Here is a 144,179-nt window from a genome sequence, read left to right as displayed (position 1 = left end):
TGTTAGAATATAAATTGTTTTAACTATTGTTCCAGCATTTTACTTAATAAAAAAATAATTAAAACAATTCTAAAAATTGTGTCCCGGCGACAGCCCCATGTTCGCGTACGGCACCGTTGTTTACACATCACGGGGAGCCTGGTTCCGAAGGGTACAGTGTTTCAATCAAGGGAAAATGTGGATCTGCGGCCATTCTTGATCGTTAAAAGCGGATAAATTTAAGTCAACAGCTGAAGGTAAAAAGAAGAATTGGGTCATTTTCGTTGCTGGGAGGAGAATTTTTTTTTTTTAAAACCCTACCTACCTACCCTATTTTTGGGGGCCTGTTACGCCAACATAACATTTTTTTTATATGCCTTATCGCAAATACATGTGCACGTTAGGCATAGAATGAGGTGCATGCTGGTCTAGCTAGAGATCAAGTTTGATTACTACCCGTAGCCTAAGACCAGCATGCACCTCATTCAACAGTTAGCGCTTGTTCAAAGGTCTAAGTCCAAGGTGTCTAACTCCATTAGTAGTGCTCAAACGTAAACTCAATCCATGATAGTTTGGTTGGTAATGTTATACATCAGGAAATGTGACATTGGTAGCATGTGCCTGCTGCTGAGTAAACCTTAGATGATCCAACTGTAGTAATAAGCCAGGACAACCCAGGTCAAAATTCCAGTTGAACCTAGTTAACTGGGGTCAACTGGTTCAACTGGATAGCGATCAAACTCGTCCATTTTCCATATTAACCAACTGGTTTGGACTAGGTTTAACTGTGTTCAACTAGGTTGAACTTATAAACCAGTTGGTCTCTGTCCATTTTCCATATTAAACCAGCTGGTTTTAACTGTGTTTAACTAGTTTATCAACTGGTTTTCAACTAGTTCCAGTTAAACACAGTTTAACTAGGTTCGACTGGAATTTCGACCTGGGTAATATAAGCCAGGACAAGGCCCCTGGAAACCCTGCTAAGCTGCAATTAATGTTTATGGGTCAATAGGAAACTCAAACTCCTGACAAGGCCAGTTATACATGTACAGTACATCGGAATGAACAAGGGTCAATTTGTTTGCCTTCAGTGCGAGGACTTTTGCATTTAACTTGAAACTCTAACTGAACTGCCTCTAGCTACCGGGCAATCTCGGTGGTCTAGTCGGTAGACGCTGCTCTAGAACTGCAAAGGTCAGAGAATCGAATCCCACCTGAGTACTACATACATGTACATACATTGTATGTCTGTGATTTTTTTCACGGAGCTTGTGAAAGTACTGAGTATACATTGCTCACACACATTGTGTGTTATGGGTAAAACCCCAAATTAATATTGTTTATTTTTGATGCAAAGTTTTTGAATCCAACCTGAGTAAATTGCCTGTGATTTTTTGTACAGAGCTCTGGAAAGTTCTGAGAGGCTTGCTAAAACACATCAAAATTATAACCCTTAAATTGTTTTAATACTGTATCAAAACTAAGTAAACTCATAACCCTTCATAAAATTATACTCCAGAAAAAGGGCATGCCCCATCCCACCCCCCCCCCCCACATTTTGTACACTTATGGGGAAGGTGGCTTCTAAACCTGTTGTTTAGATACACTGAGGCTAAGATCAAGTCAATAGATTAATGCAGGAAATGAAAATAGGTTTGCCTCAAACACAAACATGCAATAGTACAAAGTTGTTGTTTTTTCTACGATCAATGCACGACAACTTTACACATTTGGGTTCCTCAGGAGCAACAGAACATTGTTATCAGAGAAAACACCTCTGAAAGAAGACTTCAACATAAACTGGTACATAACCCTGACATTCTAACAATGGGGAAGTTGAACCTGAAGGGAACAGGGACACCCATACAGCAATATTACACTCTATTTGAAGGTTATTAACACACTGTCTCCACTTGCTGAACGATTGTTCAAAAGGTGATTGAACCAAAACTTAAAGGCATTGGACACCTTTGGTAATTGTCAAAGACCAGTATTCTCACCCGGTGTATCTCAACGTAAGAGATAAAATAACAACAAGCCTGTGAAAATCTGGGCTCAATTGGTCATTGAAGTTTAAGAAAATGATGAAAGAAAAAACACCCTTGTTGTACAAATTTGTGTGCTTTCAGGTAGGAATAAAAAGACTCCCGCTGAAGTCTTTTAATATTTTAGTGAGAAATTACCCCTTTCTCAAAAACTACGTTACTTCAGAGAGAGCCATCTCTCACAATGTTTTTTACTATCAACAGCTCTCCATTGCTTGTTACCAAGTAAGTTTTTATGTTTACAACTACCTTGAGTAGTTACCAATAGTGTTCAGTGTATTTAAAGACACTGGACACCATTGGTAATTGTCAAAGACCAGTCTTCTTACTTGGTGTATCTCAACATACAAAGTATGCATAAAATAACAAACCTGTGAAAATCTGAGCTCAATTGGTCGTCGAAGTTGCGAGATAATAATGAAAGAAAAAAACACCCTTGTCACACGACGTTGTGCGCTTTCAGATGCTTGATTTCGAGACCTCAAATTCTAAATCTGAGGTCTCAAAATCAAATCCGTGGAAAATTACTTCTTTCTCGAAAACTACGTCACTTCAGAGGGAGCCGTTTCTCACAATGTTTTATACTATCAACCTCTCCCCATTACTCGTTACCAAGTAAGGTTTTAAAGCTAATAACTATTTGTGAGTAGTTACCAATAGTGTCCACTGCCTTTAAAGTATTGTTGTCTCCTTCTGACCGGGATGCCCCAGTAAGTTCAGTTAGGGCCAATGTCAACCAGTTTGGTTTATCATTCGGAAGTGAATCTGTCAGAACAAGATTACAGTCAACCATTATCGGATTTCCATTGATATTGTTTTGAATGCAGACAAATTCAATTAGTCTGCTTGTAAGGAAATTGAGTTGTAGAATGCCGACAATAACACATGCCTAATCTAATATGTATGCTGTCGATGTCATGTTCTGATCTTTTTCATTTTTGACATTTCAAGGTACTATATGTAAACTTGCGGGTACAACCATGTGTAAATCTCTTTTGTGGGAGTGTTGGCTCTGAGAAGAGCCGGTGTGGTCCCAACGTTTTTAACAATATACTCTGCTCATCTTCATTCTCCTGTATCTGTCTGATAGGACTGGACACATGACATGCACATTTATCTTCAAGTACGCGCTAATCCTCCAACCAGATTCGCAGAATGGAGTGGTGATAAAAACCTATATTGCACGGCTAAAATCACTACCTGCGTCTTGTTTGTTCTATGGTCACGCGCCAAGTTTGCTTGAAGATAAATACGTTATCACACACGCGCTCAAGGAAATACGGAAAATAGAGCGCTTCTGCGTCCCATATCTGACTCGGCCTTCGGCCTCGTTGGATATGGGACGCAGAGGCGCTATATTTTTCCGTACTCGCGCTTGTGTGATAACTTATAATAGTACCAATGTATATCTCACGGCAGTAGAATAAAGCAAGACAGTTCCCTAAGAACAACTCTACCTGGCAAGTAGATACACACATGGTGTTACCGCAAACCAAATATACATTGATACCTCACCATGCAATGCCTCAAATCCTATATAATAGTACCCTTCAATAAAGCCAAATGTGGTACCTTCCCTTCAATATGCCGAAAGGTTTATGGAACCAGGAAGGACATTTCTGCAACTTCATGTCCAAGGATATTAACATTATAAATGGATAAACCACATCCAGTGCGTGGGGGTCTTGGCTTTTTGATTATCCCATTTTGTTATATTTTTTGTTATATATGTTTGTAGAGCCTATTCATTTTTACTAGGGTTAGGAACCTTTTTTAGGCGGTGTCACTCATCATTTCCTTAGCTTGTTTAGTTTCAGATGTCCTGCAAAACAGTTTTCATTTACGTATGTTTGTCTTTTCTTTTTAAAGAAATTTGGGGATTCAACAAAGAAAAATTAACTGGAGCAGGATTTGCACCTGAGTACTCTTGTTTAACTTGGAAACCAAGTTGCTCAGCATGATGAGCAAGTACTTAGCAGGTCTACAATGTCTTACATTGTTGCAAAGTCCCAATTTCATAGCGCTGCTTAAGCGCAAAAAGTAGCTAAGCACGTTATATTTATGCTTACCAGAACGTGGTTACCAGCCAAAATACCATGTCACATGTACAATTTGTGACTGGTATCATGCTCATTTATGCTAAGCATAACATTGTTTAGCAATATTTCCTGCTTAAGCATGCTCTATGAAATTGGGCCCAGCTGCTTGCAGTTCAAATTGAGCCTCCTAGGGAAGCTCTACCAATTACTGTCAGAGGAAAATGTTTTATTCAAAGTGAAAAAAAAAACAAGAAACCCCTTCAGGGTTCAGAAACCAAAATGCAGTCAAGGAAACATTTCACCACAACCTTCCCCTTTGTAACTTGTGCCAAATTGAGATTTCAAATCCCAGGTGGTTTCTGGGCCTGGAGCAGTTTTAAAGAAGCCCCACTTTCCTGTTCTATTTTGGGACATAAGAACTTAAATCTTTTTACATAAACCACATTACTTTGGAGGGAATCGTGAAAAATGCTGTGTACTATCGAAAGCTGCCGTAGGCTTCTAATCAACCGTTTTTATTGCCAGTTATAAACACGACAGGCTTTTGAGGCACCAAGCATTTTCTTTTTTGGTAAAGGGCACCCTATGAGGAAATTGTAAATTTCTACTGGGGCATTTCAAGGGCACCAAGGCAATGACCAGGGGGTATGGAGGCAAACTCCTCCGTTGCCTCTGTGAAGTATCCGGGCCTGCAGTAGTTTTGTCAAAACTTGTCTTCCCTTTAAACATTCTTCTCAAAATAAAATGTTTCCCTTTGGGGAGTTTGTGGTTAAATTGAAAGAAGAGACTTAGTCTCCTTGACCCTAAAATGTCGGGCTTGCTAAGTGGTATCTTACCAAAGCCTATCATCATCCTCTCTTCACAAATTTCTCACATGGTGTATCCTAACATACATGTACATGTATGCATAAAATAACAAACCTGTGAAAATTTGGTCAGTTGGTCATCAAATTTGCAAGAGAATAAATTGATAAAAAAAACACAAGGACACAAGTGTCATGCCTGGTCTTCGAGCCCACAGCTCATCGTTTAAATCACCAGAACTTTAATTTGATGCTCGAAAACACTTGGCCCATGACACCTAATGTTTCCCTAAAACTGCTTTATTTATTTTGCAGCATTTGGTTAGCGGAAATTTGTTGGGAAATTGGAGTTAAACATACAGGAAGAGAAAAGGACGCATCCTTTTATTTCTGCAAAACAAAATTTCAAAATCAATTCTGCCAATTACATGTTTGTAGGCCCGAAGGTAATGCTAGGAAAGGAGCATCTCATATCCTATAAAATAACTTGAAACTAAACATGTATGAAAGATGAGCGTCACAACATCTCAAATTGATCTAATTCCTTGCCTCTATACGAAAGGAAGTAAATGTAAATTGTACATTGTCCATTTCTAGCCATAACTGTTAATATTTTTATATGGAGCTGGCAACTGATGTAATTGCCTTTAGAGGATGATTAAAAAAATTAATTTAATTGAATTGAATTGAATTGTCAACAAAAACCTAAACTGTCCTTTTTGTATTATCATTTTCAAAGTAATAAACCGCTTAGGGAAATTGACAAAAACCTAAATTTTCCATTTTTTATTTTATCATTTTTAAATTAATAAACCACACGGGAAGCAGACTGAATTCTTTTTAGTTTTAGGTTGAGCTAAACACTGGAGCGGGATTTGAACCTTGGACCTTGGGATTTGAATGCTGGCACTCTATTGTTGTCATATCTTTGTTCAGGTTGCCAATCACTATTAAAGTCAGTGGACACTATTGCTAATTGTCAAGGACTAGCCTTCACAGTTGGTGTATCTCAACATATGCATAAAATAACTAACCTGTGAAAATTTGAGCTCAATCGGTCATCAAAGTTGCGAGATAATAATGAAAGAAGAAAACACCCTTGTCACATTAAGTTGTGTGTGTTTAGATGGTTGATTTCGAGACCTCAAGTTCTAAATCTGAGGTCTCGAAATCAAATTCTTGGAAAATTACTTCTTTCTTGAAACTATGTCACTTCAGATGGAGCCGTTTCTCACAATGTTTTATACCATCTACCTCTCCCCATCACTCGTCCCCAAGAAAGGTTTTATGCTTATAAATATAGTGTCTACTGCCTTTAAGCTACACAATCTGTATGTAACTGCCATATAACCAGTTTCCAATTTCATAGAGCTGCTTATATAATTAAAAAATCCCTGCTATGTAATAATGAACAGGATACCAGTCACAAATTGTACGTGAAAAATCTTTCATTTTGCTATTTGTTGCTACTTTTGCAGGTGTAGAAGCATCAACTACCACGTTTCGGCGCTTCCATCAGTCAGTGTCATTATAGCATTTTACAACGAGGCCTGGTCGGCGCTCCTAAGGACCATCTACAGTGTTTACAACAGAAGCCCAACGTCCTTGCTCAAAGAAATAATCCTAGTGGACGATAGCAGCGATGACGGTAAGATCTCAACCAATGGGAGACTTTCTGGGACGATAGAGGGCAGCAGACTTACCGGGTAAATCCATTGTTCTCAGAATTATGCGCATGTTCAGAACTACGTAAACAATGGAAATTTACCCGGTATGTCTGCTGCCACCTAGCGTTGGAAAGTCTCCTATTAAATATCAGATGAATTTTATAGACCATCAGAGCCCGATATACTTTAACGAAGAGGGGTTTGCGGTAACACCATGGGAGTATCTCTTTTGAGTAGTGTTGGTTTTGAAAAGAACCGGCAGTAAAGAAATCAACGTTTCAATCAGTATGCCCTGATTGTCTTCAGGATAATGCTGGACTCTGTTGCTGATGAAGATCATCAGAGCATACTGATCGAAACGTTTGAAGTTCAAGATCTAGCTGCAATAACCTTCTATCAATCAATCATCATCACGCACAAAATAATTCCCCTCTATTTTTCTTGACACCCCTAGGAGATATAGTGGAACATATGAAAGCCATCCCCCGTCGGGTCCGCATCAAGGTGAAGCTGGTTCAGACCAAGCGCAGAGAAGGGGTGGCCAAGGCCCGACTCTTGGGGGCTGGAGAGGCCGTTGGGGAAGTCTTGGTGTTTCTGGATTCTCATAGTGAAGTCAACACACACTGGTATGGTATGCTGTTTTTCTCTATTGTAATAGGGTTTTCTTTTTTCATGGTGTCAGTGTCAAAAATCTCTTGTTTTGTCAAAAATCTTGTATCATGGCCTAGCGGTTGAGAGCACCGGATTCAATTTCTGGTGTTTCTGATCAGCAGGGTGTGGGTTTGAGTCGCAGTCGTGACGCCTGTGTCCTTAAGAAAGACACTTATCCGTGATGCGTCATCCTGCGGGTAGGACGTAAAACCGTTGGTCCTGTGTGTTGTGTAACGCACGTAAAAGAACCCAGTGCACTTATCAAAAAGAGAAGGGGTTCACTACAAACAGTGCTCCTGGTTCGATTGCCAGCATATTGCGCCAAAGCACCTTGTAAACCATTATGTAAAAGGTCTCATAATTTATTGCGCTTTAAATGTAGAGTATTTTCCCCGAATTCAATCTCTGCTGTTTGATAAGCAGAGTGTGTGTTCGAGTCCCGGTGGTGACACTTGCTACGTAGAATTGGGGAGATAGCTAGTGCTTTCTGCTCTACCAGCTAGGCTTTGGATTGATGATACCCAAGCCTACATCCATGCATATGGACTGTAAAGGGTGTAACCCTGTTTCAGCCCTAGGAGTAGGTGGCAACGGGCTCTGGAATTAAATAATTGTAGCCAACACCTTGAAATGGCCTTCAGGCCTTGTGTGTCTGGCGACTTGCATAACAAAAAATAAAAGGTATGTGGTACTACGTTTGAATTATGAGACCTATCATAACAGAATGTAATGGTGTACAAGGTGCTGTGGCGCAATATGCTGCCAATCAGACCAGGAACACTGGGACGAACCCCTTCTCTTTACGATAAGTGCACTGGGTTCTTTTACGTGTCTTGCACAACACACTGGACCAACGGCTTTACAGTGTGTAACGCAGTAACACTATAGGGCTAAGATTTCTTGCTCTATGGGCTAAATATACAATGGGATTCCATATTCATGGTCCTCAAAGGTCAGCTAAGGTGATGAGGCAGAAAGATATGACAAGAAACGGAAATTAAATTAACACACATGGATTGACGTCCGGTTGTCCTAATCTGGGTTGATACTAGCAAGGTGGTGATGCCATGACATGATGTCGACCCTTGCCAATGTGAAGGTTAAGCCTGGGTGACTATAAGTGAAATTTACTACTCGACTAGTCGCGCCTCAAAGAGTTGTGACTTTGACACTAGTCGCGACTGATTATTAATTTCCAAGATACATTGCAGCATAATGTTTGCCGCAGGCTCAATAAAATTCATGCTGAATGAAAGGATTGAAGTCAGTTATGTCTAGTTGTGATTCATAAGTTAATTATGTTATTGCACAATAGTCCTGAGCACCACTTTTGGTTCACCAAGCAGGTATTTGCGACTATTTTTCTAGTAGTTGTGGCGGCACGATTGACCGAATAGTTGAAAAACAGTAGTTGCGACTCGACATTGGGCTTCAATTAGGGGGGGGGGGACACAGGGGGACATGTCCCCCCCATTGTTTGGAGGGTGGGGGACACAATATCAAATGTCCCCCCCCCCCCATCTTTTTTACCCGCATGAAGCCCAAGTATTGCACTGTGTAAGACCAAACCCTGTGTCCCGCCATGGGCATTAATCCTGGGGGCAAAGGATGACACAACTTTTTGAAGGGTGGGGGGGCACAATATCAAATGCCCCCCCCCCCTCAAAATTGGCCCAAGATTGCACCACAGAGCTTCTAAAATGAAAAGTTTTGGGGGTGGGCGGGGTGTAGCTAGACTAATTTTAGGACCATGGCAATAAGATGAATGGTCGTTTGACTGTATTCTGTCTGTATGACATTGATATTCCTCATTATTAGCTGTGTCTAAGTAAGTTTTTAATGTTCATTATTTTTGGAGTGCATCTGCTTTCAAAGCGCTTCCAACATTATTACTGCGTACCCAGTTTACCCTTGATCTCATGTCAAGGGGTGTGGTCTCCGAGCACTGGATTCAATAGATGTTAGAATCACTGGATTCAAGCTATGGTGATTCTGTTCAGCAGAGTGTGGGTTCGAATCCCGGTCGTGACACGTGTCCCTGAGCAAGACACTTATAATTGCTTCTCTCCACCCAGGGGTAAATGGGTACCTGTGAGGGCAGAGATGGTTCTTGTGATTGATTTAGCCGAGTAGCTCATATTTGTTGCACAAGGCTGTGTACTCCCCAGGGAGCTGAGATGGTTTAAGGAATGATTTAAGGCCCAGTGACCAGGGGTAATAATGTTGGAGCGCCATGAGCGTCACCGGCGGCGTGACGGATCTGAGCCCTATATAAGAAGCCATTATCATATCTCAATAGTTCACCAATCAAAGTTGCATTCTTGTCTGTGTGCAGAGTGCGTATGCTCTGCTTCAATCACCAGTTTGAATTATTACCATCACAGCTGACTTCATTAGCCAGACGAAACACCGATAATCATCATGTCAGAATTTTTACGACTCGCATTTTTATTTGAAAATGAGGTCAAATGAGGTCACATTTCTTCAGTCTCCTGACGATGACTGGAGCAAGCTATTGTAGAAATGTTGGGACCAATTAAGAACTAACCCCGCAGCAGTGAAGTTAATAACGATCCTCTATAAGCTTAATTAGCAGTTGGCTGATTTTCTACTCTCCACCCAGGTAATAGTTTTCAGAACTGAGAAGTCTCCCGAATTTCCGAAAATCTGCTCCGTGTTAGTTAATACACAACATTTGTTGGTAATTATTTATCATGCATATGTCCATGCCCCTTTTGTTTGTTAGTGTACGTTTTTGTGTAAGTTGTCCTTGTCTTTAGGGAAGAGGGAAAAAAGCTTTTGCTTCTTCTTTATCCTACATGTTAACGTCAAGCTATTTTCTATTTATTGTTCATTAAATGGATTAAGTTTTCCTTAGTACAAGTTATTATACGTTTTCTGAACAATGTTATCACACCGTATTGATTGATGTTGACATGAAATAAATGTATGTAGAATCATGGCGGTATAATATAGGCCTAATATTAGCGTAGAGCAAAATCTACCATGGTGTAACTGCAAACCAAATATATTATTAGGTCAATGAGGCAATGAAGAGCTAATGATCTGACAAATTTGACAAAACAGACCCTGACCTTCTGTCTGGACATGAGCTTAGGTTGCCGTACGTCTATACTTCCTTAAAGGCTGTGCATGGACAGTGTTGGTAATTACTCAAAATAATTATTAGCACAAAACCTTACGTGGTAATGAGTAAATGGGGAGCTGTTGATAGTATAAAACATTGTGAGACACGGCTCCCTCTTAAGTAATGTAGTTTTCGAGAAAGAAGTAATTTTCCACGAATCTGATTTTGAGACCTCAGAATAAGATTTTGAGGTCTCAAAATCAAGGTTTTGAAAGCACACAACTTCGTGTGACAAGGTTGTTTTTTCTTTTATTATTATCTCGCAACTTTGACGACCAGTTGAGCTCAAATTTTCACAGGTTTGTCATTTTATGAATATGTTGAGATACACCAAGTGAGAAGACTGGTTTTTGACAATTACCAAAAGTGTCCAGTGTCTTTAACGGTTATTAACAGGACTTGCTAACTTCCAAGTAAAGGGTTTGAGTACTATTGTCCACAGAGTGGGGTGCACCGATCAGTCTTCCTCTCCACGGTCATAATATTTTTGTCCCTGGACTCCCTCCTGAGCTATTAGCTATTGAGATTTCCTCCCATTGTCAAACCATCAAACAGTACATTTGATTGAGACGATCGACCTCTTGTTATAAACAAGGTAATGCCAACTTCAGTCTCAGCTCAGACAGACTCTAAACACTGTTGGTGTACAATGGCCTCATCCAATTACTCACACAAGCCCTCTGGCTATTGACAATGGTAGGTTCACACCTCGAAACACAATCAGTCTGGCACAGGTGAAGGAGATGTATACTCATGGGTACCAAACTCTTCAGCAAAACGTTCTTATGGAATAACTGTCTGAACACGTTTCATTTCGCTGATTTCATTTTTGTTTTATTTCGTAGGTAAAAATGCAAAGTACAAAGTAAGAAAAAAAAAAAGAAGGAAAACACGGATTTTACCCATATACACCGATGTGTGATAAGCACAGTATACTCAGTACTTACCTGAGTTCTGTGGACAAAATCACATGCATATTACTCGGGTGGGATAAGAACCCACAACCTTTGCAATTCAAGAGCAGTGTCGTACCAACTCGACCACCGAGAGATTGCCCAGTTGGTAGAGGCAGTTCGAATCCTATATGATAACGAAAAACATACAATCACACAGGAGAAAAAACAAAAAAAGTAGTTCCCCTGATGGATTTCAAAAAAAGTAAACTAAATTATTATCAAGTTAATCTCCTGATGCCACAATTTAAGAAACACACAATATTAAAGGACATTATGGACAATAATAAAACACTGTGGGCTTGACCCCACCCTCCCCCACTCTCTAGCTCCCTCTCCCCCTTTTTTTCTCCCCAAATAGCACAGACACAACCAAACCAGTGGTGCGTTCCACTTTCGCAAACAACTCGCAACTGTTCGTGCAAATGTTTTTTATCTTTTGAACGATTGGTGCGTATACGCGAAGTCAATATGCCGGCGCCCTGAAATGAAGATGGTGCGCACCATACATAGTTTTTTTTTACACTTTGTTTTTGCTGCAATAGTCCCCTTTTTGACATCATTCATCAACTAACTAACTTTGTTATTCCAAATCTGCATTATCATCCACCGAAAATACAATGTAATTATGTTTGTGACAAAGAAATAATACCGTATGCTTGTCCGCCATTTATAAACCACTCGCCAACACCTCAGAAGTATGTTCACCTAAAGTTGCCAACGTTCGCCAAATTGTTGGCGAACGTGCGCAACTGTTGGCAACGTTTGCGCGAGTGGAACGCACCCCTGGTCTGAATTTCATAGAGCTGCTTTTAATAGGCACGCACAAAATTGCTAAGCGAAACCAAATGGTTACAAAAATTAGGTTTCGCTGTCTTTAAATGTTTGTCGCAAATAGCACAGACACAACCAAACCTGGGCTGAACTTCACAGAGATTCTTAGGCACACACAAAATTTCTAAGCAAAACAAAGTTATGCTTAGCAGAAAATGGTAACCAGAATATGGTTACCAGAATATGGTTTCAATGTCTGGTGTAAGCGAAATGGCTTTCCTTACAATTCTCGCGATACTGGTGGTGTTTTCGCGAGACTGCTGCTCTTAACTTGCAAAGCCAGCATAATCTCATAGAGAACAGTGCCAGCTGTGTAACAGTAGAATGCCTAGTACTCTACATGTAGTAACGTGGAGTACGCATGCGCACAAGCGGAAATTCCCTGCTAACCCGGGAAGTAGGCTTGACGTAAGCACAGAATTCCCTGCTTCCGCAAGCGCAGATTCCTTGCTCACGGTAAGCAGAGCCATAAAATTGGGCCAAAGCTGTTACACTGTAGCAAAGACTTGTTGGCAAGTCTATGTTGTTCAAGGATTTGGAATGGCATCTTTAAAGACATGTTGGCAAGTCTATGTTGTTCAAGTCATTGGGACGGCACCTTTAAAGACTTGTTGGCAAGAGCTGTTACACTATCGCCATGGTACCTTTTAAAGACTTGTTGGCAAGTCTATGTTGTTCAAGGATTTGGAATGGCATCTTTAAAGACTTGTTGGCAAGTCTATGTTGTTCAAGGCTTTGGGATGGCACCTTTAAAGACTTGTTGGCAAGTCTATATTGCTCAAAGCTTTGGGGTGGCACCTTTAAAGACTTGTTGGCAAGTGTATGTTCTTCAAGGCTTTGGGATGGCACCTTTAAAAGGAAAATGCACACATAACATCACCTAATTGAATCAGGGTCGCTTGACCTGAGAAGTAGTAGCTACTGGCCCCTTCACTCCAGACCAGACAGACCCAAATAAACACCTGTCATTCCCCCCCATGGGGTGCCAGCGGACCCATTGTATGGAGTACCCTTTCACATCCATTCAGACCCCTATTTTCACACCCTCTAATCACCCTCCAGTAAACAGTGTACATAACTTCAGATAACATGCCATTTATCTCAAGTGGTAAATTGCTTCTTGATGCGCAGGTGTTAATTTTATCAGGTAGCAATGTGATACTGAATCAGAGGTCTCAAAAGATTTACCTCTGATGTGTTGATGATAATGTGTAAAAAAATTCATAACTGATTGTCAATCTTTCAGCGCAGGGTTTGATATCATGCCTTCTTAAAACAAACTTCAAAGGCTTATTTATAAATCTACTTAAAGGCAGTGGACACTATTGGTAATTACTCAAAATATTTTTTGCATTAAACCTTTCTTGATTACGAGTAATGGGAAGAGGTTGATGGCATGAAACATTGTGAGAAACGGCTCCCTCTGAAGTGCCATAGTTTTCAAGAAAGAAGTAATTTTCCACGAATTTGATTTTGAGACCTCAAGTTTAGAATTTGAGGTCTCGTAATCAACCATCTAAACGCACACAACTTCGTGTGACAAGGGTGTTTTTTCCTTTCATTATTATCTCACAAGTTCGAAGACCGATTGAGCTCAAATTTTCACAGGTTTGTTATTTTATGCATATGTTGAGATACACCAACTGTGAAGGCTAGTTTTTGACAATTACCAATAGTGTCCACTGCCTTTAAAGGTATTGGCTATACAGGATTGGTAGAATATAATTTGTTTGTCAACCTTACAGGCATGATACTCTTCCCACTTAAAGGGAAGGTACACGTTTGGTAATCACTCAAAACAAATATTAACTTAAAAACTGACTTGGTAACAAGCATTGGGGAGCTGTTGGTAATATACATGTAAAACATTGTGGGAAACGACTCCCTCTGAAGTAACGTAGTATTTGAGAAAGAGGTAATTTCTCACTAAAAAAATAAAAGACTTCTAACTAGAAATCTTTTATTCCTATCTGAAAGCACACAAATTCGTCCAACAAGGGTGTTTTTTTCCAAACGTGTACCTTCCTTTTAAGTTATCAATGTTTTGCCCATGGTGAAAAAAAAATCTGTTTGATCTTGCCGAAGTGCGCATTTTAAGTGACGCTGCGTTTATACGTCAGCCTATTGACCACCAAAAATGGTGAGCGTGGCACAGTCGCCGCGTGTGGCGTGATAGTAAGGGGTCAATACACAATGTTAAAATGTAAGTCAGCCCTTCTCAATAAAATGTTCCTACTTTTATCATGCCTGTTTTAATAATGACTGCTCTAAATTCTGACACCCCTATTTCCAACAACCCTGTGTTAAAAAAGAAGCCTAGGGTAGCAAGACAAAAGCCAGTTTTAAATCGGGCAATGTGAAAGTAGAGCAGATATGAAAAATTTTGAAATCAACAAAAGATTGGAATGTCGTAGCTTTTGTCACAGATTGTAGCTTGAGAGTGTTAAATAGCCTATAGTGTGACTAGTAGTAGACCCAGGCCTAATACTTCAAGGGGGCAACGAAGGCGATTGCCTCTATGCCCCCTGGTTATTGCCTTGGTGCCCTTGAAATACTTCTGTAGAAATTTACAATTTCCTCATAGGGTGCCCTTTACCAAGGAGAAAATACCTTGGTGCCTTTGCCTTTTCAAAAACGAAGCATACAGGTCTGTAGACCACTGCCAAACCAACAACGAAGGCCAAGGTTGATCTAATGAGTAAGCCATCAAATCAATCGTACATTCTGATATAGAAAAATGTGATGTGACAAATCATCATAACCACAAAGCCAACTCCTTTCTTAGTCCATCTTTTAATTGGTCTTTTCCTGTTCCAGCCGTCGATTTCACAAAACTCTTCCTAACTTAAGAATTATCTTAGGACTTAGGACGAGTCCCAACCCTGCACTGTAGCATGCAGACCTTAAGATTAATCCTAAGTTAAGACGAGTTACTCGTCCTAACTCGAGATAAGACGAGTCCTAACTCTTTGTGCAATCGACGGCTGATGTAATAGTTTGTGAAGGTGCCATTTTGCAGTCAAGTTCTTGTTTGTTCTCTGTATCAGATGGAGTGAATGGCAGGTGCTTTGTCATCACCCACTGACCGCAATCTTTTGGGAAGGCAGCGTTCTCCTGGTTACTTTTTGTAACACAAAACATAATGTCCACAGATATACATTAAACTTAAGTTTGAAGATAAAGATAGTAGAAGGCTTCCCTTAAATTACTACTTGCTGAGGTGCTGTAGTTTTTTAGAAATGGGTAAAACAATGTCACGTTTTACATGCTAGAATAATTTTCGTGACTTGTTTTACTCATTTCTCAAAAACTACAGCACCTCGGCAAGTATTATTATGTTTTGTGTCCTACAAACAGTACCCAGACCCTTTAAGTCATCGGAGTGTGGGTTCGAATCCCGGTCAGGACACTTGTGTCCTTGAGCAAGATGCTTTACTATAATTGCTTCTCTTCACCCAGGGGTATAAATGGGTACCTGCGAGGGTAGAGGTTGATGTTGTGTATGAAACAGCCTTTGGAGCGCTATGATTGCCCAGGTTGTATACTCCCCAGGGACCTGAGGAAGATTAAATGGATGTTATTGGTCCACTGACCAGGGCACTATTGTAAAGCGCATTGAGACGGTTATTGTGAAATGCGCAATTTAAGAACTAGTTATTACTATTATTACTTGTGCTTTGGGCCCCTACTCAAGGTCGCTGTTCCCGAGGCAGACCACAAACCACCTATGTGGACACCTTGTGCCGGGACTCTGGACTGCGTCGGGAAGAGCTGCGTACAGCAATGGAGGACCAACGTGTTTGGAGGGCCATCATCCGATGCTCCGCATCGACTAAATGAATGAACTACTATTGTTATTATTATTAATTAAAATAACCTTTTACTCTTTCTGTACTTTTACCACTCAGGTTAGAGCCTCTGCTGGATGCAATCAACAGAGATCGCTCAACGGTGGCCGCACCAGTCACAGACGTCATAGATCATGAAACGCTAGAGTACGTAGAGTCTGGGATTTCTCGTTCAGTCTTCAGATGGGATCTCAGCATCAAACAGTCGCCGCTCTCTAAGGCTGATCTCGCTGATAGGCACAGCCCTGCTGAGCCTCTGAGGTGAGTTTTCCTGAGGGTCCAAGCATGGACCTATAGACCCAGCCTCGCTACCATGGGAAGCGCGCCGTAACGCTACCTTTCGTCACTATTGGATGTCAAGTGCGTGCGTACGTAGTTTTAAGATATTTGCATGTTGATCAGCCCGCGTTTTTTATGAAACGAACACATTTTTTTTTTTACAAAAAAACTCCTTAAGACGAAAGACATGCGTGCGCGCGTTAAAAAAAGATTTAATTTTGACCCAATTCACCTGACGTCATCATCAGAATAATCTTGGATGCGCCATATTGGTGGTGAATGTCAACGTGTGTTATTCAGAGAAGTGCGCATTTCAGGCGATGCGGCATTTACACGTAAACCTTGACCACCAACATGGTGAGCGTGGCATCAGGTGACGCGCGTGCAAGGGGTCAATATACGCTCATTTAGCTCATTTAAATGTGCTAGCATATAGCACATTTAAATTTGCCAATTCCAGGGGTTGTAATCGAGCAAGGCATGCTGGGAAAAATAGGCGCAGAGAGATCGATCACCCCTGGGAACGAGGTTGCTATAGACCTTTATCCAGTGTCACCATCTTGGTGATGTTCCCTGTTTCCAATAACAGTAATGAATGCTAACATTCATTACGCATGTCACCAGACTATTATTTTGTCCAGCCTCAGTTTGGTTACAATGAGTTGGAATGGCGTAAAATCAAGATGACCACACCGTGATAAAGGTCTATAATGATGAAACGCTTGACATCCTAGTTTCCTTTGCTCCCTCTGAAGTAATATAGTTTTTGAGAAAGGGGTAATTTCTCACTCAAATCATAAAATACTTCAGCTGAAGACTTTCATTATATGCAGGCCTTGCACTAACTTTTGTCCTTAACTAGCCCGATGGGCTCGTCAGCTGTACTTTGACTCAGTCCGCACAAATTTTTACTAGCCCTTGGTGGAGACTAAATGGCACTCTTAACTAGTGATCGCACGCCGGGCTAGTGTCTAAATCGAGCCCTGATATGCATCTGAAAGCACACAAAGTTGTGCAACAGTGGTGGTTTTTCTCTCATTATTCTCTTGCAACTTTGATGACCAGCTGAGACCTTCCACAGGTTTGTTATTCTATGCATATGTTGGGATACACTAAGTGAGAATTCTGGTCTTTGACAATTACCAGATGTGTCAAGTGCCTACTAGTAGGCCTATGTTATATTGATCGGTGGGCTTGCTACAATGCATTATGTATTCATGTCAAACATTATTCAAACTTTGAAATTGGATTTCAGTCTGGTTTTTCCATACTTCCTGTTGCGTACATTATACAAATGAAAACCATTTGATAAACTAGTTTAACAGAGTTAAAACCAGGTGGTTTAATATGGAATTTGGACAAAACCAGTTGGTTTAAATGACCCGAAATTGGATTTCAGTCTGGTTTTTCCATACTTCCTGTTGCGTGCATGATGAATGATATCAACAACCTGTCCCTCAGTGTAGTTCCTTGTATGTGCATTCTTATAGGCATATCCCAGGTAAAAATTCCAGTTGAACCTAGTTAAACTGGGTTTGACTGAATCCAGTTGAAAACCAGTTGATAAACTAATTAAACACCGTTAAAACAAGGTGGTATAATAATAACACATTCTTACAAAGCGCATTTCACAATAACTGTATCAATGCGCTTTACATTAGTGCCCTGGTCATAGGGACAATAACATCCAATTTTAAGTCTTTTTCAGCTCCCTTGGGAGTATACAGCCCTGAGCTGCCTGTAAGGCGCTTGTGGCTTTTTCATACACAATATCAACCTCTACCCTCGCAGGTACCCATTTATACCCCTGGGTGAAGAGAAGCAATTATAGTGAAGTATCTTGCTCAAGGACACAAGTGTCAGGACCCGGATTCGAACCCCCACCCTGGTGACTGCACCAAAACTTGAATTCGATGCTCTTAACCACTCGGCCATGGAACGGTTTGCGGTAACACCATGTAATGACTATCTCTAAATGAGTTGGTGTGGTTCTGAAATAAACCGTTTGGCCTGAAAAGAACCGTTAGGCCTATGCTCTGACCATCTCCAGCTTTCTCCAGAAGATGATCAGAACATACTGATCGAATCATCGAGTTTAAACCAAACGGTTCTTTTCAGAATCACCCCAACTCATTTAGAGATAGTCATTACATGGTGTTACCGCAAACCTTTCCATATCGTATTTCCACAGTGCAAAGTTTCAAATCTACTTAAAACAAGGTGGTTAAATATGAAATTTGGACAATCAGTTGGTTTATACAAATGAAAACCATTTGATAAACTAGTTTAACAGAGTTAAATCCAGGTGGTTTAATATGGAGTTTGGACAAAACCAGTTGGTTTAAAGTAACACGTTGCCTTGGATCGGACGAGTTGGTCTATAAAAAGCGTTTGCAACCGTTTGTTATAAAATGCATATGGTTGGAAAGATGTTTTAAAAGAAGAATACAATGATCCACACAAGTTTGCCTCAAAAATGCGTGGTTTTCCTATTACTGTGTGAACTAACACAGTCGGCCATTTCCAAAATTTGACTCCCATAAATGGCCGGCCGTGTTAGTCAACGAGGTAAAAGGAAAATCGTGCAATTTGGAGGCATGTTTGTGTGGATGATTGTATTCTACTTTTACAACATCTTTCTACCCATATGCATTTTATAACAAACAGTTAGAAACGCTTTTCAAAGACCAACTCGACCGATCCAAGGCAACGTGTTCCTTTAATACAATTGTTTTTTTTACAGTTGTACGGCTGTCTTGTGCAGACACTAGCCTGTGGTGTTTGCCGGTGTCTTTGACCAATACAACTATTAATTTGTAACAAGTTTACGGTCGTTTGCTTAATTTGCAGAACACCCGTTTTGGCAAATGGCATCTTCGCCGTTGACAGGAATAATTTTGAGAGGATCGGAGGGCTGGATAACCAAATGGAAGGATGGGGTGGAGAGACACTGGAGTTTTCCCTCAGGGTAAGACAAGTCAAGTCAACTTATAGTTCTAGGCCTTTAAAGGTGGGTCTATAGAATCCCGGCCATATCTCACTGGGCCCCCATAGCACAGCCCCATGCCCCCTTTCAATGTCGGCTCTCATTGCACGGTCTGCGCTCCTCTCAACATTCAGGGGGGGGGGGCGGGGGAGAGATTGTATTGGGGGAAGTGGAGAGAGAATGTTTATTTTGAACGTTGCGAATGGGTGGCCCAAGCATTTTGGCCGGGATTGTAGGCTGGGGTTCAGATGCATTTTTATCTTTTTTTCATCAATTTTTTTTTCTTGTTGGGGGGGGGGGGGTGGCGGGTTTGCGGGAAATAAATTTTGACGAAGGTATGACTTAAGATTACACAACCAGAATGAATAAACTGGAAATGGAATGAAAAATCTCATTGATCTATTAAATACAGGTATGGATGTGTGGTGGAAACGTTCAAATCATCCCATGCTCCAGAGTGGGTCATATCGACCGTAAGGAAACACCCTATGATTTCCCAGGCGGTGTAGAGTCTACATATCTCCACAATGTTGGACGCGTCGCTGAAATCTGGATGGACGACTTCAAAAAGGACTTTAATGCAGCATTACCAGAAGCACAAGTATGTTTTTTGGTTTTTTTTGTTTTTTTTGTTTTTTTGTTATGCAAGTCGCCAGACACACAAGGCCTGAAGGCCACTTCAAGGTGTGAGCTACAGTACACTGTTTTTCCAGGGGTCGTTGCCACCCTACTCCTGGGGCTGAAACAGGGTTACCCCCTTTACAGTCCATACGGATGTAGGCTTGGGTATCATCAGTCCGAAGCCTGGCCGGTAGAGCAGAAAGCACTACCTCCCTGAGGTAGTTGTTGGTAAACAAAGTGTTCAACTGTTTCAGAGAAGGAAGATTTTATAATTTTTTCGCTGTTGTTCTCAAATATATGGCAACAAATCGCAATGATATCTTTCCCACAGCACACACTTCAAAACGATGTATATTATGTATACATTTATTATAATGAGTAGCGTAGATGGCCTTAGCTTTCGATCCAAACCGGACCTTCTTCAGAGGTTTATTTATATTATAATTTTCTTTTGAAACAGAATAAATATTATGGCGACATCGCAGACAGAATAGCGTTAAGAGATAGATTAGCATGCCATCCCTTCAAGTGGTACCTGGAGAAAGTTTACCCCAGCCTGCAAGGGACAGCTCAGGATAAGCTGGTTGCTTGGGGAAGGGTAAGAACAAGAATGCTCCATCATTTTTCAGAAGGTTCTTGATAAATTTTGTTTTTGTTTTTTTAATCACTCTAAGACGAAATTGTGTCATTTTATCTGAAGGTCGGGGCCCAGTTTCGTAGAGCTGTTAAGCAGGAAATATTGCCTGACAAGTTTCTATGCTAAGCTATTCACAACAATGTAAACTTAATGTTAGCTTGGCTGGTAACCTGTTTCTGTTAAGCAATTTTGTCTATTCTTGGCAATTTTTTTAAATTGGGCCCAGCTTGTTATAAAGATTGCAATGGTAGTAGACATCTTGCGAAATTATTTTAAGTGTCACGACCTTGAGTTCGGTGCTCTTATCCACTCGGCCACGACATCCTACAAAGATTGTTAGAATCAAGTTTCTGATTGGTATTGGTAGTGACTGTTTCCCATCATCTCCACGTTTATTTTTTAATACAGTGCCACAACAAGCAGGCTAACCTGTGTGTTGACACGGTCAAAGCTGGAGAGAGTAAACCAATCGGTGTCGCCAAATGTGGAAAGGGGCTACCAAGCCAGGTATGTGGCAGTGTGTCCGAGAAAAGTTGCTTCCCCAAGCGTGTTTACATATGTCTCTAGAAAATCATTCTTATGTAGTACAAACCTTGGAAATCATCTTATTTAAAACAAAAAAAATTGTTCTGTTCACCCCAAACAAAGCTAAAAGCCACTCTTGGTATGGGGTTAATTAACAAGAATAAACTTTTTGAATGTGAAAAGAACTCGGGGAAGCTGAAGGTATAGGAATTGATATTCCTCTTAAAACAGTCTAGATTGTAGGATGGAGGGAAACATGCACCAGGCAGGGAGTTCCAAAAAGCTGTAGTACGTGAAATAAAACTGTTGGAATGGCTCCTTGTTCTACATCTCAGCAAATCAAGGGTGTATGCATGAGAAGAAGCAGAATGTCTGGTTTCATGCTCAAAAATTAAAAACTATTGCATCAACTACCTTTCTTGCCGGGGGGGGGGGGATAGTGAATAGTGAAAAAAAAGTGCAGGGTACGCCTTTATCTGCCGTCATTTGACAGTTTGCAACAAATCACCTCTTCAGATTATTAAACTCTTTTGAAGAAAAGCACTTTCCTTCGGTAGCTGTTTCAAAAAGTATAGCAAGTCAAAGAAGACAGTCTGTTGGCTGCACTACAGACTGCCCTCTTGTGGCTTAAAAGTCTTCTTAGTTATAAAGATGCTTCTGAATGCCCAAGTGAGGGCGCTGTTTAATAATTGCTTTCAGTGCTGAGAGAATTATGGGCACTGACTGGTAAGCAAGGGAAGATTATTATTATTACTGGCTTAAGTTTTTTGCTATATATGATGACTAAACACCAAACGGCCAGTTGCTAAAGAGAAAAAGTTTGATTTGACATTAATGAATACAGTGGGTTCCCATGCTTGCTGGACTAACAGTCTGCTAGTACGTAAAGCAAACTAGCTGGCTTCCAAACAATGTACACACGACCTTAGGGATGCACGACCTTAGGGATGCACGACCCTAGGGATGCATGACCTTAGGGATGCTACATATTGTGTTGAACACCCACAGAGCGCGTCACATGATGTCTTTAGTTTTACTATGAAACGTCGGCCGTGTGATAGTCCATCGTTTGCTGTGTGATAGTTCGACGACTATCACACGGCGTGCAGTACCCAGACGTCTTTTTACCCACACCTCGAACCCAATCAGTTGTGCATCTGTGTATCTGAAAGGTGCGTTAGAACATAACGTGTACGACGATGATAAATAGTCTGTTGGGGTGTTATAAAACAAATGTTGACTGCCTTTACCCGTGCTATGGTTTAAAATCCGACTCCCTCGGTGATCCACGGGAGTCGTAGTTGTAACCATAGCACGTGAAGCAGTCAATATTTGTATACTATTATTCCCTCTTTAAGTAATTCCTTTGTGGGGTGAAGGCTGAACAAATAATTCCCTTGTTGCGTAAATTGTTCCATTGTGTAAAGACCCCACAAAGTCCCTGGTTTTCCGGGTCAGTTGAACCTAGTTTAACCGGAACCAGTTGAAAACCAGTTGATAAACTAGTTAAACACAGTTAAAAACCAGGTGGTTTATAATGGAATTTGGACAAAAACCAGTTGGTTTATCCAATTAAACTTAGTTTAACCAGTTGACCCCAGTTAATGGGTTCAACTGGAACTTTGACCGCAGTCTGAGACCTTCTCATAAACTTTCTGACTGCCTTTAGAGAAATTATGCTCAATATGTTACTGATTGATTTCCAGGCATTTATGATCACACTGGATGGTGAGTTCCGTTGGGAAGACCTGTGCTTAGACCTGGCTGACTACAGGCCTGGACAAAAACTGACACTAGAGGGCTGCCACGGAATGGGAGGCAGCCAAGAGTGGAAACATAGCAAGGTAAGGTGGCGATGTCAGCTACCCCCCCCCCCCCTCGGGTTTCCAAAACCCCCTCCTCCTTACTATATTTCGGCGGGCTAATTATTGCCTTTATTTCTCAATTCTAAAGTTGGAGCTACCTGTCTGACCCTGTCTACTTTGTTTAACCATGGTGTATTGATCTACCAGATTATTATTTCTTTATTCATAAATACCTCAGACAGTTTCGCTATTCCTATTGGTGGAGAGCGCGTCACGTGGGTGTGTATAAACCTTTGTTTATGACCAGTAAAAAGTGTTAAAAACATGGGCATGACACGCGAGCTTGCACCTGTACTTATAAGACAGTCGACATTCCTATTGGTCGAGAGCAACGGCTGAAACAGTTGTGCCACATCACACGATACGCACGACGCGCACAGCATTCCCTTATAAGGAGTTGTTTACCCGATCAGGCCAAGGGCTTTACCATTTCATAGCTGGAGGGGTGTTGTCTTGAAAGAAATCATTGAACAATTATATTTTTTGTATTTGTTTAACTTTTTGACCAAAGTGTTGATGTTTTTTGACCGAACGAGGTATTTATGAATGGAAATCAAAGTGTGTTGAATCAATTTCCAACTAGTGGTTTAAACCCGCTGCGGCCTGGTTCTTGATAATTTACCTCGACTTCGTCTCGGTAAAAATTATCAAGAACCAGGCCTCGTTGGGGTTAAACCACTAGTTGAAAACCTCTTCACCACACATTGATTCCCTTATTCTAAAATTTAGTGCTGTTTGTCCTACGTGTACTTTGTTTTGTATTGTTGTAACGAGCACATCCAGCACAAATGATCCATCAAAACGGTGATTTTATTTGACTGCACTGACTCATCATGTTCCAGATTCTCTCTTATGAAGGAGCGCTCAAGTCTATGTATATAATTTTTGTAATTTGGTAACGAGTAAGAGGCTTTTAAAATATTTCTGCTATTTTTGCGTTTTGTTTCCTTTTACAGCCGGGTCATATAACCCACAAAGAGAGCGGTATGTGTTTAGACGTTGCTGGTCTCCAAACCAAAGTTCTCGTCATCAACGTTTGCCGAGAACGGCCCACGGAATCCTGGGAATTCGCTCATTACAGAAAACCAAAGAAAAGCTGATGAAGAATATGTTATCACTACGATTATTTAAATATTTTTTATGCAATTGATAGAAAAAACATCAAATGGTATTTTTGTAAGTATTAGGTGATCCCCGTACAGCACAAAATTTTCCTATACTGGGATGGTGCAGCGTGGCATCATAGTGAAAGTGAAGAAAGGAAATAAACAAAGTGGTGGATAAAAAGCACAAGAAGTTGATAAAATCCAACAAAACTGTGGTGCAGGTTCAAAAGCTTGACTTGAAGATTAAGAGGAGCCTCATCACTTTAATGGCAGGCAGGGCGGCTTTCTGGAAGGCGGTGGTTGATGTAGCCAGGACAGCAGCTGCAGGCAACTGGTTCCAAAGCTCCACGGTGCATTGATGGCAGGAGAACTTGTTTAGGTCAACTGGTATATTTCAATTGGTGATAATGATGATGATGCGATGGCTTAGTCTAATCCAACACCAACTCGGGACTGGGTGGCAGCCCTCCACTCTTCCCTTTCCAGTATTAGGGTTCTCATCTCCCCTGTGTCACTAAGGCCAACATCCCACCGCAAAGTGTTGATGAATGTGGCTCGTCGCTGTCCCCTGTCCACCAGATTGAAGCGTTGGTGTTTGATCAGCAGAGTGTGGGTTCGAGTCCCAGTCGTGACACTTATTAAGTAAGACACTTAACCACGATTGCTTCATAAAGTTGGGGAGGTAGTGCTTTCTGATTTAACAGCTTTTGATGGATGATACCCAACCCTATATCCAGATGGACTGTAAAGGGGGTAACCCTGTTTCATCCCTGGGAGTTGGTGGCAACAGCCCCTGGAAAAAAAATAAATTGTAGCCCACACCTTGAAGTGACCTTCGGGCCTTGTGTGTCTGGCAATTTGCATAAAACATGGTGCGATGGGCTGCCTGCCAACCCATGGGTGTCAAATGCAGTGGCCTGCCAGAGCCATCCTCACTTTTCCCTTTCCCAACGGTCAGATTGGTGTAGTGGTATCTTGCCTTGCCTTCCACCTCTGGCACCCCGGTTCGAATCCTACTGCGGGTAATATGTGGATTGGGTTTTCAATCCCTACTTGACTGCGTGGGTTTTCCCAGGAATAATTCTCTGGGGTTTTCTTCCCACATCTAAAACTGAAGTTTCGTCAGCATCTTCTCTTCTCGTTTGGCTCTAATTAGAGTGTTGGAGAGTATATATTCAGATCCAGAAAGCTTCCTGGATGTATGTTTAATACAAATTTGATGCAGGTAACCAATTAATTCAGACGATCAGAGCACTGATCGAAAAGTTGTCATCAACCACCAGTTATTTTCAGAACCAACACTACTCAAAGAGATTTACACATGGTGCTGTGCAAACCTTACCTAATTATACTTGCTTCTACTTATGCTTTACCATAATTGCTTTGTCCTTCGAGTGGGACATTAAACTGTATACATGTGCTTAGTATTGAAGTGCACCTATAAAAGAACCCTGAACACTTTATCATGGAAGAGTAGGGGTTGACCACAGTGTTTCAGGCCTGTATGCTTCGTTTTTGAAAAGTCAAGGGCACCATGGCATTTTCTCCTTGGTAAAAAAGGGCACCCTATGACGAAAATTGTAAATTTCTTCTGGAGCATTTGAAGAGCACCAAGGCAATGACCAGGGGGGCATGGAGACAATTGGCTTTGTTGCCTCCGTGAAGTATCAGGCCTGCCATGGATTATGCACCAAAGTCTGCAAAACATAAAAGTAGAATTGCTGTAATCAACAGGCAAGTTCTCATCAAATGTTCATATGATGCATTTAAAGTGATTTGATTGGTGAGTGCTTATGAAAATCTAAATAGGACAAACATTCAAAATTGGACTTGGAATATTATTATTATTTTTTTTTTTTTTTAATTGTTTCTGCTATTGTTTTCCATAGATCAAAGCTATATATTTTCGGTGCTACTATCTTGTAATTTTTTGTTTTGAATTATCATTGAGCAATTCTAGAATCTTCTGTGCTTTTGGATGAATATTTGTTAGACTTGCAGTACTATAAGTATAAGTGTTATATAAAAGAGCATTATCTTAAAACAAATTAATATGTTTTAGTGCAGAATGCACAGTGTTAAAGGACGAATGTGTAACTAAGTAATTTTGTACATCCATCTAATGGGTTTTATATTTTCTTAATACTTAAAAATTACTTAACAAATTTATATTATGCCAATGTTATTATAGGGGATAAAAATAATGCCTAACTAAGTTTTTAATTATATTTCAATGCTATACTTTACGTATTGAGTCAGACATTGATTTATTTGTTTTTGAGTTGTTTGTTTTGGGTTTTTTTTCCACTGAAGGGGCTGTATCATCTTGATCACAGCTGGGCCTTATCTCACAGAGCTGCTAAGCAAAAAATCTGCTTAGCATGAAATTTCTTCATTGATAAAATTAGCATTACCAACCAAATTTTCTCGCGATTTACAAGATAAGCAAACAACAGCAACAAGCAATATGCAACAAATGGAAATTTGGTTGGTAATCCTGTTTTTATCAATGAAGAAATTTCATGCTAAGCAAATTTTTGTGCTTGGCAGCTCTATGAAATTGGGCCCAGGTCCGTGGCCACACATTGAATTCTGATCTCTTTGATTTAATTGGAATTGTCCAGATTTTGTATACCATGTAACATCCATGATAGACAGGTGTGCCAGATTAGGAGCAACTCTAGGTTGACCCAAATAAATTTGGTTTCAGACAGACAAACTTGACATAACATTTATATTCGCTCAGCTCATGACAAGTATCGTAGTTGTTCCAAACGACTGCAACAGTCGTTCTTTTCGACTTCAAGCGTGTCCAGTCGCTTCGAACTGTTTAAGACGCCAATTATTTCTATAATTTGCTTCTGCGTTACACTGGTATGCCTGTCTTAAACTGATGTTAGTGATATGCAAATCTGTGAACGTTCAATCTTGCCAATGTTGTGCAAAAACTAATATAGGTTTTCTCGATCAATTTCGGAAAATGAGCAGCCAATTTAACCATCAAGCTATTCTATTTCGCGCGAAATCGAATGCTACTCAAAAGGGTTATTCGATTTCGTTTTATGATTAGTCAAATGTAATGTTGCATCATTCGATTTAACAAAATAATCATTCAATTTAACAATTCATCAAAGCAGCATTCAAAATCGCAGTCGCTTCTTGAGGCGTGTGTGTCTCGAAAAAGAATGACAATACACTAAATTGAACATAGTGCTAAAGGAATTTGACTCGACTCTAAACGAAATTGAATGGCCGAATTTTGAATTTGAAACGCAGTAACAACTGGAGAGGCAAAACAGCTTTAATTCGAACGCATGGGAATGAAATTGGTTGCTCATTTGCCGAGGAAAAACTAAATATAGTCTGGTCCATCTATTTATTTGAGAACTAGTAAGTATATCTACAGGGTATCAGACAAAGATATGTTCTTTTCGGCCTGCTTGGCCGCCCGTGCAGTTAATAAATAAACCATAATAAAAAGTAGTTTTAAAAAAATTAAGTGAGCACAGATTGGCCACTTTCGGAAGCAGGTAATTCTGGTTAGAAGGGAATTTTTGGCTTGTGCGTGTCTGTACTCCACTTTACTAGGCATTCTATGCTTACACAGCTAGCGCAGAAATTTGCACTTGCGAGTAATGGTGATTTTAGTAAGCGGAGAATGGTGATTGTAAGTGCAGAATTTGGCGGTAAGCAGAGCCATGAAACTGGGCCCTGCTAGTCATTGTACACATTTATGTAACAAGATGTGCCACAAGTTTCCAGATGATTTCGATGAACACTGAGTGGTATGCTGGAACTGCACAGCTGGCTATCTGGGCCTAGTTTCATAAAGCATAAAAACAGTAAGCAAAAGTATAATTTTTACATAATCGGTTAACTGTAAACGATAACCCTAAACTGTTTCAGTCAATGGCAAGTGAATTACCAGTAGCAATCTCAACCCAAACAGTTATTGGTTACAACCAACAAAACGCACCCCAGGTTTCTCCATAGATAGGGACTAATACGCCTCTGATAATATTTATGCATGACGTCATGTTTCTTACCCAAAATGAGGCCAAAGGCGCCTACTGCCACCACTTGCAGTGAATGCACCTGTGGCTTCGTTTTGGGTTAGAATTGTATAAATATTAATAGAGGCATATAACAGCTTTCATGTCATCCACAGGAAATCCTGTAGCTAATCAGACAAGAATTAAAGGCAGTGGACACTATTGGTAATTACTCAAAATAATTATTAGCATAAAACCTCACTTGGTAACGAGTAATAGGGAGAGGTTGATAGTATACAAAATTGTGAGAAACGGCTCCCTCTGAAGTGACGTAGTTTTCGAAAAAAAAGTAACTTTCCACGAATTTGATTTCGAGACCTCAGATTTAGAATTTGAGGTCACGAAATCAAGCATCTGAAACCACACAACTCCGTGTGACATGGTTTTTTCTTTCACAGTTATCTCGCAGCTCCAGCGACCATTTGAGCTCAAATTTTCACAGGTTTGTTATTTTATGCATATGTTGAGATACACCATGTGAACAGACTGGTCTTTGATAATTACCAATAGTGTCCACTGTCTTTAACAATTTTATATCTGCCATTTGCTTGTTTTGTTAAACCTTTTTTTTTTTAACCAGAGGCTATAATTATTGTGTACAACTTTTGTTTTGCTTGCAGTAGAATGACTTTACTTGAAATGTGTGCAATTAATGGATAACTATTAACGATGACTAACCAGAAGTAACGGAAAAATAAAAACAACGAAAAAGAACGACGCTGAAAGGTAAATCTCTTCAGGGTTAATTGCACATCTTTATTAACTTCATAAAGTGAGGTCAAAGGTCACATTTTATAATTAAACTGCAACTTGAAAAGAACAAAAGTTGGTATTTACAACTAACTACATAATTGTGGTTGAAAATGTTAGTCAAAAATCTGATGGATTTTAAATTATCCAAAGTTTATATTATAAAAAAAACAAAAAGGGAAGAAAACAAATTCCCTTGGAACCCATTTCAATGGAGATTAGTTAAAGTAATATTTGTGAAGCTATTGAGCACAGGCAGATCCTGTTAACCAGAAAATGGTTACCAGCCAGAATGCCCACAAATTCACACTGTTCTGACTGGTGCCCTGCTATGTTATGGGTTGTTTGTTTTTTGGGTAAATACATCAGCTAAGCAGTAGTGCCAGTTTTCTGCTTTTTTAAATTTGGCTGCTGGTCACCAACGTGTGTTATAAGAGTGGCACATTGCCCCACTGACTTGAACCCGGTTCATACTTCATGCAAATGCGATGCTAATTTGACATGAATTTGACGTCACAACCCTCCTTTCGCAGCGATATTCGCAAGTGAGGTGAGCAAAGTTGAACTGCTGTGAATTATTCGTTGCGAATTTGTGACATCAACATTCGCTTCGCATTCGCAGAAAGTATGAACTAGGCTTAACACCCACGTCAGACAGGCGCGCCAGAGTCGAGTCGCGCCAAACCAAATAGATTAGGATCGACTCTAGTTGTTCCAAACGACTGCAACAGTCTATCATTTGACTTCTAGTGCGTCCAGTCGCTTCTAACTGTTTCAGACGTACTTAATTCAGAATTTGGTTCAGCGCGACTCTGGAGGGCTTGTCTGAAACAAGTGTTAGCAGATTTACTAACAAGCACATTGTAATGATATCGAACAGGGCCTTATTTCATTGAGCTGCTTAAAGGCAGTCAGTGGACACTATTGGTAACTACTCAAAATAATTATTAGCATAAAACCTTACTTGGTAAAGCAATAGTGTCCAGAGTCTTTAAGCAGCAAATAATGCTTGAACAATTTTCTGCAAAATACATGTAAGCATTACATCGAACATGTGGAATGTTAATATAACTGGTTTCCTTATTCTGGTAAGCATAACGTGATTGTGCTTAGCTAGTTTATGTGCTTACTTTAACCAGCTCTATGAATTTGAGACCCTTGTTAATGGGAAACAAATTCCTCACATTGTTCCCACTGCATTTGTTTCTATTATTAGAAATGCCCTTCACCCAAAAATTGCCTTCGGTAATTTAAGAAACAGAGCCTTCACTGTCTGGCCTTTAAATGTCTGGTCTAGCGAGGTCAAACTAAATAAAAAACAAAAATCCCACATACTTTGTGATCAGGATTGGGTTGAAAGACTGAAAAAAAACCATTACATTAAAGACACTGGACACATTTGGTAATTGTCAAAGACCTCACTTGGTGAATTCCAACATGGGCATAAAACAACAAACCTGTGAAAATTTTGGCTCAATTGTTTATCAAAGTTGCAAGAGAATAATGAAAGAAAAACACCCTTATTGCACACATTTGTGTGCTTTCAGATGCATAATTATAAAAGGCTTCAGTTGAATTTAAGCCTTTTATTATTCAAGTGAGAAATTGCCTCTTTTTACTTCAGGGGGAGCCGTTTCTCACAACGTTTTATACCATCAACAGCTCTCCATTGCTCGTTACCAAGAAAGTTTTTAATTACCAATAGTGTCCAGTGCCCCTCTTTTTGGGGGTTTGGAAATAAACTCAAAGCCGTCTATTGAAAATGCATTTTCAAACGATAGCATAAAAAAACATGAACAAGATGTTTAAATTTGTTTTTTAAAACCATACTGCAATTTTTAAGATTAAAGTAGAAATTCCAATCTTGAAACTGAAAAAGTCATTTCTTCTGGCGTGTCGTAGCCGAGCGGTCAAGTGCACCGGATTCGAGCTCTGGAGCTCTGGTTCGAGTCCGGGTCTTGACACTTGGAGGACTCTTAACAATTTTAGTCCCTTAGAGAAGTGCTATCAGAACTTGTAAGGTTGTTATTAACAATCCTTAGTTAAAAGATGTAGTACTCTTGGTGCAAGGAATTTGTAGTGATAAAGACTATGTGTAATACATTAGGCCTGGGCGACTAGTGAAATTTACTACTCGCCTAGACACGCCTCAAATAGTTGTGACTCAAATAGTTGTGACTCCCGAGATGCAATGCGCATGTTTGCCACAGGCACAATATAGTAAAATTCACGCTGAAAGGATTGAAGGATTGTGTTTTGTAAGTAAATGTTGAGAAAATAGAATTAGCTGTTGCAAACAACGTACCAACCAAATGGACCGAGGGTATAAATGCAAATAACTATTTTTTGTAAGTAAATGTCGTGAATAGACAGATAGTTGCAAATATTTCTATAGTAGTCACAACTATTTTTGTAGTAGTAATGGCGGCACATTTAATCGAGTAGTTGAAAAAGGGTAGTCGGGACTCAACTAAGCAATCACTAGTTGCACTAGTCGACCAGGCTTAATATATGTACACTGATTACTGCTACAGTGCAACAATTTGCCATCCAGTTAACCATCACAGCACTGCTTTATTATTAGTAACCACTTTCAACATCACGTGTTTTAAAATACACATTATTTGCACGGTCATTTCTGCACAGTACAGGACAATGTTAACAGTTTCCTTTTATGTTAATATTGTGGTGGAACTATGTCTGGCAAAAATAACAAACACATCACAACTATAAAGGGTTTCTTAAAGACACTGGACACTATTTATGATTGTCAAAGACGAGTCTTCACAGTTGGTGTATCTCAACATATGCATAAAATAACAAACCTTTGAAAATTTGAGCTCAATCGGTCGTCAAAGTTGCAAGATATTAATGAAAGAAAAAAACACCCTTGTCGCACTATGGTCACACGAAGTTGTGTGATTTCAGATGCTTGATTTTGAGACCTAAAATTCTAAATCTGAGGTCTCGAAATCAAATTCATGGAAAAATACTTCTTTCTCGAAAACTTGTATGCTACTTCAGAGGGAGCTGTTTCTCACAATGCTTTATACTATCAACCCTCTCCCCATAACTTGTTATCAAGAAAGTTTTTATGATAATAATTGTTTTGAGTAATTACCAGTAGTGTCCACTGCCTTTATAAAGGATTATTGTCGCAGTTAAACTCTTTTGAAGGGACACGTTGCCTTGAATCGGGCGAGTTGGTCCAGGAAAAGCATTTGAAAACCGGTTGTTATAAAATGCATATGGTTGGAAAGATGTTTTACAAGTAGAATATAATGATCCACACAAATATGCCTCAAAACTGCATGGTCTTCCTGTATGTTGTGAACTAACACTGCACGCCATTTTGTAAGTTCTTTTCATAAAATAGCCGACCGTGTTAGTTCGCAAAGAAAAAGGAAAACCAGGCAATTTTGAGGCATGTTTGTGTGGGTCCGAATATTCTACATTTAAAACATCTTTCTAACCATATCAATTTCATAACAACAATTCTCAAATGCTTTTCGTAGACCAACTCGACCGATCCAAGGCAATGTGACCCTTTAAGCTTTTACTAGATTTGGATAAGTTTTAATTATAGTACAGGGCAGATTTTCATCAAGCTGCTTTAAAATAAGCACAAAAAACAGTAAAGAATTGTTTTACCATAAAAGTTAGGTCAGCCAAACTTCAATTTTTAAAAACAAGTGCATGCAGATCTCGGAAGCACAATTTTGTTTGCATGCACATGCTTTGGCAGTGAATTCACAAGCTCTTTAAAGGAACATGTTGCTTTGGATCGGTCAAGTTAGTCTATAAAAAGTGTTTGTAACCATTTGTTATAAAATGCATATGGGTAGAAAGATGTTGTAAAAGTAGAATACAATGATCCACACAAACATGCCTCGAAATTGCACGGTTTTCCTTTTACCTCGTCGACTAGCACGGTCGACCATTTATGGGAGTCAAATTTTTGACTCCCATAAATGGCCAACCATGTTAGTTCGCAAAGTAAAAGGAAAACCATGCAATTTTTGAGGTAAATTTGTGTGGATAATTGTATTCTACTTTTAAAACATCTTTCCAATCATATGCATTTTATAACAACCGGTTTTTATAGACCAACTCGTCCGGTCCAAGGCAACATGTTTCTTTAAATTTTTCCCTTCAGTTAGATCTCAGTTTGAGTCGTTAACCATCGGTTCTTTTCAGAACCAACACTACTCAAAAGAGATATTCACATGGTGTTACTGCAAAACCTTTCTTAGTTATATCTCGGCAGGCATATTACTTGAAACACAAATGTTTTGAAGGTTTTCACTGGTGTTTGATTAATCGGTCTTAATACTTTTCACTCAGTGTTTGTACACGATATTTTTCTAGGAAGCTTTTTTCCAGACACTCGTCATTCCTCTGTAATAATTCTTCAGGAACTCTGTCCCACATGCAGGTAGCACTGACACGTTACACCGTTTTTCCCTTCACAATGAAAATGACACTGTCTTAGTCCACAACACGGTTACAAAGTCTCACTGGTACATTACCAATGTTGCGCTTGTCCTTTTGGTAATAATACTCCTTGTCGACAACCAACATTGAGGGCGTCTGTATTGGCTACAGGATGTGTTTAATCTTAGCATTCAGCAGGTGATACTTCCAACACTTTCTTACACTGTGGCCCTTTCCGAATCCTCGGCTTCGGATAAGGCTAGCTAAGCCCCCTCAGTTGTTTTGAACACACGCGTGCTCTGCAGACCAGAGAACGAAGCCTGAAGCGAATCCAAAGCCGAAACAAAATCCGAAGCCATGGATTCAAAAAGGGCCCAAGACACCTGGCTTTAGTAATTCAAGAGTTCACAGGTCAGAGGTCAAAGTCCACATTTTAAGCTGTGATCAATAACACCTGCTTAATTGTCACCGACACTTTTTACTCTTTAATCAGAGCCTTTCAGCACATCCTTCTTTGAGCTTCATCCACGTTATTGTTGAACAGGGCGATGATAATATCTTACTAATTAAGTTTGATGTTTGAAGTTTGTGTTGATGTCGAATATGTCCATGGCATTGTGGCAAACTGTTTCTTGGTTTATTGTTCGCTGTTGCCAACACTTCCAAAAAAGTACAACATCGTCACAGTTCACTTTGAAACCTAGCTCTGTGCCCTTCATCCACATTAATGTTGAACAGGCGATAATAATTTACTAATTAAGTTTGTTGCTTGAAGTTTTCTGTTGATGTCGCATAATGTCGATGGCATCAACCAACCGTTCCTTGGTTATTGTTTGCTTAAGCAACACTTCCGATAAATGGCAACATTGCACAGTTCACAATTGAAACCTAGCTCTGTGCGCTTCATCTGAGTTACTGTTGAACCACAGGGCGATAATAATTTACTAATTAAGTTTGTTGTTTGAAGTTTGTGTTTATGTCGCATAAGTCAATGGCATCAAAGCAACCGTTTCTTCAATTATTGTTCGCTGATGCAACGCTTCCAAAATATAACAACATCCACACAGTTCACTTCCTCTTTTGCATTGTTTGAACTTCCATTGTGGCAAACCATTGGGAAACAAGAGACTTCACATCTTGTGTTCCTTTTGCATTTCATACTGTAAAAAAATAAGGGAATAGAAGGAACAGTAAATGCAATGTATGGTGTGGTGTTTTGGGGTTTTTTAAATGAAATTAGGCCTTTTGTAGAAAGCAAACATCTGTTCAAAGTTAAGCTTTGCAAAAACATTTTAATTTGCGTTAAGCCCGGTTCACATTTCCTGTGAATGCGAAATTAATTTTTTCGCAGCGAATGTTTCACAGGATGCGAATTATTCATTGTGGGCTTTAGTTACAAATTTTAAAGCACCCCACTGAAACCAGACCTAAAATCTTACCACAGCAAGTTGACGCCCAATGTTGCCCATTGTAACACCGCCGGAGAAGAACACGCATGGTATCCAGGAGCGCACGTACAAAAAGTCTGGTTCCGTGTAACTGGGGGAAGAAAGAAAATATGATAACCAATGGAGACGTTGACAAAATCACTGGGGACCAGACTACAGGTAAGGTGGCAGACTACTGGGCACAATTTTATGGCTCTGCACGGCAAGCGCCGAATTTCTGCGCCAGCTTCGTAAGCGTGGAATGCCTAGTAATATGGAGTACGCACGCGCAAAAGCCAAAATTCCTCGCTCACCTGTGAAATATGCTTGTCGTAAGCAGAATTCGCTGCTTCCATTGGTGTCGTTTTGTTTCTTTTCTTACGGCAAGCAGCACCATGAAATTAGGCCCTGTACTTTACTTAAGACATGTACATGCATGGGCATTTGGGTTGGCCCAGTGGTTTTGTCATTGCCTTCCGCCTGTGGGCCCTGGTTCGAATCCCCAATATCTGTGAATTTTGTTCAAAGAACTCGGGGGGGGGGGAAGTACCGAGTATACAATGCCAACACACATCGGTGTATATGGGTAAAACCAAAATTAATATTCTGCTATTATATATATTGTTATTTTTAACTCACCTATAAAACCCTTTGTAAACCAGGAGCTGTGTAACCAATGTAGCCAGAAAGGAGACAATCAGAGCCAGACCAAACCCTGTCCTTGACCGATCAAAGAGCCACCACAGACCGATGGACATCGCCGCTAGCGTCAACGAAAACTGCAGATTGTTGGCAAAATCGATTTTCTGTAGAAATATCAACTCAAGTCAAGGAATTTGAATACAAGTACTGGTAAATAACATGTAAAAGGCTAAAATAATTTTTGTTTCCTGAGACGAGACGAAAATTATTTTTGTGACGTTGTTTTACTATTTTCTTTTTTAACTACAGCACCTCACAGCACGTCATATTTTAAAGGAAGCTTCCCACCACTATTATCTTTGAACCGTTTAAGTTTCTGTGGACATTGTGTTTTGTGTTACAAAAACTACCCAAACCCTTTAATACGCATGAATATTCCACTTGGTACGCACTCTCCTACAAGTTAGGACAAGTAACTGGTCCTAACTCAAGATAAGATTAGTCCTAACTCTTTGAGAAATCCACCCCTGGACACATTTGGTAATTGTTGAAGACCAGTCTTCTCACTTGGTGTATCTCAACATATACACAAAATTACAAACCGGTGAAAATTTGAGCTCGATTGGTCATCGGCGTTGCAAGATAACTATGAAAGAAGAAAAAACAGTGTCACGCAGCGCTGTGTGCGTTCAGATGCTTGATTTTGAGACCTCAAATTCTAAATCGGAGGTCTCGAAATCAAATTCATGGAAAATTACTTCTTTCTAGAAAACTATGTCACTTCACAATGTTTTATACTAACTACCTCTCCCCATTACTTGTTACCAAGTAAGGTTTTATGCTAATAATTATTTTGAGTAATTACCAATAGTGTCCACTGCCTTAAATGCCCAACCTCTCATTCAAACACTTCCCGTACCTCGTTACTCCAATCCTCTATAGCAGAGCTGCCATTGTTTGCATCTTGCAAGCAGGGAGATATTTAGAATGACATTCAACATACTAGGGAAAAGGTCACCACCATCAGGGGAGATTGTCCAATTTGAAAGATTGGTTTATTTTCAGGGAACATTCTGCAGAATCAGGGAGAGTTTGCAGCTCTGCTATAGGCCTCTACCGACCACAAATCCTCACATGCCTCCTTTAACGCCACCTCCTTCCAGTCGCACTCAAAACACACCCCCCCCCAAACACAAGCACGTTCTAATTTGACGATATACATGGATACAGCAGAGGGATGGTTAATCCCCATAAAGACTGCTAGACATCGCATCACTGGACCACTCCACCTTGTAACAGGGGAATTTGAGCCCTTTACAAACACCTCTCTCAAAAAGCACTCCATCCCCACCCTCACGCCCCCCCCCCCCAACACACGAACACACGTAAGCACTTTCTACTTTTTATATAAAAATGGATACAGCAGAGGCGTGGTTGATCCCCACAAAGACTGCTAGACATCGCATCACGTTAGACCACTCCACTTTGTAGCAGGGGAACTTCCCTAGACGTCTGTCGATACAGGGATAAAGTAGACCAACAATGACTGAAAGAGAAGTATACAAACAAAATGTTAATGACTTCTGAGAGACTTTCATTCGAGCCTGAACATCTGGCATCACTCTTTGAGACCTGTGAAATATTCTACAATGCACCCGCTAACCTTTTAGTTGTTATCGCACAGTTCACTTTAGCACTCTGCCCTAATGATGTCACTTTTTTTTTTTTCCCCATTGGGTTTTTTCTTCCCACCTCTAAAACTGAAAATTTCTTCTCAATCCGGTTATTGGTGCCAATTGCGCAGTTGGATGTGTCATACGTATTGTACATCAATATCAAAATAAATCTTTATCACCAAGTGATAAAGAGAGACCAAAATGTAAACAAAAATGTTCCAGGCCTGATACTTCAGGATGCTCTCTGGTCATTGCCTTGGTGCCCTTGAAATGCTCTGTAGAATTTACAATTCCCTCACAGGGTGCCCTTTACAAAGGAGAACATGCCTTGCCTTGGTGCCCTTGCCCTCTGAAAAAAGAAGCTTACTACAGGCCTGATGTTCTGACCGAAAATTTGATAAATTGAGATTTGTCCAAAGTACGATTGTAAACCTTCTCAGCATATTTAACTTACCAGCAGCAGCACCACATACCGGCGGAACCCACCAGTCAGATTTCATAAGACTCCCAATGACTTCGACGGGGAATAGTGTTACGTTACGTTGGATCTGTAGCAGGTGTAGAATAAGCGCCAGACACACCCCGATGAGGTACAGAACCACCGACCGCCGAACTGTGCTGATTATTCCGGACATCTTTGCGAACATGGCTGGCAGTATTTCCCGGTGTAAAAGTAATTGTTCGACCGAAAACAAACTGCTTGAAAAATACTAGGAAATTGGTAACTCTTCTTCGCTTGGTAATTTCAACGAGTAGATGTCACCAAGCTATTGATGGCCTGATGATTCGACCCTAGCAAAGTCACTAAGCTCAAAGCACCCCGAAAATTTGCTTCAATCTGCACTTCCTTTGGACTAAACAAAAATCATAGACATTTTGCCGCACATTTATGATTCTCACTTGGCCACAGTGAAGCCATTTTTACTTGTTAGTTCAAGACAGTGACTCATTCATAGAATTGTTCTTGTGTTTTTGTCACTCAATGACCTCTCAACTGTTGATACAGTTGTCACAAATGCTGATGCTTGGTAAATTGGCATAAACTCCTCTTCGCTGAAGGTACATGTACACAGGCCTCTTGAATTCAAATCTGCAAAACAAAATAATATATTTAAAAAAACATTCATTTATAAATGCGTCAATTATAATGTGCATTTCACAATGCAAAGATAAAATGTACACTAGGCTGTACATGTATTGATTTTATGGGCGGGAAACATATGACCAAAGACCGACTGTTTATATTAATGAAATCACACGTTTTTGCAAGGAATACCGTGGTATGTTGATCTACAGCACTGTTGTGATACGTTTGTATCATGTGTACATGCTTCGCAAGGGTTTGTTTCTCCCTCGTGGTATTGTACAGTCTTGAGTTAGCATTAAACCAATTATCACTTCAAGCATTGGCAAATTTGTCATTACTACTGTCATTCAGTTATTCTAGCCCATACATGCTGATGTTATGAAAGGTAACTACATGTATAATGTAAACTTTACAGGTTTTACATGCATATCAAGGACGCAGTACTAATGAATAAGTGTCTGGCTTTATGGACATGAGTGTCATGACCAGGACTGGAACCCACAGTCGCAGAAAACCAAGGCCAGAGATGCCAAGTCCAGAGGCCAGCTATGCGTGAGAATTTTCAAACCTCACCACCCCCCCCCCCCCCCCCCCCGCGAATTTGCGCTCTGTTTGTACGGCAGCTCAAGTTGATGATTCTGATAAACTGCGTGCTATCTGAAGATTGTGCAAACATTAAAGATTGCGTTTTTGAACACACGAGCGCGATTCTTCTCACTTGGTGTACCTCAACATATACATAAAATAACAAACCTGTGAAAATTCGAACTCAATCGGTCGACAAAGTTGCGAGAAAATAATGAAAGAAAAAAACACCCTTGTCACACGAAGTTGTGTGCGTTTAGATGATTGATTTCGAGACCTCAAATTCCAAATCTGAGGTCTTGAAATCAAATTCGTGGAAAATTACTTCTTTCTGGAAAACTATGGCACTTCAGAGGGAGCCGTTTCTCACAATGTTTTATACTATCAACCTCTCCCTATTACTCGTTACAAAGTCAGGTTTTATGCTAATAATTATTTTGAGTAATTACCAATAGTGTCCACTGCCTTTCAGGGTATTATTAGTGACCCCAAATCATAACAAACTAAAGGTCACCCAAAATTTGCATAGTAGCAAAGAGCACGTACACTGAGTCCACACATATGGCTGCATGCCATGAACACACTTGTGCACAAAACCCTGCCATCACAAATTATCAAAACATGGCCCCTTGCCAAGATTCATCACAGTTCATGATTTGTTTAACTGGTCCTAACTCCCAAAAGGGCCTGCTGCATGTGATTTTTTGCTATTCAGTATTCAAACTCAGTCACAAACCAGATGTTTAAGTCTGATTTTGCTGACTCCTCACTTTTCCAATATGTACACGTTTGTGTACAATTAAAAGGGTTGTGAGTTCGTATCCGGCTAAGCTAACCCCTGATTTTACAAATGACAAGAATAAGTTACTGAATCCCAATTAATCAACTTGTGCAATTCATAGTCATCATAGATCCCCTTTTGGGAGCTTTGCCAATTCCATTCCCTCGATGGATAGATCATCTAATCAAACAAACAAACAAACAAACAAGTTACATTCTCAACACTTTTACGCATGTGTACAAATTTTTTTGTCTAAAGATAAGATCAGGATTGCATACCATGTTGTTTTTGTTCAAAGTTCACTATTTATCATTTCCAAAATCAAACACTTGTATGCTACATGGAAGGCATAAAGTAGTTTTCCATTGTTTACATCTCATGTGCACAGTAGAAAATGTGAGCACGCAGGTCTGGTATATGTAGAACACAACTCGTCTTTGACAGGGCAAAAGGCCATTTTCATTTGGCAAAGTGGGGCAATTAAATGAGAAAACTCTTGAAGGAGCGCCAAGTCCAAGGCACTGGAGGAATTAATTCCAGACCTGATGCAGGCCTGGAAATTCATCTTCGAGAGGGCATGGCCATTTTCATTTTGCAAAGGGCACTTCCATTTGAAAATCTTAAAGTCAAAGGAAAAATTGTGTATGGGCACCAAGGTCAAGACCAGGCAACAGAGGCTGTGGCCTTCGTGTTATTCCAGGGGTGGATTTCACAAAGAGTTAAGACCAGTCTTACCTTGAGTTAGGACGAGTTACTCGTCCACACTTAGGACTAGCACTACCTTTTTCATATCTCCTAGGACTAGTCCTAAGTTAGGACTAGTCCTAACTCTTTGTGAAATTGACCCCAGGCCTGCTGATGTATATGTACAATGTATGCATATTTCCAAGAAATCCAGCCGCCTAGCATTCTAACAGTCACCCTTTGCTGACTTGTTTGGTTCTCCTAGCTCTAGACCAAATAGGCATGACAAGATATTATCAATGCGTAAAGGATCTTTGTTGAAGGTTTTTTGCAGGTTTTGCAACATTCCATTGAACTTTTTTCAATGACCAGTTTCTTGTAAACTTTTACAGTGACATCGATTAAGGGAGTGAATGGACACACACAAAGATTTAAGATAGTGTTGGACCAAACAGATCATGAATTGACTTCATGCAAAATGTAATCAATAATTATCCATTTAAAACAAATAAACTTTGAAGTTCGCACTGGACAACCAGATAATTGGTAAACACTGGGAAAATAGCCACACAGTCCTGAATTAGGTTTTTATCTCCTTGAGTATTTGCCGCAATAGTTGGGTGCAAGAAAATCTAACCTTTTGACCGTGGTGGCACAAACTTTGCTGGGATGTAACACAGGCCTAGACGACTAGTGCGACTAGTGCTTTTCAACTACTCGGTTAATCGTGCTGCCACGACTACTAACAAAATAGTCCTGACTACCTGTTTGGTGAATCAATTGTGTCGTTCACAACTATTCACTACAACATAATTTACTTACAAAACTGCCTGACTGCGGCACACATTATGCAGGCATGTATGTGGGGAATGTGCATAATGATCCCCATTATCATTACATGTAGTGCCAGATACGTTTTGCGACAAGTAAAACTAAACAAAAATGGCAGTCGAATACCTGTCTAAGGAATGCCACAAAAACATCTTGAAAAATGAGGATGGACAACATTGTTACTGTGTTAGAATTGTGGCCTATGTTTCGTAATTTTTGCATTTTTTGGGGCATATTTTTATGAAACTAGGGTAGGTAGGACAAAAAAAACAATAGCAACTTATTGAACGCATCGTAACCGGTGGGGTTAGCTAGGTAGCAGTTACTCCAAGAACTATGCGGTTTGTTCCGCATCGTTCGTGGAGACGATAGCGGAATGAACCTCATCATAGTTCTACTTCTAGGACTCGAAGTAGGTAGCAGATGTCAAAAATAGAGTTTTAAACTCCTTTAAATAAAGTGCAGTTCCCCAGTTAATGGGTCCTTGCTGGGGATGGTCTAACTGACTCTAAAGTCAAGGAATGTAATTAAACAAAAATAGTTATGGTCAACAACCTTCACTCGTCGACTCAGCATGCTCTGTCTGGTCAGCTTGCCTGATTTGGTAAGTCAGTAACGATTTCCCTTGTATAATGTAGTTGTATACAGTAGGGCCTACTTGTACTTTAGCTAGTTGCGATAACGTAACTCTCCTCCCGACGGCCGCCAGGCCGGAGGGTTACGAGTTTGTTTCGAGCGGAAACGGTTGATCTGGTCCAACGCGTACAATTTCGACAGCTAGCATGCAGAGCAAAAATATGCTGTATGCAAAATGTGTCAATTGCTACTACTAAATAATAAACGTCATCATTTGCTACTCAATATGGAGATTCAGTGTGCACAACATTTGTTTAGTCAAAATATTTTGTTATGCAAAAGTGCTGTCCAGACGAAATCATTCCAGTAATCAGTAATATCATCAGATCACACACTACGTCATGTACGTCGCTACATGTCCTATCTGCTGGGATCATCTGCTGACCGTCCTTCGTTCTCGTTCATTCATTCAACATGTTCAATGCTGAACGAGTTATATTTTATAATATTGATAATCAAACTGCCTACCTGACAATGTGAGTAGAATCAGTTTCTGGTCAACGGCTAATCAACACAAAGTTAAAATATAGTTGTTCATGAACGGTTTTCATTCGATGTATTTATACGCACTTTGGCGACCTGAAACGCAGCGTACATGTATGTAGCGTGGTGTTTTCAATCGTAAACAACACACGACGTATAAACTGCAACAGCAGATCGGTCTCGTGATGATGTCGATCGTTCAGAAAAAGGTTGCTAAAATGTCAATTTTTACACTGAAAATATCAGATGTTGCCGTGTGTCTTACATACCACGTTTTCACCTTCCTGTGACCCAGACTTCGCACCGATCAACTGCACTCGACAAAAAGCAAAATGTTGACTTTGAGTGCTACTCTATTGATAAAAATGACACACATACACTTCACTCTCAAAATGCATTCTGTGACTTTCAGAGGTAGGTACACACAACCTAGTAGAGGTCAAATCTATCAGGTCATAATCTAACTGCGCATGCGTATATTATGAGGCCACGACTTTCTGCCAATCGTTTGAGACAGAATTGCATCATGTGATCACGCCACGTAACTCTCACGATAGTCGAATGACCTAGGCCCGCTTATGTTTATGTTTATGAATGAGTTTTCCTTGTCACGTGTGTGTGTGTTTTGCAAGCATGCAGTTTATAAACTTTGTATGGCCATACCGGCCATGGAGCAATCTAGTTTTAACAGGGCTGTATGCTTCGTTTTTGAAAGGGCAAGGTCACCAAGGCATTTTCTTCTTGGTAAAGGGCACCCTATGATGAAATTGCAAATTTGTACTGGAGCATTTCAAGGGCACCAAGGCAATGACCAGGGGACACGGAGGCAATCGCCTTCGTTGCCTCCGTGAAGTATCAGGCCTGAGTTTATTGCTCCATGGTATGGCCATGCATGGACACGCAAAATACCACAAAACTAAATGCCATGCCTGCGATGCTGATTTTTGCTTTTCCTCAGAAACACCAGGATTTGCTAAGCAACAGTTTTTTTTTGCTAAAGCCGGTTGTTGTGATTCCATGCTTTGTCAACTTTTCACTGAGCAAAAATGGAAGCACAAAGACTGGCTTAGCACATGGTAACTCTTGCTTAGCAAAAAAATACTGTACAGTTGCCGTTGTATGGGGGGGGGGGCTGATACCTGGGAATTTTCTTGCTTAGCCAAGAAGATTTCAGAACACTAACGCTGTTTTTTCTCCCATAATTGATGCACAAGTTACGCAAAAGTTTTGTCTTATGTCATGTCGAGTTCGATGTGGATCATATGCACTGTGTTATATCTATTTGTTATTGTCGTTTTATAGGAACAAGTTACCTTTTCAATAATAATAATAAAAAAATACACAGCTTGGTTTAATAACCAAGAGTGACACACTGCGCGCTAGCTGTGCATGCAGTGGCCACTTTTATAGAGCTGCCAAGCAAACAATTTGCTTGGTACATTTCTGCTGCTTAGCAGAAGTGAGCAGGAAACCAGTCACAAATTGTACATCTGGCATTGACTGGTAACTTTATTATGGTAATTAAGTATGTGCTGCAGCTCTGTAAAATTTGGCCCAGGCTGTATGCATGGTTTGTGGGTAGCCTGTGGGTGCTCTTATTTTGACTTGCAAACAAGTTCTTGTTGAAGGTAGTTATTTTTCTCCCCATCAGTCAAGCAACTATTATAAGCCCCAAGATACAATGACTGTGTCAATTACAATTAATTAAGTGTAATGATTGTGAACAATGAGTGGTTAATTGTTACAAGTTGCCCTTTAAAGGACAGTAATTAATAAAATAACGGATTATTTATACATGAATTATGAGATCTGGGATCGAGGGGGGGGGGTTTATCTGATAACCCACAAGAGGGCGCTGTTTCAGTCAATGCAGGGCCCTGTTTAATAAAGTCTGTATGCACAACAACTTGCTAAGCACAGACACATATTGCTTAGCAGAAATTGGCTACCAGCCAAAATTCCATAAAGCTTACATTGTAGTGACTGGTGCCCCACCCATTATTTGCTTAGCAGATTTTGCTTAGCGGTATTTTCTGAAATTGGGCCTAGAGTGCTATTGTTGTGTGTGTATGCAAGCGGGTCTGGCAATGCTTTACATGCATCAGTTCTCCCGCCTGATAGCTGTATGGATTTATTAGTAATAATACAATAACATGGAATAAAACAATTCATGCATTCCTTTAGTCAATCCCTACTCAATTCTATGAAATTGTCTTTGTTTTTGCTTCTCACTGCGGGGGGGGGGGGGGGGGGGTGAGGGGGCCGGACAAACATTGGATGTGATGCTCCCAGGCCATGCGGATCCTGACACTGAGGCTACTGTCACAGGGTCCACCGGAGATGTCCCCCAGTAGCAGGGTACATGGGCTGAAGGAAGATGGTTCAAAAGAGGGCGAGGCACCATATGAGTAGTTTGTGCACCGGGGGGGGGGGGGGGATCTCCGGGGAAAGAATATCCTGCCACACACCGGCGTTCTGAAAAGTAATAGAATTATAGTTTGAAACTTGGCCTTTTCCATCTGAATTTAAATTGTCAAACTAATGTATGTGCATATTTTTGTTTCAATGATTGTTATCTGCATAACCCCAGGAGAGAAAATAACTTCAAGAAGTTGTTTTAACTGGTTTAAATGCAAACAGCACGTTTCCAGTTAATATTGAGTCTGTGTGGCTGTGCAACACTGAGCCACCTGCATGCTGATATGCGCAGTGTACTTTGTCCCACAATAAAGTAACTTAAACTTTTTCACAACCCGCGTTTCTTTTGAAAACCCTTCAAGAGAAAGAGGCTGCGCCAAGTAGACCCTAGCATAACGAATCCACTTGGGCGCATTCCATCAATTGTTAAAAAGTGGTATTTTAATTGAGATCAGTTGAGGTTCTTGGAAGATTTGTGGCGCTGGCGAAGTCTTCACAACACCGTCTAATGATGACCGACCGACTGACGTTCCGCAAACTAAGTAGGGCGCCCTCAATTTAATTGCTTTTATCAGGGTCGTGCTCTACTCAAACTAGAAGTTTTCTCTGTTTGTTTCATTTTGCTAACACTTCAACGTTTAGAAATTACGACAATAAAAATGCATATTTTCTTCATTAAATTTACAGCTTTCGGCAAGGTAACAAAATACAACATCCCAATTAAATTCCCAAAATATTTGCGTCCCCGAATTCTGAAATAAAAACCGCACAAAATAATAATCTTCGCTGGTTCACAGCTCCACGTCTAAACAGTGAAGATAGTACTGTTGGAGACCAGCGAATGCAAACCCACTCGGCCCGGGCGCCCCATCCCATGCAACTCACTATCAGCCATCAAATAATCACACACAGTTTTTAATGCGCATCAGACTTGCAATGCACTGGAATAGTTTACGGACTTGTGGACCGTCCAGCCTACTTACGAAGGGATTTATATTATTCGTGTCTGGATTTTGTTCTTAAGAGTCTTCTCTAGATAAGTTGGATATACATATCTTTCGGACTAAAAGCTCAACGACAGGTACGTATTCACTCACTTGTGTGTTTTGTTTTGTGTGGTTTTGCCATGTCAAGTTCGCGAAACTGTATTGCCTGCATTTGCCATTCATTTTGTGTACAGACGACTATCTATGTAGTAAATGTATGTTGCACGCAGACAACAGTTAATTTCACTCAACTGTATCCTGACTTGTTGCACAAGAAGTACAGTGGCCAACCACGAATATCATGATAACTGCTTTGGGGGTTTTGAACAAAACTTGTTGCGGATTATTTACACTGTCAATCTCCCACGAAATGTAAAAGTTTCTGAAACAAAACAGTGAAATCATGTCAAGTTTGTGGTTTGTTTACCAAACTTGCCAATCACTTCAGTCACGTCAGCCAATGACATGAATGAAGGTCGTATAATTTGAAATAAACAGACATGCCAAAAAGTACATGGTTCAAAAAGAGTTTGTGATGGTTGCATACACTGGCAAAGGGATCAGCAGGCATATACATCTTTCTCTAAGTCTAAACTAATATAAGGTTTGATCATTATGAATGATAACAATTTTTATATTTAATTATAAATATTATTATTAAATATAAATAAACTTTATCTCCTAAATTGAATTACTCTTTGTCTGGCAACTATCTTACTCTATGCTTGTTGTAATCAACAAAGTTTATACTTTTAATAAGGTAACTTAATTTCGCTTTTATAAGTTGTCATGGCATTGTCCTTGTTTCCATCCAAAACCAAGCCAGGAATTTAGTTTCTTATTGAAAGTTTAATGGTTTAATGTTAGTTTCTAGTCTTGTTACCGCCGGAAAGGAATTTGTATTTGACAACAATTTAAAACAGTACTATACAAAAGGGGGTTGATAAATACTATTATATCAGTCATGTGTTTATTTTCCAGCAAATGTGTCTGGTATAGTTTCAAACAAACTGTAACAATAAATCAATGTATACTGACTTTTTTCATAACAAAAGTTGTGAAAGTAGATTCATTATATGACTAGCAGGCACATTGCAAAACCAGCCAGATTGGATTGGAGCCTACATATGTATGTAGACGCAAGTTGCAATTTCATTGGCCCATTTCAAAACCACGGCTTCGGATCCAGATTCGGCTCACGCTAACTTGGCCCCGGGATTGTTTTGACAATTGTGCGTGCTTTGGGTACGTGCTCCGCGTACGTGCTACGGCTTCAGACGAGAGACCGGAGCCTGAACAAATCCAAAGCTGAAGCCGTGGATTCGAAAATGGGCCACAGAGTTATCTCCAAGAGTCCAAGGCAAACTTATGTAGAGCATGCAAGGGTCAAACAGTTTAAATTTTCCCTCATCAATTTTCAGAAAGCCAGCAGTGGTACACACATTTCATTTTAAGTTAAATCAATCTTAGTCTCCAATTTAAACCAATAACCAAACAGAGGCTTGAAGGAAATAGTTTGACTCCATTTTTATGGTGTAAAAATAACCACACATGATTGTCAATGTCAGTAGCATACAATACAAGGAACATGACATGATGGCAGCATGATTAATGGTTTATTTAGCCCTCAAGTATTCAAGACACCCTGCCAATAAAAGGTTCAGTGTTCACCTTAATGGCACTTGGTGTTGACAAACAGTTCCCTATTCAACCTTGTACATGGGGGCTGGGCTCACCGGTTGAACTCTACTACTCAAGCTAGTACAACAGGACCCTGTGTCTACCTGGTATAGGAGCACAGTAAACCCACTTCACTCCTAGACCCTCCCTGCTTCAATACTCCTAGGGTTGGTACAGACCACACATAGAGTGCCCATGACCCCGCAGGGTATTGCCAGTCAGTGTCATGTCACACTCCCTACTTCCGGTTGTTTGGAATACAATGTCGGGTGTAAAAGGAAGATCATTTTTAAACGTGAACTCATACGTGAAATGTTTTATTATAATTTGAATGAATGTTTACCTTGTAGAAATCAACATTCAATAATAGTTTCAGCTGAGGATTTGTAACAAACATGTATTAGGGTTCTCCTCTTAATGTTTTAAAAACTGAGGGTCATTTTGGACCCACGTTTTGGAAGTTTGGCCAAAGCGCGCTAAAAGTTGAAATAAGCTCGGAATGTGTGTAACTTAATCTTTATCTTATGTTTTAAAAGATGTGCAATCTTGGGGATTCTAAATGGTCTTACATAACATGCATGATTTTTACGAATTTGATCTAAGGTCCCAAAGAACTTGTGTAGCGGCTGCAATTCCCATGAAACGACCGGCAGTTTGCACATCGGCCCGATTTGCTAAGCTTGTGCACAGGGAGAACCTTGATCTGCCCCTCGTATAAAGACCGCATCAATGACGTATGAACGTGACTGAAATGTCTTAAAAACCCATACTTCCTGTTATTGGATCGCGTTCTTGATAAAAGGACCCTGTGAATCATTTCCCCTCGTTGTGTGTACCCCTCTTCCCCCCTCCCATGATTCCTTCTCACCAGGATTTGACTTGATGATGATTCATCAAAGGCTGCTTGGTCTACAAAAGGAAGGTATACATAGGCCTACAGCGGAACACGGGTTTTTATTTTGAAACACTACATTTTGACGATAAAGTTAATTCATTCAAATAATATATCCTATTGTGTGTACACCAGCAGGCCAGGGCCCAATTTCATAGAGCTGCTAAGCACAAAAATTTGCTTAGCATGAAATTTCTTCCTTGATAAAAACAGGTTTACCAACCAAATTTCCATAAATGATTTTCAGGATAAGCAAACAAAAGCTGAATACCAGTAACAAGCACTATGCAACAAATGGAAATTTGGGTGGTAATCCTGTTTTTACCTGGGAAGAAATTTCATGCTTAGCAAATTTTTGTGCTTAGCAGCTCTATGAAATTGGGCCCTGGTGTTTCATGGAGGCAACGAAGGTGATTGCCCTCGCTGCCCCTTCTTGCCTCGGTGCCCTTGAAATGCTCCAGCAGAAATTTACAATTTCCTCCATATATAAATAGGGTGCCCTTTTCCCAAGGAGAAAATGCCTCGGTGCCCTTACCCTTTCAAAAACGAATCATATAGGTCTGCACCAGGCCTGGATTTACTGTACATGGAGGCCATGACCTCTGTTGCCCCTGGTGTTGGTCTTGGTAGGCCTACCCCTTTTAAAGTTTCCCACAGACTTTTGAGATTTTCCTATGCAAGTGACCTTAAAGGGAAGAGGCTGTGTACGAAAACAAAAATGGATTTGCCCTCTCAAACAAAGATGAAGTTGTCATTGCCTCCATGCCCTTTGATACTTCCAGTACAAACTTTGATTTCCTTCATGAAGTCTTCTGCTTCACATAGCTGCCTTGCCCTTTTTTAAAGTAAAGATGTATCATGCCTGCATTTATCAGTACAGGAAGAGCACACTCCTCAAACCTTTTTGAAAATACCCATTGCGCAAATGCTAATGAATGGCATGCTGAGATATGCACCTCATTCCACGCCTGACGTGAGCATACCGATTGTTTGCGATTTATACGGTGTGAGCTCATGTGACATGATACCAGTAGGGAAAAATGTTCTTTAATTTTATTTAATGTAATGTCAAGTAATGTAAATTATGGTTTTTTTTTTATGTTCACATGCTACATGGTACGGATACTAATTGTAAGGAACAAAATTAAACGATTGTGTTTTGTTTTATTTTAAAACCCCTCATATACAGTGTATGATTGTAGGTGGTCCAACCAACCTGTAAAAAGTGTGCAACTACGGTATGAATATTTATTTGTAGGTTTACAATCAATAGGCTACTTGCTTTCCATCTCACTTTTCACCATCTCGTTTACCCAACCTCAATGTTGTAGATGAACCCTTTCCCCTAGGACACACAGCCTCCTGACGCAAAGTGTTGCACTCTGCCGTTGCTCATTTACCCCTGTTGCTCCGGTTTCCCCCTCTACATCCCCCCCCCCCCCCCGTACAGTAATTAGCCGCCCCAAGCTCCGAACTTAGAGCCTTCTGTTTTGTGTAAATGCTGTTTTTTTTCTTCTCCGCACCGTTTTCTCCCCATTGGGCATGTGAGTCTTGCATTGGCTTGGAGATGGTAGACTAATTTAATCTCAATCGTGGATGTTTTCCGAGGCTGCCGAGTTTTATCGTCCATGATTTCTGAGAGAGAGACAGAGTGGAGGGAAGGGGGGGGGGGGGGGGGGGGATACAGGAAGTAAGCTTTGAAGGGACGCGGTAATTGCGTTTGATGAGCAGACGACTTGGCATTTGAATTGCTGTGCCATGCATGAACTGAATTTAGATCATCAGGGTAATATCGCTCTATGATGTTATACAAAAAAATGAATCGGCAATAGAAAATTATGCCAAATATGTATCATGTCTACTCACTGGGAAGTCTTGTGCTCTGAATTCTTAACCAAGAAAATTAAATTTTACACAGAGCACAATGGGGAAATAATGTAATGAAAATGACATGGTTTAAATACCAAGACATTCAAGCTCATTTTAAGGACACTTGTGTTGATACCATGTACATAGTTTGTAGATTCAGGCGGCTTCATGTTGGCCTGATAAGTCACAGAGGCAACACAGGCGATTGCCGCGGTGTCCCTTGCCCTGGTCATTGCCTTGGTGCGCTTGAAAAACGCCAATAGAAATTTGAGAAAATGCCTTGGTGCTTACCCTTTAAAAAAAAAAGTCTTAAGGCCGCAGCCTGAGATTGATTTACACATTACACATTAATGTGCACTATTGGTATAGATTCATGATGAAGGCCTACAGTACATCATTGTTCTGATACCTCGGTATAAACCAAGGGGGCAAATAGCACCCTCAGCTTCGCCTCGGGTGTCATTTCCCCCTCGGGGTGTACAAAACTCCACTGGACCCCGTCACAGCGTGAAACAATTGCATAGTGTACTCTGTAGGCCTAATAGCCATCAGCATAAATTATAACGCATAATGTATTCAAGATCTTTGTCACATTGTAAACATAAACTGGTACACATTATACAGCAAATGTGTACATGAACATGGCATGCACGTTGATGTATCCATGGGACATCAAACGGCTGAATTTCATTGTTAATAGTTATACCACGCAACATTAATGTGCATGCGTGCAAAGGTTTGCAATGTACCCTCCATCATATTGTCCTTATTCCATTTTAGCCCCATGTAACTGTAATTTTTAACTGTTACATTTGTATGGAGCTGTCCAATCTTTTGTAGTTTGCCTACAAACAGGATCGTGGATAGAAAAACATTTTTACATGTAATTGAAATTTGAATTGATGATTGTTTCATGTATTCATGCATGTGTAAATAGAGTACAGATGTACACATACATGTAACATTGTGACAAGTTCACATTTTGATTACAACAAAATTGCTAAAAATCACCTTAAATAATTCAGAAGACTTAAGGGTAGGCCAGGCCTGATACTTCACGGTGGCAACAAAAGCAATTTCATCCTTGCCTTCTGGTAAATGCTCTAGTAGAAATTTACAATTTCCTCATACAGGGTGCCATTTGCCAAGGAGAAAATACCTTGGTGCCCTTGCCTTTTCAAAAACGAAGCACACAGCCCTGCTTCTAAAATTGTCAATACATCTTCTAAATCATATTAGCTCTGAGCTAGACATGGAACTCCAAGTGGAACAATCCATTGGGGATGTCAATATCTCCCTGTCACAAATTAGTAATTCCAAACCAGGGACACGTTGTCTCGGATCGGGCGAGTTGGTGTATGAAAGTTTGAAACTGTTTGTTATAAAATGCATAAATTGTTAGAAAGATATTGCACCAGTATGCCTCGAAATTGCAAGGTTTTCCTTTTATATTGTGAGGTAACCAGTGTTTTTTAGGAGTCAAATTTTAAACTCCACAAAATGGCTGATCTTGACAAAACTCGCCCGACGAAAGGCAACGTGTCCCTTTAATGTTGTTCCTGATGCTGCTGTTCTGATAATTATTAAACAATATTCATGCAAGCTGGATGGAAATAACACACCTGCAAGTGACCTTTGTGCACTATAAATTTTACTTTTAAGTTGAAATCTACTGCACAAATAGACTACATACTGTGTATAATTTTTTTGAGGTTTATGCATTGTGTATCGCCAAAATCCGCATCAAAAGATAAAAGTAAAACAAGCAGGCAATAAACACCGAAATATACAAACAAACTGTAAGCATTTAGACAGGAATTACAAGAACCTAGTACAAGTAGTACATCATGTAGACCTACAATGTACTATCTACATAAATAATAGAAAATGTAGGGTGTCACATCTTGCTGTCAACTGAATACAAATTGCTGAATTTAAATGAACAGTATAGGCCTTTACAGATAAATTTTTCACAGTAAATTGAATAGTACGTTGTTAGAAAGCAAAATTTGATATCACAACATAGTGTTCGCCAGAGGGGTGTCTGTGTGTCTTTTGGACACCCTGTTTTTAATTTGGACACCCTGTTTCATCTGCCATTTACATGTAAATTTATTGTATTAAGTGAACAATTTGTACACCCAGTTTTAAAATTTCCAGCAAATTTGGATACTCTTTTACCAAATCCTGGCTAAAACCTTGTGTCACAAAATCATGAAGATTTGTACACCCCTCACAGACTAAATATTTGTTTAAAGCAGTTTCTCAATTTATTTGGGTGATGTTCTTGATCTTTTTTCTCCAAAATTAACTACGTAAGCTCAGGGAACGATTACATCCATCATTTTTGCACAAGAAAATATGTTGACTGAACAGATTTTGTGCACACTGATTGCTACATGTTCAATGTAATGTATCAGGGAATGATTTCGGCTAGCAATTTTGCGTAGCAAACTATTTATTTAGACTGAATTTTCTTTGTGCACACTGGATGCTAATATTGAGTAGCAAATGAAGATTTTTGACTAGAAATTTTGTGTAGCACTTTGCTCTGCTATACACATGTACAAGGGCTGAAAATTATTTTCATGACATTGTTTTGATCATTTCTCAAAAATTACAGCACCTCAGCAAGTCATATTTTATGGGAAGTCTTCCCATTGTTTTTGTTTTTAAATGGTGTTATTATTATCGTTTGTTTAGCGTTCACTGGATATGTACATGTATTTTTGTGTTTACATTGTCTCTTCTTGCGCCTTGAACATCTGTAAAGATTGATTTGGCGCATTACAAATACCTATTATTATTATTACAAGGGAAATCGTTCACTGTATAATTATGATGATTTTTTGGTAGCAACTCAACTGATACATTTTGCTTAGCATTTTTCTAAGAGAAATCATTCACCGAAACTAGACTGTTTAAAAAAGATTATTTCTCTTTGTGTCCCACTGGAATAATTGTACAAACCATGAGATCATATCTTTTGTAATTCAACCCTGAATTCTTTCTGTCCCCCACACGTGGCTGTCATTATCAATTGATCCCGTATCCCTATCATGACAAGGCCATTAGAGAAGGCCAGGGCCAAATTTCATAGGGCTGAAAATTTTGTGACATTGTTTTACTAATTTCTCAAAAAAATTCAGCACCTCAGCAAGTAATATTTTAAGGGAAGCCTTCTACTCTCAACATCTTCAAACTTTGTACATTGTACTGTAAGTTTAATGGTTAATCTGTGGACATGGTGTTTTGTGTTACAAAAAGTACCCCAATCCTTATGCACAGACAGAAGCTATGTGTACATGTAGGCACAATCAAGTTATGATTACCAGAATGTAAGGTTACCAGCCAAATTACCATGTCACAGGTACAATTTGTGATAGGTTTCCTGCTAAGTTTTGCTTTGTAGCAGAACATTTTTGAGCTTTATTTTCTACTTAAATTGAAAGCAGCCCTATGAAATTGCAGGCACTTCATTTTTAAAAGAGCAAGGGCACAATTTTCTTCTTGGTAATTGTGACGGAAATTGTAAATTTCTACGCATTTCAAGGGTACGAAGGTAATGCCAATCGCCTTTGTTGCCTCTGTGAAATATCAGTCCTGAAATTGGGTCCAGGCACTCTGCACCACCACCACCACCACCGCTCCCCAACAACAGACCATAGAGCAGACCCTCTCAAGTGCACATGGCAGAGTGTACGCATGTAACTGTAACCTCAGACAGCCATGATCCCTCTATTGTTCAACTCATGGCTGATTGCATTGGGATGATGTCATGGCCATGGTATGCTATTGATCCATTGTAGGATTGGAGTACCATTGAGGTACACACTGCACAGTGTTTGCGCTTGTGATCTTCAGTGTTGGCTGCTAGGATCAGTTACAAAGAGACTGGTTAATTAATTTGCTCATTTTCTTATCAAGCACCCATTAGTGTTAGCCCAGAGGGGTATGTGGTTGTCTTTTGGACTCCTTGTTTAAAGGAACACGTTGCTTTGGATCAGATGAGTTGGTCTTTGAAAAGCATTTGTAACCGTTTGTTATAAAATGTATTGATTAGATTTTAAAAGTAGAATATAATGATCCACACAAGTATGACTCCAAATTGCATGGTTTTCCTTTTACCTCGTCGACAATCACGGTCGGCCATGATGGTAGTCAAATTTTTGACTCCCATAAATTGGCGACCGTGTTAGTTCGCAAAGTAAAACGAAAACCACGCAATTTCAAGGCAAATGTATGTGGATCATTGTATTCTACTTTTAAAACATCTTTCTAACCATTGCATTTTTATAACAATCGGTTTACAAACGCTTTTCAAAGACCAACTCGCTGATCCAAGGCAACGTGTTGGACTATGGAGGTACAATGTACACGTAGGAATGGACACAATGTTTTTGGTTTTGAATGTACATATCTGTATACCTTCAACTATGTTGGCTGCTAGTACCAGTTGCAAAGGAGACTGGCTAAATTATTTTCGCATTTTCTTTATCAAGCACCCATTACTGTTTCGCCAGAGGGGCGTCTGAGTGGCTTTTGGACATCATGTTAAATTGTTGGACATACAAAATGCATTGGTGCCCTTGCCCTTTCAAAAGGCATTCTTGCCTGTGTATGGAATGTACACGTTAGTAACAAAGCTTGTGTCTTTATAGTACACTTTCTTCACATAATATTGTGGTGGATCCTGTTACACGTGCAAATTATGGTTTTATAAAAGTAGGCCTATTATAGGCCTACTTTTATAAAATAATAATTTGCACTTGTATTGTTACACTCGGATGTATTTTGAACCCCTTTATAAACAGTTTAAATTTAATTTTAATAACATGTACCAGTTTTTGCTTTACAGAAGCTGTTTTTTAACAGTCAATATTTTCTATTTTTAAAAGCTGATAAAATCGGGCCATCGACTGTCGTCTTTAAAACTTATAAATGCTGTCAAGGCCTACATGTATGCAGGCCTGTATGCTTCGTTTTTGAAAGGACAAGGGCGCCAAGGCATTTTCTCTTTGGCAAATAAAAGGGCACCCTATGAGGAAATTGTAAATTTCTACTGGAGCATTTCAAGGGCACCAAGGCAATGGCATGGGGCACAATCGCTTCAGTTGCCTCCGTGAAGTATCAGGCCTGAGCCTTCTTTGGCCCCTGGTCATTGCCTTGGTGACATGCTCTACAATAGAAATTGAAAATTTCCTCATAGGGTGCCCCTTTGCAACGTGGAGAAAATGCCTCGGTGGTGCCCTTGCCATTTCAAAAACGAATAAACAGGGCTGTGTCTGGCAGATCAGTCAAATATTTTTTATAGTGTTTGTGATTTACAGATGAGTTTGTAAAAATAAGCACTGCATGCCGTAGCATGTGGGCGTTTCATCAAATTCTGTGCATCATTGGTCCGAAGAGTACGTGCTTTGATTCTCAGCTGAAGAATGAGAATGCATGATTTACCTCATCAAGGTTACGACAAAAGTACACACCAATTTAATATGTATAATATAAATAAGTCCCTTTCACACTGTACGAATTTCCTGGGTTGAACTGCTAACCCTTGCAATTTCCTGGTTAAAACCTTTACCATTTTTAAAAACAGACAATGTAAGGTCATACTCATACTGAATCACAAAATACGTATTAGGCCTAATAACAATAGTTTTTTGTTTGTTTCCGGTAACCGCCCAACCATCCGTGTAAAAACCTTGCGACCGTAAACATTTTATCAACATTTGTGGCAAAATAAAATTTATGGCATTCTAAACCATTTAAGAACATTTTTATTTGTATCCCTTCTTCTTTCAAAACAAAATGCCTTTAAAGTATTTATGATTTAAAGCCATTATACACTTTCGGTAAACAGTATTGTCCAAGTCCCACACTTCGTGTATCACAACTTATATATAAAATAACAAACCTGTTAAAATTTAGGCTCAATCGGTCATCGGAGTCGGGAGAAAATAACGGGAAAACCCACTCTTGTTTCCGCATGTTTCGCCATGTCATGACATCCGTAATTCTCGCTATCGAGAATTGATATTGTTTTAATGTTTTCTCAAAAAGTAAAGCATTTCATAGAATAATATTTCAAGAGAAGTCTTTCACCATTACATTTTGTAAACCCTATAAATTATTTGTAAATCTGTGAACTTTTTTTTTTTTTATGTACCGAAAGTGTATAATGGCTTTAAAGCCAGTGGACACTATTGGTAATTGTCAAAGACTTCTCACTTGCTGTATCTCAACATAGGCATAAAATAATAAACCTGTGAAAATTTGAGCTTGATTGGTCGTCGGAGTTGCGAGATAACTATGAAAGAACAAAACACCCTTGTCACACGAAGTGGTGTGCTTTCAGATGCTTGATTTCGGGACCTCAAATTCTAAACTTGAGGTCTTGAAATAAAATTCGTGAAAAATTACTTCTTTCTCGAAAACTACTCCACTTCAGAGGGAGCCGTTTCTCACAATGTTTTATACTACCAACCTCTCCCCATTACTCGTTACCAAGTAAGGTTTTATGCTAATAATTATTTTGACTAATTACCAACAGTGTCCACTGCCTTTAAACAAACTTTATTTGAAAAATGATAAAACTTGTTTTGAAAAGTACTAGGCCTACATTGTAACATTCCACCCCATAGTGAATTGATAATACTATTGCTTGCACGTATTGTAAGTGTACAACTTTCATAAAAACGATCAATACACTGTATGAATACATGCTACAACTACGCACACATTTCTTACCCCATTGGCTACTGCACTTCAACCTATGGGCAATTTAAATCAGAGTTGCTTCTAAAAAAAGTCCAAGGCTCTGTGACCTTCAAAGGAAACTGTTCAATGATTAGGATTATAGAGTCCACACGTTACTTTCCATAAAACCTGTTTCACATTATATACCAGTATCAACAAGTTTCAGGTTTTTTATCCAACTCTAAAATGCACCACCTTTTAGTCCTTTTTCACTAATCGCTGTTTATTTTTCGGGAAAACTTCTAAAAAAAATAAAAATAACCCAGTCATAAATTTGTTCAAAACAAAGATTTTCTGTTCCTCTCTCAAAGTTTGCTTGACAGCCACGCACGAAATCCTTTCATTCATCCTCGAGGGACGAGTATTCCCAAGATGCCTTCCACTTGCACTTTCTTTGCGAGAGCATTGTCCCAGGAATATTAAGAATACAAAAAATCCCTGCCTATTAAAAAAAAAAAAACCTTATCCGCCCCTCTGGCTAAGATTTGGAATTATTATGGCTGCCCCGCCAGTAGCCTGTTCTTACAGGTATTATAAGACTGGGGGAAAAATGAATGGCAGATCCGTTGGTAAAAGGCTTATACAATTTGTTCGAAGGTCGCAGAGCACTACGTGTTCAGTAACTTAAACTTAGCTTTCAAGGCAATTGGAAAAACGCATTTTATTCTTTTATTCTTGGAAGGAAAGATAACATCACAGTTCTTTTGTGTAAAATTGCTTTCAGGGTACTGAAGAGTAGAAAGAACTGCAGAGACGTGTTGGAGAGTTTGCTCTTAGAATGTTGTTGTCTGACATGTTTACTTCAAATGAAATATGAATGCTTTTCAACACTTTTAACTCGCCAGTCGGGCCATTTGGAGAGACTTTTGACTGCTCCATCCCCAGGTGTTTTAGCTGGCATTTGGCCACAAATGGTGTGACAAACCTGTGAAAAATTGGGCTCTATAGTCGTCAAAGTTGCAAGAAAATGATAAAAGAAAACATTTCCTTGTTAGCACAAGAATTGTGTGCTTTCAGAAGTCCGAGAAAGGCTTTGTCTGATATTAGTTTTTTGGGGTGAAAATTACCTCTTTCTCTAAAACTGTATACTTCAAAGAGAATCGTTTTTTTTCACAATGTTTTATAAAAACGAATAGCCCCTCATTGCTCTTTACCAAGTAAGTTTTTACTGCCATTAGGTCACATAAAAAAAAAAATTGTTGATCGTCCTGTTTTTGCGAATGGGGGGGGGGGGGGGGGGTTTAAAGTTTTGTTGACACACCAAATATGAAATCAAGAATAAAGAAATCATCACAATCACTATACAACAGAGGATTTGTATGTTTTTGATGTTTTCAATAGTTTTGTCAAACAAATTTAATTCTTACAATGTAGATGACATTTTCTGTAAACTTTTTCAAACAACTAAGCACAGTGTAGCCCAAGTAAATATTTGAAGAATTGTTCTTGCTTAGCCAACATGAATAAAAACCTTCTTTAATTAAACATCTTTTCAAACCTGTACATTTTGAAAACAAATATCAGCTGAAAAATCTGGGCAGTAAAACTAAAAGTATAAAGAGATATCCAGAATGGGAAAAAAAATGGGGTCGGGGGGTTTGGAACGGTCGGGCGGGGACGATCAACAATTTTGTTGTATGTGGCCTTAATACTACCAACTGCACTTTGCCTTCATATCAATTCAAGGGAGCATGCTGGCTACAGAACATTGTACCATACAGTACATGCGCTGTTGGGCCATGTACTTCGCACAAACTGCAAAATACAGTTGTTGCATGAATCAGAGAAACCTCAAATCAGAGAAACCTCTACCCGGTACCCAGTGATCAACAAAATATGCAAAGCGTGTCAGTTGCTACTTCAATATTCCCATTCTGTATGCACAAAATTTGTTTAGACAAAATATTTTGCTATGCAAAAGTGCTGGATGAAATCATTCGCTGCTACCACACAGCAATCTGATGACAGATTGCAAACGCTAAATAGATCCAGTGTTTACACTGGGTTCTGGCTCAAGCACACCATTATATACGCTGTGTTTCCAGATATCCTGTTATGGGTTTCCTCGCCTCTCTGACCCCCACGACCTATTTCATCAAGAGGATCCAAATTCTGGAGTACAATTTCAGCTGCGTGGCTTTATTTGCAAACATGAAAGCCAACCCCAATAATTAGATTTCGGTTAACTTAGTGAATCCCCAAAGAAAACTTGCACCAAGCATTTGCTATGGGCGACTGTTAATTTTGTTAAAGCCATTTTCAGGGATGTGGAATTTCAGCCTTTTTTTTTTAAATTCAGACCTTTTTAGAGTCTTTGTGGTGACAAATTTGCTGTTTTTATTGTTTATGTTACAGAAATCATGCTCAGTGATTTACATGTACTTCTATAGTGCTTATCAAAAAGAGGTAAAATTAGCATCAGGTAAGCTTGTGCGATATCACGATATTATCGAATATCGCGATATTAATTTGGAAAAGATTTTGATATCGGATGGATTTGGTTTTAATCGCGATATATCGCGATATCGATATCGCAATATCACGATGTATTTGCAAGCTGAGACATCTTGCACCCCAGAGGTTTGGAGTAAAACCAGAAGAATAGGTCATTAGAACACCTCTCTAATGCTATGACTGTCTCTTCTACAACTTTCACTTGGAGTTTGAAGACTGATGATGTCAAATTTAATTAATCGCGATTATATCGAATATAGCGATATATTGTCGGCGATATATCGTGAATAAAATAAATCGATATCGCCCAAGCTTAGCATCAGGGCAATACAATATACTAATGTACTTTTAATTCTTTAAACTCGTTTTTCTCAGTTTTGTTTTCTCCCAATTCTTGGTGTATCTACTTTCACAACTTTTGAACCAAATGTGGAGGAATACTGTTCACAGAAGCTCCTTGAAATCTATAACTCCAGGTGTTGCCAAAAGATGTGAATTCCATCATTTTGACAGCCCCCCTTACAAAAACATAATTAACAATACTATTAAGAACCTTGTTTCAGAACCTTTTTGTATCAGCATTGACTTTCAGCTTGATGTACTTTATTTGGCTACACTGTACAATATTTCTTTCATAAAATACAAAAAGGAATTAGTTTTTGGTGGGTTATCAAAACTTTTTGTCTCAGCTGTCTGTATTTTTAGTGAACCGTTCTGTTTCTTATGTGGGTTCTTCAAGGCATTGTACTCCATGTACATGACAACTTGAAAAACCATAAGTTGCTCTGGCTATGGCTGCAATATCGAAAAGCGACTACAATCACTTTGATGGGCAGTGTTCGAATTTGCGGCTATGGCTACATCTATGGCTTGATCGCTGTGTCATCATCATGACCTTTTGGCAAATACCCTTTGCACAAGCGCTAACTGGTGAATAAGGTGCATGCTGGTTTAACTAGCAATCAATCGTTAGCTAGACCGGCATGCACCTCATTCCACACCTTGCCATGAGTACTGAGTATTAGCGATTTAGGTCTATGCGTTGAAGTATACATAGGGTGCGTTCGTTTAACTGCCCTGGGTCTACTCCGGTGTGTGGCGATTTTTTTTTCCAGGAAGAACGTGGGTAGGGCCACTGATTTTCCGCGATCGCGGAAAACGGACGGAATTCGCGGAATCCGCCCTTTGAAACGGAAAACGGGATTAAAGAAAATTTGATTTTTTTTTTTGTTTTTTTTTTTCTTGACGCCAAAACTATTGAAATTGCGTTCTTTATTAAGATTCTTTTTGTTAAACTAAAAAGGCATCAGAAATCAGACCATTAAAAGGTCTAAAATAAAACCGTAAACTGTCAACATTCTGTCGCCAAAGCGAAAACAAAATGGCTGACATTTTGTTTGTGGGTGGAGAATGGTCACGTCCATAGACTTGTTCCCAAGTCTTTGATCATGCTGAAACAGCGCCCTCTTGTGGATATACTCCTGTCATTAGCCTACAATGTGGCTGATGCAGAGAATCAACTGCAGTTTTAGACTTGGAATCAAGTCTATCACATCATGTGCATTGATACTGCAGTCACAGTGCAACCTTTTTAGAACAGCAGTATACAAAATAATCCACAATTATAAAAAAAAGTATTTTTTTGAAATTTGGCAGTTCAAATGAACATTTTACGAAGTCAACAGTGCAACTTATCTCAAATTTATTTTTATAAGTGTGTCCCTGGGTATTAAACAACCTTTTATCTAATTAAAAAAACATGAAACGGAATTTTTTGTGCCTGAAACGGAATTCATGTTTTTGCCAAACGGAATTTGCACTTTTCTGAAACGGAAAATCAGTGGCCCTACGTGGGTAATTATCTGCACACGTTCGTCCTGGAAAGAAAAAATGCCACACGACGGGGTCAACCCAGGGAAGCTAAACGAACGCACCCACACATGTAGGACATTCTTAGCAACACCCTCAACAATATTCAAAGCCATTGTCACAGCCGCTAATAATTTGGACATGGCTTTACTCACTAAAAGTAGTAGGCTACACGTTACAATTCCACCATGGTTCAAATTCAATGTAATTTGGTTTGATGGCTGGGTGCCAACACTGATGTGGTTTTACACAGCTGTACTTTGTACCACGTTTGTTTTCGTGGAAAGGAAGTTTTGCATTATGTGGTTGCACAACTTGCAGGTGAATAAACTTATCATTGGTCACACACCACCATTTGCAGTTAGGGAGAACTGTTATAATACTGTATTGTGTTGACATTTGGATGTTTTGTCCTGCAATTCAATGGTGTTATAAAAGTGGTTTCTTCTCCCCAAAGCAGGAAACATGGGACTTATTTTTTAAAGTTGGACAGTATTTTTGTATGAACCTAATACCTTTAAAGGGTCTAGGTACTTTTTGTAGGACACAAAACACAATGTCCACAGACGTACATTAAACTTTCATTGTACACCGTTTGAAGATAATGATAGTTAGAAAGCTTACCTTAAAATATTAGTTGCTGAAGTGCTGTGGTTTTTGAGAAATGAGTAAAAATCTGTTTTACTTGCTGAAATAATTTTCGCCTCACTGAGACAAAATGGAAGCTTTCTACCATCAGTGTCTTCAAACTGTGTGAGTTTAAAGGGAAGGTACACGATTGGTAATTACTCAAAACAAATATTAACTTAAAAACTGACTATAAAACATTGTGGGAAACGACTTCCTCTGAAGTAACGTAGTTTTTGAGATAGAGGTAATTTCTAACTAAAAGCACACAAATTCGTCCAACAAGGGTGTTTTTTCTTTCATCATTTTCTGGCAACTTCGATGACTGATTGAGCCCAAATTTTCACAGGCTTGTTATTTTATGGTTATGATGGGATAGGGCCTACACCAAGTGAAAAGACTTGTCTTTGACAATATTACCAAACATGTTCCTTCCCTTTAATCTGTGGACATTGTGTTTTGTGTCCTACAAAAAGTGTCGTAGTCGCCTATGTGTCTGGCTGGGAGCCAGTTTGTGTTACTAAGGGTGGCCATGACTTACACATGATTATGTATCACACTTAAAACAGGATACAATAGTTACATACTTATAATTATATTACATAGTATTACATTTGTACTGTGTGGACCTATAAATTCAGCTGATGTCATCATGACAATAATCTAGGTTGTGTCATTTTGGGAGTCAATGTAGATCTGTTGCTGTCTGTGGTTAAGGCCATTTTGATTTTGAAAATCTTAAAGACTGTTCGTAAATACCTCGGACAGTTCCGCTATTCCTATTGGTGGAGAGCGCGTCACGTGGGTGTGTATAAACCTTTGTTTATGACCGGTAAAAAGTGTTAATTCATGGGCGTGACACGCGACCTTGCCCTGTTCTTTTTAGACAGTTTCTTCATTCCTATTGGTTGAGAGCATCGGCTGAAACAGCTGTGCCACATCACGCGATATGCGCGACGCGCACAGCATTCCCCTATAAGGAGTTGTTTACCCGAGGGCGGCGGAGGGCTTTACCATTTCATAGCTAGAGGGGTGTTGTGTTGAAAGAAATCCTTTAACAATTATTTTTTTTGCATTTATGTTACTTTTTGACCCAAAAGTGATGATGTTTTTGACCGAAAAGGTGTTTTATGAATGGGAATCAAAGTGTGTTGAATCGGTTTTCAACTAGTGGTTTAAACCCGCTGAGGCCCGATTCTTTATAATTTACCTCGACTTTGTCTCGGTAAAATTATCAAGAACCAGGCCTCGGTGGGATTAAACCACTAGTTGAAAACCACTTCACCACACATTGATTCCCTTATTTAGAAACTTGAATGGGCACCAAGGCCATGATGCAGGGGCAATGGAGGCTGTGCATTTATTCTACCATACAGTGTAGTACACTGTCTTCTGGTACTACAGTACTCTGTATTAAATTTTGTATTTTATGTGGGTTCTCATAAAAAAAAAATTCATTTGAAAGTGTCCCTTGCAAAGTAAACATGGCATCGGACGTTCAAAGAAAAATATGCACAGCGGACGTGTTTGTCATTAAATCCAATTATTTCAAACATAAATTTATTAATATTAAACATCACAAAAAAAACCCACTCTAAAAAAAACGGTAATTTAAAACACTACAGTCTAATTTTGAAGTTCCACTGTCAATATAAAAGTACACCTGTAATCACAACCCTGAAGATCACTCTATTCATTTATTGATAAATTGATTGTGTAGGGCAGTGTACTTCAATCCATCATCGTGGTCCTGCTAGTCTGGTATTCAGGCCCAATAAAAGAAAAACATGTTTACTGCCTGCCATTTTGAAAAAAAGGAAGGATTTTGTGTGTTTTTTTTTCTTTAAAAAATGGCCGCCAAACACACTTTAAAAGACAACCGGCTGCAACTTTTGTTCTGCACTCTGAAATTGCCACTGTCAAAGTGCTTTTCCATGGGGGTATTTTGTTTTCAAAGTCAATTAAAAAAGGAAATGCTTTGAGGATGTCAATTCTAATGTGTAGAAAAAAATTGCCAACTGGCTGGGCTATTCAAAGAAGAAAAAATGAGATTGTTAAAATGTATCCCTTTTTTTTTTTGAAGATAACAATTCCTTAATTTTTTTAATTAAAAAAGTGAAGAAAAAAAAAACCCAAAGGAGGCAGGCTCTTAACAGGTAGCGGGCAGGGACGCTTAATGGCAGTGGACACTATTGGTAATTGTCAAAGACTAGCCTTCACAGTTGGTAAATCTCAACATATGCATAACATAACAAACCTGTGAAAATTTAAGCTCAATCGGTCATCGAACTTCTAGATAGTAATGAAAGAAAAAAACACCCTTGTCAAACGAAGTTGTGTGTGTTCAGATGGTTGATTGCAAGACCTCAAGTTCTAAATCTGAGGTCTCGAAATCCAATCCGTGGAAAATTACTTCTTTCTCGAAAAACTATGGCACTTCAGAGGGTGCCGTTTCTCACAATTTTTTATACCATCAACCTCTCCCCATTACTCATCACCAAGAAAGGTTTTATACTAGTAAATATTTTGAGTAGCTACCAATAGTGTCCACTGCCTTTAACATGTTTTCTTTTTATTTGGCCTAATGCACTCGAGCGTAATAGCCCGCTTAGTGTACACTCTGAGTGGGAGGACTCTTCTACTAGGCAGGTTTTTATTCAGCACCGGTTTTTTTTTGACAGGCTTGACTGGGTCCAGCGATCTTGATCATGCTGATTGAAATTATTGGTCATTTATTATGTAAATTGTTATCTAATTGTGGTTAATATCAGATGCGCTTGTCAAGTTGTACATTTTGATTTAGGGTCACACAAAACATGAAGATGTGAGTACAGTGTACGTGTAATCTCTTACAGTAGAATTATCATTTACCGGGAACGACTTCAGACTGCAATTTTGCATAGCAAGAAATTTACACCGAACTTATTTTGTGCACACTGAATGCTAGTATTGAGTAACACATCCTGATTTTTCAGTAGCCATGTTGTGTAACATTTTGCTCTGCTATTGACCCATTTCACCTGACGTCATCAGCAGAAAAATCTTGAATGCGCCATACTGGTAGGCAATTTCACTGTGCGTTTTCATATATATCTCTATGCTGCGCGTTATGCATTAAAGTGTGCATTTTAGGTGACTCGGCGTTAATACACGTAAACCTAACTGCCCACCAACATGGTGAGCGTGGCATCAGTCGCCGCGTGTGATACGCGTGCAAGGGGTCAATACAAGGGAAACCGTTCACTGATTTGAATCAAAATCACTTTTATTTATTAACAAAAATTAAAACATACAGTCTGAGGCATTTACAAGAAATTCAATAGTACAAAGGTAAACATTTTGAAACATTAACTTGATAGCTCATTGATTAACTTTTAATTAAAAGAACAGACATATGGATTTTTTAAACACTTACTTGGCAAGGATCAATTTAAGTGGAACACAATGCATACATTGTGTCTGTTGTTGTGTGCTAGAGCTCAATTTTATAAAGCTACCTAAGCAGGAAATATTGCTGAATAATTTTCTGCTCAGCAGAAACGAGCAGGATACCAGTCACAAAATGTACACCTGACATGGTTGTTTAGCTGGTAACCTTATTCTGGTAAGCAAAATGTTATTGTGCCTAGCTACGTTTTGTGCAAGCAGCTCTATGAAATTTGGCCCAGAATGACAAGTTTTACCAGTAAAATAGCAGTAGAATATTTTAACATGCGAAAGTGTGGTTTAAATGAATACTGAGCTTTATCGGTTTCTGCCGTTCGTAAGTCATTATGGGAAGGTTAAAACCTGGGGCGTTTGAGAACACTCTTGCATCGAAAATATACCAGTAATTCCATTATCTTTTTTGTCAGGAGCCATTTTATTGCTTATTTTATGTAACCTCCTGTTACTGTGACAAAGTATTTTGTGTGCCCGGAAGAAGGGCCTAGCGCCCGGAAGAAGGACCTAGCGCCCAGGCACACAAAGGCAATCAAACTACGATAGCAAATTACACAGAAGTTTGGCTGACATTTTACATGCATGAAAGGGTTTTTCATTGCCAAGCAACTTTATGAGTTACAGCTGTTGTAGTATGCCATGGCCGAGTGGTCAAGTGCATCAAATGCAATTTCTCATGGCTGAGTCATCAGGGTGTGGGTTCGAATCCCGGTCATGGCACTTGTGTCCTTGAGCAAGCTTTCCTATAAGTAAAATATAAAAATAATAATAATAATGATGACGTCTTCTATAGCACCGGTATCTACAAAAAGTGCTCATGGCGCTTGCTCCAATAGAAATATTCCCCCTTGGTTGTTCTCCAGCAGTGCAAAAAAAACAGAACAAATTCCAATGTCTAGTGAGTGTTACTGAAATGCCTTTGAAAAAGATGGGTCTTCAGGGTTGATTTGAAGGTTTCTATTGTCTGGATGGCTCTGATAGAATGTGGTAGACCGTTCCACACCTTCCATGCAGCTACTTGGAAAGAGCGGGATCCCCATGAATTGCTTCTTATTCCCTCGGGAGTAATACTAAATGGGTATCTGCATGTGTGGAAATTTGTTTGTCTGTTTGGCTGATGGTGCTGCTTACTTCTAAGGATTTGAGGTGGTTTCAGAAATGCATCTAAGAGTTAATGAACAAGGGAAAACCTTTGTAGGGGCCTATGTACAGGCCTTTTGGCTTGACGAAGTGCATTTTGTTCAATAACTACTTTGACTCATTGCATGATGTAAGCTCCACACAATGCGTGTCTACTGTTTCCGCCATTTAGGGGAAGCAATTCCTTTCTGTACGTTTTTGACTTGGACTCTCCTAAAATGGCGAACAGGACTGTCATGAAATGGGTCTGGTAGATAATTTGTCTGTTTTTTTCATCACCTCTTTAATAAGACTCCTAGTCTGGTACTTGTCTCAACTCTAAAACGCTCACCCAACACCACTTTGTGCATTGATTTTTGTGCTAGTATCAGGCAATCTCAATTTGCAGCTTACATATTAACCCATATCACAATCACATGCACCTACTCAGCAAGGCTAGATCTTGTACCATCATTCCGAACCTGATAAATGATGGCTGTCAGCTACAGAGTGAATTCTACTCTCCGTAAAAATAAAAAAAACGCTGCCGTGGCATTTAACGTTTGTGCTCGGTACCCTGGGAAGTTCTTGGAATATTTAATACTGGAGGCCTACATGGTGCACTTCATATATGTTCATACTATTGGCCATTATGAATTTATGTACTTTATGCACGTGGTGAACTTTGTGTTCAAATGTGGAAGATGCTCTGTGTAATTGTCAGGAATTGTTTTTTTTTTTTACACTTGGTGTCCATTTTTGATTTCATTCTTTCAAAAAATTTGAAATCAGAGGAGGGGTAGGGAGCAAGAACCCCAAACCCCTTTCAGAACCCTTGATACCCTCTAGCCCCCACCTCCTGCTCAGAACCCTTACAGACACTGGACACTATTGGCAGTTGTCAAAGACTAGCCTTCACAGTTGGTGTATCTCAACATGCATAAAAAAAACAAATCTGTGAACATTTGAGCTCAATCGGTTGGCGAAGTTGCGAGATATTAATGAAAGGAAAAAACACTGACACATTTATACCGAAATACTTGACTGTTTTATTTGACTACTCATTGGAACATATTGACGTTGGACTTTTTGTTGATCTTCTATATGCGCTTTGGAACCTTAGGGAAAAGGCACCTGATATAATGACTGCTGTACAAATTCATTCATTCAAATACACATTTATTTCAATACTTCTATGAAAATGATTGACAATTACATAGTACTACGGAGTAAAGCAAAAATGTATGCCTTAAAGGGAAGGTACACGTTTGGTAATTACTCAAAACAAATATTAACTTAAAAACTGACTTGGTAAACTAGCAATGGAGAGCTGTTGATACTATAAAACATTGTGGGAAACGACTCCCTCTGAAGTAACGTAGTTTTTGAAAAAGAGGTAATTTCTCACTGAAATATTGAAAGACTTCTAGCTAGAAGTCTTTTATTCCTATCTGAAAGTGCACAAATTCGTCCAACAAGGTTGTTTTTTTTTCCATTATTTTCTCCCAACTCCGATTATGACCAGTTGAGCTAAAGTTTTCACAGGGTTGTTATTTTATGCATATGTTGAGATACACCAAGTGAGAAGACTGGTCTTTGACAATTACCAATAGTGTCCAGAGTCTTTAACCAGCAGCGTGGAATTTGATCCAGTTGAACATAGAGGATCAATTGTACGATGACACACTCACCCTCGGACTATTCTGACTATTTCAGTGGTCTGCCAGATGGGAAATTGATCCTTCACACATGGCTAAGATGCCAATTAATTAGGCTTCTTGTCCATAACGACTCTGCTGGAATTCCAAAGTCATTAGAGGAAGGGTGCTTGTTGAGTGTAGTTAAGTTTGTTTGTAATTAGCTATAGATTCTGCCTTCATAATGTACAAATTATGTACAACTGTTACATTACGCTCATTATGGGGTTTGTGTGAACACGATACTGGCATACGTGTATGTGCATAGATCAATTTTGTATGCAAATTTTTTTAGCTGAAAATATAAAAAATATCATAAAATATGCATCAGCTTGCCGGAGACACATTTCATCTTAACCACTTGAATGGAATTATAAGCCTTGTTGGGGTTTCACGGTCCAATTTCATAAATAAAAACTTTGAAAAACTTGCTTAGCCAAAACAGGTTACCAAATAAAATTTTGCAAATATTACAGTCTATTGTGGTTCCAAACTCATCCGTATCAAAGAGATTTGCCATGCGGCAATTTTTGTGTAACAGCTTTATGAAATTGAGCCCAGTTTTTTTGTAGCGTGACACTTTTCACTGCACTATCAGTATTTTTCACAAGACATAACCTGAAATGTCTTGTTTACTTTTTGTATTTGTTGAACTTTACATGTGAACTTTGAAAACCCTTCAAAAGTGTTCAGAAAAAAACTCTACTGGCCAAGTTACTTGCCAACGTATAAATGTACTTTGTAAGGTGTATGTAGACCAAAACAAGATGTATTGTATGTAGTACGATAAACATTGTACATCATGCACTATATAAACATCAAATCAACATTACATGTATGTCATGGACATGATTCTGATGCATCCTGCCCTTTAAATGACCTTAATGTGGTATTTTGTCACAGATCGCTTGCAGCTCTTGAACGTCCTTAGACTTGATAGTCGAGTCTGTAATAATGATTCAGGTCTCCGGGATCGAATACTGCTCTCGCGAGATTACTGCTCTCACGCAAAGCTGCTGGTTGCCGACTACTACTCCCCCATTAACTGCGACTGCAAAGTGCGAGAGCAGCTAGTCTCGCAGGGGGCCAGCAGTCTCGTGAGAATAATGCCAGAATCGCGGAGAGAGTCGAAACGCTAGCACCACGACAGACATTTAAGGGCTTGTCCACGATTTGAGATTGTCCTAGGGAAAGAAACTGGTAACTGTGATGCCGAGTCTCCTGTGTAGATGTACTGTATGAAGTACATGTATACCATTCATTACTGTGATGACATTCAAGGGGTGGACAAATACGGAAAAGAAAATGTTGAAGGGTCATTTGCTGACATTCTCATCAGTGTGTGTGGAATGTCATACCCACACAAACATATCCATTAGTGAGCATTTCAAACAAGGCAGGCTTCTGATGTCTCTGGCCACTATTTTGTAGTATGTACACAGATCATGCAGATGAGATAGGCCTATTCCTAATGCTTGGCAGAAAATGTTGTTTACAATTTTTATTTGGCGAGATAAAAATGGAACCAAACACTACATGTAAGCAATGCACATGGTAATCAGGCAGGCTGATACTTGACAGATGCGACAGAAACAACAAACTCCATGGCCCTGGGGTCGATTTCACAAAGAGTTAGGACTAGTCCTAACTTAGGACTAGTCCTAAGAGATATCAAAAACATACAGCTAGTCCTAAGTTAGGACTAGTAACTCGTCCTAACTCAAGATAAGACTAGTCCTAACTCTTTGTGAAATCCACCCTGGTCCTTTTGCTTTGTTGCCCCTTGAAATGTTCAAGGACAAATTTGTGATTCCCCTCATAGTGATTGCCCTTCAGTTTATGCCGCCTTGCCCACTGGTAACTGCACATTTTTCCAGAAAATCCTCTACCCTGAAGGTTTGGACGTAAATAAGATCAAATCACTGGATAGGCATACACTGTACACAATATAGGTCAGCATTTCAGTGTGTATTTCATTCCCTGCACAATGTCTCATTGCACCTTCCAATCTGCGGATCTTTAATGTTCCCACATACAGTTTTTGCAGAGGGGAAATTGTTGTAGGCAGGGATAGGATTTCTCTGTTGCAAACCGGAAATCGTTTTTTTTTAAACAAGAAATTTAACCAAAAGAAATCAATTTTTTAATAACTTAGATCACATTCATAAGAAAGTGAAGATAAAAGAATAGATTGCAGAATAGGTCTTTCAAAACCAAAGAAAAATGTATAAAGCAGGCTTCGCATCGGAAGCTTTTGCACTCGCAAGCTTTTTCGCTTTGCTCTCATACATGTAGTTCATGATTTTTTTCTTTCAACAGACTATTACATCCCTGATATTTCCACATGCAGTTTTTGCAGATGGGAAAGCATTGAACGTGTATGTCACTATAAAGAATGGCAAAGCACCTGCAATATTTCTGAATCCTTTCCCGAACTCTCTCAACAGATTGCTAGCTACCACCACGGGGTGATTACAATGACAGAAACCGTGTGATCGTTACACTGAGGGCTAACAGGGAAAACACGGCCATGTCACGACGCCTGCGAGCTTCCAGCGGCTCTTACAATGTCCGAGCCAATGAGATCGCTCGGGAGAAACAGGAGAGAAAGATGCGGTGTTACGTCGGTTTTCTTGACGACACGGAGGAGATCTTTGAGATTGAGGTGAGTGGTGGTGGTGCCCGGTCTAGCTACGTGTCATTTGTTTGCATTGGCCTTCTGTAAAACACCAGGCTTCGGATGGGACGTACATGTAAAGCCATTGGTCCCATGTGTTTTGTAATGCATGTAAAAGAACCCAGTGCACTTATCGAAAAGAGAAGGGGTTCACCCCGGTGTTCCTGGCTGTGGCTGCTGTATGTGCCAGCACCTTGTAAACCTTATAAGACGCTACATAATAAGGTCTCAGAGTTTATAACTTCACCATCTTATGAAAGTTTGTATTCTCAGTGCTGTGAGTACCTTGTTGGTAATACGTGCGCTAATATATAAGACTTCAATATTATTATTATTATTTTTTTGTACTGTGTATCCTAACCCTTAATTCCTCACCCTGTATTTACCGTACTACTACTGTACATGTACGCAGGCCTGACACTTCACAGAGGCATCAAAGGCTATTGCCACCGTGGCGCTCGGTCAATGCCTTCATGCCCTTGAAATGCTCCAGTAGAAGTTTACAATTTTTTCATAGAGTGCCCTTTGCCGAGGAGAAAATGCCTTCTGCCCTTGCCTTTTTAAAAGTGAAGCATACAGACTTGTACGTGTACATGTACAGGGCTGTATGCTTCATTTTTGAAAGGTCAAGGGCACCAAGGCATTTTCTCTTTGGCAAAGGGCACCCTATGAGGAAATTGTAAATTTCTACTGGAGCATTTCAAGGCCACCAAGGCAATGGCAAGGGGCAACGGAGGCAATTGCCTTCGTTGCCTCCGTGAAGTATCAGGCACTCATGTAGAAGGGTTTTTCAACATCATACAATGTACACCTCTCTGTTGTCCAAACTTAATGCCTGATAAGTTTGTGCCAACTTCCAACAGTAATAATGACACAATATTGCACAAAAGGTAGGAGCCCTGTCCAACCTTGAAATGCTCCAAAAGAAATTGTGCAATGTCCTCATAGGGTGCCCTTTAACAAGGGTGGCCTTTCCAAATTGAAGCATACACGCCTGGATAATGTGACAGTAAAGTGGAAACACATCCGAAGAGTAGTTTTTATTCTTCACCTCTCTGTGGTCCAAACTTTAGTTTCTGATAGTTTTATGCAAACTTGCATTGGTTAAAATGACCCAATATTGCACAAAAGGTAGAAGCCCGCCCTGTCTGTGGCTCTTCATTCTTCGTGAACTTGAACCAACCGCGGAATGTCTACTGTAACCGCAACAGCTGGGGCTGGGGGGGGGGGGGGGGGGGACTCAAATCCAAGCTGCACTTGTGTCCCCATAGAATTTGTCCATAATAAATTTGCCGCCGCTAATCAAAGCTCTTTGGGAGCGTTTGGGTTCAGAAGTGGAAACCACTTCCAGTCTCAGTCATGGTTACACACAGTCTGATGATGACGAAACTTGTGCTGCGATTGGTATTCATGCAGTGTAACGGTGTGTACTTGAGTGGAGCCTGGCTGTGCTCATATTCTCCCAAACAGGCCCTCGTTTTTTTGTTTTACTCCCGAAGGGCCTTACCACTTTACGAGAAGTAAAGGACACTTTGATTAGAATTCAGAATGTCTGCGATGAGTAGTTAAAGGGGCACCAAGGCCAGGTCGGGGAAAAAACAGATTCTGGTTTTGTTTATTTTCCATGCTGAAGTCTGCCTCATTAAAGGATTTGGGTACTTTTTCAAAATGTCCATAGATTTGCATTAAACTTACAGGGTTTGAAGATAATGACAGTGGAAAGCTTCCCTTCAAATATTACTTACTGAGGTGCTGTAGTTTTTGAGAAATGAGTAAAAAAAATCATGAAAATACTTTTGTAAATGATTAAAATAATTTTCGTCTCATGAGACGAAAATTATTTTTATGACATTGTTTTACTCACTTACCAAAAACTACAGCACCTCAGCACGTAATATTTTCAGGGAAGCTTTCTACTATCATTATCTTCAAACTGTGTAAGTTTAGTGTAAATCTATGGACATTGTGTTTTTTGTCCTACAAAAGTTACATAGACCCTTTAATGACAGTCAAGATTATTTGAGTCAGGCACTTCTATAACATCGCCATTCTTTTCGAGAAGTAAAGGACACTTCCATTAGAATATCAGAAGATCTACACCGAGTAGTTGAGGGGGCACCAAGGTCAGGCCGGGAAAAAACAGAGAACTCTGGTTTTGTTTATTTTCCATGCAGAAGTCTGCCTCGTAAGATTATTTGAGTCAGGCACTTCTATAACATCGCCATTCTTTTCGAGAAGTAAAGGACACTTCCATTAGAATATCAGAAGATCTACAATCTACGACGAGTAGTTAAGGGGGCACCAAGGCCAAGTCAGGGCAAAACAGAGATAAAATTTATTTATGATTTTCAAAACAGAAATCTGCCGGTAGTGGCAGTCAAGATTGTTTGAGTCAGGCGCTTCTACATAACATCGCCATTTAAGATGCATCAAGAAGTTATTGATTTTGGAGACTGGTTGAAATTCAATCCTGTAGTACTTGGAAGAAGCCTATAGTAGGCGTTGCACCGGAATGGCATTAAAGGGGCTATGTATTTTTTTTCTTAACACAAAACACAATGTCCAAAGATTTACATTAAACTTACACAGGTTGAACAAATAATTTCCGTCTCAGTTTTAGCATGAAAAAAACGTATTAACGAGTTATGTTATTGTTTTGGTCTAATATCATAACTGGTCAATGGGATTTTACATGCTATAATAATTTTCGTCTTCCTGAGATGAAAATTATTTTGTGACTTGTTTTACTCATTTCTCAAAAACTACACAACCTCAGTTAGTAATATTTGAAGGGAAGCTTTCCACCCTCATTATCTTCAAACCCTGTAAGTTAAATGTAAATCTGTGGACATTTTGAAAAAGTACCCCAATCCTTTAAAGCCATTATACACTTTCGGTACAGGAAAAAAAAAAAAAAATAGTTCACAGATTTACAAATAACTTACAGGGTTTACAGAGGGTAATGATGAAAGACTTCTCTTGAAATATTATTCCATGAAATGCTTTACTTTTTGAGAAAACATTAAAACAATATCAATTCTCGATAACGAGAACTACAGATTTATTTTAAACACATGTCATGACACAGTGAAACGTGCGGAAACAAAGGTGGGTTTTCCCCTTATTTTCTCCCGACTCCGATGACCGATTATGCCTAAATTTTCACAGGTTTGTTATTTTATACACAAGTTGTGATACACGAAGTGTGGGCCTTTGGACAATACTGTTTATCGAAAGTGTCCAATGTCTTTAATAGAAGTATTTGTACAGTACAAGTGTACTGCATCATGTACTGTACAAGGCATGTCATTTGGCCAATTCTTCCCATAATGCGATGTGATCCAAGGGACCTGTGCAGAACAATGGGTTAGGAAAATCCATGTAAAGCCAAAGACCTGCTTTGATCATGACGATACAGCCCCTATAAAAAATGTTGTGTTTTCTTAAGACCAGTCTTCCCACTTGGTGTATCTCAACAAATGCATAAAATAACATACCTGTGAAAATTTGAGCTCAATTGGTCGTCGAAACTGCAAGATATGAATGAAATAAAAACACCCGTGTCACACGAAGTTGTGTGCTTTCAGATGCTTGATTTCAAGACCTCAAAATCTTATTCTGAGGTCTCGAAATCAAATTTGTGGAAAATTACTTCTTTTTCAAAAACTACGTTACTTTAGAGGGAGCCGTTTCTCACTATGTTTTCTTGATCAACAGCTCTCCATTACTCGTTTTTATGTAAGTTTTTTATGCTAAAAATGATTTTGAGTAATTACCAAAAGTGTCCACTGCCTGTAAATACAATACAAATAGACTACATACATGTACATAACAAGGCTCCTACGTTGTGCATACTGCATTAAGTTTTCTGAATAAGATGACATTTAAATCAAATTTTCAGAGAAACACATTTGTGTTGCACCTGTGCCCCTGTAATGTAGTTTTCGTAAATTTTGAGCTCTGTTCTGATCAGAAACTCTTCTTATCTACACTGTTATTGATATAATGCATGATTTAACATTTTAGTGCAAACTAAACATTCTGTGCAGACAAATGCATCTGTCTGACAATAGGAGACTTTCCAACGCTAGGTGGCAGCAGACATACCGGGTAAATTTCCATTGTTTACGTAGTTCTGAACATGCGCACAATTCTGAGAACAATGGATTTACCCGGTAAGTCTGCTGCCCTCTATCGTCCCAGAAAGTCTCCCATTGATGCACAGGTGCAAAGAGAGAAGCTCTCAACGCTTGCAATGTTTTAAAATGAATTTCCTGCGGAATTGTTGAAAACTCTTCTGATCTACATGTGTACAGTGCTATTGATAGAATTCATGATTCATGTACGTGCAAACTAAACATTCTGTGCAGTGCGGCTGGTTCCATGCCCCCTCCCCTGGTCATTGCCTTGGTGTCCTTGAAATGCTCCTGTAAAAATGTTCTCATAAATGTCTTGGTGCCCTTGCCCTTTCAAAAACAAAGCATACAGGACTGAAATGCATGCCTGAAAATAAATGCACATGATGTATGGTGAAAAGAGAATAGCTCTCTTACATTACATGCAAAACAGCACTTAATTGCTTGATGTTCTGACCCTGCAAAAAAGATTCTCCGAGACAGGAATTCATAAAGTACCCTTTCGCCTTCTAGCTAGCATGATTTGCAGTATTCCAGGTACCCTGGGAATTCACGAAATGAGGAACACTAGGTTATTCTTGGTCTATGTGAGTCACATCCAGCCGTGACTGTACATGTGCAATCTTAATTCCCCCTACCAAGCCCACAGTGAAACCTTCATGTACAGTGGGGGGGGGGGGGGGGGGGGGGCGGGGTGGGGGGGGGGCGGAGAAGTGCAGTTCGAACACGATTAACAGTCACTATTGCTTTTGTATCGGGCACCTCGTAGTTGCACCGTGGGTTAACCTTTAATATGTCACGCATATTGTATTAATTTTTTGTTTTTAGCCATATACACCGATGTGTGTTAGCACTGTATACTCGGTACTTTCCCGAGTTCTGTGAAAAAGAATCACAGGCATACTTTGTCAGGTTCCCTGTATTGCAATACTTGTTAAGAGTTGATGATGTAGAAGGAGCCTGGCTGTATTTCTCAAAAGGGGAAGTGTTCTGAGAAGTGCGGCTCGATCACAATTTGCAGTCGCTGATGCTTTTGTACATATCTGGACAGGGGGTTGCACTGTAGGTCAACCTAAATATGTCACGCATTACTTTGACAGGTTCCCTTTATTGCAGAACCCATGTAGAGTAACCGAGTGATTGAAAAATGGTTGTTGCGACTCGACTACATGTCCATTTAAAAAACTAATACTTGTATGTACAAATACGTACATGTACATGTAGTTGCGACTTCAAAACTAGTCGCACTAGTCGTCCAGGTTTACACTGTATATTGACTGGGACATGCCGTTGATTTCACAAAACTCTTCCTAACTGAAGATTAATCTTAGGACTTAGGATGAGTCCCAAGCCTGCACTGTAGCATGCAGACCTTAAGATTAATCCTTTGAGATAAGACGAGTCCTAACTCTTTGTGAAATCGACTCATGGACTCCCAAAATGGGGCAACTAAGATTATCGTGACCAGTCAACAACCGATGCCGATGCATCCCTACATAGTTGCGACTTCGAAACTAGTGGCACTAGTCGTCCAGGCTTACACTGTTTATTGACTGGGACAAGGACTCCCAAAATGGGGCAACTAAGATAATTGTGACCAGTCAACAACCGATGCCGATGCATCCCTTTAAAACAACCAGCAGGAATACTTTCACAGCTGATTATGGAGTGCCAACTTCATCTGTTTTGACAACTGCATTAAGAATTCAGAGTCCCAAGCCCACAAAAATGCCCTTGTCACATGAGGCACTGTGAAGTGTCGCTGCTGTACAAATGAATGGTTTGAACTTGTCAGATGCTTCAAATTCCACCGTGCGCATATCTCTGACATCTGTCAAACTTAACATACCATAAGTTGATCTGACAGAAGAAATATACACCGGATGTCTGCAACTCACTAAGCAAAAATGTGTGTGTCCCCCCCCCCTTCCTCAAATTTCCAGACTTCTTCATTCATGAAAAGATAGCATTTATTACTTCATACAGTTTTGTGGTATGAATGTGAATGAACATCCAGTGTAAATCATGACCACATGCCTGACATGTGAAAAGTGGTCAATGTTCCAAGTACATTTTATGCTTTATAAGGCAGGATTTGTGGGTCAGTAAATGTGACACATTGGCTCAGTACAACTTTTGTTTTCAATCGAGTCAACTAAAATGTTGGATCCCATTCAGGTTTTTCAACTAGCCGACAGTACAAAACGGCTTGCAAAATTGTGTTTTTGGATGGTTTTATCGCTTTATTTCTGCCCTAAATTATACTTTTTCATCAACAACCAGTGACAACTTGTGTTGAATAGAACATACAGCGTACTGTTATCCTGTGAAGTGCACTATGGTACAAGTTACCAAATTCACTGGAGTCACTTAGCCTTGGCGGACCCCAGATCCATCCACCACTCCTCCCTCCCTTCTCCCCATTCTATAAGAGAATTTGCTCCAAAGTGTAATTAAATCCCTGTACATATGTAACTTGGATTGTTAGTGCACAGTAACGAAAGCAAGAACACTTCCAAATCCTGGAAGAGTAGGGGTTAACCCCCTGCGTTTCTGGTTCATCTAGCATGTGCCCTAGTTCATGATAGTACATGTAGTTTACAGGTTTCCTCAGGCTTGCAAGCTACAGTGATAATAAGTTCACTTTAATAAAAGAAAACTGGACACGTTTGGTAATTGTCAAAGACCAGTCTTCTCACTTGGTATACATGTATCTCAAAATATGCATGCATAAAATAACAAACCTGTGAAATTTTGAGCTCAATTGGTCGTCGAAGTTGCGAGATAAAATGAAAGAAAAAGACATCCTTGTCACACGAAGTTGTGTGCTTCCAGATGCTTGATTTTGAGACCTCAAAATCTAATTTTTAGGTCTCAAAATCAAATTTGTGGAAAATTACTTCTTTCTCGAAAACTACGTTCAGAGGGAGCTGTTTCCTACATCAGGCTTGCAAGCTACAGTGATAATTTATTAAGAGGCGTCCTTGGTTGACCCATTTCACCTGCTGTCATCATCAGAAAAATCTTGAATGCGCCATACTGGTGGGCATTTTAACTGTGCGTTTTTATATACAACTCTATGCTGTGCGTTGTGCAGTGTTAGTGTGCATTTTAGGCGAAACGGCCTTAATACACGTAAACCTAACTTGCCCTCCAACATGGTGAGCGTGGCACAGTCGCCGCGTGTGACGCACAGGCAAGGGTTCAATACAATAATACAATAGAACATGCACAACATTTTCAGTGACAACTTTTGTTGAATACAAAATACAGCACACGGTAGCCTTTAAAGTCTACTACATGTATTCCTCAGAGGTACAAGTTACCAAATTAACTTGAGTCACTTAGCCTTGGTGGACACCCAGATCCATCCACCAACTCCTCCCTCCCTGCTCTCAGGTCTGGAGGAGACAACATTAAAACATTCCCCCTGCTGCTTCAAAGTGTAATTAAATCCCTGTCTTCATCTAATCGAACGTCAGCTGATCAAACTCACATCAGGACAGATTAACCTCAAACTCTTTCATTCCTCCATCACCGCGGATTCCTCTCTGGATCCTCTTGACACTTGGAGAGGATCTTGGATGATGTGTGCTTCAGATAACGATCGTATCTTGCATCTTAAAAAATGGGGTTAAAAATGTTCAACTTGAATTGGACTCTTGAGACAGTGCTTACATGTGACATTCAGTTGATGATGTGATATGGGCCTAATAGACCGATCTATTAGGCTCCGCCCCCGACGCACGTGTGAGCAAGAACATGTGAGCCTCTCCGATGCCTTTCTGCACATCTCTGCCATGCGCGCCAAGCATATGCGCACGCATGTCGGACCTTGTTTGTCGGACCTTCGTTGCGTTGTGATTGGTCAATTCTTGTACGCAATGGGGCGGAGCTTAATGGATCGGTCTATTTCATAGAGCTAACGCTTTGAAAGCAGAAAATACTGCTTGAAACAATTCTGCTTAGCAAAAATAAGCAGGATACCAGCCACAGAAAGTACACGTATGATGGTACTTTGGTTGGTAACCTGATTCTCGTAAGCATAATTATGCTATCAGGTTGTATGCTTTTTGTGCTACAGCAGCTACATTATGAAATTGGGCAATGGTTTTAAAGGGTCTGTACTTTTTATTAACACAAAACACAATGTCCACAGATTTACATTAAACTTACACAGTTTGAAGATTATGATAGTAGAAAGCTTCCCTTGAAATTTTACTTTGGTGCTGTAGTTTTTGAGGAATGAGTAAAAAAGCAAATAATTTTCGTCTTACTTTTAGCATGTAAAAACTAAAACCAGTCATATGCTATGATTATGGTATAATAATAACTGGTTAATGGGATTTTACATGCTAAAATAATTTTCTTCGTACTGAGGTGAAAATTATTTTGTGACTTGTTTTCATTTTGCAAAAACTTAAGAACCACAGTTAGTAATATTTGAAGGGATGCTTTTAACTATCATTATCTTCAAACCCTGTAAGTTAAATGTAAATCTGTGAAAATTTTGAAAAAGTACCCAAATCCTTTAAAGGTACAAATGTAGGGTCATGCTTGAGTAACTAGCTCAAAAATAATCACCATAAAAACTTGGTGAGAAGCAATTCAGCTGTTGATGCACTATTATTGATAAAGGAATCCCTTTGCAGGCGGCCTGTATGCGTCGTTTTTGAAAGGGCAAGGGCACCAAGGCATTTTCTCCTTGGTAAAGGGCACCCTATGAGAAAATTGTAAGAAAACAGGGAACTTCTTGACCCTCGTAGAGGATCCATATTATTTGAGGATGATGTGTGCTTCAGACTAAGGGCAATATCGTGGATTTAAAAAATGGGGTCAAAAATGTTCAACTTGATTAGAGACGGTGCTTCTCTGTGACATTCAGTTGATGATGTGAGATGGTTTTAAAGGTTGGGTATTAATACTTTTAAAGGCACTGGAGGCAGTTGGTACAATTGTTAAAGACAAGTATTCTCACTTGGTGTATCTCAACATGCATAAAATAACAAAGATCGGTGACAATTTTGGCTCAATTGGTCGTCGAACTTGCAAGAGAATAATGACACTGGTTTGTAATACTTCACTCAAGTACATCATCTACAAAATGTGCAATATTATACTGTAATGTTCCATATAGTGTATGTTCCTACTTGTTCGTCATGAAAATGGAGGGGGTGGGGGTTAATTCACAAATCTTTTGTACCCATTAAAAAAACATTATGTTTACAGAAGACCGTTCACACAGTGTCAAACAATCGGTGACTGAAACTCGGACCGTTTGTATCATTTAGGGCCCCGAACAAACAAACGGTCCGAGAGTTGTACGTCTGCGATTTTATTGATTGCAGGGAACTAAACTGTTCCCAGTAGAGGCTCCTGGCTGTCCCACAGTAGAAGGAAGCGTGGTCCAATCACATAGATGGGCTCCACTAAAATGAACTTGAATTCGGTCAGTGACCGTGTTGACAAATGAAGCAAGGGGAGACTTAATTGCTCTGGCACTTTGCTTTTACATGATGTGTCTATTTTTTATATCCGGCGGAGCTTCAGATTTTGTTGGGTCCTGACTTGAAAACTGAACATGCAGCCAGTTTTGAGTGACTGTGACAGTGTGGAGGCATTGTTTCTAATGATTGATGCTGTGACATTTACTGCGTATTGATGCCTTGAAGCTATGCTGAGGGAATACAGATTTTAAAAGCATGCACTGACAGACCTTGGTTATGAGGAGTACCAGAGTGTGATCGCTCTCCTCCGCACTAGTTAAAGGGACATGTGTTGCCTTGGATCAGGCGAGTTGGTCTATGAAGAGGGTTTGAAAACGTTTGTTATGAAATGCATATTGGTTAGAAAGATATTTTAAAAGTAGAATATAATGATCCACACAAATGCCTTGAAATTGCTCTTACACATGGATTGTACAAATGTATGTCAACTCACGTCCAGCCGTCCATTTCACCAAACTCTTCCTAACTTAGGGTTAATCTTAGGACTTAGGACGAGTTACGTATCCATAGACGCATTGAACCCGATCCTAGTGTTTAGTAAAATCGGCAGTGTAGCTTGTGCACGCTCCCTGAAACTGATGGAGATACAGTAATGACATCAAAGTCTAGATGCTGAAGAAAAAAACAAACCCTAAAGATATTTTTAAAAGCAGCAGAATTTTGCTCTTACATTGTACTTCACATGTCAACTACATTGTACAATTCCAGGTTTTGAACTTCGCCTTTCAGCACAACTCTGCCGCGCGCGCCAAGCATACGTGCACGCACGTCGGACTTATTTGTCGGACCTTCGTTGCGTTGTGATTGGGAAATACGCAATGGGGCAGAGCTTAATGGATCAGTCTATCACTGTGAGTGTCGTAGGTTAATTCGAGGCATGCATTTCAATTAAAATGAATGACCAATCAGTTTTTGGTGTAGAGGGATGACCATGCAACCCCTGTGTACCTCAAGAGGGTAGGGGGAGAATCCGTCTGAACCCTGGCCTTACCCTCATTTCTAACACCCTGACCGACATTATATATAAAGAGCTCTGCTGTCAGATCCAATATCTTACAGTAATCATTTCTGATGTGGCTTACTCACTCTGTAACTTACCCTTCTACTGTGTCGCTCTGCCTGGCATTGAATTTTGCTCTTGAAGGTGGCACTGCAATTTCCCTCTGATAAAGGGGCACTTTTACAGTATGAGGAAAATTTACATTTGTATCGCAACTTTGCTTTGGGTGCCGGGCCGTGGGTTATTTTGAGGCCTGCTCTGCATCATATAAGCCATTTGCCTGTTAGATTTGAATATTGTCATACATGTACAATGACATGCTTGATCACAAGTTACCACTTAAATTTAAATATTGCGGACTATAGACAAATCCAAGAGTGCTGCATGCTGCCTGTGGCTGGGTCGCTGCAAAATGGCGTGGCAAAATCGTCGTCTTTTTAGCTTTTAATGCGAATTAAGTGTCTTCCTCAATGATTTCCACACTTTTCCTTGCAGGACAGTTTGACAAAATTATGTAGAATATTTTATTACATAATTTGAAACTAAACAGAAGGTGAATACTGAAATTTTCGTCAATAAACCTTGCCAATAGAACATATTTTAGCCATGCAGTTTCTGCATCTATCGTACATAACTCACCTATGGTCTCACCTTGCCAATACAACACGTTTTAGAGACACCGCCGTACAGTTTCTGCGTCGAGCGCACTTAGCTCACCTATTGTCTGCTCAGTTTTCAGATTTAAATTTCCATTATGTACACTGTAGTAACTATTTAGGGTCATTGTTCTATACATCGTAAATGCCATGCTGTCCTTTCAGGGAAATTGTGTGAATCGTTGAGAAAGACACCCAAATCACATAAAGAGTTAAAAAAAACATTGATTTTTCATGTATTTATTTTGTACAAAACATCGCGCTGCCGCGACCCAGCAATACACTGTACTATCAAAAGCTGCTTTAGTTCTACCGAAGTAAGTTTTTATTACCATTAATATGAAGAGTGATTGCCGTTACTTTAAGGCATAATGCTGCTTTTGTTCGTCTTGTTTTTGTATAGTTTCTTTTACAAGGCCTTTAACTTTGAAATTAAAGAACTTGGAATCCTCTTACAAAAAAGGTCTTTGGAAGTGACCCTTGTAACGGAGCAGATTTGATAAACTGTTATTGATTGACCTTGGCAGGGAATGACCATGCTAAGTCTCATGGTACGCACTGGATGGTGGATAAGACCCATGGGTGACTTTAAACTGCTCAACTCAGTTCAAAAAGGAGTGCTGCCCTTTTTCTTTGTAGGCTTGAGAAGTCATTGGAGATTTGGATTGGAGTAATGTCTGGTACAATGGCCCTTTTCATGTGTTTTCCATGTTGAATATTATTCCTAGACTCTTATGGATGATGTGGGCGTAATGCCAAACAGTTAAAGGCAGTGGACACTATTGGTAATTACTCAAAATAATTATTAGCATAAAACCTTTCTTGGTAACACAGAATGGGGAGAGGTTGATAGTATAAAACACTGTGAGAAACAACTCCCTCTGATGTGACGTAGTTTTCGAGAAAGAAGTAATTTTCCATGAATTTGATTTTAAGACCTTAGATTTAGAATATGAGGTCTCGAAATCAAGCATCTGAGAGCACACAACTTCATGTGACAAGGGTGTTTTTTTGTTTCATTATTATCTCGCAACTTCGACGACCGATTGAGTTCAGATTTCAACAGGTTTGTTATTTTATTCATGTTGAGGCACACCAAGTGAGAAGCCTGGTCTTTGACTATTACCAACAGTGTCCAGTGTCTTTAAGAGTATACAAGTGCAACCAATACTCTTTCAGGGAACCAGACTAGTGTTGTCTGTAATTTGCAGGAGGGAATTGAGGGCCTTTATTCCCAAACCTGAGCATGGGCTCAGGGTTGGGCTCGGGCTTTGGGGTTGGGCTCCGTTTTAAATTTTGGAGCAGCGTGTATTTTGCATGCAATGGTTCAAACATTAGACAGAGCCTTAAAGGAACACGTTGCCTTGGATCGGACGAGTTGGTCTAAAAAAAGCGTTTGTAACCATTTATAATAAAATGCATATGTTGGAAAGGTGCTTTAAAAGTAGAATACAATGATCCACACAAGTTTGCCTCGAAATTGCGTGGTTTTCCTTTTACTGTGCGAACTAACATGGTCGGCCATTTATGGGAGTCAAAAATTTGACTCCCATTAATGGCCGACTATAGTCGACGAGGTAAAACCTTGCAATTACGAGGCATGTTTGTGTGGATATTTTTAAAACATCTTTCTAACCACATGCATTTTATAACAAATGGTTACAAACGCTTGTCAAAGACCAACTCGACCGATCCAAGGCAACGTGTTCCTTTAAGTTTTTATGCTAACAACTATTTTGAGTAATTATAAGTGTCCAGTAGCCGATTTCACGAAACTTTACGCAACTGCGTAAGTCCACTTATGCAACGTGTATGGAGCAACTTGCGCAAGTGGACTTACGCAGTTGCGTAAAGTTGCGTAAAGTTTCGTGAAGTCGGCTGTTGTGCTTTAAACTGGATTCTAAAAACAAGTGTAAATGCAAAGGCGGATCGGACACGCCAATCCAATGTGGTCGTTCCCGGTTTTGCTACGAACGACAGGGTTTTTGCTAGTGTTTTTTTGTGTGTGACTGCTGTGAGAAAAAAAAGAGGAAGATCAGCGCTGTCAGATGTAGCACTGAGTGTAAACGCGACACAAGATCCTGATATGTGGTCATAATAAAAATGCTGAATCTCAATCCACCTCTCTGGATTGAGTGTAAACGCAGTTCACAGTCAGAGAAATTCGACCTTGCTCCTTTGTAAAGGAAACATTGATCACAAACTGTAGTTTCCTGTATCGTCTTGCCACGGAGTAGGTACATGCACACCACAGAGAATCAATGTAAACCATAGGGGTTGTTCTGTGGTCGCTGCGCAATGACCTTAAACTTACCAACCTTGTTTTTTCCATCAAAAATGACATCCTGTGGCCAAACTGTAGAGGGAGCTGTATTGTGAATCGCCGATATTGACTTATTCTACAACTTTACGTAGCAATGAAACTAAAAGTTCTGCATGGAAATGTTTCTTTAAGCCTACATGTAGTATTTGTAAAGTTCACTAATAGTAGACAATCAGAATATTTTGTATTTTGTGTAATCATATAGGGCCTATACAGTACAGTGTTTTTGCCCTTGTCGCTTCATTTTTGAAAGGGCAAGGGCACTAAGGCATTTTCTCCTTGTAAAGGGCACCAAATGAAGAAATTGTCAATTTCTACTGTAACATTTCAAGGGCACCAAGGCATGGAGGCAATTGCCTTCGTTGCCTTCTTGAGGAATCAGGCCTTTGCGTGTCATTTCACTAGTCTACCAGCTTGTTCACTAGTTTAAGTTTGATAGTTCCCTTTGAACACGACTTGTAGTGTGAAGCAGTATGAACATTCATACTGTATGTAATAATAAACTAGCCAGCTGGACTAGTTTGACAGAATTATGACTGGTTCTCGGCTGTTATAACTGCCATTTGGCCAGTGGACCACTGGTAAGGGAAAACACTGAAGAAATATGAACATTGGTAATGTTAAACTAGCCACTTGTAAGGGAAAACACTGAAGCAAGATGAACATTGGTAATGTTAAACTAGCCACTTGTAAGGGAAAACACTGAAGCAAGATGAACATTGGTAATGTTAAACTAGCCACTTGTAAGGGAAAACACTGAAGCAAGATGAACATTGTAATGTTAAACTAGCCAGCTGGACTATCAAGAATTCGGACTGGTCCTTGGCCTTTTTAACTGGCATTTGGCCAGCGGACCACTGTTATTAAGGAAGAACATAAAGCAATAGTATGAAGATTTATAATGTTAAACCATGGAGGCTAGCCAGCTGGACTATCAGAGTTTTGACTAGTCCTTGGCCCTTAAAGCCATTGGACACTTTCGGTAAATACATGTAGTGTTGTCCAAGGCCCACACTTCGTGTATCACAACTTCTATAAAATAACAAACCTGTGAAAATTTAGGCTCAAGTGGTCATCGGAGTCGGGAGAAAATAACGGGAAAACTCAACCTTGTTTCCGCACGTTTCGCCGTGTCATGACATGTGTTTAAGATAAATCCGTAATTCTCGAAAATTGATATTGTTTTAATGTTTTCTCAAAAAGTAAAGCATTTCAGGGAGTAATATTTCAAGAGAAGTCTTTCACCATTACCATCTGTAAACCCTGTAAGTTATTTGTAAATCTGTGAACTTTTTTTTTTTTTTCTGTACCGAAAGTGTCCAATGGCTTTAAACTGTCATTTGGCCATCAGCGGACCACTGAAAACACTGTACATAATTTGGGGTACAGCTGGTCGTAGAATATCAGCCTTTCTACAATAGAATGTCATGGCCACGATGACAGCCTTCCTGTACATATCTCTGTTTAAACTGTCCTGTATGTCTGGGTTCGTTTGGCAGCCAAAATGTCAAGGTTTAACATTCATGGTCATGTGGTATGAAAATAGACTGGCCCAATTCCATAGAGCTCAGCTATCTACATAGTGTAAAGTGTTCCAATTTGATAAGCACAGAAAAAACCTTGTCCCCAATAGGTTACCAGGGGTGGATTTCACAAAGAGCTAGGACTAGTCTTATCTCGAGTTAGGACCAGTTACTGGTCCTAACTTAGGACTATCCATGCAATTTGTATATCTCCTAGGACTAGTCCTAAGTTAGGACTAGTCCTAACTCTTTGTGAAATTGAACCCAGTTCCCAGTTGGAATTACAAGAAAACCTGCACTAGACTTTTAAATTAAAGGCACTGGACACGTGGAAAATTGCTGCTTCTTTCTTTCGAAAACTACGTCACTTCAGAGGGAGCCGTTTCTCACAATGTTTTATACTATCAACCTCTAGCCCCATTGCTCGTTACCAAGTGAGGTTTTATGCTGATAATTATTTTGAGTAATTACCAATAGTGTCCACTGCCTTTAAACTTACCTCGAATTAAAGAGAAAAGATTTGTTTTTGGAAAACTTGTTTTTTTCTAAAAAGTCTAGTTTAAAAAAAGTAAATAAAAAAACCCAGACCTTTTATAAAACAACAAAACATGTTTAAAGGCAGTGGACACTATTGGTAATTACTCAAAATAATTATTAGCATACAAACTTACTTGGTTACGAGTAATGGGGAGAGGTTGATAGTATAAAACATTATGAGAAACGGCTCCCTCAGAAGTGACGTAGTTTTTGAGGAAAATGGTAATTTTCAATGAATTTGATTTTGAGACCTCAGATTTAGAATTTGAGGTCTCAAAATCAAGCATCTGAAATCACACAACTTTGTGTGACAAGGGTGTTTTTTTCTTTCATTATTATCGCGCAACTTCGATGACCGATTGAGCTCAAATTTTCACAGGCTTGTTATTTTATGCATTTGTTGAGATAAATGTACATCAAGTGAGAAGACTGGTCTTTGACATTTGCCATTAGTGTCCGCTGTCTTTAAATTAAAGGCACTGGACACGTTAGGTAAGTGTCAAAGACCAGTATTCTCACTTGGTGTTCCAACATTAAATGTATATTAAAATAACAAACCTGTGAACATTTGAGCTCAATTGGTCATCAAATTTGCAGGAGAATAATGCAAAAAAAAAGAAAAAACACCCTTGTTGCATTACTTTGTGTGCTTTCAGATGCATAATACAGGGCTTCAGCTGAAATTATTTTATAATTTGAGTGAGAAATTACCCCTTATGTACTTCAGAGTGAGCCGTTTCTCATGAGTTTTTATACTATCAATAGCTTTCCATTGCCCGTTCCCAAGTAATTTTTTATGCTAACAATTATTTTGGGTAATTACCATTAGTGTCCAATGCCTTTAAATTGTAAAGTGATTGTCTTCAAATTACTTGCTTTGAGTGCCTATAGTTCGTGCAGAAGACGAATAGGCACAAATTATCTAATTGATTCATGAGAAAATGAGCCATTTGATGTTGATGCTGTCTTCCCTATTCCAGGGCCCCAGTGCAGGTGTGTTAGGCCAAATCAATAATAAAACATGTTTAGCGTTTCCGCCCGCTTCCTTTTAGAGGCCGCCTACCTTTTTTTCATAAAAAAAAAAAGGATACATTTAAACGATCTCATTCAAAGAAAAAATAAAATAAACAATGGCTGGTTGGCAATTCCCTGCATATTAGAATTGACATCCTTATAAATTGACATTTTTTTTTAGGGTTCTTTATTTTAAACGATTTAGAAGAAGAATAAATTCCTCATTGAAAAGCACTACGTCAGTGGCAATTTCATAGTGTAGAAACTTTGTTATCATTAAAAATGTGTCAGGCGGCCATTTTGTTTGTTTTTAAAGCCTTCCATGACCAGACGCCATTATATATCAAGGATTGCTTTACTTTTCATAACTCATCTCGCCCTAATCTTCACTCTTCTCGAGACCCATTTTTGCTTACCATTCCTAGGACCCGTAGCAAATCTGGCGATCGCACATTCACTGTAACTGCATCCACAGAATGGAACAACATCCCTTCTTTCATTAAAGCCGCTAAATCCACTGACCAATTCAAAAAACTTCTGAAAACACATCTCTTCCCTGTTTAAGGTTTTCTCTTTTTCTCATGCTTTTCAAACATTGTGTATGTAGCTTATTCGAATTTTGTTGTTTGTTTTATTGTGCATTTATTTTTCAGTTTTTGTAAGCGCTGTGATATAGTTTTCTATGGGGAGCGTTTCTAAATACCTGTTGTTATTATTATTATTATAATAAAATTCTTAATTTAAAAAAAAGACAGGACGCTAAACATGTTTTTTCTTTGTTTGGCCTTAGGGTACACCTCTTAAGTACATGTACGTGTATATGAGTCATCCTTTTCCTCTGCGGACTTAAAGAGTGAATGTAGAACATTAGTTCCATTAGAGGTGTTCAATTTTCTTTGAAAGTATACTGAAGCTACATGTGGTATGTGTGTCAGAGATGAGTATTTTAGACTAAGAAAAAAAGCCCTCTTTTCTCTTATCTCTTCAGTCTCCTGACAATGACTAGAGCAAGCTAGTCGAAACGTTGAGACCAATTTAAGAACTGACTCCGCAGTAGTACAGTTAATAAAGATCCTATAAGCTAAAGTAGTAGTCCCAGCCTATTTTCTATACCAGGTAACAGTTAAAAAGCAGGACAGTTCTTTTCAGAACTGAGAAGTTATTATTATTATTATTATTTATTCGGCCAGTGTCAAAAACAAATACATACAAGTAAAACAAAGGACAATAAGACTTCAAAAAAGGTAACTTAAATACAGGGTAACTAGAGGAGCGGGATTAGACAAAAGGGTACAGGACAGGTACGGGATGTGGAGGAAGGAAGAGGAAGGGACAACAATCCATTCTAAGACGGCCAGGATAAACAAAAGCGTACTACTACACTATGACTCAAAAGCCTGCTTATCCAATCCTCGAATAGAGTTTAAATATAAAAATCACTATGATAAACACTTAGATACTATAAAATAAACAAATATAAATATATACTTTAAGTAAAACTAATAAAAAATTTGAAGCACTAGATAGATATTTGATAGATTAAGAGCTGCTAACAAACTTGACAACAATTGAAGCTATTTAAACAAGTTATTTAAAAAGAAAAACAAAATAGATAAATAATAAATACTTACATTAATACATGAATGAATGAATAGATAGATAGATAGATAGGTAGATAAAGAAATAAAGGAAGGGAGGAAGGAGGGAGGGAGGGAGAGGGGGAGAGAAAGAAAGAATTAATTAATTAAAGAAAGAATGAAATAAGTAAATAAATAAATAAATAAATAAATGAAAAAGTAATTGAGTAAATCAATAAATAAATAAAGGAATAATTAAATAAATAAATAAATAAATGAAAGTTTCCCGAACCCCTGAACATCTACTCCTCGGTAGTAGAATAAAGCAAGACAGTTCTCCAAGAACAAACTCTACCTGGCAAGTAGATACACACATGGTGTCAGCGCAAACCAAACATATATTTTAGACTTCTTTTTATATCTCTGCCTAATGAGAAAAGTAGCTGGGTTTTTCTTCTCTCTTTAGATCATAAAGAAGTTGCACTTTGCTTTTTAATTGCTTCTCTAGTGCTGAGGATACCTGGCCTGGTACTTCACAGAGGCAACCCCTGGTCAATGCCGTCATGCCCCTGAAATGCTGCAGTAGACTTTACAATTTCCTCATGGAAATTCATAGGGTGCCCTTTACTAAGAGAAAAGGCCTTGGTGCACTTGCCCTTTCAAAAAGAAAGCATACATGCCTGGCATACTGTCCCTCAGAAGTGCCTTGAAAAAATTTACTCTGGGGTTTATCAAAAGATGGAAATGCTGTCATAAGGACTTTGTACCTCCTAAAATTTGAGATGCTAGGTTTTGTACATCAAATGCAGTTTGTGACCATTGTCATCAATGATTCTCGTCAAAGTTTAAATTTGGTTCTGTATAGTTAAAGGCAGTGGACACTATTGGTAATTACTCAAAATAATTATTAGCTTAAAACCTTACTCGGTATTAACGAGACATGGAGAGCTGTTGATAGTATAAAACATTGTGAGAAACGGCTCCCTCTAAAGAGACGTAGTTTTTGAGAAAGAAGTAATTTTCCACGAGTTTGATTTCGAGACCTCAGATTTAGAATTTGAGGTCTCAAAATCAAATTTTTTCCTTTCACTATTATCTCGCAACTTCGTTGACCAGTTGAGCTCACATTTTCACATGTGTTGAGATACACCAAGTGAGAAGACTGGTCTTTGACAATCACCCGTAGTGTCCAGTGACTTTAAGGGCAAACTACATTTAAATGCAACAATACAGGTTTTTGTATTACAAACCTTTTTGGTAATTTGACAGAGAAAAATGGACACTGTTCGCCTTCATGCATTTTGTGCTGTTTGCATGGGGCACTATGTAAATTACATACAGTAGTGCACCATGCATGTTTACGTTGTGTACATACATTGTTCAACTTCTGCAATGTAATGCTTACTCTATGATATTCATGTTCAATGTACACACTCTTGGAGGTGGTCGACCTTTTTGGAACAACAATGAGTTGCTGAGTGCAAGTAGTCTAGAGGACCATTTTGAGAAATTTCCGAAGGCTTGTTATCGTGGCTCTGTTTACCATCAACAAAACCATCAACAAAGAATCAGTGCTTACGGAACAGGAAAGTTTGCACTTACATCAAGCGTAGTTCTCGTGTTAGTAGGGAATTTTTACTTGTGTGCGTGCATACCCCACGCTACGAGGCATTCTTCGCTTACACAGCTAGCGCAGACATTAGGTGCGTGCACAGTAAACGGCGAAGGTGATCATAAGCGCAGAATTAATACAAAAATACAATCTTTTCTTTTTAACTGGCGTAACGATGCTGAACACTTTTACACTTTAAATTTATATTATTTGGCCACCAAATTTTGTGACGGGCCAGTAACTCTTTTTTTTTTTCAACTGTCCCTGCTGGGTAGTATAGTTGCAATTTAATGTAATTGTCATATTGCACAGCGAGGGATAACTTTTCTGGATTTGTTCCCTTCTTCTCCCTGCAGAGGCGAGCCAAGGGACAGACGTTACTGGAGCTTGTCTTCAACCATCTGGACTTGATCGAATGCGACTACTTTGGGCTTCGCTACTCAGACAGCCTGACCATCTCAGAGACCAAACGATGGCTGGACCCATTGAAGTCAATACGGAAACAGGTCAAAGGTCAGTTGCCTATCATAGAGTTGATTTTAACAAAAAACAAACCCCTATCATCCCTTGCGTGCCCCTGTTCTTGGCTATGGTGCCTCAATCTCAGCCTTGTTGCCCTTAATCTTGGTCTTGGCCTTGTTGTACCTTGTCTTGGCCTTGGTGCCCCTGCCATGGTGCACCTTGTCTTGGTGTCACCCTAGATCTTGGCCTTGGTGTCCTACATTGCCGTGTAGCCCCCAGGCTTGACCATGGTGCCCATAATCTTGGCATTGGTGCCCCTAATCTAGGCCTTGGTGCACCTTCAAAAATAATCCCCAAAACTTAACAGACAAAGTAGAGGACTGACAATTATTAAACAAAACAAAACATTATCAGGAACACCAATTATACTGTAAAGTTGTCAATGATTCCAATATTATCGTTTTAAACGATCTAATGTACATAAACTTTGTTGTTCAACAGAGTTGAGTACAAGTATGTAGTTCAAATTGCAGGCTATTTTTTTTAAAGGATTGTGGTGGGGGAAAAAAAATCACAAAATAACCTGCGGGTTAAAAAGTGCGGCGTTAATCTTGGAGGTATCTCAAGTTCCCTCTTCACTCCATTGGAATGTTCAGCAGCTCAGAATGGTCATGAGGCTTTTGCATTTGGCTTGAAGCTACTAGTATTTCAGTCATTGAGGTCCTCTATCAACAGTAGATTGAATTTACAGACTGTAAATTCTTCATTACCAGCCTAGAACTGACTTGATGTCATCCTAAACCCGACTGAATATAAATTTCAGGGGAGGTGTCGAAACTTCCTGTCAGTTGGATTCTCAAAAAAAAAATGGTTGTCAAAAAAGATTATTTGTATTGGTGTCTTCACAAGTTTAGAGAGACTTGCGAAAAGGCGGCCTTCGGTACCTTTTGCGGGGCCGTCTGGTGGTACCCAACCTCGTCCCCATGGTTTACTTTATTTCCAACCAGCGGTCAACTTCGTATTGCTCAACCCACAACGGGGGACGAGGTTGGTCTGTTAACCATCACCGCGTTTACACGTGATCCTCCTATAAGAATCAATGGAGGATCTGATCTCAAAAGGGAGATCAAGCACTTCTGTGTCTCATTTACACTTGAGTGTGATCTCGCATTGATCTCGCGAAGTTACCAGAAGTAAGTCAGCTGATGGGAAAAGCTACTTTGCGAGTCCATTGATTGTTATTTTAATTTAATTTTTTAACAACCTGACACACCTAATGTGGGCAGCTTGAGTTTCAGGGTCTGATTTCAATCTGCGTTTACACTTGTTTTTGGATCGCCTTTGCGGGATCTGATCTCCCTTTGATCTGGTAAAAAAACAAAGATCCAATTGGAGGATCTGATCTCAAAAGGGAGATCAAGCACTTCTGTGTCTCATTTACACTTGAGTGTGATCTCGCATTGATCTCGCGAAGTTACCAGAAGTAAGTCAGCTGAGGGGAAAAGCTACTTTGCGAGTTCATTGATTGTTATTTTAATTTAATTTTTTAACAACCTGACACACCTAATGTGGGCAGCTTGAGTTTCAGGGTCTGATTTCAATCTGCGTTTACACTTGTTTTTGGATCGCCTTTGCGGGATCTGATCTCCCTTTGATCTGGTAAAAAAACAAAGATCCAATTGGAGGATCTGATCATGATCCTCCTTTGATCACCCTTGCAGGATGCAGTCCATGTAAAGTCACTGGAATCGGTCCAGTCAAAATTTGGAGCCGTGCGTTAGTGGATGAGCAAGCACAAATAATGATGTAAGACCCTTTTCAGACGGGCGCTCACGAGTTGCGTCAGCTAAATTCTGAATTAAGCACACGAAAAGTTTGACGTCTGAAATAGGTAGAAGCGACTGGATGCGCGCTTGAAGTCAAAAGATTTACTGATTCAGTCGTTCGGAACGACTCTGGAGCACCTTGGTTTCAGAAGTCAATCTTGTCATGAGCCAAGCCAATGTAAATGTTATAATGTTAAGTTCGCCTGTCTGAAACCAGCGTTAACATTGGGTCGACCTACATAAAGAGTCGCTACACGAAGAGTCTTTGGTTCGGCACGGGCACGACTCTGGTGCGCCTGTCTAACACGGGTGTTACATGTACTGCAAAATCAGTGGTTGCACATCATTAATTTGGTGTCCCTACTTAGCAAACTGTAAAGGCCGAGTCACACTGCAACGATTACGAATACGATAATGATCACGACGCAAAGAGAACGCATTCTATTAGTTGAATGAGCGTGTGTGTATTCTGCATGGAGCAATTCAACCAATAGAATGCGTTCTGTTTGCGTCGTGATCGTGATCGTTTTCGTTATCGCTGCAGTGTGACTCGGCTTTAAGGAGTAGCTCCACAGAATCCACAGTCCTCATCGTTTGTTTCTTTTCTTTATCTAACCAGGGCCGATGTATTTGACCTTCGCCGTCAAATTTTTCGTCTCTGATCCGAGCAAGCTACAAGAAGAGTACACTCGCTATCAATACGTCCTGCAGCTGAGAAAAGACTTGCTGGAGGGAAGGTAAGGGTCACCCTAACCATGCCAACCCCATTCCTTTTTTCTTATCTCAGCCCAATTTCATAGAGCTGCTAAGCACAAAAATTTTGCTTAGCATAAAATTTCGTCCTTGATAAAAACAGGATGACCAACCAAATTTCCATTTGTTGCATTGCTTGTTACTGGTATTCAGCTGTTGTTTGCTTATATCCTGAAAATCAAGTGGAAATTTGGTTGGTAATCCTGTTTTTATCCAGGCAAAAATTTCATGCTAAGCAAATTTTTGTGCTAAGCAGCTCTATGAAATTGGCCCCCGGTTGCTTGGATGGGTTTTTTTCCCCCTTCTAGTGAGAATGGGTGTGATGGACATGGCACATGTACATGAAGGTTGGATATTTAGCAATCTGAATTACATTCAATCTCTTCATCCACACCTCTTTAACCCGCGGACGTAGTGCGCGACTGTACCGCTTAAATTGCTTATAAAACTGTTCTCAAACTTTTCTGTCTGGTATACATGAACTTTGAAAGGTTCTCTGAAGCCACAGAACCGAAAAAATGGACCCTTCTCATGAAATATGTCAATTGCACATAGCCCGTGCGCACTAACATTTTGGTTGGCAAAATGAGGGAACATCGCGCTGTTTTGTACACGGCTAATGGCTGCGTGACGTAAGTGCACAACTCTACAGCATTTGCCAACCAATAGGGTCTGTACGCATGCGTGAATGTAATTAGCATATTTCATGGGAAGGGTCTATTGCTGTGTGTATATAGGTTAGCACACTCAGTCCCTACGAAAAGGAAATACCCAAATCCAACTTGGGCTGAGATCTAAGAAAGTGGGGGTGTATTGGATGTCAAGGTGTTCAATATCTATGGGACTTTGAAGTTAATGGTGACTGTATAGGTCGAAGACTCGCCCCAAGCTAATTCTGCTGGTAATGGTGTTATCCGGTTATGTTCCATAAGGGATGTTAACCAATTTCGTGATTTTTGACCGTACCGTTAATGAGTAGACATAATTTGTTTACCATGGTACAGTAGCTGGCTGCGCAATACCTCAGTGTAAAGTTAAAGTCATTTCTTCTCCATAAACCAAGCTCTGCCCTGTGATGATAAAGAAGGGGGGGTTAACGGTGACCAGTCTGCCATCTGTCAGCGCTGTCGATCCCCCCCCCCCCCCCCCCCTCTGAATACGCAGCCACTATACACATCGTATGATTCATGACTGATGATAAACTTACGCACATCCGCATGATTTCCTTCCCTGCGTTGTCGAGATCATGTGTGATCCGCAAACAATATTATACATGATCACGATGGTTGAAAAATGAGCCCCTTTGAGGTCTGGAGATAAATTGGCAACAACAAGATATTTTTGTACATTTTATGACTAAGTCATTCACTCCCCTACAGAAAGACACTCGTTTTAGTCTTCCAAGACTAATGTACATGTAGTAGCTTATACAAATTGTGTATGTTCATGACTCAGTTGTTTGTGACTGTTAGATTGAAACTGTCCTACATCAGAGAGTCACCTCTTTCCGAAACCTGCCTTTTAAAGAGTATTGCAGTTGGATGATCAGAGCTGATAAACACAAAGTATATGTTATTTAGTTTGCCCAACACCAAGTTTACAAAATAGATTGAGACTGTTCTGCAGAGATTGTCCTCTCTCAAAAACCTGGCTTCTCTTGGTCTTTAATTAGAAAGTATTGTAGCTGGATGATCATCAGAGCTGATAACCATACAGTATAGATTATTTAGTTTGCCCAACACCAAGTTTACTAAAGATTGGGACTGTTCTACCTCTAAAACCGGCTTCTTTCAGTCTTTAATTAGAGAGTATTGCAGGTAGATGATCAAAGGTGATAAACACAAAGTATAGATTAACTAATAGTTTTCCCAACGAAGTTCACTTCAATTAAGTAAATTGAGACCGTTCTGCAGAGATGTCCTCTTTCAAAAACCTGGCTTCTTTCAGTCTTTAATTAAAGAGTATTGCAGCCAGATCTTCAAAGCTGATAAACACAAAGTATAGATTAACTAATAGTTTTCCAAACACCAAGTTCACTTCAAGTAAGTAGATTGAGACCGTTCTGCAGAGATGTCCTCTTTCAAAAACCTGGCTTCTTTCAGTCTTTAATTAAAGAGTATTGCAGCTAGATGATCAGAGCTGATAACCACAAAGTATAGATTATTTAGTTTGCCCAACACCAAGTAGATTGGTGACCTCTTTCCTTGGTCACTTCGTCTTTCAATCTTGTCAATCTTTAAAAGAGTAACTGATAACATCACTGATTACTTCAATGTACAGTTAATATTTAGGTTGCCAACACCATGTTTATTTGTGTTCATGTTAGTTATTTAAAGGTCCCTAACTTCAAATGTGCAATCGCTGAATTTTGTTGAGTCGACCCTTTCTGGAAAAAAAATTGCCTTCTACAACTTCTAGGGTCAAATGTAGAGTGCATACTGTATTGTACAAGTTCCCTGTATTATAATCAAGATCACTTATTGATGGTTTTTTATTTTTGTCTAAACACAGCACCTCAAACTTAATTATTTTTAGTGTTGTGGATTCTGATACATTTTTTTCGTTGACATTTGGCAAAATTGTGTTTCTCTCAGAAAATCCCAAAGCTGGACCATATCAAAAGCTCTTTCAGCCCACAGGACCCCCTTTAGGGGCCTTTTCTGATCTGGGTAGCTTATTGTTAATCCAGCACATCACGCACACATTTTGATATACACGGCCAGATGAGCAGTGTGATTGGCCCAATCACTATTAATATCACTGAGTGAACCTTCAGAACTACATGTATTTAAAGAGAATTGAAGTTATTTTATGGTGTTTCTACACCTATACACTTCAGGGGCCATTCGGGTTCTGAAGTCAATGTTAAAGACACTGAACTGGACACTATTGGTAATTGTTAAAGACCAGTCTTCTCACTTGGTGTATCTCAACATATGCATAAAATAACAAACCTGTGAAAATTTGAGCTCAATTGGTTGTCGAAGTTGCGAGATAACTATGAAAGAAAACAAAAATCATTGTCACACGAAGTTGTGTGCTCTCAGATGCTTGATTTCGAGACCTCAAATTCTAAATCTGAGGTCTCGAAATCAAATTCATGGAAAATAACCTCTTTCTCAAAAACTACATCACTTCAGAGGGAGCCGTTTCTCACACTGTTATATACTAACAACCTCTCCCCATTATTCGTTACCAGTTAAGGTTTTATGCTAATAATCATTTTGAGTATTTACCAATAGTGTCCACCACTGCCTTTAAACAAATTTGATATATATTTGTTTCTATTTTTTTTTTACTCACCCACTTGTCCATAATTTAGATTTTAAATATTGAATAGCTTCATATTATAATCTATACAATGAAGAACAAGGTAAGGCCTCCAATGAAGCAGATAGTTTAGATCAAAGGTCTCCTATAAGCACAAACAAGTTGCTAAGCACAGAAAACTCTTGCTTAGCAAAAAATAGGTTATCAGCCAAATTAATGTACACTTACCATTGCTGTGACTGGTACCCCACTCATTTCTTGCTAAGCAAAGAAGTTTCCACCTCCCCCTTGATGTTCAGAAAATTCCCTGAAAATAAACCATGCTTTCTATGTTCTGTTAAACAAATTTGGAAATCTCCGCGATTGTGAAAACTTGTCCCCTTTTATATTTTGAATGCAAGTCTAAATACATGTTTCTCCCTGATTGTTGTACAAATATCTTTCTTTGAAGGCAGTGGACACTATTGGTAATTACTCAAAATAATTATTAGCACAAAACCTTACTTGGTAATGAGTAATGGGGAGAGGTTGATAGTATACAAATATTGACTGCTTCGAGTGCTATGGTTAAAACTATGACTCCCGAGGTGATCCCCGGGAGCGTTCTATTTTAGAACGCTACGGGGATCACCGAGGGAGTCATAGTTTTTAACCATTGCACGAGAAAAAGCAGTCAATATTTGTTTCATAACACCCCAAACATTTCTAAATACTGTACTATTATTATTAAGTTACAGACCTGAATGCTACAATCCACGGACGACGAGAATACAGATTGCAAACACTTTTACTGTGCTGCATGTAGTGTCGTGCAATCCGAAATGGTTACATACAATTAATTTATCATCCTCGTACCCGCAACGGACGTCTGGGTACTGCACGCCGTGTGCTAGTCTTCGGACTAGTGCATGGCAAACCGACGCACTATCACACGGCCGTCTTCTAGCAAAACTACGACATGTCATGTGACGCGCTCTAAACCAATGAGCAGGCTGAATACTTGCAAGGGGTGTTATAATATAAAACATTGTTAGAAACAGCTCCCTTTGAAGGGACGTAGTTTTTGAGATGAAGAAATTTTCCACGAATTTGATTTCGAGACCTCAAATTTAGAATTTGAGGTCTTGAAACCAAGCATCTGAAATCACACAACTTCGTGTGAACATGGTGCGACAAGGTTTTTATTCTTCTTCCCATTGTTATCTCGCAACTTCGACGACCGATTGAGCTCAAATTTTTCACAGGTTTGTTATTTTATGCATATGTTGAGATACACCAACTGTGAAGACTAGTCTTTGAAAATTACCAATAGTGTCCAGTGTCTTTAACATTTCATATCCAATGGCTAAAAATTCCGCCGAGCATTGGGTGTGAAATTTTCGCTCACTCGCATCCTCTGTTCTCATTAAAAGCTACCTCCAGGGGAAGGGAAAGAGGGGGAAGAGAGAATTGGGACGGGGTTGTGCTTGGATAGGACAAACGTCGACAATCAGTGTGATATAAAAACAACCCCATTCCTGGATGCCTTCACTGCTTAAGGGAAGGGGCGGTTTTATGGCTAGAAATTGGATAATCATTAGTGGTGGTTAATGGGCGCTGGATGCCTCGAGCGCAGAGCAAAATGTATTAGCTGGAGTGATGTACACTGATAACATTGTACGTGAGGAATACATGTTAAAGGCAGTGTACACTATTGGTAAAAGACTAGCCTTCACAATTGGTGTTTCTCAACATATGCATGAAATAACAAACCTGTGAAAATTTGAGCTCAATCGGTCATCGAACTTGCGAGATAATAATGTAAGAAAAAACCACCCTTGTCACACGAACTTGTGTGCGTTTAGATGGTTGATTTCGAGACATCAAGTTCTAAACTTGAGGTCTCAAAATCAAATTCGTGGAAAATTACTTCTTTCTCGAAAACTATGTCACTTCAGAGGGAACCGTTTCTCACAATGTTTTATACCATCAACCTTTCCCCATTACTCGTCGCCAAGAAAGGTTTTATGCTAATATTTATTTTGAGTAATTACCAATAGTGTCCACTGCCTTTAAGGTCTTGTACCAATTTCTATCAATCAAACACAGAAATAATACAATTGATTCAATTCAATGAAACATTTTTCCCATACTCAGAATAGAAAAAAGACAGAATCATTTGGACACATTGATAGTAGGACAATACAATAAAAGAGTAAACATGACCATCGATAATGATACTAAAAACAAAAATTAACAATCTAATCCGGTGAGTAAGGAGGCTAACAAGAACAAATAGGATGAAGTTTGAAATGAACATGGGGTGTGGGCGGGGTTACAATTTTCGAGGAATTTCCCAGGAATATGTTTCCTGGAACTTTCCAACAAACGCGCATGTGATCAATAACATTGCGTCTTCATCACAGCATTTTTGCTTCGCGCAGTCACCCCTCAAAAAAATCCCAAACCCCAAACTACAACAAAATAAAACAAAATCAGGGCGGAAGAATCTTACATTAAATATACACCAAAAAACCAACAACTATTTTTTGCTCATCCAGGTATCCTAAATTGGTCATTTTTGTAGAATGCAGCCTTCACCGTCTGTAGTTTTCCATATTAAAGGCAGTGAACACTATTGGTAATTACTCAAAATAATTATTAGCATAAAACCTTTGTTGGTAATGAGTAATGGGGAGAGGTTGATGGTATAAAACATTGTGAGAAACAGCTTCCACTGAAGTGCCATAGTTTTTAAGAAAGAAGTAATTTTCCACGAATTTGATTTCGAGACCTCAGATTTAGAACTTGAGGTCTCGAAATCAACCATCTAAACGCACACAACTTCGTGTGACAAGGGTGTTTTTTTCTTTCATTATTATCTCGCAAGTTCGATGACCGATTGAGCTCAAATGTTCACAGGTTTGTTATTTTATGCATATGTTGAGATACACCAACTGTGAAGACTAGTCTTTCACAATTACCAATAGTGTCCAGTGCCTTTAAAACATGTCCAATGTAGTAGTGTGAATAGGCCTTTTAGATTATCGGCAATATCTCAAAAATGTTTCCACCATTTGAAATGAAGGGTTAAAGCCATTGGACACTTTTGGTAAACAGTGTTGTCCAAGGCCCACACTTCGTGTATCACAACTAATATATAAAATAACAAACCTGTGAAAATTTAGTCCCAATCGGTCATCGGAGTCGGGAGAAAATAACAGGAAAACCCACCCTTGTTTCCGCATGTTTCGCCGTGTCACGACATGTGTTTACTATAAATCCGTAATTCTCGTTGTCGAGAATTGATAATTGTTTCAAGGTTTTCTCAAAAATTAAATCATTTCATCAAATAATATTTCAAGAGAAGTCTTTTACCATTACCTTCTGTAAGCCCTGTAAGTTATTTGTAAATCTGTGAACTTTTTTTCTTCTTTTCTATTCTGAAAGTGTATAATGGCTTTAAAACAGTTTAACGGTTCAAAAAACCCAAGGTATACTTTACCTTTAAGTGAGTTCTGCTTTTTAATACTGAAATTATAGGTAAACATACATATTGTCTTCATCTTCCCTCTTTCGGTTGTTTCTTTAGGCCACTAGAAAGCCAGTAAATATAGCAGATGTGCAATACCATATTCATGACATGTGTGTAAAGTGAAAGGGAAGTACATGCAGGTTAAAGCCATTGGACCCTTTCGGTTCAGGAAAAAAAAAAAAAAAAAAAAATTCACAGATTTACAAATAACTTACAGGGTTTACAGAAGGCAATGGTGAAAGACTTCTCTTGAAATATTATTTCATGAAATGCTTTACTTTTTGAGAAAACAGCAAAACAATATAAATTCTCGTTAACGAGAATTACGGATTTATTTGAAAACACATGTCATGACACGGCGAAACGCGCAGAAACAAGAGTGGGTTTTTCCGTTGTTTTCTCCCGACTCCGATGACCGATTGAGCCTAAATTTTCACAGGTTTGTTATTTGATACAGAAGTTGTGATACACGAAGTGTGGGCCTTGGACATCACTGTTTACCGAAAGGGTCCAATGGCTTTAAAATGACATTCATGACAGATTCCGTCTTAAGTTTCTAGATTGAATATTAGTTCACCTCTACTTTCTTATCAGTTTCATGTTCTATTTTTTGATCTCTCCGTTTCACTTTCACACTTTTTTTTCTTTAAGATTAGACTTGTGGACAAGTCGTTAAATGTCTGTCGCGGTGATAGCATTACGACTCTCTCCGCAATTCCCGCGACACTGGCGGTGTTCTCGCGAGAGACTTCTTGCCCCCGCGAGACTACTGCTTTTAAGTAGTCGGCAGCTTCGCGTGAGATCGCTGCGAGAACAGTATTCGATCGCGGAAACCTGAATCATTACGCCACCGCCACGACTCGACTATCTCACCACCACGACAGACCATAATGACGACCGACCATAATGACTTGTGGATAAGTCTAACCACTCATGTGCCTCAACTATACTCCTACATGTATATCCATTAAATGTAGTATGAGATCTTCTCATTTCCTGAACCATTATGACAATCAATCAATCACTTTAGAGATTAGGCACCTTGGGATTTGTTCCCACTGGTATGAATATGTATCAAATTCAAGATTTAAAGGCGGCTTGTTACTGATTTACGGAAGAGTATGCTGCGTTGTCTTGCGCTTACGTGTCGTCGGTCGCGTCGAGAACTGGGCCCAATTTCATAGAGTTGCTTAAGCAGAAAATATTGCTAAATAATTGTTTGCTTAGCAGAAATGAGCCGGACACTAGGTTACAAATTGTACATGAGATTACAAGCAATTATAGTAAAATGAACTTGCTTATAGGCACTGGACACTATTGGTATTTTGTAATTACTCAAAATGATTGCTAGCATAAAAACTTACTTGTTAACAAGCAACAGATAGCTGTTGATAGGGTAAAACATTGTGAGAAACTGCTCCCTCTGAAAGTGAAGTAACAGAGTTTATGAGAAAGGAGTAATTTCTCAGTAAAATATTTGAATTGATTTCGAGACCTCACGCGTGAGGTCTCGAAATCAAGCATAAAAAAAACACACATTTTCGTTGACAAGGGTGTTTTTTCTTCCGTAATTGTCTAGCAACTTCGACGACCAATTGAGCCCAAATTTTCACAGGTTTGTTATTTTGTGCATGTTGAGATACACCAAGTGAGAAGACTGGTGTCCAGGGTCTTTAAGGACACAAGTGTCACGACCAGATTCAAACAACACTCTGATGACTTAACCACCAGAACTTGAATTCGATGTTCTTAACTTCTCGGCCAAATACATTTTTTAAAACTAGAATCTTGTTCCAAAGAAAATCCAGAGGGTCTGGGACAGTTTTTCTGTCCATGGGTCGAATTCACAAAGATAGTCCTAACTTAGGACTAGTCCTAGGACTCTCTTGGAGTTAATCAAGACTTAAGGCTAGTCCTAAGTTAAGTCGAATAACTCGTCCTAACTTGAGATAAGACTAGTCTGAACTCTTTGTGAAATCCAGTGCTGGGACCACAAGGCCGGACAAGATAAAGCAAGTGGGAATCTAAAGATGATCTGGATGTTTACAACGCAGGATCAATATTCAGGAAGTGAATTTATCCTGAAATTATCTTGAGAAGGATCTGTTTCTGATTGTAGTGTAGTGTGTGGCTAGTCATTGACCTATGGTGCTGGGGGGGGGGGGGGGGGGGAGTCTGGCCTTAATCTGCACCTGCTATCAAGATTACAAGGAGGGCTAGGAGTGGGGGAGGTCAATAAGGGAAGGGGAGAGGGGAGGGGATACTTGACTGGTTAGCGATATGTCGTAGCCGAGCGGTCTTCTTTACCGGGCCCAGGCTCTGTGGCGTGTCGTAGCCGAGCGGTTAAGAGCTTTGGATTCATACTCTGGTGTTTCTGATCAGCAGAGTATGGGCTCAAGTCCCAGTCGTGATACCTGTGTCCTTAAGCAAGACACTTAACCATTGCTTCGTCCTTCGGATTGGATGTAAAGTCGTTGGTCCCATGTGTTGTGTAATGCAAGTAAGAGAACCCAGTGCAGAAAAGAGAAGGGGTTTGCCCTGGTAATCTTGGTTTGATTGGCTGCATATTGAGCCACAGCACCTTGTAAGTCATTAGCCTACATGGTGCTATGTAAAAGGAGTAGGTCTCATAATTCAAACATAATCCCACAAACCTTGCAGGAAAATAATATGAGAATAAAAGGGTAGCGACGAGTTCTTAATCGGCCGTTTCAAACCGAAGCTGAAGGCGAGGGCCTTTTATCGCACGGCCATGACCCTGCAAGGCTTTAAACGGCCGATTAAGAACGAGTCACTACTCTTTTATTCCCATTCATAAATGCCATTTTGGTAAAAAGATGACCGATTGAGCTCAAATTTTCACAGGGTTGTTATTTTATGCATATGTTGAGATACACCAACTGTGAAGGTTAGTCTTTGACAATTACCAATAGTGTCCACTGCCTTTAACCAGTTATATGTAGGGCTTCCCAAAACCTTTAGCCCAATTCCCATGCGAGGCTCTTTTATAAAAAGGGAATTACCTGGAGTATCAACAGGTTGGTTTTCAATCAAATTTAATACATTGGAACTTGTCAGGCAGTGTTATAAATCAATTGAATATGTCCATACCAGATGTACAAATGACCTTGGAAGGTATAAATAAAGTGTGAAGGTCACCGACTTGACAGTGTACACATGTTTAAAGGGGATGGTCGCCAAGTTAAGCAACAGTTTAAAGGGGATGGTCTTGGCTATCAGCAACAGTCTCATGTCAGGCCTGTATGCTTTGTTTTGAAAGGGCACGCACCATGCCCCATGGCCCACTTTCATAGAGCTGCTAGCACCATGCCCCATGGCCCAATTTCATAGAGCTGCTAAGCACACAAATTTGCTTAAACATGTAATTTCTTCCTTGATAAAAACAAGATTACCAACCAAATTTCATTTTGTTGTTACTGGTATTCAGCTGTTGTTTGCTTATCCTGAATATCAGTTGGAAATTTGGTTGGTAATCCTGTTTTTATTAAGGAAGAAATTTCATGCTAAGCAAATTTTTTTGTGCTTAGCAGCAGCTCTATGAAATTGGGCCCTGGTGTGTGTAGAACACTACATCAGCGTGCATGTGACAGTTCAACAATATAGGCGTAGTGTTTAAACATGTGACTGTCTACTATGCACAGGTATCTTGTGCCTGATTGTTGTCCAGGCCTGTATGCTTCATTTTCGAAAGGGCGAGGGCACCAAGGCGTTTTCTCCTTGGTAAAGGGCACCCTATGAGGAAGTTGTAAATTTCTATGGAGAGCATTCCAAATGCACCAAGGCAATGACCAGGGGGCATCGTTGCAATCACCAATGTAACCCATTGGTCACGAGAGAATAGTGAAAAAACGATTACAAATTTGACATTGCATCGATGCCAAAACAAAAATGAATAAAATGCTCACTGAGCGATAAACTCAATACGCGAAATTAGATTATTTATTTCTAATCAAATATGAAATTTCAGACAGAAATATTTCAAGGGATGTTTTCTACTATCATCATCATTAGACCGTATAAGTTTTATGTAAATCTGTGATCTTCACGATTTTTGTTTCTTACCAATTCTGTAAGGTTCCTTTAAATCAATGATGCTGTTAATGGTATGACATTATGTGTTGAATAACCTTTATTTAAACTCCAAACGACCCTGACCGGTTTTACCTACTCTATAAATAGACTGACAATGACTGTCATGAAATAAAAGGAATTAAAACCAGGAAGATTCTTTTGAACCGGATGTTGAGTTTCTCTTCAGATAGATTTGATGACTTGGTCGTAAATGGTTTGTTTCGGTGATAGTCGAGTCATGGTGGTGGCGTAAAGATTCAGGTCTCCGCGATTGAATACTGCTCTCACGAGATCACTGCTCTGGCACTACTCCCCCATTGACTGCACAGCGCGAGAGCAGTAGTTCTCGCGGGGGGCCAGCAGTCTCGCAAGAAGATTGCCATTCTCGCGAGAATCGCAGAGAGAGTCAGGAGCGCTATCATCGCGACAGACTTTTAACGACTTGTCCACAAGTCTAATCAGGCATGCGACTTTCCAGGTGATCAGCTGATTTCCTCTTTTTCTTTTCAAAACACTGCGTCGTCGCTAACAATCAGACTTGAGGCTTCCAATGTGAAATCCTTTTACAAGGCACCAGCTTTACTTACAGTAATTGTTATCTTCAGCAATCCGGAAAGACAGAAGTAAAACGTCTAGACTTGTATTTCATTCTTTAATTCCTGCTCCCCAGGGCAGTTGGTATTTTTAAGACAGCATGACATAGTTTAGTGTTCGTTATTTGTTTTCTTTTTGTCAAGCAGAAAAAAATGATTTTGGAAAGTTGTTAAAATTGTGACCTTTTGAGAACTTGTCTTGCTGTATGTTTGACTGCTGCGTAGTCGATTTTTGGAATTTAGGAGACTTCTTACCACGGCAGTAGAATATATGTATACCTTCCCTTTAAAGGGCAAGACCACTTTTGGTGGATGGTACAGGGCACTTTAAAAATACATTTTTCTTCAGCAGCGTCACGCATCTGGAACTCTCTACCACTTAATCTTAGATCTTGTCTTTGTACCACAAAACTCAAATCTCTTCTCAAAACTTATCTTACATCACTGGTTTTCAAGGACTAATTTTGTTGTGTCTTGTTATTCTTTGTTTTTGGTTTTGGTTTTACTGCGCCTTGAACACCCATCAGAGTGGATATGTGGGCGCATTACGAGTCTTATTATTATTATTATTAACAATTTGTTCAGATGCATCAAGGCCACGAGCAAAGAAGGCATTGCCTACCATAACTGGTAGCCCTAACCTTGTTTTTCTTGATGAAACATGGTGAAACACACTTTGGTTAAAGCCATTATACACTTTCGGTACAGAAAAAAAAGTTCACAGATTTACAAATAACTTGCAGGGTTTACAGAAGGTAATGGTAAAACACTTCTCTTGAAATATTATTCCATGCTTTACTTTTTGAGAAAACATTAAACAATATCAATTCTCGATAGCGAGAATTACAGATTTATTTTAAACACATGTCATGACACGGCGAAACGTGCGGAAACAAGAGTGGGTTTTCCGGTTATTTTCTCCCGACTCCGATGACCGATTGAGCCTAAATTGTCACAGGTTTGTTATTTTATATATATAAGTTGTGATACACGAAGTGTGGGACTTGGACAATACTGTTTACCGGAAGTGTATAATGGCTTTAACCACACAAAATCTGTGATCAGTTGTGGTTTCTGTCCTATCTATATATACTTCACTTTTATTGTAGATGCACCTTGCGCTATAAACAGTTACCACCCCCCCCCCCCCCCTCCCCCCTGCTTATCGGTTTGAACATGGCCATGGTTATCGGAATGTAAACATACTGTAATGAAACACAAGCTGTTGTTTTGATTTCATATCAGCGTTTAAAGGAACACGTTGCCTTGGATCGGACGAGTTGGTCTATAAAAAGCATTTGTAACCGTTTGTTATCAAATGCATATGGTTAGAAAGATGTCGAATACAATGATCCCCACAAATTTGCCTCGAAATTGCGTGGTTTTCCTTTTACTTTGAGAACTAACACGGTCGGCCATTTATGGGAGTCAACAATTTGACTCCCATAAATGGCGGACCGTATTATCCGACGATGTAAAAGGAAAACCGTGCAGAGGCATGTTTGTGTGGATCATTGTATTCTACTTTTACAACATCTTTCTAATCATATGCATTTGATAACAAACGGTTACAAATGCTTTTTTCAAAGACCAACTCGACCGATCCAAGGCAACGTGTTCCTTTAATGATTGCTGGGAACTTTTTAGTGTACCATGTTTACTCTAACAGCAGCAGTTGAGCAGGAAATACTTCAGTTGGCTGTGATGCTCTTGTTTTTTTACTTTCCAAATTGTAGTACATCTTGTGACCATTGTGTACATATATATATTCATTGTGGACTTTGACTGCTGAACATTGTAAAGATTGACTTTACCAGTGCATTTTAATAATAATAATAATTATTATTATAATAGTGGCTTCTTATAAAGCGTGCATATCCGTCACTCAGTAATAAACAGTATTTAAAGACGCTCTACTTAGTAAACTAAATCACAGCGCTTACAATAATCATTAATTACATGAAAATTAACTCAGTGACGCTCAAGGCACTTTAACATACAGAAAAGCCGCTTGTCCCAGTTGTTGACGTGTATCGCGAGTAAAAAAACTTATTGTAAAGAGAAGGGGTTCGCCCCGGTGTTCCTGGTTTGGTTGGCAGCATGTGCACCACAGCACTTTGTTAACCATTACATGGTGCAATGAAAAAGGAGTACGGTCTCATAATTCAAACGTAGGCCCACATGCCTTGCAGGAAAATACTGTATGTTTAAAGCGCCTTTAGCGTCACGAGTGATAGATATGCGTGCTATACAAGAAGCCACTAGTATGTTTCCATACAGACACTGGTAGGGAATTTTCAGTCAGTTGCTGTTTCTTTTGGTGTGCTCTTTACATATGTGGATTCGCACACGTACAGGTGCAGTACATGTAGTATGCCAAGCATTCACCATCTGCATACATCATGCACGTTGTGTTTATTATCTTACAACACATTCACATTTATGACTGTTTGTGTATCATATGTTATTTGTTTTACCTCAATAATCAATCAATCAATCAATTGTTCGTTTATGAATCTCTCTGTACCGTCCCAGGGCATCGGATTCTACCAGGGTTTTTTATTTTGGTTTGTAGCAACAGTATTAATCATTTCCTATATGTGTCATATCTGCTTCTCTTCTAGACTGACCTGTTCTTTCAACATGGGAGCTTTACTAGCTTCGTACATCGTACAAGGTTAGTAGTATTAGTGGTGGGAAGGTATGTTCTGGCCCAACTATACAGTTATCCCAACTGTAGTTTGGACTGGTCCCAACTTGAGTGTTACATTTGGGACAGCCCAACTATAGCTGGGACTAGGATTATGACAATGACATAGATAGAGGTGTTTATTGGTGGGTAGACATGTTCTGGCCCAACTATAGAGTTATCCCAACTGTAGTTGGGACTCCCAACTTTAGTTTGGACTGGTCCCAACTTGAGTGTTCCAGTAGAGATGGTCCAACTAAAGCTTGGACTGGGTTTGTGACATTGGCATTAATATAGAGCTAGATAACCACAATAAGTTGGGCTTATAAAATGTTTTTTGATCATCTAAAGTCAATGCTTTCGTGTTGTATTTTGTCTCATAAATCATGCTACATATAGGCAATTTCATGTGATGTTAACAACAAATAAAAAAAATAAAATAAAAAATTCTGTTATCCAGTGTTATCTGTAACGCCTGTTTCAACAGGCACTCAAGAGTCGCGCCGAACCAAATTCTGAATTAAGTACATAACAAGATTGACGCCTGAAACAGTTTACGACTGGACGCGCTAGAAGTCAAAAGATCGACTGTTGCAGTTGTTTGGAACGACTCTGGAGCGCCTTGGAGTCGAGCCAGTGTAAATGTTATGTTAAGTTCGCAAACTTTTTGGGTTGACCTAGAGTCGCTCCTTATCTTTTTGGTTCGGCGCGACTCCAGACGCCTGACTGAAACGGGTGTACATGTACATCTCCTTCTTCTTTCCCCCTTTCAGCTGAACTGGGCGACTATGACCCTGAGGAGAATCCGCCTGGCTACCTCAAGAACTTTCAGCTCGTGCCAGAACAGACGGAAGAATTCACCAAGGAGGTAGAACACCTCCACAAAGCAAACTTGTAAGTCGATAAAGTACCGCATTACTACAGACCAAGTGACCTGTGACATCACATGTTTACGAAATAGCTACACAGCATGGACTTCCTGGGCCAAATTTTATGGAGCTGCTTAAACACAAAAAGTACCTAAGCACAACAAAATTATGCTTACCAGAATAAGGTTACCAACCAAACTACTATGCTATGTGTACAATGTTTGACTGGTATCCCTCTTATTTCTGCTTTGTAGACAACTGTTAAGCTATATTTTCTGCTTTAGCTCTATGGTTGAAATTGGGCCCTGCAGGCACCATTTGTACACAGCTCAATGCAAGAAAACATTCAATCTTATATTGTACAGAGATTGTACTGTCTGATTCTAATCAGCTTTTTATATATATACATGTAGAATGGGCCATATCTCTAAAGTTGTGCAGGTGTTACATTAAATAACTCTTGAATTTATGAGATAATTATGACAGTGTACAAATTTCCCACATGACCAATGCGGCCCTTCCATGACAAAAACAGTCTCAAGCCCGGTTCATGCTTCCTGCGAATGCGAATGCGAATGCGAATGCGAATGCGGAGCCAATTTGGCCTCACAACTCTGTTTTTGCATCGAATGTTTCGCAAAAGTTGAGCACAGTTCAACTGCTGCGAATCATTCATTGCGAATATGTGGCGTCAACATTGGTATCGCATTCACATTCGCAGGAAGTATGAACCGGGCTTTAAAACAAGTACAAAGATAAGCTGTTTTGCCACAAAGCAGGATGAAAGTGTTAAAAGAGGCTGAAATAGGACATGTTCTATATTCACATCCATACAGTAGTTATGCTTGTGAAACTTTGAAATGATGATGTCTAGAGCAAGCTAGTCGAAACGTTGAGACCAATTTAAGAACTGACTCCGCGGTAGTACAGTTAATCACGATCCTATAAGCTAAATTAGTAGTCCCAGCCTACTTTCTATACCATCCGCCCGGGTAATAGTTAAAATCAAGACAGTTCTTTTCAGAACTGAGAAGTCTCCCGAACCCCCGAACATCTACTCTGTGGCAGTAGAATAAAGAAAGACAGTTCTCTAAGAACAAACTCTACCAGGCAAGTAGAAACACACATGGTGTTACCGAAAACCAAATATATATTGTCCTCAATTTACCAAGAATTATCTTATAAAGAAACCCAAATTAGGCTGTTTTACCATGGAAGCAAGGGCCGAATGTTGGATCTTGCCTGCCACAAAGGCCTTTACTTGTAATGCGAACGGTCACTCTCTATTGTTATCAAAGGTAACTTGGCCTGTTGGTTACGTACTATAAGAATGACTCAGTGGAAAAAAAGTTAATCCCTTTTCACTTTGGGTCAGTTTGAAATCTAACACCATCAACAGGTCTGTGTGAACTTGCACAGACTGGCTGAACTTGCACACTGGCCTACATAATGATAGCTGTCAGGCTGCATCATGGCCAGTCACTGGATGAAAAGGCAAATCTCCATGGACATTTGCTACCATAAAAAGCCCAGTATGAGCGAAGTTGACAATGGCAACCAGGGCCCCCATTTCATAGAGCTGCTTAAAGACACTGGACACTATTATTGGTAATTGTCTAAGACCAGTCTTCTCACTTGGTGTATCTCAACATATGCATAAAATAACAAACCTGTGAAAATTTGACAGCATTCTGACTTTGTCACACAAAGTTGTGTGCTTTCAGATGCTTGATTTCGCGACTTCAAAATCTAATTCTGAGGTTTCAAATTCTTGGAAAATTACTTCTTTCTCAAAAACTACGTTACTTTTTAGAGGGAGCCGTTTCAAACAATGTTTATACTATCAACAGCTCTCCATTGCTTGTTACCATGTAAGTTTTTATGCTGACAATTATTTTGAGTAATTACCAATAGTGTCTACTGCCTTTGAGCAGAAAAAAGCAGGTAAGCGCAACAAAGTTGCCAGAGTAAGGTTACCAGCCGGACTAGTTGGACAGCATTCTGACTGGTCCTTGGCCGTTTTAACTGGCATTTGGCCAGCGGACTACTGTTAAGGGAGAACGCTGAGTGTATTCTTGACAGGGTTTCAGTAGTTTTTCTGTTTTGTTTTTCTTCTCTTAGCCGGACTAGTTGGACAGCATTCTGACTGGTCCTTGGCCGTTTTAACTGGCATTTGGCCAGCGGACTACTGTTAAGGGAGAACGCTGAGTGTATTCTTGACCGGGTTTCAGTAGTTTTTCTGTTTTGTTTTTCTTCTCTTAGCCGGACTAGTTGGACAGCATTCTGACTGGTCCTTGGCCGTTTTAACTGGCATTTGGCCAGCGGACTACTGTTAAGGGAGAACGCTGAGTGTATTCTTGACCGGGTTTCAGTAGTTTTTTCTGTTTTGTTTTTCTTCTCTCAGCGGGCAGTTGCCAGTGGATGCCGAGTTCAACTTCCTGCAGAAAGTGAAGAACCTAGAGAAGTATGGAGTGGACTTCCATAATGCAAGGGTAAATAAAGAAAACTCTGCTCAATGAACTTATAGGAAGAAACCATAAATAAATGGTAAACTATCGGCTACATCCATATGGACTGTAAAAGGGGGTAACCCTGTTTCAGCCCTAGGAGTAGGTGGCAACGGCCTCTGGAATAAAATCATTGTAGCCCACACCTTGAAGTGGTCTTCAGGCCTTGTGTGTCTGGCGACTTGCATTAAAACAACTATAAAAAGGCTAGTAGGTTTTTAGACAAAAATGTGTTGTAAAACATCCTCACTCTTACCAATGTTTTGCACACCCTTTTTTAATTGACTCGGCGTTCCAGATGCACAGAGTCAGTTCGCAGGCCAAATCTATTTTTATGATCCAAATCTAACGTCTTACACCAAGAGGAAATGACACTTTAAGATTTGTCATAATGATGGATTTGTTTTGGGACAGCCGAGATAGAAATCAGTTCTAGGGGGGCAAGTCTGGTTCATTTGTTAATGAAACCTTAAAGGCACTGGACACTATTGGTAATTACTCAACAAAATTGTTAGCATAAAAACTTACTTGGTAACAAGCAATGGAGAGCTGTTGCTAGTTTTAAAATATTGTGAGAAATGGCGCCCTCGGAAGAGAAAGAGTTAATTTCTCACAAATCAATTTTAAAGAATTCAGGCCTCACATGCCTGAAGACTTTTATTATGCATCTAACAGCACACAAAGTTATGCAACAAGGGTATTTTTTCTTTCATTATTCTCTTTGATGACCAATTGAGCACAAATTTTCACAGGTTTGTTATGTGATGCAGATGTTGGGATACACCCAATTGAGAATACCGGTCTTTGATATTTACCAAACGTGTCCAGTGCCTTTAAGATGTGATAATTCAATGGAGTGGACCCACTTATCTTATTTACAATAGCACTGACATGTTGGTTTATGTTTCTACGTTGTTGTGAAATGAGTTTCTCTTGAATTCTCTTCCGGCCGGGTGTCCCTTGAGCTTGGGGGATTCCCAATTCTGATAAGATACAGGAATATATCCAGGATGTTTACAGCATTGGTAATTTCCTGTCCAAATGTCCTAGTTAATTACTGTCTATCAAATTGAGTGAAAGAAAGTGTCGGTCTCAATTACATGTATGTTGGGAATTCATTCGCCTGGACTCCAATTTGCGCACAATAACTTGCTAAGTACAGACCCATTTTGCTTAGCAGGAACAGGTTAACAGCGTAAAATTCCTCTTAGTTTCCATTGCTGTGGCTGGTACCCAACAAGTGTTTTGCTTAGCAAAGAAATTTGACAAGCACTATTTTCTACTTAACAGCCTATGAATGGGCCCATGGTCTTCCATGGAGGTTGGTAAACCCGTTGAGCACAAAGTTTTGCTAAGCATAGAAATATTTGGCAAAGCACGGATATGAAAAAGTGGCTTGCTCTACTTGTAGCTACTAGAATAATGTGCGGTTTATAAGAACCAAGTAGTAATATTGCTATAAGCAAAGTGTGAGTTCGAATCCCCATCCGTGACACTTGTGTCCTTTATTAAGCAAGACACTTAACCATTGCTTCATCCTTCGAATGGGACGTTAAGCCGTTGGTCCCGTGTGTTATGTAATGCATGTAAAAGAACCCAGTGCACAAAAGAGAAGGGGTTCGCCCCGGTGTTCTTGGTCCGATCGGCAGCAAATTGCGCCACAGCACCTTGTAAAGCATTACATGGTGCCATCAGAATTGGGTCTCATAATTCAAAAGTAGTTCCACATCTGGCAGGAAATACTGTATGTTACAGCGCCAGGAGTGTCACTGGGTGACTGACTGACATGTTCTATATAAGAAACCACAATTATTATTATAACTATATGGTATGGAAGGCATGGAAACAAAAGTGCTAGTCCGATGTATAATGTGTTGAGAAAAATCATGTATGATGCTGTTTGTAAAAGTAATGTAAAATTTAGTTTTTTATCGGAAGGAAACAAATTAATTGTTTTGATGACCTTTCAGGAAAAAGGTATTATGCACTGCTTAGCCAAGAAGTTTTGTATGTCTGCTAAGTTAAAGGCAGTGGACACTATTGGTAATTACTCAAAATAATTATTGGTATAAAACCTTACTTGGTAACGAGTAATGGGGAGAGAGGTTGATGGTATAAAACATTGTGAGAAACGGCACCCTCTGAAGTGCCGTAGTTTTTGAGAAAGAAGTAATTTTCCACAAATTTGATTTGGAGACTTGAAATCAACCATCTAAACGCACACAGCTTTGTGTGACAAGGGTTATTTTTCTTTCATTATTATACTCGCAACTTCGCTGACCGATTGAGCTCAAATTTTCACATGTTTGTTGTTTTATGCATATGTTGAGATACACCAACTGTGAAGGCTAGTCTTTGACAATTACCAATAGTGTCCACTGCCTTTAAAAGAATTCAATGTTCAAAATAATTTGTTTAATGGGTTAACATTGCGGCTTTTGCTAACTCCTCCGTCATGATGTAACCTGCAATTTGTATATTTTAAATATTGTTGCAACCCTTCCCCAGGGTTAGGGGGTATGTTCCTTATTTAAATAAAACAAGAAATCAAATCATTTATTATGATTGTTTTCTACAGGACCAGGCGGGGATGGAGATCTGTATAGGCATCACTTCGCTGGGCGTGGTCGTCTTTCAGAACAACGTCCGCATCAACACTTTCTCATGGGCTAAGATTATCAAGATCTCCTTTAAAAGGAGGCAGTTCTTCATCTGCCAGCGACGAGAATTAGTAAGACAAATAAACTGCTGAGCCGGCATCAATTTCCCACTTTTTTTTTATTTTGTTTTTTTATATAATAATAATATAATTTTGTACCTTCCCCCAAGATTGCACATTGAAATGGCATGGCCAAGAGCAAGTTCGAGCAAGGCACTGTAGCCGACCATTGCGTGATTTTACCTGATACCCAGGATGTGTTAAATGCATAGGTAACCATGGAACATTGGCTAGTGGTTGACAAAATGGTCACCACTCGAACTTGCCCCATGTTGAACCCTACTAAATGCAGCACAGTGCAATGGAGTAGGGGATTTAAGGTGACTGCGAAATGCAACAAACTACATTTTTCTTTTTTACTGTTTGGTTCATTTTGTTGTGTTTGGCTTGGATTCCACAAACTTCAGCCAAGGAGAGTTAAAGGCACTGGACATGTTTGGTAATTGTCAAAGACTAGTATTCTTACTTGGTGTATCCCAACATATGCATAAAATAACAAACCTGTGAAAATATGGTTCTCAATTGGTCGTCAAAGTTGCCAGATAATAATGAAAGAGAAAACGCTCCTGTTGCAAAACTCTGTGTGTTTTCAGATTTCCAATAAAAGGCTTCAGTTTGATAATTTGGGTGAGAAATTACCTCTTTCTCAAAAACTACGTTACTTCAGAGGGGGCTGTTTCATACCAGAGCTCCCCATTGCTCGTTACCAAGTAAATTTTTATGCTTTTTACAATTATTTTGAGTAATTACCAGTAGTGTCAAGTGGCTTTAAATTAATTTCCACATGGCCCCCTTTGACAACTACCATTCTTGAGGGTTTTTGGTGGTAAGCACTTTTTAAGACCTTCCCTGTCCATGTTTCTTCTACACAGAATGAAACCAGAGATACAGTTATAGGCTTCAACATGGCCAGTTATAGACACTGTAAGAACCTATGGAAGTCCTGCGTGGAGCATCACACGTTCTTTAGACTAGTTGAACCCCAGCCGCAGCCCAAGAAACGTGTCTTCTTCCAGCTGGGGTCAAAGTTTAGATATAGGTGAGAAACATTAAGCTCCTTAATAATAATTTGGGGGGCTAATCATCCTAAGAGCTGAGTTGTGTTTGAGAAGCAGGCGTGCAAGGGCGTCTTGGCTGGCAGCCACATCAACCCATTATGACCAAGGAGCACAGCCAAAGATCAAAAGTTTTTTATTTTTCCCGAGGGAGGAAAACCAGGATGGTCTGGAAAGCCCTGGTGGCACAGCAGAGAACCAACGCACAACAACGGGTTCACCTTAGTGAGAGGCGAGCGCTTTACGCACAAGCCAACCATGCCACCCACCATGCCAACAGGGCCTCATTTCATAGAGTTGGCTTTGCTTACCGCCGAATTCTGTGCTTATGAGTTAGTCGTCCTAACTTTGGACTAGCGTTAAGTTTTTAATATCTCCAGTTAGGAGTAGTCCTAACTCTTTGTGAAATTGACCACTGGTCTTGTAACAAATGTTATGGTCCAGTGCAAATTTGGAGGTCGAAGGTCAAGCCCTACTAACAACCAAAAAGAAAGGGTTTTTGCCTTTGGAAATGTTCCTAATTTTCCCAAGGACCAAATATCAATAACTGACATTTGTTTCTGTTTCTTTTCAACTTTACAGTGGGAGAACAGAATATCAAACAGTAGAAGATGCCAAAAGGCGACTAGCCACAAAAGACAGGAACTTTGACAGGTAATAAAAGCCACACTGTAATCGCAGTTTGGGAGGCTAGTCATCCCAGAGTCCAAGTCACACAGATCGAGAACGATAACGATAAAAAATACATGCCCTCGATTGGTTGAATGAGCGTGTGCGTAATCTAGGAAGAGCATTTCAACCAATCGAGGTTGTGCATTTTTATCTTTATCATTTTCGTTCTCGTTTTCGGGGCCTGTGTGACTTGGCCTCACAACTGAGAAGCTGAATGGAGAAGGATTCGACCAATGCCGACCAAACGGTTTCTACTTTGAAATAGTTGCTGACGTAGTAGTACAGTTGTAGAAGCATAGTGGAAGTGGCGTATATGTGTGAATGGTGGTATTAAGCAGAATTGTACTCTGTGCGGGAATCTCTATAAGGACTAATGCTTCTTGGATGCAGTGAAGGCAGTTGCGTCTGGTCATTGCGTTGCTGCCCCTTGATTTATTTCCAGTAGAAAACAAAAAATCCCTTTGGACTTGTCTTTGTAATGCACTTTTTGTATCAATTTGACCTTTGACACGGCAGTGTATAGTTGTTATCTATCTCAATATGAAAGAATGGGTTTCCATATACTGTCCGCATAGACATGAAGGAATCAAATTGAGCAATTCAGATTGCGATGTTCTTATAAACTTCAAAAATATTAACGCACGATGCTCTGTGCACAATTGTATTTTTTTTTAAATCGGTAACTATTTTGAGTCCAAGTTTTACCGATATTCTAACCCTCCTCTTGTATTGCCTTGCTTAAAACGATATGGTGTTAAAATAACACTTTGCAAAAACATTTGCTATTATTTAAACACCACACTAATTTAGCTTAGTGCGGTACAAATTTGGCAGCACAGGTTTTATACGCCCCAGGGAGCTGAGATGGTTTAAGGAATGAGTCAAATGGCCCAGTGACCAGGGGTGGATTTCACAAAGAGTTAAGACTAGTCTTATCTCGAGTTAGGACGAGTTACTTGTTCACACTTATTATTATTATTTAGAGGTCAATGGAATGACCTTTGCTCGTCTTACGGCTATACTATCATCAGTTCATTATCAGCATTGATTAACCCCCTGTGATTGTTTGTCTCCCAGCAAACCCAATCTCCTCGCCCCGCACTTCACCCATAACTCCTTCTCCACCCTGCCCACCCCATCCCGCATCTCCTCCATCCTACCCAGAAGTCCCTGTATATCCCAGCAATGCCCCCAGCTGCTGGGCATAACCAGACTGCCCAGCGCCCCTTGCCTGATCACGGACATACCCTGTCTGGTCACGGGCAGCAGCCCTAGGTGTGGCCCGTCCAAACCGGCCAAGTACACCCAGCGGAAATGTAGTGCTGCGCATTTTCCTGTAGAATGGTAAACAGTGAATGGGGAGAGCCCTGTTTTGCATGGCTATGCATGATTAGGAAATTTAGCCGCTTGGTAATGGAGATGCTATGGCCCTTTTTGAAACCGCAGCTTCAGCTTTGGATTCGGCTCAGGCTAGCTTGGCCCCGCGGTTGTTTTGACAATTGCGCGTGCTTTGCTTATACACGCTTAGGGTTTCAGACGAGAGGACGGAGCCTGAAGCCAAAGCCAAAGCCGAAGCTGTGGTTTCGAAAAGGGCCTCTGTCCTTGTCGGAATTGGCGGTTACAGCCACGGCTACAGCTAGATTTCCGTGTCGTCATGTATTGAAGTATAGGACGTCCTTAGCAACACCCTTAGCAACAGCAGTAGTCGTAGATGTAGACGCCAATTCGGATTCGGCCTTATGGTTTTTGATGGAGATGCTATGGCTGTGTCAGAATTAGCGGCGACAGCTACGGCTACGGCTAGATTTCCGTGTCATCATGTATTGAAGTATAGGACGTCCTTAGCAACACCCTAAGCAACAGACGTAGCCGTAGCTGTAGATGCCAATTCGGATACGACATATGGTTTGATTGTCTGCAGCACTTTGCTTGGGAGTATTTTTTGTGAGAAAACTAAAAGGGGACACAATGACAGGTGGGGATTTTAGTGTGGAGTGTGCCCCTTATATTGACTGATTATTAAATGAGACTGAGTTTCCTTACAATTTAATTAAATGACCAACGGACCTTTATCTCTGGACAGCCATGCTTTCTCTCAGTCCAATCCACCTGGACCCAATTTCATAAAGTTGTTAAGCAGAAAATACTGCTTAGCAAACTTCCAATTTCATTTGGTTGCTTAACGGTAAGCAAATTTTTAATGACAAAGCCGTCAAATTTGCTTAAGCTTATTTCATATGAAATCAGAAATAAAAACATGGTTAGCCTACCCACCGACCTCCTTTTTGGAGGCCGCTTCCATCTCCTTTTTATTATGGAAAAAAAAAGGTTTTATTTTAACAATTTCATTGGGAAAAAAATTACTTTGGGAAAATAGCTTAGTCGGTAATCTTTAAAAATGTGTTGAGTGACTATTTTGAGAAAAAAATACCCTCCTACCTTTTTTTAAAAGGGAGGATGCTAAACATGTTTATTTTATTTATTTATTTATTTTTTATTATAGGGGGGGGGGTGTTTGGCCTAACGCTTGTTGCTCAGGATTTATCTTTCATCAACTCATTGACCCTTGACATTATAAGTCTTATATCGAGTATGGGTGGGGGCCTACTCTTTGGCTACTCATGATGGGCAGTTGTTTGTGGCTTTAAGTGATTCATTGTTACATACGAACAAGGCCAGCGCAAGAAATATGAGTCAATGATCGTGTTCATTATAAGCCGTTGTTCCTTGTGATTCGGTGTTAATTACACACATGTACATTGCTATGCACAGATGCTCTTGGGATTTCTTGTTGAAGGGTTTCGGTACTTTTTGTAACACAGTGTAGTGGTCCGGTCCGATGTCTTTTTCAGCGCTGTGCAGCATATTCTCTTCAAATATTGAGCCTCGATTGACGTCACGAACAGCGCCCTCTCGGGTCGTGGCCTACTCTTAAATTTGTAAATAAGATAAGAACTAATTTTTAAGAACCTTAGTTAACTGTTTATTCACATTCCACTCATCAAAACACATAGATTTGTGACAAAAGCTTTATTTTGACAAAATACCACTTCCAGGTGACTTTAAAAAATCTTACTTTCTAAGGTGATTTTATTTTTTTAGAAATAAGTAAAAACAAGTCATGAAAATAATTTTGGTTTTAGGAGACAAAAATTATTTTAACATGTACAATCTATTTACCAGTATTAATATTAATACCACTACTGGTAAATACTTAAATAATGCCGTATTCACTCGACTCTCCTGAAAACATCGCTCTATGATTTTCGCCTTTTTTTTTCTTCTCACAAACTTGACGACTAGTGAAGCTGAAACTTCTACAGGTAAACTAATTTAAAACTAAATTACATTCATCTTCATTCACAGTGAGTAGGGATTCATGTCATGGGCGAAAACAAAAGGTATCCAAACCATTTAAGAGCGAAATCTGGTTTTTTTTTCATAAAACGCGTACATGTACATTTTTGTACTGACTTGACCGTTGACGTCCGATTATGCTGATGCTTATTGGTTCAATGACACTTGGCAGATATTCAACACTGACTCATTGGTGATAAGTCTGGGTTTCCTTTACTGTCTGAAATTGCACTAGGGGTCTTGACCTTCATGTAGGCCTAATTTCATAGAGCTGCTTAAAGCAATCGCCCAACATCGGTAAACAGGATTGTCCAAAGTCTCACACTTCGTGTATCACAACTTATATATAAAATAACAAACCTGTGAAAAATTAGGCTCAATCGGTCATCGGAGTTGGGAGAAAATAACGGGAAAACCCACCCTTGTTTCCGCACGTTTCGCCGTGTCATGACATGTGTTTAAAATAAATCTGTAATTCTCGATGTGGAGAATTGATAATTGTTTTAATGTTTTCTCAAAAAGTAAAGCATTTCATGGAATAATATTTCAAGGGAAGTCTTTCACCATTACCTTCTGTACACCCTGTAAATTATTTGTAAATCTGTGAGCTTTTAATTTTTGTTCTGTTCAGAAAGTGTCCAATGGCTTTAAGCAGAAAATTATTTGCTTACTAGAATAAGGTTAATCATTTTAGGATGGGACGTAAATCCGTTGTGTAATGCACGTAAAAGAACCCAGTGCACTTATCAAAAAGAGAAGGGTTTGTGGCCCTGGTGTTCCTGGCTGTGGCTGCTGTATGCACCATAGCACCTTGTAAAAACCCTTATAAGGTGCTACATAATTGGGTCTCAGAATTCATTCCTTCAATAACGTACATGTATCTTTCTGTTATACTATCAGGCCTGTATGCTTCATTTTTGAAAGGGCAAGGGCACCAAGGCATTTTCTCCTTGGTAAAGGGCACCCTATGAGGAAATTGAAACATTCTACTGGAGCATTTCAAGGGCCCCAAGGCAATGACCAGGGGCAACGGAGGCAATCGCCTTAGTTGCCTCCGTGAAGTATCAGGCCTGTACTGTTAGCGCCATGAGTACCTTGTTGGTAGATACGTACGCTATAAGACTTTGATATTATACACACTGATGACTGTTAGCACTCTTTACTCGATACTTTCCCGGAAAACAAAAATCAAAGGCATATTACTGGGGTAGAGTTTCAAACCCATGACTTTTGTAATTCTAGGGTAGTGTCTTACCAACTAGACCGCCGGGATTGCCCAATATGATTACCAGCCAAAATACCATGTCACCATGTAAAATTGATGACTGGTATCCTGCTTTTTTTTGCTTACACCATGTGTACAATGAGGTCGGCCCTTGTACTCAATAAAAGTGTCCTAAGTAAGCTTGGGCGATATCGATTTATTTTATTCACGATAAATCGCCGACAATATATCGCGATATTCGATATAATCGCGATTAATTAAATTTGACATCATCAGTCTTCAAACTCCAAGTGAAAATTGTAGAAGAGACAGTCCTAGCATAAGAGAGGTGTTCTAATGACCTATTCTTCTGGTTTTACTCCAAACCTATGGGGTGCGAGATGTCTCACCTGGCAAATACATTGCGATATTTAATCGATATCGCGATTATCGCGATCAACCAAATCCATCCGATATCGAAATCGTTTCAAAATTAATATCGCGATATTCGATAATATCGTGATGTCGCCCAAGCTTAGTCCTAAGTTTATTTCCAAGGACCAAGTACATCAAGCCTGTATTACATGTGTTACATTTGTCCTATATGAATAACTAGGGATCTGAAACTTGACTTCAAAGATAACACAGGAAGTTTGTCAATGCACCAGTAATAACAGAGTTCAGAGATGTTTCACTTGTAATGATACTTGTTTAGATTGGTTATAGCTACTACATAGGAAGGACATAAGGAAGGAAAGCATGCATGACATGTACCAGATAGTTGGCGTCAGAAATATTCTTCAGTTATGTATTACGCACTTGGCATACATGGACTACGCGCACATTAATTGGAGTACTCCAAAAATAAATCTGACACAGAGGCATGTGTGATAAAAATGTGTAATGGATAGAATCAAAAACTGCCCTTGTCGCTTTAGGAACTTTGACCTCGGGTCAAATAGCTGGTAACATGCATGTCTGGCTATGCATGTTGTGGATGTAAACCGGCTATATTGAATGCATGCATTGCTGACTTTAAACCAATGAAATGCATCGAGTGTGTAATGAATAGAGTCTAATGCTGCCCTTACTTATTTAGGAACTCTGATCTCGGAGTCAAATGGCTGGTAACACGCATGTCTGGCTATGCATGTTGTGAATGCAAACCGGCTTTATTGAATGCATGCCTTGCTGACTTTAAACCAATGAAATACATCGAATGTCACAGCCAAAGGAGTTGACCTGCATCGCACCCCCCCCCCCAAATAAAAAAAAATTACACGTCTGTAAATAAATAAGACATATTTCAGTGTGCATGTTGTGATAAACCAAAAAAGGGAATGTCAAAACTTCCTATGCAAACTTTTCTTTAAATCCCACATTTTTGTTTTCCGATTTTTGCTGACCCTTGACCCCGAAGGTCACCAAGCAAAAGGTTATTCAGACGAACAATCAGCGGTACGACGTCCGAAATCATCCGGACCGAAACCAGAAGTCTGCCGTCGAGAACCAGTAACCATAAGCCCCTCCTTGATAACCAGTAAGTTTGAATTTTTTTTCAAAATCTTAAGATTTCCTTCTGCTCGCAACGTCAGTCATAAATTGTCTCCTGGTTTTTGTGTCCCTGAAGCCTATTACTACTCCTGTTTAATGATACCCCCTTCTTTGTGTGGAATCTAACCTAAATCCACCCTAAATTCGCCCTAAATTCACCCAACACATCAGTTTGTCTTCATACACCCCCCCTCCAACAGTTTTCCTTAACGCCCTTTCAAATCTCATCAACAAATCAATCTGTCAAAACACAACATCTTGCTCATGATATAACACTCCGCACTAATGTTGTCACTTTTGCTCAAAATACCCGGCTGTCAGACAAACATTTTACCACTTACGCATATTGACCCATTTCACCTGACGTCATTATCAGAAAAATCTTGAATGCGCCGTACTGGTGGGCAATTTCACTGTGCGTTTTCATACATGTCTCTATGCATAGAGTATGCTGTGCATTATGCAGTGAAGTGCGCATTTTAGGCGACGCGACTTTAATACACGTAAACCTAACTGCCCACCAACATGGTGAGCGTGGCATCAGTCGCCGCGTGTGACGCGCGTGCAAGGGGTCAATACCAATAATATTTCTCATTTTCGATGTGCACAAGACTTGCACAGCCTGTAATGAATTGTTTTGGACAGACTTGGAACTAAGCTGGGCTTTTTTTGTAAGTTATAACGCACAAATTGTCTGGTTTTTAACCAAAGTTTGTACAATTACTGTGTACCCTAGCAAGTTCGAGTGTGCACCATGGTTAAGTACGGATGACTATTTTGACACGAAACTAGGCTGGTCGACCATTGGTTGACTTCTATGGTCGACCATTTGGAACCAGCCTCGGGCCCATGGTCTCTTCCGTGGTGCGAATTAATTGTTCCATTCTAACATGTTCAAAGCGCATAAGGGATACAGTGAAACTATAGCGAAACTGACTGGGCTTCCAAACAAGTCGTTCGAGTGAGCGCGTCACTGCGCATGTATGTTGCTGGTCAGTAGTTGACTAAATGTCCGCACTCGAACTTGCTCTAAGTTGAAGTTATGTAACCCCCCCCCAACTCGATATTTACAACCCTGGTTTCCTTCGATTACAATGAACAGTAGGGTGTTGTTTACCAGTGTCTTCCCATGTTACATTAACAGCCCAATGACGTGCAGTCTACCAACAAGATCGTCCAAAAACAAATCACTCGGAATCAACTAGTAAGTTGGTTATGTTACCTGGTAATGTTAACCTGGCTGTAATCATTAACCAGCATGCTTTACAGACAATGGCCCTTAATTCTTTCAAATGCTGACTTTGTTAGCTTTATCCTTCTCCTCTCTCCGATTTAGTTTTCTTTGTGGCAAGGTACACGCATCAAATTAAAATATTTGTTTCTCATTGTAAAAAAATTCTTTATAAAAGAATTGTTGTTGGAAAAATTTTAAGCAAGTTTATGTGTGGCTTCCGATAATCCTGAATACCTCCTAAATCAACCCAAATCCATATCAGGTTTTGCTTTGTTCTTATGGATTAGAATATCTGCTAAGCGATGCAAAACTTGCTTAGCGTTGGGCAAGGCATAGACCAATCGGATTCAACTTATTGAGCTTATGGACTTTAAAGCCTTCTTCAAAAGGTTTCTGGTGAAATTAGCGAGTGAGGGTAAAATTAGCAAGTAAGGGTGAAAAACAAAGAAGAATTATAATAACAATCTTTTTGTTGAAGTAAAATAACTAATGATTAATTTTTTTGAATTCTTGCATTCATATTGTTTTTTGGGTGTTAAAATTCTGGGTTGATTAACTGATTTTGTTCTTCTCTGGAGTGATTGCTTTTTCAAGAGGCTTTTCTCTTTTAGAAATGAAATTGAAAGTGCTGGAAATGGAAAGTGGGGAAAATCTCTGATCACTCATGAAAGCTGTACTAAAAGTGCACTTAAATACATTCTTATTGTCTATAAGAAAAATCAAAAGTGAAATGAAAGATAAGAAACTGATTCCTAAAAGCCAAAACATATGTATATTTTGTTTAAGTAAGACAGTTTGCCCCACACTGCTAGCTTAGGTCTTAGAGCATGCAGTTATTTTGAGTTCATGGATATGACTTGAAGGTTTGCTTGGTGGAAAGACAATATTATCAGAAATTTGCGGTTGGGCACCATGTAGTTAGATCTCTTTTGAGTGACGAGTACACTCCTTCTCAGAATCACCTATCGTTTGGCTTTTGGGACTACTGCTAAGTTTCGTAGGGTTTTGTAGGGTGGCGCAACTGCATGCAGAACTAAACTGTAAGCAGGTTTCCTATTTTGTAGATGCACTCACCGTGGGATGTCATACTGCTGGCTGGCATAGTCTTTCTATCATTCAAAACCCCATTGGATGCTATTAATGAATGGTCAAACAGTAGATCGTTGGTTTAAATCTTGCTCGAGTAAATTTTCGTCTGCTCGTCCCCAAATTATTGAAAAATATTACCCAGAGGTTTCCCTTGCTGTTTACATGTATTACTTGAAGTTTTTTTTTACACGTATTACTTGAAGAGTATTTTTTCCCAACTGGTTTAATATATTTGCTTGATTAGTCAAACCATTTAAACAAAAAGGGCTTGTTGTTTTTAGTTTTTATTTTCTTCCACAAGAGCAGCTGGGTCCTTATTTCTAATTTCATCCGCAATTAACATCTCATTCCTAACATACTCATCTTCATTTTTCTCAGCTAACATTTTCCGTTTGTTTATTTCATGTTGGAATAATCGCCATCATTATCACTCTGCATTTTCCTAAGAGGCTGTCAAATAATTTAAAAACATTTTCACTGTAGCTGGATGAAGGCTAGGAGCGGAGGTTGAATGTTTTCAATCTTGTTTTTAAAGGCAGTGGACACTATTGGTAATTACTTAAAATAATTATTAGCATAAAACCTTAATTGGTAACAAGCAATGGAGGGTGTTGATAGTATAAAACATTGTGAGAAACGGCTCCCTCTGAAGTAATGTGGTTTTTGAGAAAGAGGTAACTTCTCGTTCAATATAATAAAAGGCTTCAGCTGAGGCTGTTTATTATAAATATGAAAGCACACAAATTTGTTCAACAAGGGTTTGTTTTTCTTTCAATATTCTCTTGCAACTTCGATGACCAAATGAGCTCAAATTTTCACAGGTGCGTTATTTTATGCATCATGTTGGGATACACCAAGTGAGAATACTGGTCTTTGACAATTACAAAACATGTCCATTGCCTTTGAATCAGTGCAGATTATGTACATGTTTTGAAGTGTACAAACCATGAAATGGATATAACATTGATTGTATTAATTTGTTTGCGGTGGGTTCTTAAAAAATTACTGCTTTGAAAATTGTTGAAAATGGACGATGACCTAGATGTAACCGAGTACGTCTGTTCAACATCAACTAAATCTGTTCGGGGTTCGTTCGATTGAAATTAACACGTGTGGCATTTCCTTTCCTCTAACGAAAGTGTTTTTTTCCTGTGTGGAAATTGGAGAAAATATTTCTTAAAATGACACGATGGAAGATGACATATGTCAAATGCTTCTTAGGAGGCCGTGGTGTTTAGAGGGATTTTTTACTTTTTGGTTTTTGGGCAAGGATATTAATTCTAAGGGATCGAGTTACCTTGAAAAATTATTATATTATTTGAATAAGCCATTTACATAATAAATTTGAATATTGTCTGGAACAATGACGTGCTTATCAAGGGAGTTGCTATATCACATGATTAGGGGCAACTTGCGTAGTTACGTAAGAGACGGTGAACACCGATTTACAATTCTGAATGGATGTGTGGCACAATGGCACCAGGGTTTGCTCATCTGGAGGTTGCTATGCAAAGGCTTGCCCTGAATCATTTGACATAGCAACTGTCTCTATAGTCTGAGGATTTCAAATTTAAGTGGTAACTTGAGATCAAGAACGTCATTGTACAAGACAATATTCAAATCTAACACGCAAATGGCTTATTGTAAACTTCAATCTGCAGCACAATTTAACTTGCATTTTCTGCCACGTTTAGTTGATTTTTATTCACTGGCTATACAGTAACATTGCCAGTTGCCAATTAAAATTGTATATATAAAGGGAAAATGTTTGTTCACAATGGAACTAATTCTGAATTTGTTTGTGTTGGCGGAATTACTAATGCTAAAACATTGTTTGGGTTATTATTTTTTAACATACTGCACAATGACATCTACATGAATGCTGCACGATTTCTTCCATTGGTGCAATTTTCTTAAAGGTGTATGGTGCAGCCATCTCTGTTGTTGGGTTCCCTGGATTCACTATAGAAATGATAGTTGTTATTCTAATCGAATATTTTTTATTGGATTGTGTCTGAATCAAGGGCCTTTCAGCTTTGACCCTTGACCCTTGAAGAGTCGGGCTATCACTCAATCCAAACATGGCTTTATCGAGTATAAGAGGTTTTCAAACTTTTATCTGACAGAAGATTTGTTTATGTCTGCTGGGTGTAAACAAAAAAGCTTTAGTTTTCTCCGGATCAAAACAAATCCTGCTCTTTGATCTACTTCTCTAGTTCTGAGGTTACTGTTTCCAAAAGCTCCTCAGAATCTAGAACTCCAGGGGTTATCAGAAGATAGAAATATCACCATTTCAACAAACCTTAGATCTCTGGTACAATGTAGTTTCCAGGTGTTTTTGTCAGCATTTTCTCTCACCCCTGCATATATGTAACTGATGAAAACAATGACAGTGGCTACAAAAGCCCTTTTCACATCGCAGTAGTTTAGCAAGCATATTTCAAGGGTTAGCGGGACATTTTTGCTTGTGTGCGTGCAGCTCCAAGTTACTATGCATTCTTCGCTTACACAGCTAGCGCAGAAATTCAGCGCTTGTACAGTAAGCAGAGAATGGTGATCGTAAGCACGTAATTTAGCAGTAAGCAGAGCCATGAAATTGGGCCTTGTTGTGTCCTCGTGGGTGAAAAAAAATTACTCTAAAATCACTTGGTTCAGACACACTCTCACTTTGGTTGCACTTTTTTTTCTTTTTCTTTTTTTACTTGGGACAAAAAACCAAGATGGCTGCATTTTGAGTTTTATTGCATGATGCATTTCCCCTCTTATTTCATTCCTGCCGTCCACAGTAAAAACAGCCGGTACAGCAGCTTTGACGGTCAAGTCCCCGTTTCACCCAATGGCATCCGGTGAGTGTTCCTTAAAAAAAAAAAAAAAAAAACGCCCATCATCTCCTTTCTTTCTGTTTGGGGTCTGCAGCCGATTTCACGAAATGCTAGGATTAATTCTACTTGAGTTAGGACGAGTAACTCGTCCTAACTTAGGATGGGTTCTTCAATGCATTCTAACATCTATGGTAACAGAACTGAACTCATCTTAAGTCCCAAGATTAATCCCAAGTTAGAAAAAAGTTTGGTGAATTTGACGTCAGGCATCCTTTTCTCTTCTCGTTTCTTTCTGTTCTGTGTCTGAAAACTTGACCTTTTTTTTCTCTAAAAGCATGGCAGGTTTGTATTCTCTTTTTGATGGCTGCTGAAATGACCGTACCTCTGTATGACTTTAAAAAAACACATTTATATGCGATAAAGAGGGCGCTGTTCATGCGGAGCACTAATTTGTTTTTATCCGAAATATTTCATGAGTAATTTTGTTGGAATATTGATTTCGAAGGTAAGATGTATTGGTTATAAAATGTGAATTACCCACGCTGGAAATAACCCTCTCACAACAGGATTTGTAGGGTTTTTAATGTTTACTATTGTTTGGGGGAAGGCTGGGCGTAACAACGCCATTAGCCGTTGATTTCACAAAGAGTTAGGACTCATCTTATCTCGAGTTAAGACGAGTAACGCGTCCTAACTTAGGATTAATCTTAAGGTCTGCATGCTACAGTGCAGGGTTGGGACTCGTCCTAAGTCCTAAGATTAGTCTTAAGTTAGGAAGAGTTTTGTGAAATCGATGGCAGAGTCCATAGGCTTGATGTGGAGTTACGTATTGCCAGTTGAATTTGATGGATTCAGTACTGCGTTGCCAATATTGTATGGAATGGGTCATTATAATTACAATGTCTTTTGATATAGTGAGAATGGCATATCAAAGAGTGAAGAGCTACTTCATCCTCCTAAGATCATGTTTATGGATGATGGAGGAAGTGATTTAAGTCTAACGGAACGGTCGTATGATCTCGCCAACGATGGACCAACGGTAGGTTCAGAGCCCATTTATAATAATAATAATAATAGTGGCTTCTTAGGCCAAATAAAAAAAAATACCAGTTGATCGTCCGGATTTTTCAAAAAAGAGGAGGATGAGGGCCTTACTATTTACTATTTACTATTTTTGTTTAAGATGGCCGCTAAGTATTTCAAATCAAACAGGCCACCAATTCTTCAGTTTGAACCCATTGCAAACTTATTTTATACCTATTTGTTGCAGGATTAGTATTAACAGGATTTGTAAAAAGATTTGCTGGTAGGCATTCACTATTATTGTTTTATGAAACAGACGGTTACACATGTTCGTGAGCATCACATTAGATTCAGAAAAAGCTCCTTTTGAAAAGATGGAGTAAAAAAAAAAAAACAAGATTTTTTTCTCTCACAAAAATCGAAAAATAACAAGTAGTAAAAAAAAAGGATGCAGCCCCCCCCAAAAAAGGATGCGGCGGGGACGATCAACTGGTATTTTTTTATTTATTTGGCCTTCCTTATTTGGCGCAATATGCTCCCGATCAAACCAAGAACATGCAGATTGCAAACTAGGGCTTTCAAAACCATAGAGAAATGTATGTTCGCAGGCTTCGCACTTTCACGCTGACAAGCTTTTACGCTTTGCACTGATAGATCAGATTTTTTTTAAACAGCCTATGACATTCCCTTATAAAAAAAATTAGTGTTTGTTTTGTAATATGCATTCTTAAGTGTTTTGTGGTTATATCCCCCAATCCCCCATTACAGCCAAATGGATCATCACCTCAGGGCGATCCCCTCGTCTCAATACGCATCAAAAGTGATGAGAGAGGGCGCTTTGGCTTCAATGTGAAAGGTGGGGCAGACCAAGGCAGCCCTATCATCGTTTCGAGGGTTGCACGGAACACGCCGGTAAGTACAAGAAAACTCTTTGCCTTTTTCAAAATAGTGCATGAGAAATTAAAAAAGTGAATATGGTGGCCACAAGACAACAATAAAAAAACGACCACAACAATGGACGATAAACTCAAGAGAAGAAGTGGAGCCCACTGTCATAAAGCTGTCGAGCAGAAAGTATTGCTTTAAAAAGTGTACCACCTGATGTAAGCAGTTGACCAATGTATCTTGAGCAAACTGGTTGAAACTGGTTTCGAATGGACCAGTGTAAACCAGTTTCAACCAGATACTAATTTAGTTGCTCATGTCATTTTTCACCCTCAGGCTGACCAGTGCATCCCCAGACTAAATGAAGGTGACCAAATCTTGTTCCTGAACGGCAAGGACATGACACAGTGTAGCAATGAGCAGGTGGTCAGTGCCATTCGCTCCATAGGGGACGCTGCAAATAAAGACTTGCTACTCACGGTCAGACCAAACGGTAAGTATCTGTAAACTTCAGTTCGGTTGATACTTCCTGCGAATGCCAATGCAAAGCGAATTTAGGGACTGCACCAATCGGATTGCGCTGTTTAAGCAATTGTGATGCAGTAAACTATATAAGAGAAGCGAAATCGTCTCAAAGTGCAGGCATCGAGACAGGTGTGTACTTGCTTTAGTGCTATACAAATGTTATTTATTGTTATTATTATTTTAAGTCCACGTAAGAACTTCACTGACATAACGCGCGTAACACGAGCGCGCGCTTGATTAGAAATACGTTAAGATGCCACTTGTATTCTATTTTTGTCATTCTGCAGACAAGTGCCTTATGGTCTGAAACAGTCTGTCCAGAAGAAATATATGCCAAAGATTGATAAGCTGTTATTCTGAATTTAAAAAAAGCACTGTGAATTGTGACAATTTCATTTGATATATATATATATATATCATATATCAAATAATAAACCACAAGGGAAACTGACTAGGTACATTTTTAAATGATTTAGGATTGAACAAAGAAAAATTGACTAGAGCGGGATTTGAACCAACGACCTCCGGTTTAACGTGCCGGCGCTCTACCAACTGAGCTATCTAGCCCTATGTTGGTGGTCTCCCAATTTTGTCAATATCTTTGTTCGGGGGGTGCCTGTCAGAAGCCATTAAACCGCAAACTGCCGTGTAGCCAGGGATCACACCCGGGTAACGATACAACCTGGGAAGCGGCAGACAGGGGATCACCTTAAGGGGATGCGACTTTTTATATCAGATATCAAATAATAAAAATAATAATATATATATATGATGCAACTTGCTCTCTAATCCTACCCTTTCATGTTTCCCTGCATTGTTGTCGAACAATACATTTACCACTTTTATGGTCCAGTAACCCATCCTTTCATACTAAACATCCTTTGTCCTCGCCACTTCACTCCTATTGGTTCATAGCCACCAATATTGTTTCTGAAATAGAAACTTTGATTGGCTGGTATTTTCCCGCTTTTTTTCTGGATCCTTCTCTTAATCCCTTTCCCCCTCTCTTTTTCTATAAATGGATATGTATTTGTTTGTACTTGTTTTATGCCTCTGAAGAAGGTCCGGTTTGGATCGAAAGCTAAGGCCACCTACCATATTCATTATATATAAATATATATATATCAGTATTGACCCCTTGCACGCACGTCACACACGGCGACTGTGCCAAGCTAACCATTTTGGTTGGCAATAAGTTTAACGCTGCGTTTCTAAAATGCGCACTTCACTGAATAACGCACAGTGACATTGCCCACCAAAGTGGCGCATCCAAGATTATTCTGATGATGACGTCAGGTGAATTGGGTCAATATATCACATGAGAAGGGTAGATTGCCTAATAATAATAACCTTACTTACCGGTATATGGCGCTTTTTACAAAAGCTTTCGATTAAAACTGGACCTTCATCAGAGGCAAATACAAATGCAAACAAAAACATATCCATTTATAGAAAAATGAGGAGCTGTGTGTGACAATAAAACAGACTACTTCTATGAGTTGAATGCGTTTGATTTTTGTTTTCCCCTTCGGCAGTCTATGTGGGTGAAGAAGTGGAGGAGGAGCCTGCGTTTCAGTACATCCCAGAGAGCCCTCGTGTGCCCAACGGTGGAATGGAAAGCGACCCCCTCGTAGAGTCCATCATGCTGCTACAGGAGGGGTTAGAGGTCGGCACAGCGCTGGCACAGTTTGAGGTACAAATCATTATGTTAACCAACACAGAGCTTGAATTTTTGGGGGGAAAATCCACAAGACTTAGGGCTTCTAGGTTTTACTCACTCACTCACTCCCTCACTCACTCACACACTCACACACTCACACACTCACTCGGTAGCCCACAGGCCGGCTCGAGTATGGCTTTTCCAAGTAATTCGGTCTTGCATGAGGGTTGCCCGTTCGTCTGTTGTAGCACCGTGGTCAAGTGTTTAGACTGCAGGACTTGCAATCGCAAGGTTGTGGGTTCGAATCCCCAGCTAACCGCTGATTTCACAATGACTAGAATAAATACCGTCGTTTAGTAACTGAATCACAATATCTTGATTTGTGCAATTCATAATCATAGACGCTGTACGAGAGAGATTGGTTGTTGCCAGCTTGGTGTTTATACCCCCTTTACTTGTGAGAGTTTGCCGAGTTCCCTTGATGGGAAGATCATCTAAAAAATAAAAAAATAAAAAAATGTTTACTGGACCAGAATTTATTTTACAAGAACAATTCAAGGTGATACAAATTTTCTGATTCCTTGCAACATGCAATTTAATGTTTTTATTATTAATATTTTTTAAAATTTTTTATGCAAGTCGCCTGAAGGCTGCTTCAAGGTGAGGGCTACAATTATTTTTTCAGAGGCCGTTGCCACCTACTCCTGGGGCTGAAACAGGGTTACCCCTTTTACAGTCCATACAGATGTAGGCTTGGGTAGCATCAGTCTGAAGCCTGGCCGTTTTAGCAGAACGCACTACCTCCCCAATTTTACGTAGCAAGTGTCACGACCGGGATTTGATCCCACTCTCTGCTGATCAAACACCATAGCTTGAATCCAGTGCTCTTAACCGCTCGTCCATGACACGCCAACAAATAAGTGCACTGAGACAACACAACTTTGTGCTTGAGATAACGCAACTTTGTTTTTCTCTTTCCCTCAGCAACTCTACCGGAAGAAGCCGGGTATGACGATGAATGCTAGTCGCCATGCGGATAATATAGTCAAGAACAGATACCGAGATATTTCACCCTGTGAGTATTCTAGCTGTCGCAGTAATCAGTAAAAAATTCAACACAAAAATCACAGTAACTTTGTACTCATCAGTCCTGGGATCAATTTCAATTAGTTTCTTAAAGGAACATTACTGAATCGGTTTTTGCTAACAAAACAGTTGGTGGCAGTGTAAGCACTTTTTTATCCACCACATACATAAACTGACAAACCTGTAGAAGTTTGAGGTCGATCGGCCATCTGGGTCACGAGGGAATAGTGAAAAAACGATTACAAATTTTGCATCGATGCCAAAATAACAATGAATAAAGCGCTTACTGAGCGATAAACTCCAAACGCGAAATTAGATTATTTATTTCTCATCAAATATGACATTTCAGACAGAAATATTGCAAGGGATGTTTTCAACTATCATCATTATTAGACCGTGTAAGTTTTATGTAAATCTGTGATCTTCACGATTTTTGTTTCTTACCAATTCTGTAATGTTCCTTTAAAGGCACTGGACACTATTGGTCAAAATAATTGTTAGCATAAAAACTTACTTGGTAATGAGCAATGGAGAGCTGTTGATAGTATACAACATTGTGAGAAACGGCTCTCTCTGAAGTAACAAAGCTTTCTCACTCAAATATTAAAAGACTTCACCTGAAGCCTTTCATTATGCATCTAAGAGCTCTTGCAACTTCAACGACCAGGTGAGCCCAAATTTTTGCAGATTATTTTATGCATATGCTGGGACTGGTCTTCGCAATTACCAGGTGCCTTGATTCTGCCTTAACACTGTTCTTGTTGTGTCTCCTCCTTCTCAGATCCCCCTCATCAATATTTCCTTTTAGAGGTCCCCCCCCCTCCAGCCTAGGACAGGTCCATTCTCCCATGAGTCTCAAATAAGTTCACTGTCAAACTGATCTAATTGTCTGTTGTTATCAAGATCCTTCCATTGTTTGGCCAAATAACAAATAAAAACATGTAAGCGTCCCCGCCCACTTCCTTTTTAGAGGCTGCCTCCTTATTTTTTGGGCAACATGTCAGCCAATGCTTACAACTTTAAGACGCCGGACACTATTGGCAATTTTCAAAGACCAGTCTTCCAACTTACTGTATCTCAACATATGCATAAAATAACAAACCTGTGAAAATTTGAGCTCAATTGGTCGTTGAAGATGCGAGATAATAATGAAAGAAGACAAAAACACCCTGGTCACATGAAGTTGTGTGCTTTCAGATGCTTGATTTCGAGACCTCAACTTCTAAATCTGAGGTCTTACTTCTTTCTCGAAAACTACATTACTTCAGAGGGAGCCGTTTCTCACAACCTCTCTCCGTTACTCGTTACAAAGAAAGGTTTTATGCTAACAATTATTTTGAGTAATTACCAATAGTGTCCACTGCCTTTAAGGGCATGCTATTAACCCCGCCATTGATCAGTGTTTGTTTAAGTCTTGTGTCCTGTCTTCTCCACTCAATACCCCCCATCAGTCTCCCCTCGTCCCCCATCTGTTGACCTTTTCACGATCTCACCCACCCGCCCAAAATATCCTCAGCTTATCTAGAGATCAATCTTGATTCTTTTTTCTTTCTTTGCAGATGACGCTAGCAGGATAATCCTGCAGGGAGCGGATGGTGGGGACTACATTAACGCTAATCTCATTACGGTACGTCTCTTCTTATGACTCATGTAGGAGAGTTGTTTACATCCTCCAGCCATGGCCCAGTTTCATAAACAGCTGCTTAGAACACAACAAGTAGCTAGGCACAACAAAATTAAAGTCACCTGGAAATATAATTTTTTTTTCTTTCAAAAGTAAGAGTATATGCTTACGAACAATAAAACAATTGTCACGATTTATATGTTTAAAAAATATATAAAGTTGTTTGGGGGGCTGACTCCGCCTACCCCTTTTGTGACGTCAATCAAGGCAGACTTTGCCTGCAATGCGTATAGTAAACACACGTGCAAAGTACATGCACGTCCAAGTCGTGAGTTGGTACATTTTTTTTTTGAAACGTACAAACTCACGACTTGGTCCGTACATGTACTTTGCAATTGTGTTTACTCTACGCATTACAAGCAAAGTCTGCCTCGATTGACGTCACGAACAGCGCCCTCTCGGGTCGCGGTCTACTCTTAAATTTGTAAATAACATAAGAACTGATTTTTTTAAACCTTAGTTAACTGTTTATTCACATTCCACTCATCAAAACACATATATCAGTGACAAAAGCTCTATTTTGAAAAAATACCACTTCCAGGTGACTTTAAGCTTTCAAGAATTATGTACCAATCTCCTGACAATGACAAGAGCAATTTAGTCAAAACGTTGAGACCAATTAAGAACTCACTCCGCAATAGTGAAGTTAATAACGATCCACTAAAAGCAAAAGAGGTTGTCCTGGCCAATTTTCTACATTCTGCCCAGGTCGTAGTTAAAGCCATTATACACTTTCGGTAAACAGTATTGTCCAAGTCCCACACTTCGTGTATCACAACTTATACATAAAATAGCAAACCTGTGAAAATTTAAGCTCAATCGGTCATCGGATTCGGGAGAAATTAACGGGAAAACCCACTCTTGTTTCCGCGTGTTTCGCCGTGTCATGACATGTGTTTCAAATAAATCCGTAATTCTCGCTAATGAGAATTGTAATTGTTTTAATGTTTTCTTAAAAAGTAAAGCATTTCATGGAACAATATTTCAAGAGAAGTCTTTCACCATTACCTTCTGTAAACCCTGTGAATTATTTGTAAATCTGTGAACTTTTTTTTTTCTGTACCGAAAGTGTATAATGGCTTTAAAAAGCAGAGAAGTCTCAAAACTGAGAAGTCTCCCCAAATCTGAAAATCTACTCCGCTGTAGTAGAACATATAGGAAACCGTTTCTCACAATGTTTTATACTATCAACAGCTCTCCATTGCGCGTTACCAAGTAAGTTGTTGTGCTAACAAATATTTTGAGTAATTACCAGTAGTGTCCAGTGCCTTTAAATGATTTCAATAACTTCATATTTTTCCCCTTCAACAGATGGAGATCCCTGTAAGTAACATAAGCAATTCCTACATAGCGGCCCAGGGCCCACTTCCCAACACATGCGCTGATTTCTGGTACATGGTATGGGAACAAGACAGCACGCTTATCGCGATGTTAACCACCAATGTTGAGAGAGGAAGGGTAAGTTTATCTATTTTTTTTTTTTAAATTAACATTTATCCTGTTTCCATACTGTCAAAAACACAGCGTTACCTGTCAAAGACCAGTATTCTCACTTGGTGTATCCCAACATTTGCATAAAATAACGAACCTGTGAAAATTTGAACTCAATTGGTCTCAAACTTGCAAGAGAATAATGAAGGAAAAAACAACACTGTTCCACATTTTTGTGTGCTTTAAGATGTGATTTTTTTTTCTCTTTTTTCTGAGAATTTACACAATGATATCTTATTTTGTTTCTGTTGACTCTCTAGGTTAAATGTCACAAGTACTGGCCTGATCTAGGTCAAAGGTTAATCTTTCCTCCTGACCTCAAGGTGTCATGCACGAAATTTTTGTGTGCTTTAAGATGTGATTTTTTTTTTTTTTATCTGAGAACTTACACAATGATATCTTATTTTGTTTCTGTTGACTCTCTAGGTTAAATGTCACAAGTACTGGCCTGATCTAGGTCAAAGGTTAATCTTTCCTCCCGACCTCGAGGTGTCATGCACGAGTGCAGAAGAAACGCCATCATTTGCATATCGGGATTTCCTCGTTACACATATGAAGGTAAAATTACTTTTTTTGTAATGTCCCCCCAAAAATGTGTTAAATAAATCATAAAAAATATGTTTAGCGACCTTCCCTTGTAGGAAAAAGGAAAGAGGAGGGCCTTTTTTTATTTTAATTGCGTTTGACTCTTATTTAAGACAAACGGCTGGGCTATTTTTAAAATTGATTTTTGTTGTTATATTCTTTTAAAAGGAGGCGGCCTTTAAAAAGGACGGGGACGCTAAATATTTGTTGTACATTTTTATTTGGCCCTAATTTAAGGATAAGCAACCAGGCAAATTTTTTTTTCAATTTCTATAGACTGGTGAGTCTCGCAAAGTGCTTCAAATGCAATATATAGCATGGCCTGACCACGGGGTGCCTGACGACTCGTCAGACTTCTTGGATTTCGTCCTGAGGGTGCGGCAGAACAGAGTTGGAATGACAGCGCCAACATTAGTACACTGCAGGTCAGTAAAGTGTCTTGGCCGAACGGTTAAAAGAACCGAATACAAACTCTGGTGTGTCTGATCAGCAGAGTGTGGGTTGGAGACACAGTCGTGACACTTGTGTCCTAAAGCAAGACACTTAACCATTGCTTCGTCCTTTGGATGGGGAAGTAAAGCCGTTGGTGCAGTGTGTTGTGTAACCTATGTAAAAGAACCCAGTGCACTTATCGAAAAGAGAAGGGTTTCACCCCGGTGTTCCTGGCTGTGGCTGCTAAATGCGCCCTAGCACCTTGTAAACCCTTATAAGGTGCTACATAATTGGGTCTCAGAATTCACAACTTTAACAACCTATCTTTCTGTAAAAAAGTATATACTCAGCGCCTGGAGTACCTTGTTGGTAGATACGTGCGCTACATAAGACTTCAATATTAGTTGGTTGAACACCCTAAGTTATTAAAGCACCGGTTCTTTTCAGAATCGCTACAACTCATACAGAGAATTTTGTGTACGAGTTGTCTCTTCAAACCTCACAAGAAACTTTGTAGTGTTATGACTGGTTGTCTCAGGTCTTTGTTGGTCATGTGCTTTGTGCTTTGTCTGTTCTGTATGTACATGTATTAAAGGGACACGTTGCCTTGGATCAGTCGAGTTGGTCTTTGAAAAGCGTCTGAGGCCGTTTGTTATGAAAAGCAAAAGGTTAGATAGATAATTTAAAAGTAGAATATAATGATCCACACAAACGTGCCTCGGTTTCCCTTTACGTCGCGAAGAAACACGGTCGACCATTTTGTTGAGTCAAGTGATACTTGAGTGGATCTTTCTATATTCTACTTTTAAAATATCTTTCTTACCATATGCATTTCATAACAAACGGTTTCAAACGCTTTTCAAAGACCAACTCGTTCGATCCAACTCAACGTGTTCCTTTTAACTCTATTGTGATTATTTTTGTATGGACACTCCCTAACACAAGCTGTGCTCATAATTAGTTGCCCATTTGACTGTGCCCCCAATTCCTAAAATTCTTATATCACTTTGTTTATGTTGTATTCATATTGATTTAGGAATTTTGAAATCAATGTTGTTGAATTTAAATGAATTGACGTTCAAAGAAGTTTGTTGCTAACATCTATTTTGAACCTGGGCCCGGATTTCCAACTTTTGTGATGTGTCAATATTATCTTGGAATTTCTTGCGTTTCAAGTTTTTAATGATGATTCTCGTATTTTGCTTTCTCAGTGCTGGCATTGGTCGGACGGGCGTCTTGATCACCATGGAAACGGCAATGTGTCTTATAGAGAGTAACCAACCGGTGTACCCATTGGATATCGTCAGGACGATGCGCGACCAGCGAGCCATGCTGGTTCAGACAACGGCGCAGTATCGCTTTGTGTGTGAAGCCATATTAAGAGTATACATGGGTAAGGCCAAAGACGAGCCACTCTGCTGACTTGTTTTTTTTTCTTTTTTTCTTTAGGCCCCCCCCCAAAAAAAAACATGTTTTTGTTTTGAAAAAAGATATATTTAAGTCTTTTCTCTGTACTCGATTTTTAACTGTCGATTATTAGAAAACGCATCAATCCACAGCTGGGAGAGGGTTTCTTACATCTCATATTCTGAATTTCTTGACTCTTTTCTCCAGATGGCATTGTAGGACCCCTCGATGAATATAAATTCAAGAGTAACGGACATCAGGATGAGTCTTAACCCTGGTTTTATTTAGCCTTCCTTCCTCCCTCCTTGAATCCATCCAAGAATCCAAGAGGCATCGGAACAACGCTCCTCTCCAAACGTCAACCAGACTCTGCTACTACCCTGAACCAAAGAGCTTGAACAGGAGATATATCATACCCTGATTGAGGTCTTGTTCACCCAATCGAGGTTGACCTTGTTCTTGAAATCATCCAGGAGGTACATGTATCAGAACTCTGCTACCCTACCCCAAAGAGCTTATCAACCTCGAACAAGAGATATGATATACACTGATTGAGACCTTGTTCTCCCAATCGAGGTAGATCTTGTTCTTGAATCCATCCAAGAGGCATCGGAACAACGCTCCTCTCCAACCTTAAACGAGACTCTGCTACCCTATCCAGAAAAGCTAACCAACCTTGAACAGGGGTTATGTAATACCCTGATTGAGACCATCTTCACCCAATCGAGGTCATCATGGACCCTAGTTGACAACAGACAAAATACCAATCAACACTCCAATCCCAGCTAGACTTGGGGCGTATGCTACACATACCTCAAGGGGTTATCAACCGTGAACAGGGAATATGTAATACCCTCATTGAGACCAAGTTCACCCAATCGAGGTCATCATGGACCCAATTTTACAACAGACAGAATGCCAATTAACACTCTCAAATCCCGTCTAGACTCGAGGCGTCTGCCAGTATACCTCGATTGAGACCTTGTTCACCCAATCAAGGTCATCATGGACCCCCAAATGACAACAGACAGAATGCCCATCAACACTGTCTAATCCCAGCTAGACTCGAGGTGTCTGCAACACACACCTCAAGGGGTTATCAACCTTGAACAGGAGATACGTAGTACCCCGATTGAGACCTTGTTCTCCCAATCTGGTAAGCTGGTTTGTGATTGGTGGTGCTCTGCAATGTCCCTGGTATGTAAGCCGGTTTGTAATTGGTCTGCTAAAATGTGCATGATATGACCTTATAATATTTCAATTCGCATAAGTCCCTCCCACATCTTTGCACAAATTTACACAAATCAAATGACATTGAAGATGTTGTCTTAACCACCAAATTTTCTGCAAAAGTTTCCTCAACTACATGTACATGCTGTTATTTTTTATTTTCATTGAGTAACGTCCAAGCTGTGCTATTAATAGAAGTTTAGATTCACGCTTTTGCAGAACACAAACGGCAGAAACACCAGAGCTTGAGTCCTGTACTCTCAACCGCTAGGCCATGACACTCTACTAAATTTGTTTACCTTTGTCATTACAAATTTTAGGTACAATTTATTTTATACAGTTTTTGGTTAGAGTGGATTAATGCCTGTCGTCGTCTCTGAAAATGATAAAAGTTACGGTACTTATACTTAATTAACTCCATCTACAAATGCTACTTCCATACTGTCTTCAAGTTGTGCATTTTGATGTAAAGCCTTGGGTATGGAAATATTTCCTTAATTTTTTTTTATGGTATTGTGCAGATATTTTAAATTATAATTTGAACAGTCTCTTTAGTGACTTACTTTATGCCTCACTGTATCTCTGAAATTATTTAGTACAGTTTTTGTATTAAGACCTATTTAAATTGGAAGAAAAAAAAAATAATATTATTCCTGAATGGACTTAATTTAATTAACTTGGGTATTTATATTTGGTGGTAACAAGCAACTGAATGTTGTTGTTTGTTTGTTTGTTTCGGATAGTCACTTGTAAACAACCCCTCCCAAAAAATAACAATGCAAAGTTGAGCTGTCCAATTGTGGCTCCAAAATTGGCATATGCCTCTGCGTAAATTGAAATCAATTGCCTTGTTTCGCTGTTCAAAAGCAATTCTTATGACAAACGTGTGCATGTAAAAAAAAAACCAAGTCTCTTCTCACTCCAAAACCAAGGGTAAATCAAGGTATACGTGTAAAACTTAAGTAAATTTATATCTATGATGTGGTACCTGCTGCTAAATATAGGATTAAAACTGCCTCTAGCTACCTGGCAACCTTGGTGGTCTAGTTGGTAAGACACTGCTCTGGAATTGCAAGGGTCATGGGTTCAAATCCCACCTGAGTAATATGCCTGTGATTTTTTTTTCACAGAGCTTGGGAAAGTGTAAAGTCTAACACTCTTTGGTGTATATGGGAAAACCAAAATTCATATTGAGTAAATCTCAAAAGAAAAAACAAACATTCAATGCAATTTCTATAAGCTCTCATAAGCGTTGTGAGGTGGTGTGGTTTATGGTGACGCTACCTCACACAACCAGCAGGATAAATAGCCCCAAAGATATTTAGATTCCTTAAATGGAACTGCCCCGTTCTAAAGAAGACTGCCCTTGCCCCAAAAGACAAAATTCCAGTTCAGAAACATGTACACTTGCTGAGCATCAAAATATATTGCTTAGCAGATACCCCCCTCCAAACCAGGGCCCAATTTCATTAAGCTGTTAAGAAGATAATTGTGCTAAGCAAATATCTTTGCTAAGCAAGATTTGAGTGGAGTACCAGTTGCAGCAATGTAAACCTGATGGTCTTTTGGCTGGTAGCCTATATTTCTGCTCAGCAATAGATTTCTGTGCTTAGCAAGTTTTTATAAAATTGGGCCCAGAAAGCCATGTTTTATATATCGTTGCGACTGGTAACCAGCTAGGTTTTTTGCTTAGCCAATGAATTTGCTAACAAGATTTGTTTCTATATAAAGGGGGCCTACTTGGTTTGCGAACACCATGTGTGTATTATCTACTTGCCAGGTAGAGCTTGTTCTTAGAAAACAAAATCTGCTTAGAGCAGAATTTGGGTCGGTACTTGGCATCTTTCCGTTCTTTTCTCTCTTCTTCAAATGTTAATAAAGTCTGGAATAATTTAGTTTGAAAACAGGACCAAATTTATTAGAGCTGCCGCAGCATAGAGAGTAGCTAAGCACTTAACAACATTTTGCTTACCAGAATAAGGTTACCAGTCAAACTACCATGTTAACATGTATAACTTGTGACTGGTATCCTGATCGTATCTGCTCAGCACACAATTGTTAATCAACATTTTCTGCTTAAATAGCTCTATAAAATTGGGCCCTGCTTAACAAATTTCTGCATAGCAAAAGTAAGCAGGATACCAGCCACGTATTGTACTTGTGAGATGTTTTTTTGGTTAGTAGCCGTATTGCGGTAAGCATAATTTTGTTGTGCTTAGCTACTTTTTGTGCTTAAAACCAGCTCTATGAAATTGGGCCCTGGTGAATATTCTGAGGAGTTGTTGAAAATAAACTGTAGGAAATTGTATAAGAATGCATGTACATAAATGCCAAATACAGCTTGTATAAAAGATTATCCTTTTTTAAGTTATGTACAAAAGATAAAGAATACTGTGGTGTAAGAGGAGCTTAAAGTAAACAATTCAGAGTTTTTTGGTCATTTTGCAAGAGGTTTATTTTGTAAAAACATCGACACGATGTTTTGAATATTGGTTGTTTTTCTGTGAATGCCTCTGAATGCACATGTTTTGTACATGATAGTAAAAAATAGGCCCAATTTCGAAACCACGGATTCGGCTCCGTCCTCGCGTCTAAAAACCTGAGCGCATACGCAAAGCATGCGCAATTTTCAAAACAACCGCTAGCCTGAGCTGAATCTGGGTTCAAAAAGGGCCTAGTTAAATGTATGGTGCATCAGTGGTATGAGCAAAATACCAGCAAATTCGGTAATCATGTTTTGGATAAATTATCAAACATTTGAAGGCCCTTTTCAAAACTTCTTTTTGGGCATCACCTTTCATGTACCATACTGTTGCCAATTAATGTTTTTCTTGTGAAAACTTTGTTTGAGACAAAACAAAATATATCAATATTAACCACAAGGGAAACTGACTGGGTAAATTTTAAATGATTAAAAAACAAAATGTTAACTATTCTCTCCTTTATATGTTTTATTATTATTTGTATCCCATCTCAACTCTATTTTTGATTTACAGTAAAAGGTATAACTGCTAAGCAGAAGTGGGTTTAAAAGGGCTGGATCCTTGCTTAGCATTTTGGGGGTATTGATTTAGATTTAATAAATTTGCCTTTCCTTTTCTTTCATTAAGTTATCAGTGGTATCCACTGTTTTCTACAGGATTGGAACTGGCCTCTCGTCACCAGTCACACTTGGTGGACAAGTGGACAAGTCGTTAAATGTCTGTCACGGTTTCAGCATTCTGACTGTCTTTCCTGGCATTTCAGACTTTCGTTGTGATTCATGCGCCACTGGCGGTACTCTCGCAAGACTACTGGCCCCTGTGAGACTACTGCTCTACAGTCCAATTTTACGGGGGAGTAAAATTCGGCAGCAGGCAGCCAAGTTGTGCGAGAGCAATGATCTCGCGAGAGCAGTATTTTACCGCGGAAACCTGATACGACACCACCACGACCCGGCTATTACCGCGACAGACCATTACGAAATGTCCACAAGTCTAGCAGTTTAGATTCGTTTTAGAATGCGGGTGTTGTTGGTTCGAATCTCACGACTTATAAAGAAAGAAATTATAATATTTCATTCGGTCAATAATACAGTCAACCCTTGTTATAAAAAGCACTGTTATGAAAGAGGTTCTGCTTTCAAAGAGTACATTCTAAAGTCCTTAATAACATTTCTACTTTGTGTTTCTTTGTCTTGCTGTCCTCTTCTAACAACGCTCCTCTTTTAAGAAAGAGGCAAGTTGGTCAGTCCAAGCTAGAGACCCAAAGAGTTTCTGCTTTTAAAGAGAACATTCTGAATTCCCGAACCTCGTTTCTACTGTGTTACTTTTTCTTGCTCTCCTTTTATAAAAGCGTTCCTGTTATACAGAGGTAGTTTGGCTGCGGAGTCACAGCAATCTTATAAAACGAGAGTCGACTGTATTTAAAATGTGAAAACTTAAATACTATTTTAAAAGTGGGAGAAAATTTACTTACAAAACTGTAAACACAATCAGTTTCAAGTCCTTTTTTTTATACGAGGAAGGAATATCGTTGTTTCTGGGTTTTTTTTCTTTCTATATAGATTCAGTGCCTATTTAATAAAGATATTTTGTGTATTTTTGCATAGGGAAACCAATTCTCTTGTGTTTTATATATATATATATATGCATGTACAATTTGTAAAATGCTTACTATTTTATTTGATACAAGCATTTGTGTAAAGAAAAGGAAGAAAACAACATTTGAGTCATGCATACAAGATTTATGAAAACTTTTGCTACAGTTTTGTGTATTCTTCGTTCAAGTCAAGCTTTATATTAACGTAGTATTTTTTATAGTGCAATGTTTTTTATATACTGCACAGTTGTAGTCTTGTTTGCTTTTCATCGTTTCTGATTTTTAAAATTTTGGATTTGTTTTTCTTGACCAAGTCTTTCTATGATAATTATTTTCAGACCCCCTCTAAAGGGACCAGTTATTGATTTTCAAAAATTGTGATGGTTTTTTCTTCATCTAATGGTGTACAACTAAACATGCCGTTTAAACATGCCGTCAAAATGGCATGTGACCGTGAATGTTGTATACAACCTTTCCGAGTAGTTAACAACTTTTGCTGCTTTTGCTTTTTTTTTTTGTTTTTTTTTTTGGGGGGGGGGGGGCAGTTGTGCCACCTTGTTCAAAATGCCACACTCTGCTAAACAGAAACACCAGAACTTGAGTTTGGTGCTCTTATCCACTTGGCCACGACACCCAACCTGTACATTGGTAGAGGTAACCAATCCTTCTCACACTCTGGCCCATCACAATGGAACGTACTCCGCCCAAAAAGTCACTACTTATACCAGCTTCAAAACTCAGTTGCAAACTTATTTTTGTGCTTCAATTTTCATGTATGTAACTCATGGTAGGCCCACATACTTCTGCCTCTCTCCTGTGCCAGGAGTGTCTTTTAGACAGACATGGCACATTATTATATGGTCACCGTTATTAATCTTAGTGGTATTATTATTCTGCAGAAAGTTCCCTGAAAATGTATCAATCTGTCCATGTTTTGATGAACAAATTTGAAAATCTTTCTGATCATGGAAACTTTGTCCCTATTCTGTTGAATGTAACTAATAATAATAATAACATAACATTTATAAGGCGCACAATATCTGGAATGGTACCATTCAAAGGCGCCGGAAGCTAGCAAGCTGACAAATTGAACAGATGAGTCTTGAGGTTGTGTTTGAATGTTGATAGATCAGGTGTGTCCCTCAGCTCGTCTGGCAAGGAATTCGAGAGACGCGGTGCGCAGCTGGAAAAGGCACGGTCTCTGTAACTTGCCAGCTTAATCTCCCTGATTGCAAGATGCAAATGTTGGCAGCTCTGTGTATTCGATGCAGCTGTCTGTTTCGGGTTCGAATCCCACCAGGAGTACATTTTTAGTTTTTTTTTTTTAAAGCACTAGATAAACAGAGCTGAATCATAGATGCTTGTAGGAGCAAAACACAAATAGTT

The 144,179-nt window shown here is 39.5% G+C and overlaps 3 protein-coding genes across 4 annotated transcripts in view; 2 read left to right on the top strand and 1 right to left on the bottom strand.

The window, feature by feature from the left end:
* The window catches only part of LOC117300403 (polypeptide N-acetylgalactosaminyltransferase 13-like), a 38,065-nt gene extending 13,420 nt beyond the window's left edge, over positions 1–24,645 (top strand). Inside the window, exons 2-10 of the mRNA XM_033784188.1 lie at positions 6,345–6,514; positions 6,988–7,159; positions 16,028–16,228; positions 19,097–19,214; positions 19,645–19,833; positions 20,314–20,451; positions 20,899–20,997; positions 22,722–22,859; positions 23,837–24,645. Of these exons, the coding sequence (XP_033640079.1) occupies positions 6,345–6,514; positions 6,988–7,159; positions 16,028–16,228; positions 19,097–19,214; positions 19,645–19,833; positions 20,314–20,451; positions 20,899–20,997; positions 22,722–22,859; positions 23,837–23,980 (1,369 nt within the window). The 3' untranslated portion in view covers positions 23,981–24,645. The remainder of the gene's footprint in view (positions 1–6,344; positions 6,515–6,987; positions 7,160–16,027; positions 16,229–19,096; positions 19,215–19,644; positions 19,834–20,313; positions 20,452–20,898; positions 20,998–22,721; positions 22,860–23,836) is intronic.
* An 8,216-nt stretch (positions 24,646–32,861) lies between these two features.
* LOC117300298 (insulin-induced gene 2 protein-like) lies at positions 32,862–42,460 on the bottom strand. 2 transcript variants are annotated; one of them, XM_033784034.1, is made up of 6 exons: positions 42,324–42,460; positions 37,422–38,057; positions 36,713–36,837; positions 35,289–35,455; positions 34,662–34,761; positions 32,862–34,382 (listed from the first exon to the last, which is right to left on the bottom strand). In XM_033784034.1, exons 2-6 carry the CDS (start codon positions 37,612–37,614, stop codon positions 34,353–34,355), a joined length of 615 nt encoding a protein of 204 aa, XP_033639925.1. In that variant the 5' UTR covers positions 37,615–38,057; positions 42,324–42,460; the 3' UTR covers positions 32,862–34,352. The 2 variants fall into 2 exon arrangements, with proteins under 2 accessions (XP_033639925.1, XP_033639926.1); XM_033784035.1 differs by lacking the exon at positions 42,324–42,460 and adding an exon at positions 42,040–42,253.
* Positions 42,461–45,402: 2,942 nt separating this feature from the next.
* On the top strand, positions 45,403–139,773 carry LOC117299991 (tyrosine-protein phosphatase non-receptor type 4-like). The gene is made up of 24 exons (XM_033783631.1): positions 45,403–45,553; positions 70,310–70,527; positions 90,781–90,937; positions 93,332–93,449; positions 107,559–107,611; positions 108,397–108,517; positions 110,897–110,984; positions 113,578–113,730; positions 114,591–114,757; positions 115,356–115,427; positions 121,427–121,546; positions 122,705–122,764; positions 126,670–126,729; positions 127,621–127,744; positions 128,497–128,640; positions 128,950–129,106; positions 130,674–130,831; positions 131,783–131,873; positions 133,444–133,511; positions 134,880–135,026; positions 135,486–135,617; positions 135,921–136,069; positions 137,288–137,469; positions 137,691–139,773. Exons 2-24 carry the CDS (start codon positions 70,393–70,395, stop codon positions 137,753–137,755), a joined length of 2,721 nt encoding a protein of 906 aa, XP_033639522.1. The 5' UTR covers positions 45,403–45,553; positions 70,310–70,392; the 3' UTR covers positions 137,756–139,773.
* The last annotated feature ends 4,406 nt before the right edge of the window (positions 139,774–144,179 follow it).

This window comes from Asterias rubens, chromosome 15 (genome assembly GCF_902459465.1).
Source record: "Asterias rubens chromosome 15, eAstRub1.3, whole genome shotgun sequence".
Taxonomy (NCBI): domain Eukaryota; kingdom Metazoa; phylum Echinodermata; class Asteroidea; order Forcipulatida; family Asteriidae; genus Asterias; species Asterias rubens.
Note: the sequence above shows the minus strand (reverse complement) of the source record. Positions and strands in the feature narration are given on the sequence as shown.

Bases quoted from the DNA above. Each gene is read 5' to 3' on its own strand.
- LOC117300298 (XM_033784034.1), bottom strand. From the start codon at position 37,614: ATGTTCGCAAAGATGTCCGGAATAATCAGCACAGTTCGGCGGTCGGTG. The intron at 36,838-37,421 runs GTAAGTTAAATA...CTTCTCTTTCAG, and splicing joins GGTATGTGGTGCTGCTGCTG to TCATTGTTGGTCTACTTTAT. The intron at 35,456-36,712 runs GTATCCATTTTT...ATATTTCTACAG, and splicing joins GGATCAACCACGCCTCTGCT to AAAATCGATTTTGCCAACAA.
- LOC117299991 (XM_033783631.1), top strand. From the start codon at position 70,393: ATGTCACGACGCCTGCGAGCTTCCAGCGGCTCTTACAATGTCCGAGCC. The intron at 93,450-107,558 runs GTAAGGGTCACC...CTTCTCTTCTAG, and splicing joins AAAGACTTGCTGGAGGGAAG to ACTGACCTGTTCTTTCAACA. The intron at 133,512-134,879 runs GTACGTCTCTTC...CCCCTTCAACAG, and splicing joins TTAACGCTAATCTCATTACG to ATGGAGATCCCTGTAAGTAA.